General features: G+C 40.3%; 5 protein-coding genes and 1 long non-coding RNA gene across 7 annotated transcripts; 4 read left to right on the top strand and 2 right to left on the bottom strand.

Moving 5' to 3' along the window:
* Positions 1 to 44,400: 44,400 nt before the first annotated feature.
* LOC103713733 lies at positions 44,401 to 52,507 on the top strand. 2 transcript variants are annotated; one of them, XM_039130953.1, is made up of 4 exons: positions 44,401 to 45,073; positions 47,767 to 48,007; positions 50,581 to 50,698; positions 51,941 to 52,507. In XM_039130953.1, the coding sequence occupies exons 1-4, from the start codon at positions 44,493 to 44,495 to the stop codon at positions 52,045 to 52,047; spliced, it is 1,047 nt and encodes a 348-aa protein (XP_038986881.1). In that variant the 5' UTR covers positions 44,401 to 44,492; the 3' UTR covers positions 52,048 to 52,507. The 2 variants fall into 2 exon arrangements, with proteins under 2 accessions (XP_038986881.1, XP_008798971.2); XM_008800749.4 differs by having other exon boundaries at positions 44,402 to 45,073; positions 51,956 to 52,507.
* Positions 52,508 to 54,556: 2,049 nt separating this feature from the next.
* On the bottom strand, positions 54,557 to 57,193 carry LOC120112259. The gene is made up of 3 exons (XR_005513738.1): positions 56,771 to 57,193; positions 55,325 to 55,370; positions 54,557 to 54,682 (listed from the first exon to the last, which is right to left on the bottom strand). It is a non-coding gene; the product is annotated as an uncharacterized LOC120112259 (long non-coding RNA).
* A 2,739-nt stretch (positions 57,194 to 59,932) lies between these two features.
* On the bottom strand, positions 59,933 to 61,025 carry LOC103713734. The gene has a single exon (XM_026807197.2). It carries the CDS (start codon positions 60,866 to 60,868, stop codon positions 60,212 to 60,214), a length of 657 nt encoding a protein of 218 aa, XP_026662998.1. The 5' UTR covers positions 60,869 to 61,025; the 3' UTR covers positions 59,933 to 60,211.
* Positions 61,026 to 69,509: 8,484 nt separating this feature from the next.
* Positions 69,510 to 80,977, top strand: LOC103713741 (probable metal-nicotianamine transporter YSL6). Its single transcript, XM_039130952.1, has 7 exons — positions 69,510 to 70,019; positions 71,731 to 71,903; positions 74,483 to 74,580; positions 76,375 to 76,512; positions 76,853 to 77,042; positions 78,354 to 78,486; positions 79,839 to 80,977. The coding sequence occupies exons 1-7, from the start codon at positions 69,674 to 69,676 to the stop codon at positions 80,771 to 80,773; spliced, it is 2,013 nt and encodes a 670-aa protein (XP_038986880.1). The 5' UTR covers positions 69,510 to 69,673; the 3' UTR covers positions 80,774 to 80,977.
* Positions 80,978 to 84,739: 3,762 nt separating this feature from the next.
* Positions 84,740 to 98,210, top strand: LOC103713735 (11-beta-hydroxysteroid dehydrogenase A-like). Its single transcript, XM_039130951.1, has 6 exons — positions 84,740 to 84,974; positions 96,417 to 96,609; positions 96,689 to 96,774; positions 97,043 to 97,174; positions 97,262 to 97,426; positions 97,535 to 98,210. The coding sequence occupies exons 1-6, from the start codon at positions 84,789 to 84,791 to the stop codon at positions 97,820 to 97,822; spliced, it is 1,050 nt and encodes a 349-aa protein (XP_038986879.1). The 5' UTR covers positions 84,740 to 84,788; the 3' UTR covers positions 97,823 to 98,210.
* Positions 98,211 to 101,762: 3,552 nt separating this feature from the next.
* LOC120112238 (secreted RxLR effector protein 161-like) lies at positions 101,763 to 102,200 on the top strand. The gene has a single exon (XM_039131105.1). The coding sequence runs from the start codon at positions 101,763 to 101,765 to the stop codon at positions 102,198 to 102,200; it is 438 nt and encodes a 145-aa protein (XP_038987033.1).
* The last annotated feature ends 16,658 nt before the right edge of the window (positions 102,201 to 118,858 follow it).

The raw sequence follows: 118,858 nt of genomic DNA, 5'->3' as shown, positions 1-118,858 counted from the left end.
CTCTCCGGAGTGCCGAGCGGCAAAGGAGGCGACCCAGTCTGCTGCACTGTTCGCCTCCCGAAAAACATGTGAAGCCTGGAAGACTCTCGCCTCCCGAGCCAATCTCCGAATCTCACGGATGAGAGGATGATCATCTCCATATCTGTCCACTCCCCGAATCCACTCTATCACTACAGAGGAATCTCCCTCAAGGCAAATGTGCTCAGCACGTAGTACCCGCCTCGCATAGGATATCCCCTCACAGGCAGCCCGTAGCTCCGCACCAACTACGGTAAATCCCGGCGCGCGGCGTCCACCAGCTGCTATCAAGCTGCCGAGATGGTCTCTGATAACAAAGCCAACTCCTCCTGACACCCCATCAGCCGACCTACTACCATCAAAATTCACTTTGAGATGACCAAGGGGTGGGGATACCCAAGAGACTAGGGCGAACCTGGGCGCTGTGACAGCAGAAAGAGTACCCCAGGTGTCCCTGGCCATCTCAGAAGGAAAAATAACAGCAGCGGAAGAAACCTCCCTAGCAAGACGCATGGCTCTGTCCACCACCATCTGCGGGGGAAACCGCCTGCCCTCAAAAATGCCGGCATTCCTATCCAGCCAGATAGAATGAGCCAAATATGCCCCCTGGATCCCGGCCTCAACTGTGCTAGGCCGCCGTAAAGCCGCTCTCAACCAATGAATCAAGTCCTGTGTCGACTCGACTGAATGGGGTAACAGTGTGGGCGATCGACTCCAAATGCCCCTAGCTCTGGGGCACTGCAAAAGAACATGATCCATCGTCTCCTCAGTCTCCGTACACTCATGACAGCACTGAGTGATCCGCACCCCTCGCCGCGCCAGTAAGCTCCTGGTCGGTAGGCAGCCCCACGCTACCTTCCAGATGAAGAGCGCCACACGCGGGTGAATCCGCATCCTCCAGATCCAACCTCCCTCTATCTGTCGTACTGGCTCTCGGCTCAAAAAAGTATGGATATCCCTGGCTCGCACCTGCGATCGCCCTGTCGGCATCCAGACTAATCTGTCCGCCCCTCCCTGGGCAAAAATAGGTAGGGCCAGGATCCTCTCCGCCAACTGCTCCCCGAAAGCCTCCCTGATCAGCTCCATCCTCCAGTGGTCCCCCTCCGGCTCCATCAAGTCACTGACCCTGAGACCGGCTAACCTCGATGTGTCCACTGTAATCGGAAGTCTACTCATAGGCTGCTCCGTCACCCACCGGTCCTCCAACACATCAATAGATCGACCATCACCAATGGCCCATCTAATCGCCGGGAACACCAACCCTGCTCTAGCACAAATCTCCCTCCATATCGGTGAGTGGCGTCGCCCCGACCGGGCACCCGGCACTGGATCGCCATACTTGGCCCTCATAAGTGAAGACCACATGCCATCAGGCTCCAACACCACTCTAGCAGCGTGTCGTGCAGCTAGAACCTCACGCCTCGCCATCAAGGACTGCACACCCAAGCCACCATATCTCGTCGGCTGACATACAACCTCCCAAGCCATAAGATGGATACCCCTTCTGCCTCCAGTCCTTCCCCAAATAAAATCCCTGAAGATCTGCTCAATATTCCTAACTGTAGCTACCGGTATAAGAGAGTTAGATAATAAATAAATCGGGATCGAGGAAAGAACTGACTGTACCAATATAATCCTGCCCATCATGGAGAGAGAGTGTATCTGCCACCCCTCCAGCCTATGCCGGATGCTGATCTCAAGAGGGGTACAATCACTGCTACGCAGACGCTGCCCAGAGATAGGGACTCCCAAATACCTTAACGTGCCCTCCTGCTCTCCCACCCCCAGAATCTCCAGTATAGCTGTCTTCACATCAGGTTTGGTCTTCGGGCTAAAACAAATTGCTGATTTAGATAAATTAACCCGTTGACCTGACATAGAGCAATAATCCCGCAAGATCGTCCAAATAATCCCTGCAGCCTGTCTAGTCGCACGGACTAGCAGAAGACAATCATCGGCAAATAGTAGATGGGATATCGGGGAGGCATCCGGCACAGGCCTATAAACCTCCAGCTCCTGGGTGGTCACTGCATGCCGCAAGGTCCTGGAAAGCGCATCTGCACATATAATAAACAGTAATGGGGAGAGAGGACAACCCTGACGCAGCCCACCAGAGGACACAAAGTACCGTGATGGCGTTCCATTTACCAAAATGGCAAAGGAAGGGCCTCTAATGCACCCCATGATCCATCTGATCCATGCCTCGGGAAATCCAAACCCCTGCAATGACTACTGTACAAAATCCCACCTCATCCTATCATATGCCCTTTCCATGTCAAGCTTGACCCCCATCAGACTCCTCCTACTCGATGCCCTGCCAAGATCATACATGAACTCCTGGGCAATAAGAACATTATCTGTGATACTCCGTCCTCCCACAAAAGCCCCCTGCTCTGGATTGATCAATCTCGGAAGTATGATCCTCAATCTGACAGCTAGTAACTTCGCCGTCGCTTTGTACAAGGTAGTACATAGACTGATCGGGCGAAAGTGACTAGGCTCCGAAGCATCCAGACGCTTCGGTATCAGAGTGACAAGGGTCCTCTGCCAATCTGTAGACATCACTGCTGTGCTGAAAAACTGCTGTATGGCCGCCGTCACCCCCTGACCAACAATCATCCAGTACCTCCGGAAGAATAACGGTGGAAAGCCGTCCGGACCCGGCGCCTTGTCCCCCTCAAGGGACCACATCACCTCCCTGATCTCACTATCCAATACCGGCCTAGTCAGTGCGACCATATCCTCCTCTGCCACCCGTGCCACTGGCGATACGATACTCCCTGAGCTCCCAGTACCCATCTGCTCAGACCATCTGGCCCTGAAGAAACCCTCCAGCACCCTCCGGATCAAATCTGGATCCTCCACTAACTGTCCATCCTCGTCCCTGATCACCCTGATCCTGTTCCGATGCCTCCTGATAACTGTCGCCTGGTGGAAAAACCTAGTATTCCGATCCCCCTCCTGGATCCACTGCACCCTCGATTTCTGTCTCCACAAGATCTCCTGCTGTCTCAGGAGAGAATCATGTAAGGATAGTAGAGATCTAAGCTCCCCCATCTCCTCCTCTGCCAAACTCCCTCCCAAGGCCTCCTGAGCCTGTAGTCTAGCAATGGCCCCCTCAGACTCCTCAATCCTCCTGAAGATATTCCCTACCTCCTCACGGTTCCACCTCCTCAACCTTCTTTTGGTCAGCTCCAACCGGCGAGACACACGATACATAGCATCCCCTCTCACCGGTACATCCCATGCCTCCCTCACAATCTCCCAGGACCGAGGATAACATGTCCAGAACTTCTCAAATCTAAAAGGGGAATGAAAAGGGACAGCTGTATCGGTACTAACCAGTAAGGGGCAGTGGTCGGACGCAATCCTCGGCAAGTGACGGACATGGTAGTCAGAAAAACACTGGGCCCACCACGCTGTGGCGTAGACTCTGTCCAATCTCTCCCAAACCCGTGCCTGCCCCTGCTGATTATTACACCATGTGAATGTTGGTCCCGAGAAACCCAAGTCAATCAGTCCATTTGACGCTATAAAATCTTGGAACTCTCTGATTTCCCTCTTATAAGTGAAGGCCCTCCCCCCCCTCTTCTCCTGGGGATCCGTGATACAGTTGAAATCACCTGCCACCAACATGGGATAACCCTGCATAATAAGCTGCGACGCCTCCGCCCACAACCGCCTCCGCACTCTATAATCTGTACTGGCATACACAGCTGCTAGGACCCACGGGCTCCGATTATCCTCTGATATCACTAAGATGACCTCCTGTTTACAAACATTGAAAACATCAATCTGGTGGTCACCCTGTGCCCAAGTCACTATAATACCTCCCGACAGTCCTTGAGATTCCACTGCATAAAAATCCCATGACCTCGGTATCGCCGCACGGGCCTTCTGAAGGCTTTGCCCGGAGAGCCGGGTCTCGAATAAAACACAAATTTCAGGTTTGTGCTGTTGCACCAACCTGCGGAAAGCCGGGGCAAAAGAGGGCTTACCTGCACCCCGACAATTTCAAAGGAGGGCTCTCATGGTGCACCTGATGCGTCGACACAGCCCCCCTCCCCCGGGCCGTTGCCGCTACAAGGATCCAACTCCATTTCCTTCCTACACAGCACTGCTCCTCGCTGCTCCAATTCACTGTGCATCACACCCTTAGCAGTGGCCAGCAGCTTCTGAACTGCCTGTTGGTGTGACCCCCTCAGCCCCTGTGCCATTTGGCTCTCAGATACCACCGACCTCATCTTGAGTTCTTCCCCATTCCCAGCACCGCAGTGCGCCTTCTCCTCCAATCCAGGGCCGCAGACCCCGCTTCCCACCAGGGCGTCACCGGAGAGGGAAAGGGAGCTCCCAGCACCCTTCTTCTCGCCTGGTTGGTGTACCAAGCGGCACGCATCATTCTCCACACTTTCCACTGAAACCCCCATGGCCAAGGGTCGTACCACTCCGGAACGGGTGACCTCCTCGTGTTCAATGGCTTCCCCGACTCCTGCCTGAGACGACGGTCCAGCTGCCACTAATAGCGATATAAGTCGGGGTCTGGTTGCTGAGGGAAGAGATTTGAACAAGTGACGCGGCAAAAATGCTTCTATGACCGCTTTTCAAAAACGTTTACATCGTGGTCCCTTCTTTGCCCAAAACTATGGGCGGGATCCACTCGGTGACATTTGAAGTGTAACCCTACAAACTAAGGATGAGCATGGGTGAAATAATATTCATCTAAATCTATTTTTCTATTTAAATTTATTTAAATATAAATAAAAATTTGAGCATTAGATTAATATCTGTATCTATATTTATATTTATAAAAAAATAAATATAAATATAGATAAACAACCATTCGATATGTATCTAAATATTTGATCTATTTGTAAATCTATTTAATTTTATATATAACTCGTTAACTTCTAAAACAAATGTATTACCATATTAACATGCTATTTATTTGATTTATCATCTACTTAGTAATATTTTTAATTCTATGGTCATCAAGTTTAATTATCCAACTGATATCTATATTTATATTTATACTTTCAGTATCCAATTTGTATTTGTATCCGTTTAAAACAAATATAGATATGAATTTTTGCATCCAACTAATATTTTTATCTGTATTTGTATTCGTTAGACAAAATAAATATAAATATGTATATACTGGTATCCGATTCGATTTCAACCTTATTATATATTGAAACATAGTAGGAACTTTTAAATAAAGAAAAAAAAAAAACTAACATCAAGAATTTTTCATTAGATCAGCGCATGCATTCAGATCATTTGCGGTAGGAGCTGCGCTGATCCGCTCTCTGAGAAAATTTATTCTTGATTTCCTTTCGAAAATGGTTAGAATTAAGATGGGAGATACCGTATACCACCATGAACCCTTTGGGGAGAGTCCTACCTAGTAACTCTCGATGGTGCAAAGCTTCCAAATGGCGGAGGCCGGCTGCTATGTTACAAAGAGAAATTTCAAAGAGTTCGTAATAGGTACGGCTATTACCAACGCACCATATTCCATTAGAACTGCAATTAAGCATGGTAATAGCTAGCCTTTGACCGGTCTAAGAACCAATTCAGGTTTGATTTGCTCCACAAAGTGCATAATTTAATCGGGAGATCACCATCCTGCGTTTCAAATCTTCTTTGAAATAGTAGCTAGCAAGTGAGAGCTTACTAGTCTTTAGACTAAATAGTTAGGAGGCAGCAGAAAGTTTGGGTAACTTAATTTGGGAGGTAGATATGCCTTTTCTTTTGTTTTTGAATGATTGAATATCAATGGTTGTTGATGGAAATGGTCATTATTGGAATCAAATTTTTTGAAAAACTGGTAATTATTATGCCAAGTGTTGCCGGGTTTTGCCCGAGCAACAACACAGTCTACACACTGATCCGAGCAGGAAAAGCGATCTGCATCCTTCGCGAGGTATTGTCCACTTTGGGGATCGTAGACCGCACCTCGCGCTAAGCTCGCGGTGGGAGCCACTCCTCACGATTTTGCTCTTTAAAAAGCACTTCGAGAGGAAAGGAAGTTGACCCTCCATTTAAGGCACCGACCTTTCCACTACTCGGTCGATGTGGGACTAAATTCGGGCCCTCCCACAACACAGCCCCCTAGCGGAAAGGTCTTGGGCCGAGTTTTTCCCGACGCAGCCCTCCAGTCTTCGGGAGGGGGTGGGGAAGGGTACCCTTACCTGGCGCGCTATCTGTTGTCGGATTTTTTCCGAGCAATAGCACAGTCCACACACCGATCCGAGCAGGGAAAGCGAGTTGCGTCCCTCGCGAGGTATTGTCCGCTTTGGGGATCGTAGACCGTACCTGGCGCTAAGCTCACGGTAGGAGCCATCCCTCATGGTTTTGCCCTTTAAAAGATGCCTCGAGAGGAAAGAAACTTGGCCCTCTATTTAAAACACAGACCTTTCTGCTACTCGGTCGATATGGGATTAAATTCGAGCCCTCCCACAACATCAAGCTTTTATAATTCATGGTAGATGAATGTCATTGGGTGGTGCTGGTGCTGTAATGCTTCAAGGACACATTTGTGGAATGGTTACAAAATATTCCAAGTGGTACATTTCATTGTCAAAATCTTCCTAAACTGAGCTCTACATTAAAAATTATTATGGGATGAGGTGTCCTCTGTCATTTTGAATCTAAGTCCTATTTTGTAGTTATGGGGCTCGAAGGCATGAAACAGTTGTTAAAATAAATGTTACATCTTAGAGTCAGCATGAATGATACCATCGTACAAGAATGGTCATCGCATTTATTTGTATGGACTGAGAAAAAGTAATTCTCATTGACCCCTGTGCACATTTAAGAAGTTCACAGTGTACCTTTCACAGAAAGGAACTAAGCAATCACCCTTTCATTTGTTAAGGTTCTAAATTTATTAAGGTTCTCATTAATTTTATCAAAAATATATAAAAAAAATGAAAGCATATATTTTAAACACTCATTTAATCCATTAAAAAAATTTCTTACTAAAATATTTTTTTAATCTAAATATATAATATCTAGTGTTGTGGTTCAAATTTGGCCCGAGGGTGACCACGCCGGAAGAGTCGAGGGAGCCGCCGGTGGTTGGAAGGAGAAGATGGGAGCCACCTCCTATGCGATGGCCGTGGACCTGCACAAAGCCTCACCAGTGTTTCTGGTGAGGGCCCTCCGACGATCAAGTTAGAGTGGGATAAATTTGGTCCAGCCAAAAAGTCCTTTAGAAGTTACTTGACCGGGCTATTTATAGTCCTGATGGAGAAGCCGAGGTGGTGGAAGCACTGTTAGCCCTCATCATGAGAGGAAGTGGCTCTGAGCCGAATGACGCGCAGCTTAAGCTGGTTAGTGGCATGTAGTGCTGTCCGTTCTTGAGAATGGTAGGGTGTTGACAGTCACAGCAGGGTATGGCTGGAGTAGTCTTGATGCCGTCATTTGACTGTCGAAGGCCAGCTATCGAAGCGTGGCATGGTGGTATTATAATGTACGGCTACGTAGAAGAGCGTAGGCGAGCATATAGGTGCGGTGGTTGGCGAGGCTGAGCCTGTTGAGAGGTTGCATAATGCATTTGACGAGGTCGGTTTAACGGGTACTGGGGGTAGTTCGGTCCTCCGAGTTCCGAGGTGTGCTCGGTGGAGCGCCCCGAGCTCGATGGTCGGGACGTATTATTGAAATAGGCGCCCTGAGCTTGGTCCGGGTGGGTCGGCGAACATTGGAGGCATCCTGAACTCGGTCGAAGAAGTCGGTGAATATCTGAAGCCGAGCTGGTTTCGGGCCGGACTATGGGTTCGGTCAGACTGTGTTGGAGTTTATTGGGCCAGAACTAGGTGGCCTTTTAGTTGTGGGCTGGATGATCTATTTTGCCCCCCCTTCATCTAGAAAAATAGTTTTGCATGTTTGATTGACCATAAAAAAAATATTATATTTTAAAATACTTTTTTTAGTTAAATATTTATTTTTCTAAAAAATTATATAAAATATCTATAATATCTTTAACAAGTGAAAAATCTTAACTTATTTTTTCTAAAAACTCGTGGATATTTTTGATTAAAAAAATCTCAATTTTTAACTCATAAAATTTAGATTTTTTATCTCTCGTTTATTTTTTTATAAAATATATAAAATTTGTTTCTATAAAAACTATTTTAAAAAAATTAATAAAATATAAAATATATTTTTTTATCGACCATATTTTTTTCTCTTTCTAACGATCATATCAGAGTAAAATTATCAGACTCTTTAAACAATATTAAACGATCTTATATTGGGACCCAGAATTGCATCTCCACTGAATACAGTGGCTTAATAAATACAAAAACAGTATAATCCATCAATGACAATCACTGTAGTTACCCAATGATAATGATGTCCTGTAGCAATAAATGGCACTGGCCATCACAATTTTCCCACCTTAATGAAATGGAAGTGATTTTAATTTATCACTAGTTTGCTAAAAAAAATGGTGTGGATGTTCATTACAAATAGTCATGATGCTATGGATCTCTGCTAACTCCTTGAGCTAGTATAATCCCAAATATTCATTATAATGCATTGTGCTGCGGGATTTTCACCCCGGCAACAGCCCGCACATCGGCCGAGCAGGGAAAGCGAATGTGTCCCCACTGAGATATTATCCGCTCTGGGCCCCGTGGGTGCGAAGCTCGCACGGGTGCGCACCCACCCGCAGGCACGGAGCTCGTACGGGGGGCTTGGGCGTCCCTCACGGTTTTGTCCCCAAAAGGCGCCTCAGTGAGAAGAGGTTATTGAGCCCCCATTTAAGGCACAGACCTTTCCGCTGATTAGCCGATGTGGGACTAAAATTCGGAACCCCATCCTACAACACAGCTCCCCCAGCGGGAAAGTCTGTGCGTGGCCGGGGTCCTCCTTCTAGCGCCATCTGTTTCGGAATTTTCACCCCGGCAACAGCCCGCACACCGGCCGAGCAGGGAAAGCGAATGCGTCCCCACCGAGGTATTGTCCGCTCTAGGCCCCGCAGGCACGGAGCTCGCACGGGGTGCGCACCCACCCGCAGGCGCGGAGCTCGTACGGAGGGCTTGGGCGTCCCTCACGATTTTTTTCCCAAAAGGCGCCTCGGTGAGAAGAGGTTATTGAGCCCCCCATTTAAGGCACAGACCTTTCCGCTGATTAGCTGATGTGGGATAAAAGTTCGGAACCCCATCCCACAACACATTGATACCTATATATGTCATAAAAGTGCTATAGGCACCACCTTTTCGCCTGTTCAATGAAAAGGAAGTGATTTTAAGCATCATTTTGCTGAACATGAAAGTTCGGTGTAGATCATGAAAAGATGAATCTATTTATTACATGTGATTATAATACACCTCAAAACTGACCATAACTAATATGGCAAAATGACTAATTAAAGCTCGCCATGAAGCTCCTAATCAACCAATCAAAATTTGCTACATGGTCGATCCGGAGGCACGTAGATAGACCTTCGAATTTCAAAGTCTTTCCTTAGCTCAACACCCTAGCCACAATGAAGGGCGGTTTTCTTAACTACATAGGCGAGATGCATGGAGTGTGATGCATGATGCTTAAGCAAAATGTCTGCGTATAACTTTCTGGACGTGCAATGGCTTACCAAAGATGGCCAATCCAATCCGCATGTTCGAATCCTTTGGCTACAGGCATCGATCCTTGCCTACACAAACCAATGCCAAAGGATTCTTCAAGTAAATACTCTCGAGTCCTCATACGCTCTTGTACAAAAAAAAAAAAAAATTAGCCTTTGCTATTTTAAGTTGGATCAGACATCGAAGCGAAGATCCAAGCACGATTGCTTCTTTTTAACACCATCTAAAAAATGATCGACATTAAAGGCGGACACATCTGTCTTCACCTCACCATCTCAAAGGCACATTACGATTTTCAATTGGTATTTACCATCTGAACAATGAACCGTCGAGTCTTTCGATGACTCAACCTCAAATTAATATCTAGTTCACCGTAATTTTGGGATGAAATCATCCGAGGGCATGTTAGTGTTCCACGTAAAAAGAAGAATTAGAGGACGAAAAAGGGTTTGAATTCATCCTACGTTACTATCTAATAATTTCTTGATATCAAGGGCCCCATCCTGGGTACCAAATCTTTCTCTGCGCCATTCTATGACTGCACCCCCAATAACCAGCATTGTGCATTCCAAAAAGCAGGCCATGGGGTCTTCCTTTTCCTTTTTTCTTAGTTTTATTCTCATGCCCTTTTCCCCAGCCAACCTCCAACTCCTTGTCAGTTTATCATGATTGCTGAATGCTGTGTAGATTCCCTTTTCTGCCCCAATAATTTCAATAGGGGTGTTTTGATAATTTTGGGACGTGCTAGGCCACGACTTTAGGCATTAGGACAACCCCTCGAACACCTAAATCCGTACCTCTCCTTTTAGTTCCCACGTTACTCACACAGTCCCTCCATCTGCAAGAAAGCTTGTATTGGGAGCCCCAAACCGGGTTTCGAAACCAACCCCTGGCCCAAGCTTCGAATGGGTCATATTTTTTTTTAAAAAAATAAAAATAAATATGAATAAATAAGTACCCGTTTCATATTCGAATTTTCAATTCTATTTGTAATTCTATTTAATTTTATATAATACTAATAAATTTTTTTAAAAAATAAAAGATAATATTAGTATGCTATTAACTTGATTTATTATTTATTAGAGCAGAAAAAATGGTTGCATCCCAGCAAGAAGTATTGTCCATTTTGTAGAAGGACGCACTCTTTTTGGGTGCACTACCTTTGAAGACAATATTCCCCACACAGCTTTGCCCTTTAAAAAAAGCCTCCCTTAGGAGGAGGGGTGCCCCTCATTATAAGGCACAATGCTTTCCACTACTCAACCGATGTGAGACTAATGTCCGGAGCCCCTTCTTCTCCCCAACACTAGCCCCTTAGTAGGAAGGATTCATGCGGATCCCAAAGTTTTACGGGGTTATCAGGGGTCTACGCTCACCGCACCAATCTGTTAGAGCAGGAAAAGAAGTTGTGTCCCAACAAGAGGTATTATCCACTTGGGGGAAGGACGCACTCTTTTTGGATGCGTCGCCTTTGAAGGCCATATTCCCTCACGGCTTTGCCCTTTAAAAAGACGTCTCTCTAGAAAAGGGGGTGTGCCCCTCTTTATAAGACACAATCATTTCCACTACTCAACCTATGTGGGACTAATGTCCGAGGCCCCCTCTACTCCCCAACATTATCCATTTGGTAATTGTTGTGATTCAAATTTGGCCCGAGGGTGACCACGCCGGTGGAGTCGAGGGAGCCGCTGGTGGTTGGAAGGAGAAGATGGGAGCCGCCTCCTGTGCGACGGCCGTGGACCTGCACCAAGCCTCACCGGTATTTTCGGTGAGCGCCCTCCGACGATCAAGTTAGAGTGGGGTAAATTTGATTTAGCCAAAAAGTTCCTTAGAAGTTACCTGACCGAGCTATTTATAGTCTCGGTGGAGTAGCCCAGGTGGCAGAGGCACTGTCAGCCCTCATCATGAGGGGTCGTCGCTCTGAGCCAGATGGCGCGCAGCTTAGGCTGGCTGGTGGCGCGTAGTACTGCCCGTTCTTGAGAATGATAGGGTGTTGACAGTCACGGCAGGGTATGGCCGGAGTAGTCAAGGTGCTGTCTGATTGTTGAAGGCCGGATATGGAGACGTGACACGGTAGTGTTGTAAAGTACGGCCACTCAGATGGGCATAGGCGCGCACATGGGTGCGGTCGTTGGCGAGGCCGAGCTCGTTGAAAGGTTGCGTCATGCATTTGACGAGGTCGGCTTGACAGGTGCTGGGAGTAGCTCGGCTTTCCGGGTTCCGAGGTGTGCTTGGTGGAGCACTCCGAGCTTGAGGGTCGGGGTGTACTACTGAGGTAGGCGCCCCGAGCATGGTTGGGGCGGGTCGGCGAATACTGGAGGCACTCCGAACTTGGTCGGGGGGGTCGGCGAATGTCTGAAGTTGGTGGAGCTTTCGGCGGAGTTCCGAAGTCGAGCTGACTCTAGGCCGAAGTGTGGATTCAACTGGTTGGCGTTGACGTTTATTGGGCCGAAACTAGACGGTTTTTTAGTTGTGGGCCGTATGATCCATTTTACCCCCCATCATTTGCCCCCCACTTCCGAGGTCGAGCTGCCTTTTAGCTCGGGCGAAGGGAGTAGCCGGGTTTATGATCGCTCGGTCTTTGGCTAGACAATTATGTAGATACGTGTACCGAACTGGGTATACATGTCAAGGGCTGATCTCTTCCAGTTGCGCTTCGTGAAGCGAGCTTGGGAGGATTAGATCGCCACGTCAGCTAAAGACGAAGGGGCTACTAGAGTTTCTTTAATGCCTTGCGTGCGCGCTTCCTTTCAAAGCATCGTTGGGCGGGCGAGGGGCCTCATCAATGCCCAGCTTTCAAAAGTGCCCGCCATGATGATCAGCCTTTAGTATGACAAGCTAGGGAAAGATTTGCTATGATGGCCCCGGAAGTTGCCGCGTGGTGAAATCTGATCGCCCTGCCGTTTCGGAAAGTCGATTGGAGCCGCTCAAGCAGGCTATATAAAGCCTTGAGAGAGAGACCTCCAGGATTCCTATTTTTCTTCCTTTCTTTACTTGTCGTCGCTTCTTTTTCGAACCTTTTTGGAGGTTTGTGGAGCATTTCGGAGTTTCCCGGCGAACCTTTCGATGGTTTTTCTCTGTCTCTTTTCTTCGATGAGTCCCTTAGGTAGGTGTTCTCACCCCTTGTTGGTCACTCGGAGGGACTTTCCCTTATTTGCTCTCTTTCCTTGCTGTGGGCGAGGCAATGGGGTCACCCTCGAGGGCCATTGTGCTTGGTGCGGGCCCATTTCAAGCTCGGGTTTCTTCGTCATCGGGGAAGCCGAGCTCGATGGGAGCCTTGACCCGTATGGGCTTAGCTCACTCGTGGTTGGGGAAGAGCTGTCCTAGATTCGAGCGCAGTTTTTTATCCCCTCGGGGTTCACTTTGGAACTCCTCGGGCCTGGGGCTCAGGTTGACGATACTCCTGAGGGTCGGATCGGGGTGTATATGGATACACTCCGAGCGAGACTGAGGTTCCCCTTGCATGGGTTCGTGAATGAGCTCCTGGCAGTTTATTACTTAGTCCCAGCGCAGCTCACTCCGAACTCATGGAGGATGATAGTGGGCTTCCTCATCCTGTGCCTTGCACATAGCCTACCTCCCTCGGTCAATGTCTTCCGGAGGTGCTTCATGTTGAAAGTTAACTCCACAGGCAAAGGGTAGTGGTATTTTTCTTCCCGGGGAGGCTGCTCACTCTTCCGAGGTGCGCCTTCCTCCATTCATGGGTGGAAGCGCAAGTTCTTTTTTATTTCCTCCGAGCAGCCGTGGGGGTTTGAGTCAGCCTGGGACACGCCGCAGGTTACCGTTAATAATAGGCTGCCCAAGTTGTCGCAGCTCAATCAGGCGACCTTAGATATGCTGCTTGGTTTGGAGAAAACTCCAGAACTCCCTGACTTGCTCACCGAGGAGGTCCTAGCAAACGTCGGGGGTAAGGGCGAAACATTTACTTTGCTTTCTTCTTTTTTTCTTTTTATGTTGAATTCTGACAGAATCTTGTTTGCCAGAAATTGTAGGGATCCACCTCGATTCTAAAATTCTAATGACCAAATACCGCAACAAGGTGGTAGCCTCTGATGGAGCTTGACCTGAGCCGAAGAAGAAAGCCCGAGCTACTTCGGGACCCAGCGTGGAGCGGCGCCGTCTCGGGATCGTTATTGCTGAACCTGCTCGGCCTGAGCCCGATCAGCTTACTCCAATCGAAGTGAGGCCACCTCCGCATGTGGCAGGGAAGGGCATAGGAAAACGGGCGGTCACGTCACCTGCCAAAGCTCGTAGCGCCAAGAGGGTCGCCCGGTCGCCTTCACCGGGTCCCGAGCCTGGGGTTAGGCCTAAGGCTCGGGCCTCTTCCATGGTTGCGTCTCTGTCTGGGGTTCGGCCTACTCCCCCAGAGTCCGAAAGGAGGCCATTCCGTCCTGATTGCCAGCTGTTCGAAGATGACGCAGCGCTGCAATCAAGTGAGGTCGCGCGTGAGGTTGTGCGCTGGGCCTCACTCCCGCGCGATTGGGCCGAGTTGGTGGAGCTCGAACTATCCGGGGTTGTCGACGATGCATATACTACCGTTGTCTCGGTAAGATATGCTACTTTTGCGTAGATACTTAGCCTTGGCTTACTCTTGTTTTCTTGTGCTAGATGATGCATTTGGTCGGCATACTGAGGATCGGCACGACCAACTCCCGAAAAAAGATCCGAGATTTAAGGTCGGACGCAGCCGCCGAAAAGCAGCGGAGAGAAGAGGCCAAGGCCCGCATCCAAACTGAGCTCGCCTAAATTCGGGAGATAGAGGCCGAGCTTCTCCAGGTGCGATCGACCGCCGAGGATCGCATCTCGGAGCTGGAGTCTGCGCTAGCCAACTTGGGGTGCAAAATCGAAGCTCTAGAGCAGAAGGCCAAGGAGCTCGGCCGGCTCGCAAAGGAGCAGGTTTCAGTGGCTGTCCAGAACTTCCGTGAGTCTGGAGAGTATATGAACGAGTTGGCGGAGGCGGCGGTAGATGCCATGGTCTGGGGTTTTGACAATTGTTGGGACCAAGCCCAGAAATTATGTTCCGGAGTTGACCTCAGCGGCTTATGCCCGTGTTTGGACGATGACGCCGAGGCGGGCGAGTCGGCGGAAATGTATGGATCCGCTGTTGGGGCGGCGGACCTTGTCGAAGCCGCTGCAAAGGTCACGACGACTGCCGCTACCGAGGCCGAGAGTGAAAACCTCTCTTGGAGTTGAGCCCAAGGCAGAACAGGCCGTTAAGCCTTTGGCTTGTGTACTTTTTTCTTCTTTTTATTTATAAAGTTGGCCACCTGGGGGCCCTTTGTCTGACCTTAAGGTGGACTTTCTTTGTACTTAGCCCTAGGCCTTTTGATATTAATGAAGTAAGCTTTTTCTTCTTCAATTCCTTGTGTCTTTTGTTAAGTTTTTTGAGCTCACGTTGCCTTGCCTTGCCTTAGCCGCGTATTCAAGTTTGCTCCGTCTTATGTCCGGTTATCAAAAACCGAACCGTGATGCTTAGGTTCGTGCCTGGCCTATGCAGGAGGGACCATACAGGATATCCGCCGAAGTTTTTGTGATCGGCGTTTGCTTTTGATTTTGTAGTTCGCCGTTTCCGAGCTCGTCCGCTGGTGCACCCTAGGCACCCAGATCAAGTTTTAGCCCTATTTTAGCTCTCATATTATAGCTTAGGGCATTCTTGACATAGACGACTGTCGTGAGCCTTGACGATTCCCAACTTTGGAAACTTCCATAAGTTTAAAAGGGGCACTTGGAACCAAGTTAGGCCGCACTCGAGCTTTTCACCTCTCGCTCAGGTCGGGGCTGATTTATGGAAAACCTGCGGACGGGGGGTGCCTTTCCTTGGCTTTTTGTTGACGCCGCAAGGCATCCTGAGCCAAGCTTAAGAGATAATTTTGTTGATGCCCCCTACTCAGATCAGGGGCTCACTTATAGATTTCTGTGGAGTGGGGTGCTCTTCCTTGGCTCCCCATTGATGCTGCAGGGCATCCCGAGCCGAGCCCAAGGGATGACTTTATAGATGGCCCCTACTCAGATCAGGGGCTCACTTGTAGATTCCTGCGGAGAGGGGTGCTCTTTCTTGGCTCCCCGTTGACACCGCAGGGCATCCCGAGCCGAGCTCAAGGGATGACTTTGTAGATGCCCCCCACTCAGATCAGGGGCTTACTTGTAGATTCCTGCGGAAGGGGGGTGCTCTTCCTCGGCTCCCCGTTGACGCCGTAGGGCATCCCGAGCCGAGCTCAAGGGATGACTTTGTAGATGGCCCCCACTCAGATCAGGAGCTTACTTGTAGATTTCTGTGGAGGGGGGTGCTCTTCCTCGGCTCCCCATTGACGCCGCAGGGCATCTCGAGCCGAGCTCAATGGATAACTTTGCAGATGCCTCCCACTCAGATCAGGGGTTTACTAGTAGATTCCTGCGGAGGGGGTGCTCTTTCTCGGCTCCTTGTTGACGCTGCAGGGCATCCTGAGCCGAGCTCAAGGGATGACTTTGTACATGCCCCCTACTCAGATCAGGGGTTTACTTGTAGATTCCTGCGAAGAGGGTGCTCTTTCTCGACTCCCCATTGACGCCGAAGGGCATCCCAAGCCGAGCTCAAGTGATGACTTTGTAGACGCCCGCCACTCAGATCAGGGGCTCACTTATAGATTTCTTGCGAAGGGGGGTGCTCTTCCTCGGCTCCCTATTGATGCCGCAAGGCATCCCGAGCCGAGCTTAAGGGATGACTTTGTAGATGCCCCCCACTCAGATCAGTGGCTTACTTCTCTTCCGCAGTTGATGGGGCCTCTCTGGCTCTTGTCGACTTTGGGGAGTGTCCTGGTCCGTTTTTGTATTATGATTATGAATTTGCCACGAAGATGGCCATAATACGCCGAACTAGTCGGGGCGTTTTGGAAATGCTTGGCAACTTTTAAAAGCCGCCTTTATTTATAATATATCCGAAAGTTTTCAAAATGCCAAGTCCGAGAAATTGGACTGCCGTCTAGGAATTTCAGCTTGTAGGCTCCCGGCCACTGGATTCGGATGACCCGGTATGACCCTTCCCAATTTGGGGCAAGTTTCCCTTGTTCTAGAGGTCGGGAGGCTTCGATTTTTCTCAAGACGAGGTCGCCGACCTTGAATGTCTTGGGCTCGATCCTCGAGTTGTAACATTGCGCCGCTTTTTGCTGGTATCTTGCCATGCGAATCTAGGCAGCTTCCCTTGTTTCCTCAAGTAAGTCCGGGTTGCCTCAAAGTCGTGCTGAGTTTGTGGTGGCGTCAAAGCTTTCGACTCAGTGGGAGGGCAACTCGACCTCATGGGGAATGACTGCCTCCGTACCATAAAACAAATTAAAGGGGGTCTCTCCAGTAGGAACTCGGAAGGTCGTCCAGTACGCCTAGAGGACATTGTAGAGATTCTCTGCCCACTGCCCTTTTGCCCGGTCCAACCTGGCTTTAAGCCCTTGTAGGATGGTCCGCATGGTAACTTATGCTTCCCTGTTGGCTTGTGGATAGGCCACCGACGTGTGGCGGTGATTAATACCAAGCTCAGAGCAGAACTCATCAAACCAAGCATTATCAAATTGGCGGTCGTTGTCAGATATGATGACCCGGAGAAGTCTGAACCGGCAGATGATCATCTTCTAGATGAAATATTGCACTTTCGGTTCAGTGATTTGGGCGACGGGTGTCGCCTCGACCCACTTGGTGAAATAGTCGATGGCGACAATGAGGAATTTTCGTTGTCCTGCGACCGAGGGAAAGGGTCCCAAGATGTCGATTCTCCACGGGACAAAAGGCCAAGGGGTGCTGATCGGTGTTAATGGCGCTGCAGGTCTGCATTGAATGTGGGCATAGCGTTGGCACCGATTGCACTTTCGGGCAAACTCCACCGTGTCTTTTCGCATAGTGGGCCAGTAATATACTTGTCGCAGAATTTGGTGTGATAAGGCTCGGCCGCCTTGGTGACTTCCACAGATTTCCTCATGTACCTCCTGCATGATATAATCTGCTTTCGAGGGGCGGAGACATCTGAGGAGCGGCAACGTGAAAGATTGACGGTACGGCTTGCCCTCGTACATGATATAATGGGTGGCCGAGCGCTCGAGTCGTCGAGCCGCAAGCTTGTCCGCAGGAAGGGTTCCATCCCATAGAAAGTCCATTAGGGGATCCATCCAGTTAGGCTCAATTTCTGTGCACAGCACCAGTTCGGGCTCTTCCGTGCTTGACGTCTTCATGTACTTAAGGAAGGTGCTTGTTGGGAGCTCGGCCGAGGTGGAGGTCGCCAGCTTCGACAACAGGTCGGCTCTTGCATTTTCTGACCTGGAAATATTCTGGATGTCAAAGTTGTTCAAGGTTGAAGTGATGCTCTATACCTTTTATAGGTATATTACCATTGACCGCTTCCGAGCTTTGAAATCTTCCAGAACTTGGCTCACCACGAGTTGGGAATCACTGAAGACATTTACGTTGGGGGTGTTAAGTTCTTTAGCCAATTTGACCCTGTCAATCAGAGCTTCATACTCCGTTTCGTTGTAAGAAGCGGGGAATTCAAAGCGCAGGGCTTGCTCTGCTACTACTCCTTTCGGGCTGGTGAGGATGAGGCCGCCACTGCTGCCCCCCGATATCGAGGAGCCATCGACATACAGAATCTATGGCCACTCGTAGGTATTTTCTTCTGTCTGGTCGAGCACAGCTGGGGAGTCATCCGACAATGTAGACTCTACTAGAAAATCGGCGAGCACTTGGGCTTTGATCGCCGATCTGAGGCGGTACTCTAGAATAAATTCTCCAAGCTCGACCGCCCACTTCACAATTCTTCCGACACGATCAGTCTGCTGCAAAATTTGCCTGATGGGTTGATCGTTCAGCACAACTATGGTGTGCGCTTGGAAGTATGGTCGGAGCTTGTGGGCCGAGATGATGAGCGCGTAGATAGTTTTCTCTAACTTGGAATATCTCGTCTCCGCATCTCGCAGAACCCGGCTTGTATAGAATATGGGTTTCTGGCTTTTATCTTCTTCTCGGACCAACACCGAGCTTATTGCCGCAAGGGAGACTGCAAGGTACAGAAAGAGAACCTCCTCTTACTGGGGCTTTGTAAGCAAAGGGGGAGTGGGGAGGTAGCGTCGAAGCTCTTCGAAGGCTCGCTGGCACTCCTCGGACCATATGAAGTCATTGGGCTTCTTGAGAATTTTGAAGAAGGGATGGCACCGCTCGGCCGATCGAGCGACGAATCTTCCAAAGCCATCACTCGACCAGCGAGCTGCCGCACCTCGTGGACTGTCCTCGGCGATGTCATTTCTAGCAATGCCCGGATCTTCTCGGGATTAGCTTTGATTCCTTGTTGCGTCACCACAAAATTTTTCTGAAGTAACCCCGAAGGCGTACTTTGTAGGGTTATGCTTTATTGGGTACCTCCGGAGCGTGGAGAATGCTTCTCCCAAGTCAGCAATATGGTGACTGGCCGCCTGGCTTTTTACTAACATGTCGTTGACGTAGACCTCCATGTTCCACCCGATGTGATCTTTAAATATCTTGCTGACAATCCGTTTTTAGGTTGCACCGGTGTTTTTTAGTCCAAAAGGCATGACCCTATAATAATAAAGTGTCACGACCCCCGCCCCGTTCCCGGCGGGCCGCCGCGACGGTCCTAGGGTGCGGGTAGGCATAAGGCCACCAGCCACCACGTAGAACCCTATTACCTATCAATCATTAATAAATTCTGAAAATTTTGGCATGATGCATGCACAAAATGATCACCTTTCCTATGGTGACCTGTCAGGATTATCTCATTACATACAACAACGCTACCTGTCAGAGCAGCAATCACATAATCTGTCACATAATAAACCTGGACAATATATAGCAATACATTATCACAGGCACACCACTGATCTGCACACACATATATATATACCTGCTTCCTAATCCATCCATGGTCAACCCATATCCACAACAGGATCTATGACTGTAACTATGCACTATATACAATAGAAGGTTTATAATACACCAAAAGGTATAAACCACTATCTACATTATACTATACTATGGAGCGGCACAGCTAGCAGGCAACCACTAATCCTGCTCCTCTCTATACAATACCTGCCCTGCAATCAAAAATATCAAACTGGGGAGTGAGTATATGAATACTCAGTGAGTGGAGTAGAGAGTACTATGCACATGAGACAGAATATAATCATGGCTCGAGATGAAATCTCAAGATCAATAACAAGATGAACATGATCTCAACATAGAGAATATGGAGTAAATCATCAATATCACCACAATCAATATCAACTCATCTGAAGCATATATGGAATAATCAAGTAAACATATATGCTACTCATGAATATGCTCAACAGATCATAATGCTGGAACATACAAATCAGGTGTCAATATGCTGAAATCATCACTAGACAGCTGTCGGGAGGTGGGTTTTACGCCCCAGGCGAACCAGCAACAACTCCCTACTGCCATATGCATATATCGAATATGACACCACACCAATATGTAAATCATCACTAGACAGCTGTCGGGAGGTGGGTTTTACGCCCCAGGCGAACCAGCAACAACTCCCTACTGTCACATGCCTATGCAGGATAAGACACCACACTGATCATATAAATGCTGGCCAGTATCCAGAACAGAAATCCATCTCACATCTACATACTAAACGGCACCTCGCGGGAATTCTACATCCGCGGAAAGCCATACTGCACCTCGCGGGGTCTTACTATGCCCGGCGGCAAGCAGAATATAAGTCGTAGGACCGGCCGATCCTACGCCTAGGGCCGTGTCCCCCCCTAGGAAGGGACTGGGCTCCGCCCACCCAGAAGGCTACTATGTGCACAAAGGCCGATGTTCAACCCCATCGACTATAGGTGTCCTGCAGATACTGTCAAGCCATGCATGAATGCCATAATGCACCCTCCCAATACTCTACTAAAAGGAGCATAATTAAGACTACCACTCACTCGACTCCGACCCAATCATAAACTAACATCAGGTTTGGGAGTGAGGGGTCAAGGGTGTGCAATGCAACTCAATATACCACTTACAAGTCTTTGAAATAGAGGAAATGAAATCAATTTACAAAAGAAGTCATTTCACAATTCAGATCCAATTTAATTACTCATAAAGAGTATAATCAAGGTTACCACTTACAAGTCTTTGAAATAGAGGAAATGAAATCAATTTACAAAAGAAGTCATTTCATAATTCAGATCCAATTTAATTACTCATAAAGAGTATAATCAAGGCTACCACTCATAAGTCTTTGAAATAGAGGAAATGAAATCAATTTACAAAAGAAATCATTTCACAATTCGGAATCAATTTGATTACTCATCAACCCCTCGTAATTCCTCTCAATGTTCCCTCAAATGTATGTACAGAATAATCAAGCATGGAGAATCAAGATTATAGAGGAATCTACTACAATATCAATCAATATGCTCAAGTAGAATCAATTCACACTTGGCGACATTCATGAAAATGAATTAAGAATGCTCATAGTGCAAAGTACATGACTCCCACTCACCTGTCAATCCGGCACGGCCTCGATACGCCTCTAGAATTTTACAGTAGGCAGCAGGGGACTTCTTCCTCTTGTTCCCTAGCTTCTTGCCCAACTGTGACATGCATTTACAATACATTTAGTTTTGTATCAAGAGCTATAATCTACGTGCCAATTATAATATAGGGAACTTTAATTGATTCAACTCCCCCATTCCTTAAATCTTTTCTTTTCTTTCTCTTTTTCTTTTTCTATTAATTAACTCATCATTTATGTGTATTAGGGACTCCCTTGCACGAGTACAAGGTCTCCCTTAGCCTAATCTAGGCTTAATACCCTATTTTGGCATAAAATTTCTTATTTTCCCACCTGGATGAACAGTAACCCGGACCGACAGCCGGTTACTTCATCCCGGGTTTGATCCACTTTCCAAACTCCAAATTTGATGAAATTTTTACCTAACATTCTACACTCATAGGGGATTCTAAAGAGGTAACATTCATTGCTATCGGAGGTCGTTGCCCTCCTAAATAATTCGCCGAAGTTGAAACTTCGACACAGTTTTTCCGTAGTGCCGGAAAAATTTGTCAAAATCCGATTCTTCCTCTTTTAACCGCCTCTACAACCCTTATCCGACCCCTCTAGACTATATCCACCCTTTGTATAGCCTAATGTCATCAAAAGACTAGATAGGGATGGATATTTACCTTTTTCTTTTTGAAAATCGAGGTCCTTGCGTAGAGGGAAAGGAGATCTACGTTTTTCCCTTCAGCTGGCAATGCAACCGGAATCTCCTTCCTCTTCCTTTCTTCCTTTCCTTTCCTCTTCCTTTCTTCCTTTCCTTTCCTCTCCTTCTTTTTCTTCCTCTCTGTCCGTCTGAGACTCCCTCTGTGACTCTCTCTCGGTTTCCATCCAAAAGCCACAGCAAACCCCCTAATTAAATCACATCAAAACACTATTCACCCTTTGTTTAATATTATTAAATTCCCATTTTGCCCCTAACACTTCAACATATCTACCATTATGCCATTAACTTTTGATTCCTTCCAATTTTACCCCTACCACTTCAACGTATCTACAACTATGCCATTATCTTTTGATTCCTTCCAATTTTACCCTTATATCAATTTTAAAGGACTATTCTATCCCTTTTTTATATAAAAAAAATATTTTGGGGTTATTACATCCTCCCCCCCTTATATAAAATTCGTCCTCGAATTTAAAAGAGTAAATTACCTGATTACTCAAAGGGATGAGTATATCTACTCTTCATATTCTGCTCGGTGTGGTATTGGGAATCAAATAAATTGGAAGTGTTTTACCTTCTATTTCTACCACACAGGTAGGATACACATACTTCGCTTTTATACTATCCCCTACATGTGTACTAATAGCTAAGGGAATATGCATTAATATCTTATCCTTAGCTAACTTTTTAGCAAAATAAGGGGACTGAATGGGTAGCTCCAGAATCAAATAACACTCTAGCTTTAATCTTATCAATGAGGAGCATACCTGTCACAGCTGCATTTGATGCCTGTGCCTCCTGTGGATTTACCGTGAACACCCTTCCTTGCCCTCTGCCTACTGGAGCTGACAATTGAGATGGTCCAGCACTCTGCTGTGATGTTTGTGCTTGACCTCTACCTCTACCTACAGGCTCCCTACTACTAGGCCTGTCCATCTGCACAGAAGGATAGGATGCCAAAGGCACAAACTGCTGGGTGGCACCCTGCGGGCATTCTCTGACAAAATGACCTGGCTGTCCACATCTGTAGCACACTCCCTGACCCATTCTGCATCTGCCAGGGTGCTGCTTCCCACATATGCCACATACTGGCCATGATTGGAACCTAGATTCAGTTCTGGCCATAGTGACTGGAGGACGAGGTACTGATGGTAGAAAAGTATCTTGTGATTGACCTCTTTCACTCCATTTCCTCTTACGTGGGGCAGGTGGAGCTGAGCGTACAGACTGCTCCATCGGGCCCTCCGAGAGATCTACTCCCTCAGATCTATCTCTACTGCTTTGCCCTTTCCCCATACTCATTTTCCTCTGTTCTCTTTCAGCTCTTTCCTCTTTGTTTCTGGTCTCCCACTGTTTTGCTTTATCAATCAGCCTAGATAAGGTGGGGACCTCTACTGCCAGTACTGCATTATAAAGCGGGAAAATCAGACCCCGCCTGAATCTTTCTATCCTGGCAGCTTCAGTGGGGATGATGTAAGGAGCATACTTCCCCAATCTAGTGAACTCACGAGCGTACTCAGATACGCTCATTCCGGGCATCTGCTTCAGCCTCTCAAACTGAAGAGCCCGATTCTGCCTCTCAACCGGAGACAAAAACTCATCCATCACTGCTTGCCTGAACTCTTCCCAGGTTGGAGGATTCCTACTGTACAATTTGTCCTCCACTTGTCTCTGGTACCAGTCCCAAGCATCTTCCTTCATTGTAAGCCCTACAAGTTCTATAGCTCTTGCATCAGAACAGGGCAGTCTCCATATCATATTTTCAGTCTCCTCCAGAAATCTCTGAGGATCTTCACCTTCTTCCCCCTTAAACTCCGGGGTTCTGAGCCTCAGAAATTCCTGTACAGTAATCCCCTCATCATCTAGAGCCCGCCTGGCCAAACTTCTTGGCACAGGTACAGGAGGTGGGATGGATACTACTGACGGGGCAGGAGATTTCCCCCGAGCAATCTACTCCCTCAGAGCCTGATTCTCCGCCAGTAACTGTTCCATCAATGTATCTCTACTTCCTACATCTCCTTGATCATCAACCCTCCGTCTATCAGCAGGAGGAGGTTTTTCTCTTTGGGGCTCGACATGTGCAGAACCCGCATCCAATGCTATATCTGGCTCCATCCTCCTTCCAGGACGAGTAGGTCCTCTCCTTGGAGGTATTCTTTATATCTCTCTAAAAAAATCAAAAAGAGAGGATGGTCGTTACACACTGAGTCATGATATATTTTACTGAGTTGTAAATGACTCATAAAATAACATACAGAAAAATCCTATGCTCCATAGTATAATCCTATACTTAATCCTGACTCATCCTATTGCTCTGACAGGACTCTTCTTAACCTTTGCTCTGATACCACCTCTGTCACGACCCCCGCCCCGTTCCCGGCGGGCCGCCGCGACGGTCCTAGGGTGCGGGTAGGCATAAGGCCACCAGCCACCACGTAGAACCCTATTACCTATCAATCATTAATAAATTCTGAAAATTTTGGCATGATGCATGCACAAAATGATCACCTTTCCTATGGTGACCTGTCAGGATTATCTCATTACATACAACAACGCTACCTGTCAGAGCAGCAATCACATAATCTGTCACATAATAAACCTGGACAATATATAGCAATACATTATCACAGGCACACCACTGATCTGCACACACATATATATATACCTGCTTCCTAATCCATCCATGGTCAACTCATATCCACAACAGGATCTATGACTGTAACTATGCACTATATACAATAGAAGGTTTATAATACACCAAAAGGTATAAACCACTATCTACATTATACTATACTATGGAGCGGCACAGCTAGCAGGCAACCACTAATCCTGCTCCTCTCTATACAATACCTGCCCTGCAATCAAAAATATCAAACTGGGGAGTGAGTATATGAATACTCAGTGAGTGGAGTAGAGAGTACTATGCACATGAGACAGAATATAATCATGGCTCGAGATGAAATCTCAAGATCAATAACAAGATGAACATGATCTCAACATAGAGAATATGGAGTAAATCATCAATATCACCACAATCAATATCAACTCATCTGAAGCATATATGGAATAATCAAGTAAACATATATGCTACTCATGAATATGCTCAACAGATCATAATGCTGGAACATACAAATCAGGTGTCAATATGCTGAAATCATCACTAGACAGCTGTCGGGAGGTGGGTTTTACGCCCCAGGCGAACCAGCAACAACTCCCTACTGCCATATGCATATATCGAATATGACACCACACCAATATGTAAATCATCACTAGACAGCTGTCGGGAGGTGGGTTTTACGCCCCAGGCGAACCAGCAACAACTCCCTACTGTCACATGCCTATGCAGGATAAGACACCACACTGATCATATAAATGCTGGCCAGTATCCAGAACAGAAATCCATCTCACATCTACATACTAAACGGCACCTCGCGGGAATTCTACATCCGCGGAAAGCCATACTGCACCTCGCGGGGTCTTACTATGCCCGGCGGCAAGCAGAATATAAGTCGTAGGACCGGCCGATCCTACGCCTAGGGCCGTGTCCCCCCCTAGGAAGGGACTGGGCTCCGCCCACCCAGAAGGCTACTATGTGCACAAAGGCCGATGTTCAACCCCATCGACTATAGGTGTCCTGCAGATACTGTCAAGCCATGCATGAATGCCATAATGCACCCTCCCAATACTCTACTAAAAGGAGCATAATTAAGACTACCACTCACTCGACTCCGACCCAATCATAAACTAACATCAGGTTTGGGAGTGAGGGGTCAAGGGTGTGCAATGCAACTCAATATACCACTTACAAGTCTTTGAAATAGAGGAAATGAAATCAATTTACAAAAGAAGTCATTTCACAATTCAGATCCAATTTAATTACTCATAAAGAGTATAATCAAGGTTACCACTTACAAGTCTTTGAAATAGAGGAAATGAAATCAATTTACAAAAGAAGTCATTTCATAATTCAGATCCAATTTAATTACTCATAAAGAGTATAATCAAGGCTACCACTCATAAGTCTTTGAAATAGAGGAAATGAAATCAATTTACAAAAGAAATCATTTCACAATTCGGAATCAATTTGATTACTCATCAACCCCTCGTAATTCCTCTCAATGTTCCCTCAAATGTATGTACAGAATAATCAAGCATGGAGAATCAAGATTATAGAGGAATCTACTACAATATCAATCAATATGCTCAAGTGGAATCAATTCACACTTGGCGACATTCATGAAAATGAATTAAGAATGCTCATAGTGCAAAGTACATGACTCCCACTCACCTGTCAATCCGGCACGGCCTCGATACGCCTCTAGAATTTTACAGTAGGCAGCAGGGGACTTCTTCCTCTTGTTCCCTAGCTTCTTGCCCAACTGTGACATGCATTTACAATACATTTAGTTTTGTATCAAGAGCTATAATCTACGTGCCAATTATAATATAGGGAACTTTAATTGATTCAACTCCCCCATTCCTTAAATCTTTTCTTTTCTTTCTCTTTTTCTTTTTCTATTAATTAACTCATCATTTATGTGTATTAGGGACTCCCTTGCACGAGTACAAGGTCTCCCTTAGCCTAATCTAGGCTTAATACCCTATTTTGGCATAAAATTTCTTATTTTCCCACCTGGATGAACAGTAACCCGGACCGACAGCCGGTTACTTCATCCCGGGTTTGATCCACTTTCCAAACTCCAAATTTGATGAAATTTTTACCTAACATTCTACACTCATAGGGGATTCTAAAGAGGTAACATTCATTGCTATCGGAGGTCGTTGCCCCCCTAAATAATTCGCCGAAGTTGAAACTTCGACACAGTTTTTCCGTAGTGCCGGAAAAATTTGTCAAAATCCGATTCTTCCTCTTTTAACCGCCTCTACAACCCTTATCCGACCCCTCTAGACTATATCCACCCTTTGTATAGCCTAATGTCATCAAAAGACTAGATAGGGATGGATATTTACCTTTTTCTTTTTGAAAATCGAGGTCCTTGCGTAGAGGGAAAGGAGATCTACGTTTTTCCCTTCAGCTGGCAATGCAACCGGAATCTCCTTCCTCTTCCTTTCTTCCTTTCCTTTCCTCTTCCTTTCTTCCTTTCCTTTCCTCTCCTTCTTTTTCTTCCTCTCTGTCCGTCTGAGACTCCCTCTGTGACTCTCTCTCGGTTTCCATCCAAAAGCCACAGCAAACCCCCTAATTAAATCACATCAAAACACTATTCACCCTTTGTTTAATATTATTAAATTCCCATTTTGCCCCTAACACTTCAACATATCTACCATTATGCCATTAACTTTTGATTCCTTCCAATTTTACCCCTACCACTTCAACGTATCTACAACTATGCCATTATCTTTTGATTCCTTCCAATTTTACCCTTATATCAATTTTAAAGGACTATTCTATCCCTTTTTTATATAAAAAAAATATTTTGGGGTTATTACATAAAGGCCATTGTTAGTAATGAAAGCAGTTTTTTCTTCATCTTCGGATGCCATTCGGATCTGATTATATCCGGAGAAGGTATCCATGAAGGTCAAAAGCTGATGTCCGGAGGTAGCATCAACGAGTTGGTCGATCCTTAGAAGAGAAAAGCTATCCTTCGGGCAAACTTTATTCAGGTCGGTGTAGTCCACACACATGCGCCATTTTTCATTAGCTTTCTTTACGAGGACAACGTTGGCGAGCCAATTGGGGTAGGTGACTTCCCTGATAAAGCCGGCTTTGAGGAGATTGTTGACTTCTTCGGCTACCGCCTATTGTCGGTCAGTTGCCAGGCTCCGATTCTTTTGTTTGACCGGCTGTGGGTCGGCTATACTTTGAGATGGTGGACCATCACCTCGGGGTCTATTCCCGGCATGTCGGCAGACGATCAGGAGAACATGTCCGCATTGGCCTAGAGAAACTTAATCATACGGGCTCGAATCTCCGGGCTCAAGCCAGACCCGATCTGTACAGTCTGTTCGGGTCTATCATCCCTCAGGGGAATGCGAAGGATAGGCTCGCCCGGCTCACTCCGTTGCTGTTTTGGTTCATCCCACATTTCTAGCCCTTCAATGGGCAGTGCCTGAGGGGGGAACTCGACTAGCTGCTTGCCTTTGAGCGTAGTCATGTAACACTGCTTCGCAGTTGCTTGATCCCCCAGGACTTCACCCGACCCCTCTGCTCGTGGGAAATTGCATCAAGAGGTGATAAGTTGGCACCCCCGCTCGGAAGGCGTTCAGCCATGGTCGACCGAGGATAGTATTGTAAGCTGAAGCGACCCAGACCACAAGGATGTTTAACTTCACAGTACTTTTTCGTAGCACGTTTTCGACCGTGACCGGTAAGCTGATAACCATTTGGACGGGCACAGAATCTCCTGTAAACCCGACCAGGGGGGTGCTCATTCTTTCAAGCTGCTCTCCGGCCATTCCCATCTTTTGAAAAGTATGATAAAACAAGACGTCCACAGAGCTTCCATTATCCACCAGAACTCTTTTTACATTATAGTTTGCGATGGTAAGAAAAATCACTACAGCATCGTCGTGGAAAGTTTCAACACCCTTTAGGTCCTCGTCGGAGAAGGAGATAACCACCATAGTGCGCAGACGTTTTAAAGGAGCTCCTTCTTTTTAGCCTGACGTCTCAGGCATTCTGGATCGTCCTGCGCTAATGGTGTGAATAACACCCGCGACAGTGCGACTGTTGTTCAGCTCCTCGTGCGGTTCGCGGTTTTGCTCCTCGGGCGCTCTCCTTTCAGGTTAGCCGTTAATAAACCAGCTCAGCCGTCCACGGCGGATGAGCGCCTCAATTTCTTCACGGAGCTAGTAATAGTCCTCCGTATCATGGTTGTAGTCTTTATGGAAGCGATTGTACTTGTCCGAGCGTTTTCATGGAGCCGAGGACCGCATCTTTGGTGGAGGTTGGAGGTAGACTTGACCCTCAACCTCCATGAGGATCTCAGCTCGGGTGGAAGAATGGGGGTGTACCTTTCGAACTTCGGAAGGGGAGCATACTTGTTGAACTTTTGGGCAGGAGACCTCGGGTCAACTGGGTTCTGGGGCCGGAGAGGAAATTTCTTATGCCGAGGAGATCGGCTAATTGGGTGGGAGCGTTCTTCAAGGCGTTTCTTCTTCATTTTAGCTGGCTGCTCGGCCGCCTGACGTCGAAAGGCCATGGCTTCCTCAGCCTTGGCGTACTTCCGGGCTCGGGCCAGTATTTCTACAAAGTTGATGGAACATTTTTCTCGATGGAGAAGAGAAATTTGTAGGACCGAGCTTCAGTCTTTAACGCCGATATGGCGATAGACTGATCAAGATCGCGAACCTCCCATGTAGCTAAGGTGAAGCAATCGATGTGGACTTTCAAGGGCTCCCCTTCCCTCTGCTTGATAGCGAAGAAGGAGTCTGAAGTCCAGCGTTGATGCTGTCTAGCAGCAAAGTGGGTGGCAAGTTGCCTTCCTAACTGTTCGAAAGAGAGAATCGAACTGGGTTTCAACTCGAAGAACAAGAGGTGAGCTGCTTTGCGGAGGGTTGCTGGGAAAGCCCTATAAAGCAGGGCATCTGTGGTTCCTTGGAGAGCCATGAGAGCCTTGTAGCTCTCTAGGTGGTCCAGAGGATCGGACGAACCGTCATATGGTTCCATTTGTGGCATCTTGAATCTCTGGAGGATCGGCTCATCTGCGACCGACCGAGAGAACAGAGACTCGATTGTGAAGTCGACGTCCACGCCATGCCTGGGAACCTGGTCTCGGAGCGTTTGGATCTGTCCCTCTAGCTCCTCAATCTTCATGTTGAATCCTGGTTGGGACGCAGTCGCCTGTGGTCGGCAGGGCCTCCCCGGCTCTTGGTCGACACTGCAAGTGCCCCGACACGGGGCAGACCCTACCTCCGACGGTTGCTCCCGCGACCGGGGGGTTAGACTTCGGCGCCGCTTCTAGGATGACGACGGTGCGGTAAGCTCTGCCGACTCGGGGACTGGACTCGGCGGGGGCTTTGACGACGACGGGGCTCCCTTTCGCCCGCCGTATTTTGCCTGATAGGGGAACGACGCCGCAGGTGACATCCTGTGGACTCACACCCACGGAGAGGGGGCGCAGATTGGGCCTCGCTTCGTTGTAGACCCTGGATAGCTGCGGTCAGCGTTTGAACCTGTTGAAAGAGCAGGTCAAACCGTTCTGACTGGATTTGCGGAATATGGTCCGCTGGTGCAGGTACCGCAGAGAGTGAATTTTGACGAGAGCGGCCGGGTTGCGGGGCCCGGCTGCTCGTTGCACTCGGAGCTACATGACTCCTTAGCCTCATGATCACGACTCAGGCCCTTCCTTTAATGCCAGAAATGTTGTGGTTCAAATTTGGCCCGAGGGTGACCACGCCGGTGGAGTCGAGGGAGCCGTTGGTGGTTGGAAGGAGAAGACCGGAGCCACCTCCTGTGTGACGGTCGTGGACCTACACCAAGCCTCGCCGGTGTTTCCAGTGAGGGCCCTCTGACGATCAAATTAGAGTGGGTAAATTTGATCTAGCCAAAAAGTCCTTTATAAGTTACCTGACCGAGCTATTTATAGTCTCGGTGGAGTGGTTCAAGTGGCAGAGGCACTGTCAGCCCTCATCATGAGGGGGCGTGGCTTTGAGCTGGATGACGCGCAGCTTAGACTGGCTGGTGGCGTGTAGTACTGCCCGTTCTTGAGAACGGTAGGGTATTGACAGTCACGGCAGGGTATGACCGAAATAGTCAAGGTGCCGTCTGACTGTTGAAGGCCGGATATGGAGACGTGGCACAGTAGTGTTGTAAAGTACGACCATGCAAATGGGCGTAGGCGTGCACATGGGTACGGTCGTTGGCAAGGCCGAGCTCGTTGAAAGGTCGCGTTATGCGTTTGACGAGGTCGGCTTGACGGGTGCTGGGAGTTGCTTGGCTTTCCGAGTTCCGAGGTGTGCTTGGTGGAGCGCCCCGAGCTCATGAGTTGGGGTGTACTACTGAGGTAGGCGCCCCGTGCTTGGTCGGGACAGGTCGTTGAATACTGGAGGCACCCCGAACTTGGTCGGGAGAGTCGGCGAATGTTTGAAGTTGGTGGAGCTTTCAGCGGAGTCCCAAAGTCGAGCTAACTCTGGGTCGAACTGTGGATTCAACTGGTTGGTGTTGATGTTTATTAGGCTGAAATTGGGCGGCTTTTTAGTTGTGGACCGGACGATTCATTTTACCCCCCCCCCCCCCCATCAGTAATATTTTAGATTCTTTTGTCATAAAATTTATTTATCCGATTTGTCTCCGTATTTACATCCATATTATTGGTATCTGATTTGTATTCGTATCCATTTAGAATAAATATATATATGAATTTTTGCATTCAAACCACATATAAATTCGTAAACAAAATAAATATATACGAATATGTTAGTATTCAACTTGTATCCGATCCGATTTCAATTTTACTTCTCATCAAAGCAGCATCACAAGGTTCTTTATTAGGTTAGCAGTGGAAAAAAAAGAATCTAGGAGTCGTTTGATTTGTAGATAAAGATGGTGAAAATATGATCGACAAAAAAAATAAAAAATATCTTAAGCTTTTAAATAGAATAAAATAATATTTTTTATTAAGAGCATAATGGATATTTTATACAACCTTTTTAAAAAATAAATATTCAATCAAGCATAAGCCATTTTGTATTGTGTCCTTTTTTTATAGTCAGCCAAATATGCAAAATGACTTTCTCAAGCACCAGCTTTTTCAGGCAATAAGAAAAAATTCTTCCAATGAACCAAACGATTCGTTATATTTCAAAAAAAATATCAAAAATAAAATATAAAATATATTTAGAATGAATGAAAAATAAAAAAAATTATATAATAGAATTAATCAGCATTCATGTGAAAATATATCAAAGAGCTAATAGAATTAAACAAATGTTGACATAGAACCGTCCACTTTGGGATTTGGTGGCACCCCGAGTTCTACTCTGGTCTCTACCCACATTTTGGAGTCCTCGGCACGTGTAACCCCACGTACTAAATTCTAGCATCTATTTTTAGCAAAAAAAAACTACTCTGTGTAGTTGCAGGATCATCATGTAAGCATAGCATTACAAGAGCTGCGGGAAGCTGCTCCTTTAGGACTCAAGTACCAATCAATGGGCTCAAAAATTAGAAATTTTTAGATAGAATAATAGAAAAGATTTGAGAAAATCTCATTAGCTATCAACAATTTAGAGCACAAGATCGCACTCCTGGATTGTTAAAAGATCATTTTAAGACATCATTATTTCTTCTATGGTTAGAGCTCTTTCTCCTTCCTCTCCCTCTTCCTCCTCAAAGATAAGTTATCATCACTTCCATTTTATTCTGAAAAAGTTTTTTTTTTTTTTTGAGTTTGACATAAGTAATATTTGTAACACGTCTTTGGCATAATTGACAACCTTCTCATTCTTCAAAGCCAAAAAGACTAGTTCTCAGATGAAAAATATTGAAGCTCTCTCATTCTAATAAAAAATCTACGTGAATATGAGATAACATGCATGCAAGTGACTGCAGTATGATTAGTTAACTCTTCCATGGATAATATTGTGAAACTTACGTATGATCAGCCACTCATCATATCACGAACACAAGATTAATTTCGAATTATTTTAATATTTTTTGGGTAAAAAAATGAAGAATAACCAACTATGCTATCGTTTACTATATTTATATTTTAATAGATAAACCATCGAACAAACTTAGAATCCTTAATTGCTTAAAACAGAGAAGGACCGCTAGAACAAGTCCTAGTTCACTAAATTATCATGATACTAAACTAAGAATAATTACTATTTGCCATAATTCAGGACCTCATATGAAAAGGCTAACCGAAAAATATTATTTAAGTTTCTTGATCCTGTATAAATACCCAAAATTAATTTAGTGCATAGCCGGTGTGGAACTAAACACATGCCTACACAGATCCTCATATACTCTCTCTATGTAAGCACCGGTGTTCTCGTCATAGTAGTTCAAATTCATTCAAATATAATCACAAGTACTACGGTCGTCCCATAGTTAGTCCCAATGAATTTATGCTGCAGTATCGCCTAATCCACATAGACAATGGACCAAATCCACTCTGATATCATTCATCACAACCCAAAATCTCATTCAAAATGGCTGGTCGAAAGATATTATTTGGGTTTCTTGGCTCCATATAGGTATCTAAGATCTATCCAGTACACAACCGATGTGGGATTAAATATATACCTATACGAATCCTCACACTATTTAAACTAAAACTTTTTAAATAATATTAATAAAACATTATTATGAGTATTGTTTTTTAATCCATATATATTGGATAAACAAAAGCATTCTACTTGTGGGCAATGATGGTGGAACAAAAATCCTCTAGTGCACGCATTAGAGAATATCTTATAGTGCGGGCTTTCTATTTTATCGTGTTCAACTAGCGCGCAACTAAAAGAGGACGCATCTTAAAGAGGAAGAAAAAAAGCCAAATTGGGACGGAACTCTTCCTATACTAAGGGAGTCTAGTAGTTCCTTGACTGTAAAAAAAACAAAAAAGAAAAAAAAATTGCATGATACAGGATATAACTAGATGATCCACATCTAGCAAAATAGTTATTCGGTATTCCAATACATATCTTTCCAAGTAAATCAATATATAGTTTGCAGAACAACATATTCATTGATGTATATTACATGGGCAAGTGATGCCACTACACAATATATTTAGATGATATATATTTATTTACTTTTCGATATCTATTATAAACTTTTTTGATTTTTAAAAAGAGAAAAGAATTTGGTGGAGGAAAGAAAAATTTATGGAGGAGAAGCATGGCCTTATAGATGGTAGAGGCGGTTCGACAAAGAAGAGGACTAGTCGGGAAAAAGTTTGATGGGGAAGAAGAGAGAATGATTTTGTTCAAACGTGCTGTTTCTGTTTTTTTTTTTTTTTTTTTTTTTAAATTATGAAACCGACGGACTGCATTAACGGGGTCCCGTTTTATCTTTTAGATTTTTTTTTAAAAAATAACCGCTTAGAAAAAAAAAAATTGGTGAGGCTCCACCGCCACCTCCACCTTCCACCACCTTCAGCTTTTCCACCTTTGGCCGCCTTACGCTTCCTCGGAGGAAGAAACCAAATAAAAAAAAGCGGCGGGTGGTGGTGACTGCACCGCCCCCACTGTTATCCATTCCGATGCCCACTCCCTCGTGCTGCGTGCATGTTCTGCACGAATCTCGAGGCCAAATGGCGGACGACGCCGCCATCCTCTCCTCCGCCCTGTCGTCATCCCCGCGGCACCTTCCCTCCGTGGTGGCCCCCACTCTCATCTCTCTCTCTCTTTGACCTGATCGTACGGCCCAGATCCTCTCGACCCCACGTCTCATCATTGTTCAATCTTTGGATCTCCTTCTCGGTTGAAGCTAACACACTCGAAACACTGCATGCAGCCAATGGAAACGTTACACGGAGGTAAAATAAATTGTTTTCTTCTCTTAGAAAAACTTTTGGTCTGTGGGTGTTCGGCATTGTTCACTAGTGGGCTGAGTGGGCGAGGGTGGGTGGAAGGCATCGTGCTAGATGAGTCCACCACTTCGACTTGTTTCATGCGAACCGGCCGTCGCGCCGGCCGGACCTCGCGGCGGCGTGCCGGCGGCTGTGGGGAGAGCCCCGTGCTTTCGTCTGCATACGCAGTGGAGTCGCGGCAGCTACGCGGCGGCAGCAGAGCGGTGGCGCTCGGCCCTGTCATGCCGGCTGCCAGCACGGCCGATGCACTTCCGATCTATCAATATTAGTTGATACGTATTCTTTGGGTAATGATGAAAATTACTCCAAAAAAAACTTTAATATTATAGCAGGATTAAATTAAAAATTATTATAATATTATGATAGATGCCTGCGCTCCATAGTTTTGTGAACTTGAGATCATACATACATACATACATACATACATATTGTTATTTATTTGTATGAAATTGTATTTATGAATTCAAATCTACTTGTCATAATTTATACATTCAACAAAAATAGTTATGTAAAATAAATAACAAAATAGTTAAAATTTTTGGCTTATTATGCATCATTTTCTGTTATTTATATTGAATATAAATAAATTTTGGGAGAAATCTATTCCTTACATATATCAATGTGACACCCTCCGTAGAGTTTTACAAAAAAATTGAAAATTGTTATTTTTTTAAATTCACCTCAGAATTTTATACATAAATAACTAAACAAAAGGTATCACCCATAATTTTTATAATATAATCCATAATCTAATCAAATTCATAATATAATATTTTGAATTTACATAAATTATAAAAAACATAAAAAATATTAAATATTGGGCACATACGGTTTTGGTTTCGGTTTTAGGTTTCGTGTCGAATTCAGTTTCAAATAAAAAAATTATCGAAATCGTAACAAAAATTGAAATTAGATTATTATTTTTTAGACCTATCATCTAAATAGTTTCTATTGAATTTTGTTAAAACTATTGATTAATGAATGGATAAACTATTCGAAATTCTGTGGTCCCTCCCTGATGTCTCACTGATCAAACGGTGGACAACAAAATCAAGATCCTGCTTTAGTGTGATTGGCTATTGGCTGGAGTTATCTGTAAGTCGCTAGTGGCGTGACAGGTAGGCGTCACATGGGGGAATGTACCCCGCCTGTGATACGTCCATCGTTGATGACTCAGATGGGCCCACACATTGATGGCCACAATTATTTCTCTTCTATTCGGGTTCTGATTTTTTTTAATTATTACAAGTAAACGTGTCATCCACAGCAGTGGAAAATTGTGAAAAAGTGGCATAAAGTATGACCTACCACAAAGATAATTTCGTGGCAGAAAAGTGTAGGTGGAATACTGGGAGTGATGGGTTAAAAAAGCTTGTACTTGTCACATGAAATTCTAGCTCAATCATGCGTATGGTGTTTTTTATCAGCATTGGGAATTGGCCTATGCGAGCACATGGTGACTTTGCCCCACTCCAGAGCTAAAGTGATGGCTTTTGATGAGAGTGTGGTCCAAATTAATAGGATGAGTGTCATAGAAAAGATTGGACCTTGGTTTCTAGGGTTCTTGTTGAGGTCAGGGAAAGTTTTCATGTCCTTATACTTGTTTCATCTGATTTAATGCTTAACCTAGTATTTTTTTGGCTAATATTAGGGGGTGTGGTCAATTAAGGGGTCAACTCAAGTCTCATAAATTTTTAAAAATATAATATTGTACTACAAGAAATTTGTTTTTGGATTAATGTATAGTAATTTGCATTTTCGTATATGAGCAGATAGTCTACACTTTAGTCATGTGGCTTTAGACTAATGATTTTTTTTTTTATAAATATAGTTGTAGCATCGGACCAATTGCGAGCTCTAAGTAATGATTTTTGTTAAGAAAAAAATTTGTAGCGTTGGTCATCCGACATCTTCAAACACACCGACCATGTGGTTGAAAATTTTATGCAATTGAAATGTCAATCTAGTTTGCTCATTTTCAAAACAGCTTATACCCTAACATCACTTACTATGGATATCATTAGAAATCGGGGAATATAAAGGATCTAATTGTAACTGCATAAAATTTTTACTAGGGGTATGCACCAAACCCTAAAATATTATAGGAATGTCTTGGAAAAAATTTAAGAAATTTGGTGCGAAAACATATGCCAGTTTAGTTATACTTCATTTAACTTGAAAAAAAAAGACATGTTGGGTAGATATATGTAATAAAATTTTTGTTTGCACACAAACTTATACGCATCCATCATTATGTTGTAAACCCATTCCGTCTGCAGTTCATGATGCCATGCTGAAGAAAAAGTGTCCCTTAAGCTTAACACGACTCATGCTTGTGGATAGATGTGTGAAGTATTTTGTAGGATCACGGTATTACCGTTTAGTATACCTTTTAGTTCTAAAAATTTTGTAAAAGACTAATAACACCGTCTGGGTGGGATACCATCCAGATTGGTCAGCTGTTTGAGGATCATCTTGTGGAGAGAATCCGTCTGGGTGCCAGTTCGGACGTCAAGGTGTGGAGTACGTCATGTAGACCTAGGGTCAGAGGGGGTGATGTCTACTACTTACTCCAGAGTGTGCAGCGGCCGGAGTTAGACTGTGGCTAGATCTAGCAGTTATGTCTCCATCCGAGGATGGCCTTATTCTTCTGGAAGGTGGCATGGGGCCGGCTCCTGACGAGAGTGGTGTTGTGTGGGAGAGAACTGGGCATTCACCCCGCATGCTTGAGTGTCATGTGGATGAGAATGGAGACCACGTTCTATTCTGGTGTGTACGTGCTAGGAGGGTCTGGGGGCTAGCTGCATTCCCACGAGACGTTTGATGTCTTTTTTGTAGGTGCTCATACGGTGAGATGTCACCTCGCAGTCTCGACAAGCGGCTATTGGGGTGATTTATACTGCTTATCAGATCTGGCTGACCAAAAACGTATGGACTTTTGGGAAGAGTTGTCCCCCGTCGTGGTTTGTTGTAGAGCGGGCCCAGACTCAGGCGATAGAGATTAGTTAGGCGGATTTGTTGGATGGACCTTTGATAGCTCGGGGCACTTAGGGCTCTACTGCTACTTATGTAGTGTCTCAGTTGTTGTTTTTCACCTAGGAGCCCCCACCCGCAAGTTTTCTCAAAGTCAATTTCGATGGATGCGTGCTTCATTATTAGAGGCCTGAATTCTAGGATGGTTGTGGCTAATGGTTGCCAGATTTTCGATACCTCAGTTTCGGAGGCTGAGCTAAGAGTAGCATAAGCTAGTTTTGATTATGCTCAGCGTGTTTTGCAGGCTAGAGTTGTACTATTTGAGGAGGATTTGGTTATAGTTATTGGCTGGGTCCAGCGGAGTGTTGGCGGCATGGGCGAGTACTATTTCTTGATTCGAGACATTAGGGCCATGGTCTGTGGCGAGGTGGTCTTCCAGGCTAACCACATCTACAGAGAGGCCAATGGGCTGCCGACTGGGTGGCTTTATATGTAGTCAACCACTCTCGAGATACTTTTTGGGTTGAAAAGAGGGAATTGCTTACTGCGCTTCGGAATATGTTGTCCTTCGACGTTTTTGGATGTATTGATCATGAACCATCCATTTCAAAAAAAAAAATAATAATAACAACATTCGATAAAGATATTTTATTTATATTAGTGAGGACAAGTGAGGAGATCCAAGAAAATGATGGAAGGGATGAAAAGATTTTGTATCACAAGGAGGGACGATGGGTGGTCATTGGTCAATCGCTTCCAATCCTATGGTTTGTCATTAGAGCCATCGATTGCTCTCACCTCCATGTAATAAATACCTCATTTGATGGCAAACCTTGGCCCTTACATGGACAGGAGCACCATGATCCCTTTCCCTTTGGCACAAGATATGATTGCTGTCGACCCCATGACACATGGAAGGTTGCAGTGCCAACGGTGTCTGAAACGTGGTGAGAAGCTATTGGTGGTAGGGTGGTGGGTGATTAGGGCTAGAGACAACCATGGTCATTAGACGTGTATTAGGACTAGTTTGGTTCAAAAAAATAAAAAATAAAAATTACATAAATACCCTCATAAATATCGAATTTTGCATAAATATCTTTTCAAAACTGATATTTACATGTATACCTTCATAAAACACTTGTTTTGATATTCTATGCTTCTTTTATTCTTCTTTCTGCATATGTATCCATGCTATTTGATGGCGTTAAAAAATTAACAATTTTAAATTAAAATGACTAAAATATTCTTAATGAGTAGACGTGCAAATAGAAATATTTATAAGGGTATGCAAGCAAATGGCAATTTGGAAAGGGTATTCATGTAAAATCCGATATTTAGGAGGGTATTCATACAAACAATCTTTATTTTTTTGGATTAAAGTGGGTTGTTTGTTCAAGCACAACCCCAACCTTATACCGAGTTACTAAAGTAAAGGTAGTCCTCACACTCTCAACCAGAAAAAAGTAGAGATAGGTTATGAGAATTCAGACCCATCCATTAAAAAAACAGAAGCACACACGAACTGAGCTCAAAGAAACAATCAGGACCAGCACTTAGCTGGGCCTTTCTTTATTTTATTTTAATAAACAAAAAATAAAAATTTTGTTGCTATTTTTAAACTTTGAAATATATATATATATATATATATATATATATATTAAACAAATACGGTGATGGCAATAGAAATGGTGGTAGCTAGAGCAGAATCAGCTAAAATGATAGTGATGTTGGTAGCAAGCCGGATGACGGTATAGAGAAGGTGACGGCAATCAAGATAATAGTATGGACGAGGAGGTAATGATAGTGTCGGAAATGGCAATAGTGGTGACAACTAAGGTGAACACCAACAATGTGACCAGCGCAATGATGATGGCAGCGACAATATGCTGGAAATAGTGACGGCAACAAGAGTAGCGATGACACGGTCACTGTGACAACGAAATAAACTGATGAATATTACTTTTAGAGCATTTATTTTTTCAAAATGCACTAGAACTCGGAATTTTCCTATGTTCTATATTTAAAGTGTTAAATATGCGCTTGTGGAGCTTAGTGTGGTTGCACCTGGTGGGCGGAGGGGCCAAGAAAAAAAAATAAAGAGCCACCTATTGCCATTTTCAGAACACCACATACATCCCCCGATAATAAAAAAAAAAAAACTAGCAACAACGGCACTTGACTGAACGTAAACTTTGTTTAATCGAGATCTCACAAGCACTGTTCACAATCGCCCGTGGGATTGCGGTTGCAAAAGTCCACAGGATCGTGATTGCGATTCCGATAGAAGAGAAAGAAAACAGAGATGATAGTGTAATTTTAAAATTTTATTTTATTTTTAATTAATATAAATATGATTTTTCTTAACACCATTAGAAAAACTATTATATTAGGGGCATTTGTACAATAATAAAGTTTTACGAGGGTATACATGCAACTATAAATTTTGAAGGGGTATTCATGTAAACTCTGATATTTAGAAGAGTATCCATGCAAAAAAATCCAAAAAAAAACTCACCAAAATATTTTTTTCTCAAAAAATATTTTTAAAAAATATAATGTGTGAAAAAATAATTTTGGCATATTTGAATAATATAAAAAATAATCTATTTCAGAATGACTTATGTTTGGTTGAGCATCTATTTTCATAAAAAAGTTGTATGAAATATCTATTATATTCTTGATAAAGAAAAAGATCTTACCCATTGATTTTGATGGCTTAAGGATATTTTTGAAAAAAAAAGAACCCAATTTCTAACCGGGGGAAAGTTGCTTTTTCATGTCTTTTATAGATATTTTCTTTCATGAAATATGAGAATTTTATTTTTATAGAATACTAGTTTTCTATCTCTCTTGTTTAAAAACTTTAGCTAAACAAGAGGTATTCTTTTTTTTTACCATTGACCACTCTTTTCTCCCTTGTTTTTCCGCAAATCAAATAAGTTCTGAGAGAGAGACCACGAAGAGCCTATGATGCTGAGCATAGGAAACGCCTACCAGGTATATAAGACCTCGCCCAACTTTTTTTTAGGGTTTCCTGTTGAAGATTTATGTATTCTATGAAAACTTTGTTCTAATGTTCAAATATGTCCTCCCGTTGGAGGAAGTGTTTCCTATCTTAACCAGAACTTGGAGGTAGGGTACGCTATGAAATGTCTGAAATGTCGATGTAACCGAAGGGATTTGGAAAGTGAAAAAAAAGATTTAATTTCTCAGAAATACCTATTTCGCTCCTTAGAAAAATGGTTTAATCCAAATGGTTCAATGAGTTTTTATGCAAATATAGGTCAAATGACTTTTGCGTACTCCCTCTTATTCCACTTCTAAACTCATGTTTCTTTGCGAATTTATCACAAAAATACTTGGTGTATAATGCATTTCAATTATGCGACAACCATCGTTCGCTCTGAATAATATAAGTTATTGCAAAGCTAGGTTGTAACACATGATGTTGTTTGAGATTTAATTGTCAAGAATAATGTTTGTAAAGATGTTTGCGCATTCCTTTAGTAATTGAGCTCCATGCTCAAATCTCAAGTCTTAAAAATATGATAGATTTTAGGATGCCATCGTCATTTTTTTTGTTCTTATTGTTGCTTTCATCATTATCTTGGTCTACTAAATGAAGCATATATATCTGGTCTTTAGTGCAATATACAGGAGCTTGATTGTTAATTTGAGGTCAAAATAGACTCACTCTTGACAAATTAAAAGAGAATGTGAGTCTCAGTCGCCAAGATTTTCTAAGGAGTAAAATTTTTAAAGTTAATAAATTCGATATATTTTTACCGGTGAATATAATTTAGGCAACTAAAATAGATGTTATAATCCTCAACTCAAGTGAGCAAGTCACCAAGCTTTTGTTGCACGATTTCAAGTTTTGTTACATTTGTTGCCCGATCAAGGTTAGTCCAAGCTATTTCGACAACAAAAGGATCCCTCCACAGTTTTTTTTTTCTTCTCTTTTTTCTCTTAAGCATGTTGAAAAAAGAAGATTAGCTTTCCACCAAAAAAAAGAAGAAAGAGAGAGAGGATTGTGGTATATTCATCAAGCATGTTGCAATTCCATGTAGGGGTGTCAATTAGCTTGGTCTTTTTCCAGGGTGAGTCCTGGGCTAGAAATAGGCCCAATTCTTGTGATCCTGGCCCATTTTAGGCCCAATTACCTGGAGAAGGATGCTGCCATGTTCAAGCTAAATGGGGCTTTTGGCTTGAGAACTAGGGCATGTACTTTTTCTTTCTTAATTTTCTTGAAGGTCCTTGATAGAGATAGCTGTGATGGGGGCTTACATGATCAAACTTCAAGCTAGTTGCATTAATTCTATTAAGGATGGTAGTTTTTTTTTTTTGGTAGGTGATTGCAAAAGTCCTGAAGGGAGAATATTTATAAGAAGATGGAGATGGAGCAAAGGTTATGTTCTTGATACCAGCTTGGTTTTGCATGACAAGTTCTAAAAATGAGGGGCTTGCGATGCATGGTGAGAGAATAGCTTTGGAACTTTAAAGATACCTGGGCTTGGCGGAAAAACATTGGTGAAACTAGCTGGCTTCTCCCCTAATTATTATTTTTTATTTCTTCTACACAACCTGATGTGAATCAAAAAGGGGAAATAAGAGAGAGGATGATTAACAGGGTGAAAGCGAGCTAGCCGACTCTTAATACCAATGTAAATTAATAAGGAAGTGTGTGGAAGCTTACCTCGATCACTTTGCCTTTCAAGCATATGTCATGACGTTATTGGTTCTCTTCTGAAGTTGTCGAATCTCATCACCGGATCAGCAGAGCACGCTATTGCTCTTTGGACGAGCTACGAGAGATTATTCATTGGTCTCCACACCTCAAAATTTTGGGTGTTAGTTGGAGACCCTAGAGTAAAATACACTATTTCGATACCGGATCCTATACTGGTACCATATTATTGTAATATCGGTATGCTCGGTATCGGTATGGTCGGTATGTACTGGTATTGATCAAATTTTATTCTAGAAAAAATAAAGAATGAGAACAAAAGAGAGGAGAGATGAAGAGCATTTGGTGATTCACTGTATGCCTTAGAATGTTTACAGTGGAATCTTATTCAATATGGGGCTCAAACATACCTCAAATATGACCCAGATTCCTCTCGTTCGTCCAAGTTCACATTCTATATTGGCTAAGCTCATTTGCAACTCAATTCCCCTTCAAAACATGAGATACAGTGAATTGACCACCAGACACACAGTCATGTATCGAATATGAAAAATATAGGGATGGACGGCAGAAAGTTCCATTTTGTAACCAAACTTGACATTTATTCTTATTTATATTCATGCAATTTACTTTATATTGAATACCACAGTTCTCTATGCCCTAGGCTTTTTTTTTGTCAATCTTGCATTGTAATCCAAGAGACAATATAAAAAAACTCAAAATTTATCTTTTTTGGTCGAAAAGATTTATAAGTAATGCAGCTACATAATTGAGGAATTTTCTTTTAAATACTTTCAACCTTTAAACTTTGATGAAGGTTGGATTGGATCTAAAGCTTCTATAATTCTAGTAACAATCTTTATCAAAAAAAAAATTCAAATTTTTTTTAAAGATGGGTTAGATGGTATTTAGATCTTTACTGACACCTACCTTTTTATGCATTACACTAATCTCTGATTGTCCCGTAGAAGTGGTGGGCTCGGTAGCAATCAACATGCATGATCAATAGCATTACTTGACAATTTTACAGCTTAGAAATTGATCGATGCCACAATATATAAAAATCTACATCATTCCCTTATTAACACATACGAGACACACCTATACTGTGACTTTATACATCTGTTTTGTAACAAAACCTCTTACTTGGCTATCCAACCAACATGGCATATGATTAAGAAGTAAAAGCTCGTCACAATACTTAGTAAAACTCGATGTAGACATGGACATAGGCGGAAAAATTATGGCAACGTTTCGGAGACCACAAGGAAAAGACCTAAGAAAAGTCCAGGATCAGTCATTTTCTCACACCTTTCCATCCAAATTCCCACCGAGCAGCAGAATTCATCAACTTTGTGCTTAAGATTTTTTTTTTTTTGTCTGTTCCAAGAGTTTTGGGGACGTGTCAGGACTGCGGCTCGTGGGGAGCCATGTAATGTCACAATTAAAAAAAAAAAAAAACTCTTGAAACAAAATCTTTTGTATTGCCGTAATGCTTACGTGTCATCTCCCTATTCCCTCCCTCCGGATACACGCTGCTCTATCACCGCTTCTTCTCCGTCGGAGTAAGAAACCAGCAAACGGTCAAAGTAATTCCGGTCAACGTATTCTCCGAAGATGCCACGTGGCACATCCTAGCGACCCGGGGGATCGCAACTACGTAACGTCCAACGTAGAGGCACCAAACCGCGCGACTCCATCGAAATCTCTCCTTTTGACCCATCCGACCGTTGAAACCCAACTGCACGAATCTCGATGAGAATATCTCCCCTTTGAACCCAATCCCATCCTTTGGAAACCCTACGGGCACAAAGGCCGACTTCCTATTTTGTCGGACAGCTGTAATTTACGAATAGGAAACAGTCAGTTGTGCAAGAATCATTCATCGACACGTTGTCACTTTGATGTGCTGTTAGGCAACTTAATGATTTCGAGTCATATCCTGTTTGAGTTCGAACAGCTGATTTCTGACAATGCTTCAGGTCACACCCACAAGATTCCCTATTCCAGGGTAAGCTATGCTCTATTCTGTTCCAGCGTTAGGAGCAGCTGTGAGTGACAAACAGGAAGCATTTCATGTTGAAATCAGTCGGTGCCACGCGTAGTATGTACTGTTTTCGTGAAGAGTTTCCTCTCTAGATTCAGATAGCTGATCTTGGAATTTCCTTTTTCGCTAACGGTTTCAGTGTGGGAACGCACAACAAAGCGGTCAAAAGTCAAACATCTCCAGCTGTAACCAACCACTCGTGTGATAAAAGAAAAGAAAAATAAAAAAATCCCAACGGATACCCGGTTATTATCCTGTCCCGGCGGCACGATCGCCAACGCCATCCTATAATAATCCGCCACGTGTCCTTCGTCTTCATCCGGTCCGCTATAACGGGGGCTCTCTCTCTCTCTTTCTCCCTCTATTTCTCTCTCTATCTCTCCAAGGAAGGGTAGAGAGAAGAAAATTAGAGAAACGGGAAGGGAGAAGAAGCCCTAGAGAGAGGAGGAGGCGATGGGAAAGCTTCTCTGCGACTCGAGCGCCGTCGCCGATACCCTAAAGCCCTCGCCGCCCCTCCTCCAATGGCCGGAGATCCCACCCCCTGCCTCCACGATTCCGCCGGCGGAGGCGGATCCGGCTACCACCGCTGCCGCCGCATGGGGGGCCGTGTCCGGGCTGGAGCAGCAGCAGCGGCGGCACTTGGAGAAGATCCACGCGCGGGGGGTGTTCTGGCGGAATCCCCAGGACGCGTCGGCGCCGGGGACGGTTTTCCGGCTGGAGCACGGCGGTGAGGTTGAGGCGGACGGGAACTGCCTGTTTACCGCGGCAGGGAGGGCGATGGGGACGGCGGCGAAGGGGATGGGACCGCGGGAACTGAGGCAGCGGACGGTGCGGCGGTTCCTAGAGGACCACGGATCGGGGGAAAGGGAAGGGAGGGAGGCGGTAGATGCGGCGATCCGGCACCTCTACTCTCCGGATCTGAAGGCCGGTTGGGGGATCCACGTGGTCCAGGAGGTGAAGCTCCTCGCGAGGAAGGTGGATCGGGAGGGCCTGGAAGCCGCCATCCAAGAGCTCGTAGATTTGGGGCTCCACAGGTACCAATCTTGATCTTGAGACGTTATTAACTCACTTTTTCTTTTCTAATTTTAAATTTAAATTTCATTTCTTGCATCCATTTTTTTCCATTATTTTTCCTTGCCTTTAGATCTATCTGTAGTTGTTTGTTTTTATTTCAATTTTTTTGGAACTACATGATATATTCATGGGTTCAGATGATGCTATGGTTCTTTTATAGTAATATATTTTTCTTTTAAAATTTAAAATGCTCGCTCTAATCTCGGATCTGGACAGTATGAACGTGTAGGACTTGGGCAGTTCTTCAAAACTGATTTGATACTAATTTGACATAAGATCTTTAGCTAAAAAAAATGAAATTAATTGTAACCCTGAACCGCTTTAACAGAAGGGGTGCGTCGAATTTTTAACCTTTAGCTACTTCAGGAAGTCCACATTTGTATAAGCAAAGATTTTTATCAAATTTTATGCACCCTACTTTTAATATATTTCAGGATTGTGGTTTACACTTATACCGAGAGAGAGAGAGAGAGAGAGAGAGAGAGAGAGAGAGAGAGAGTTGCAAGAAACTGATATTTAAAATTATTGTGGCATGCTGCCTGGATGTACTTTATAGTGACTACAAATGTTTCTTTCATTGGGAGTGCCAATTGATTGAGTTGGTAACATTCGAGTCATTGGTTTGATCCCCTTCTCAATCTGATTTTCAGCCAGGATCCCACTTGTTTTTCAGGAAAAAAAAATCATTGAAGTGGGTTATGTAACAAAAGCATGCAGGGACCACATAACAAGGAGATTTGGTGCGTGTCATGTAGAGTGTGGGTGGATTTCTTATATAAAAACATGTAGGCATGTAATGCTGAAGCTGTTTCAATGGCAAAGCATACATGAATTATCTAGCCTTTTTGCAGCTTGTGCTCAGCATGTAACTATGAATGATGATTAGTGGTTCCTTTTGTAAATCAAAATTAAGGAGTTTTGTAGGTTAGTACTAGTTGAAGCTAATGTTTTAGCATTAGAGTTGGAGAATAAATTACTCAAGATGCGGTGTGGAGGATTTGTTTTAATAAATGCTCTCCCTTTTGTAGTAAAAAATAATTTACAGAAGATGATGCCTTAGATTTGGACAAGATAATCAAAGTATAAACTGTAGGTCAAATCTAATTTTGTAAGGGTTGGTTGTTAATAGTAATTTTGTATAAGTTGAATAATTCCGTTATAATGACCACTAACAATTTTGCAACCTCTTTTGCATTAGTCACATATAAAACATTATATAAATATTAATCATTAAATATATAGCATGCCCACCATAATTATGGAATGCAATAGCTATATTTGTTATCAAAATTTTAAATCCTGTGAGACGGGGGTGTCCCTATTTCTCTATTGGACGGGATGCCCCGCTATTATGGCCTTTCTTGTAGGTACTCTCCATCTGTATTTCTTTCTTCCCTTATTTGTTTTTTTTTCTTCTTCCTTTCCTTTCTCTATCTTCTACCTTGGTTTCGTTTCTTTTTCCCTTTTTCTTTTCATCTTCTCTCTTCCCTTTTTTTTCTTCTTTCTTTCTTTTTTTTCTTCTTTCTTTCTTTTTTTTCCATTCTTCCATTTCTTTCTTCTTTTTCTTTGCCCCTCCTTCATTTCTTTCGTTTTTCTTTTTCTTTCCTTCTATTTTTTTTCCTTTTCTTTTCCCTTCCTTCCTTTCTTTCTTTCCTTTTCTTCTTCTTTCCATTCTTTCTTTATTTCCTCTTTTTTCTTGCATGGATGGGTTTGAGAGCCCCCGTCCTACCTATATTTACCAAATTGGTTGCTATTAATTAATTAATGTTTGAAAGTTGTAATAGTAATTTTTTGAATTTATGTATGATAATATTCATCGAAGACTTAGTATTTATGACATTGTTATCCTGTTAGTATAAGTTATTCCATGTTACTATAACTGTAACATATAGTGATATTTTATTCAACCAAATTTTATTTTTTTACCCATTATAATAGTCCTGAATGGATCATAATAGATTTGGTGCATGACTTGGTTGTGTGAATAACTGCATCTTGGTTGCATGCTGTATATTGGGCATGATTACAACAAAGTATGGAAATTTCAAAACATGGTTGCTAAGCATTTAGTTGCTGGTATAATCATCTAAAAACAAGGGCTAAAAAATGGGCCAATTGATTGCATGAACTGCAGTTTTGGACTCTTTTGACTTTCTTAAAGCACAGACATGCATGCACGCACTCTCCTTTCTTTCGCATATTATCTTTCCCTTGATTCTTTTTGCATGATCTGAAGTGAATTTGTCCATAGTACTAAGGTGTAGACATCATAAATTGGCAAAATATGGACAGAGACCATAGTACGATAATCCACGCTCAAAGAATGGGCGAATCAGCAGGGTAATCGGTTTACATTGTTACCTTCATATGAATAATTGAGAGATCAAAGCAGTTACTGAAAACTAGAAAATTATTATGACTTGTAACATACCATGCCCTTTTAATTTCCATTCTATAGTGTGCCATTTTATAAAATTATGGTTCTTGATTGGCTTCATATCCAGTGTTCTTCTCCCTCATTAACACATTCTTCTATGATACAGTGGCCTAAAAGAAAGCTTCGGTTGAATCTTTCTTCAAATTTTCAAGCAGTTATGTTGCAGTGTAATTATCAACAACAGGTTATCATTATTATATCCAACATTGGTTGCAGGGAAGTTGCAGCAGAATCTATTTATAAGGAGAGATGCATTGCTGTGAATGATGGGCCTAGTTGGGCAAAGTATATGTCCATCTCTGGCTCTCAAGAAGATGAACACGACATAATCACTTTGCAGTATACAGAAGAGGGCTTGTTAAGCGTAGATGAGAACTGGGATGGCCATGCTGCAGCTTTTGGGGATGACATTGCAATTGAGAGCTTGGCAACAGAGTTCAAGCGAGAAGTTTATGTGGTGAGTGTATGATAATAATATTCTTCTCATCTTGCATTCTTTTTGTTTTTTAAATGAAAGTCCGTGCACCTGGGATATATTCATGTGCATGTGTGTGTTGTGCTTTTGTACTTGTGTTGGTTTTTATGAGATGGAAAAGTTTTTATTCCATGTTGTTTGATATTTGTTAGATATTGCATTGTTTTGCTGACTCTGGTGTTACTGATATATGTATCTCTGTAAAGTATGCCTAGCTCTAATTAATAGTGTTGCACATGTACAAGAAAGGGTAAATGAGAGACCAGTCATGTACCTTTCTTCATTTTGATCTCCAAGCATTTTCCTTGGCATCAAAAAGCAGGTGGAACAGAAATTTAAATGACAAGTCTATAGATTTTATTTTCCAAATAAAATGATAAAAAAAATCAATTAAAAAGATATGTCATAAAAGATGAACATGAGGATTGGAAAGCTTATTTGTTTCAACAGTAACATGGAATGGCTGTTGTTTTAAGTTATTCTATACTGGATTCACTTCCACTGTCCATATTGAATGCAGGAATCTTTGTCAAATTTCATTAGTCTCATCTCTTGCTTTTTTCTCATGTATTTACTGTGAACTCCCTATCTTCCAGATCTTGTATTCGGTCATTATAGAAAGTGATCATATATATAATGTTGCATCTGGTATTAGAGTGAAGTAGTGTTGGTGAGAAGAGGGAACACCTTTCTTGTTTAGCAAGATCATCATAAGGTGTTGCTTGTTAGCAAGTCATTAAGGTGTTTCTTGTTTAGCAATGAATAATGTTGATCAGGAGAAACTTGAGTTGAAGGTGATGATCTTGATTAAGTGTTCTTGTTGAGGAAAATCTAGAAGTTTGGAAAAGTATACAAAGTGTTTCTTCCTTTTGCTACCATTTTTGTCATTGTATGAGCTTTTATGACCACGGTTGTAACTAGAAGCAAACCATTGAAATGAAGGAGGTAAAAAAGTGATAAGCTGGACATTTGATTTTAAAGAAATAGTGAAGATTTGTGGTCATAAAATTAATTAAGAAGATCAAAAAAATTATGGTGAAACGAAGAGAAGTCTACTGAACTTGAAGGACAGAAAAGTCTGATGTTAAATTTTGCAAGGTCCTTAGAAAGAGAGTGCAAAGCTTAAGGAGCCTGCATAAAATGCCAAGTTGGTTGACCATGAAATCCAGGTACCTATTATGACTTCTTATGAATCCTTGTTTATAATGCGTATTCGTGAATTTGTAATGTTAATGATGCAGTCCTTATGGTGAGAGTAATGCAATGTAGAATGCTTAACAATATGACAACAACTTGTAGCTGTCAAGTTTCAGATGACTATTACATCACTGATGGCATTAAGTTTGCTTGGTCATATTACTGGTCAAATGGACACAGTCGTGAAGCATTGATTACGATGAAATTGGGTAAAATGCAAAGCACTTTGATCGTAATTGTCATGTAAAATGCAAATAAATCCATCCCTACCATCTTAAATCATATATACTTCATGTAAAATATTGCATGTTTGGTGAATAATGCAAGTTGAGTTTTAGATCTTTATTTAATAGACTAGAAGCCTGCTCATAGGTAGGAGTGTACTTACAGAGTTGGTGTATGATGGTGCAATGTATGTGTGAATATTTCTAGTTTTTCAAGCATCTTGGGCATTTATTGTCTAAAATTTCCAAGTCATGCTCAAAAGAATGGATACACAATAATTTTGAGGCAAAATATGTGGCTTGTTAGATTATCGACATTTTTGGTGACAATTAAATGAAAGATTTAGCAAATAGTCTGGAGTAGACATGTAGTTCATAGTTCATCGTAGATTTTAGGTGTTTTAATGTATGTGCAAAAAGGATAATGCACCTAGATTGATGCCTTATAATTAGCCTTACGTTACTGGTATGAAGGTCAAAAGGTCAGAGGCTATGGGGCCTAATGATAAAAGATAGCCATCAACAAAGTGGCTATTTGATTGGAGTTGCATGTCTAAGAAAACCAATTAAGACACTCGGGAAGGATGCTTGATGGCTTGTTCAATTTGACATCTCATTGTGAGGCGGTTCAACGTAGGCTTGTTTCTCATTGGTTCCAATGAAGATTGACAAAGTACAGTGAAGAGGGCATCATATTATACACGTCTCAGATTCATTGTAATTGGCATGGTTTTTGTGTGTGTGTGTGTGTGTTTGTTTTTTTTAAACTTTGTCGTGGATTAGACTGACCATCTTCCTCTGAAAAGGCATTTAAGGATAACAACGGTGCCGAGTAAAAGAGTGTTAAAGTGAACAATTTTGATAGTATTGTTTAAAAGGAAATATACAGCTGGACAGATATGTTACAGTGAACAATGTGATTTCCAACTATCGTGTTAAAATGTCTAGAAAATTGGGTGTCTTTCCATTTTTGGCAAACAATTTGAATCTTATTGTTTAAAGAGATACACGCTGGCTCAAAAAATGTTAAAATGAACAATATTTCTTTGCTCCAACATTGTTCTTTTTCTATGTATATGCACACACATGTGGGTATATCTTCTGTAAATTTCATTTACTTTTTTATGTTATCAGGTTCAAGCACATGGTTCAGATGCAATGGTTGATGAAGACAATTGTGTCTTCTTTCTCCCACACCAACCTAGGGGTCAGATTTGTGGACCTCCAATTTTTCTGTTTATGAAAGGCACAGGTATGTAGCCATTTCTTGCCATTTTAGTGCAACTAATTTTGCAGGTGATCATTATCATTGTATCATATATTGTTCTTAAAACAATAAAATTAAGCCCTATTGTTGTCAGATTTCCTCATATGAGCTTGATAGATTCTTCTAGCACAAACTTCGGAGTATTTATTTAGAACTTGCCTCTGCTTCTTAATTCTTTTGATGTACTAACTCAGCTTCGAGTCATTCGTCATATAATGCAAGCATAGTTTATCAAGAGTGAGTGTAGCAAAATTAGAGTTATATTTTGATCTCTAAAATTTCTCAGCTTTGACATGACATCTACATCCAAATTTATTTATAAAAGCTCTTACAACTACCAAACAAGGGATTTTGGTTACTTAACTATATTTGGTCACACTTTGCATGCGCCTAGGTGCTTCTGCCTCCAAAATGTTTGAGTTTTGGCTTAGCTTTTCTTGCATCAGACCCATGCCTGCACCTCTGAACATAAATTATCTGCACATTAGTCAAGTTTCTTCGAGTCTCGCTAGCACAAATATAGTAGTTTGTAGTATCATTAGCCTTAAGCCTTCTAGGTAACGGCAAGTGCTTCTATTGCTTATTGATATGTGCAGACAATTTTTCTGGCTACCTTGTGCACAGGCTTTGCACACTTCCCTTTCGTTCACTTTATAGACTGGACAACTAAATTTACATATACATGTTTTGTTGCTTGTTTATAGTTCATAATAGATTGCATCACATCTGAATATCGTTTGCTAAGCCATTGTGTACTTGAAATTGGGCAAGTTCTTTATTTATTCTTTTTGTTTTGTAAAAGGGAATGGGTAATGTTTACGTATTAAACATAGATAAAACTATCAAGGTTTACGCCAGTCAAATAAATGGTGAAAAATATGCTATATAATGCTATACCCTACACCCCCCCCCCCCCCCCCCCCCCTCTCCTCCTCCTCCTCCTTGGATACCATACTGGAAACTATCAAGTTTTACACCGGTCAAATAAATTAAAAATAAAAATGAGTGGTGACAAATATGCTATATAATGCTATATCCACTCCCCCCCCCCTCCTCTCTCCTCTTTTCTTTCATGGATACCATCCTGGAAAAGTTGTGAAGATATTTAGTATAAAGCAAGTATCTACCATGCAGATCTCCTTCTCCTAGTTATATTATATATTTCTGGTTATCTGATTCCTTGTCAAAAGTCAGAAATTAAAGTTTTGCTGTTTATGTTTTGATCAGTTTTGAAATTTACAGGCTGGTGTGGTGCCGGAGCTGACCATTATGAACCTTTGGTAGCTAGTCCTATTCCTCTTATTTCCAAGGAGAAGGCTGCTGTTATACTCTGAGGATACTGATTATGCAGTGACGAGAGATGGATCAAGATTTTTTTTATGTTGGAAATTGTCAACCAATTAGGATTGAATGAGAATTCTTATTGCATACCTATTTTTTGACGTGATCCACTTTGGATCCACACTGACTCTAACCTGCAGGGCCTTTACCTGCTTTTGAGAGACCTCTTAGTGCCTGTGTAACAGTATTTCTAGCTTCGGTTGGCGAGAGAGTATTTTCGAGTTATTAGATGGTTAATTTTTTCCTGCTGTACTGGGTTTTCTGAGTGTTTCAGATCAGTCCATCGGAGCTGTTTCTCTTTTTAAGAAAATTTCGTCTCTATTAATTGATAGAATTGGTTAATTTTTTTGTTGTCAAATACTTATATTTCTTTACAATTTTGTTAGAAGCTTTGGCCATCGTGAGTGTAGGCTAATGATAAACTTTGATGCAAAAAGTTGTCATGAACAAGTACACATGGCTCTGTGGGCATGGGTTTCTCAAACTGCCTTGCGTTTTCTAGGTATGTTTTATGCCTCATCCGTTACTGTGGATGTTGATTCATCTGAAGTTAGGAGGGTCTCTGCATGAAATTGAAGGTTTGTAAACTGCTGTGGCTGCTCGTCCATGGACTTATAACTGATGGCATTGTTTGAAAATTTAACTGCCAAAATGTCTAAGCTCTATTTTTCATTCAGATTTTGCCTCGCCTGATTGAGTATGATGATAGGGGTTTACCTTCTTTGGAGTCTCTGACCTCTCTGCTTATCAAAAGAAAAAAAAAAGAAAAAGACTGGGATATAGGTTGGTCCAGAGTCTATGATTACGGATTGTTTATTTGTTGTTGTAATATCTGTAATATTGAGAAACGTTTTAGCGTTTAGCTTGCCACTGGTGATTGATGCCACTGAAGAGGTACAAAATTGATGTGGTTTTCATTTCATGAACTCTTATGCTGTTTGGTAGGTTGATGGTAACAGTCGGGCCTCGCCTACTACTCGGCCATCACCGATCTTTGCATCTATGATTTAGCCAATAACCAATTTTTGCATTGGATTTGTCTGGTGATTTTTTTCTTTTTAATAGTTTGCATCGTTCTGATTTACAAACTCAGACCACCACGAGCTAATTTTAATGCAGTTTCTAAAGCCTTGTACGCATGGTGAGAAGAACCCTAATTATTTGAACCTACAAGATTCCACGAAAAAAGTGTCGCCTTCTTGCAATTCTAAATGGATGTTTTTGTTCTGTTTATTGGCACCATTACAATTCTCGAATGTTTTTGTAATGCTTAGGTATCCGTTGTGGCCAACTAATAGTTTTCTTGGCCATGGCCGATGGCCTACTAGTAGTTCCCTTAGGCTGGTCATGCCGCAAGGGTCAGATACGATAAACCTTAAATATGTGTGTGTATATATATATATATATTTGTATATCATAAGAGTGCTTCACATCAATGAGGATATATAGAGTGAATAGTTTAAGCTCCATTTGATAGAGTTATTGGTAGTAGAGCTTTCAAAATTAGAGTTTTTTAAAGTATAGTTTTTCTAAAAAATTATTTGCTGTTTGGTAACTACATTTCTAAAATGCCGTGGAAGGTAAACAATCTGAGAAAATGCTTTTAGTATGATGAAATTACTATAAAAAATATTGTATAATATTATACAACAGAGCATAATAAGATATAATATATATTAATAAATAAATATATAATTTAATATGAGATTACTATAATATATTATAATATTATTATAATATAGTAATATAATATTATATACTATAGCATAATAATATAATATAATTTGATATTATATAATATAACATATAATGTATTATGATATAATGTAATATAATATTATATTTATAGTAGAATATAATAATAAAGGTGTAAAATATTATAATTATTATCATTATATATTAATATTTTTTTTAATATAATATTTTTAGGAACTAATTTTTGTGTTTCTTGTTTTTTATTAGGATTTCTGCTGATTTTTGTAATACAAAGGAATATTTTCTGTAATTATGATATTTTCTTATTGGTATTTTGGTCCCAAAAAATAAAAGAAAAATTATAAACCAAAACAACTTTCTGACATATACTAAAAGTGTTTTTTCGAAAAAACTCTATTTTGGAGCTTTTCTCAAGAAGCTGTTTTAGCTTTTCCACAAAGCTAAAACACCTTTCTGATTTTTTTTATCAAACATCTTTATTCTATCCAAAAGTACTTTTGGAGGGTCAGAAAGTGCTTTCCGGCCCACCAAAAGCTCTTCCAAATAGGGCCTCAATGTAAGGTCCGAAAAAATAGTTTCTCTTTTTTATGTACCAACAATATTAATTCTTTGCCATCTCTACCCACAAGGAAAGCAAAAGTTGTCGTGCCTCAAGCTCGGAGCACGTCAGACGCTGCACGCATGTACGGCGAATCATACAGGCATGCAAGGCTGCAGATCATATCAAAGCAATGATAAATTTCTGATTTTTTTAAATCAATAATATACTCAAAGCAATCTTCCAAAGTTTCAAAATAATGTATGACAAGATAAATCAATTATTATAACTAGTCTATTTAAAATGCCAATAACTGAAAGAAATCTTTAGAAATCTAGTGCACTTCCCAATCCCGTGCGATCATGCATCTGGATCTGAAAAACAGATAAAATATAATAATGAGCTATACTAGCCTAGTAAGCAACATAATACCCTAGAGTGGGGTCAAAGCATAACAGATAATTAATCAAAATAAAAAATAATGATTGGAAATTAAATCACAAATAAGTATATTTTTTTTGAAATTTATTAAGTATTTTTATAAAAACTCTGATACTAAAGTCTCAACATAAATTGGTTAAAGCCACGTAACCCAGTGGCATGGGTTGCATAAAGTGCCAAATCGACTATTATTAACTACTAGTGGCAACAGTGTCCAAATCTACTATTATTAATCACCGGTGGTAACGGTGTCATAATCTACTATTCTTATCATTGGTGGCACGGTGTTGAAACTAGTTTTTCACATATACAAGTCGATAGGGCCAACGAATAATCTCCATTACTGGAGCCAGAACAGATCATAGCTATGCTGAGAATATATACATATAAAAATAGATTTCATAAGTTGCCCAGTCATATTTTACAGATTTTATAGTATATAACAAAATTTTAAAATAATATTTAGCATATTTGAGCCATTTTACTAAGTACAAAATATATTTCAAAATTAATCCACTAATAATTACTTTGCCAAATACTTTGGAAAATATACTTTGAAGTATTAAGTTGCTTACCTCGTTTTGCTTTAAATCGTACTTCAGAAAAACGGATCAGATGCACCTGTTTAATATTATTAAAATATTATTAATTTTAATATTATTCCAAAAGTCAAAATTAAACACTACTATCTCATGCCCCCAGATCAGGTTGGTCGGGTAACGGTGCCTGACTACTCAGGTTAGTCCGAGCCAAGAGTATTTAATGGGTCAAATAAAGATCAAAAGTAGTTAAATCTAGCTGGGGCTGAAGTCAGGGCTGGTCTACTTCCCAGGGACTGAGGCGGTTCAGGATCTCTAAACTGGGTCAACTTGGATTTGAGCAACAGGAAGAAAATGGCTTACACTAGGATCCTCGAGCATGTCTAGAGAGAGAAAAAGGAGAGGAGAGATAATCTTAGCTTGGATTTGGATTTGGTTTGATCCTGGTCTTGGGCTTGGTCTGAGTGGTTCGGATCGACATTTAGAAAAAAGGTCTAGATCTGGTCAGAATGTGGGCTTGCTTAGAGGGAGAAAGAGATACACAATCTAAGTCTAATTGAGCTTTTGGGCTTGATCCACTTAGTTAGGTTCAATCAGAGGCTTGGCCTACTTAGTCCGGTTTGACCAAAATCAGAAAAGAGATATTTGGCCTAGGTAAACCTGGAACAATCAATGTATCTAGTCCATAATGAACGGACTCGGCCCACAATGGATGAATAGGGCCCGGAAGAAATATGACCCATAATGAATGAACAGGGCCAAAAGGAATACAACCCATAATAGATGAGCAGGGCTCAAAATTAATATGACCCACAATGAACACTGCACTAATAGGGTGAACAGGGCCCAAAAGGTATACGACCCATAATAGACACGACTCATAATAGACACGGCCCAACAGAATGAACAAGGCCCGAAGTCATCCCACGATGGACATGGCCCAACAAGGCCCAAATTTGGCCCACCAAAGGGCATGACCCAACAAGGACCAAGATGACTGAATTGGGCCCACACAATGGGTATGGCCCAACAGGGCCTAAAATGGCTGAACTGGTCCCAAATTTGGCCCGCAATGGGCATAGCTCAATAGGGCCTAAAATCACTAAGTTGGACCCAAATTGAATAGGGCCCAATTGAATGTTCACGGTCCAAAATAGATCACTGTGGGTGTCGGTATGCTTCATCCCGTTGAACAAGGAGGAAGAAGAGATAAAGGGAAGAGAGGGAAGGAGAAGCTGGCGGGGTGGCCATGTCCTGGTGGCTGGGGGCCATTGTCCGAAGAGAGGGAAGGAAAAGCTGGCGGGGTGGCCGGGGGCTGTTGTCTGGTCGATGGCCCTACCGACCGCATTGGCGGCCGGTAGCCGTTGTGACGACCGGCAAGAGGGAAGAGATCGACAGTAGTCCCGGTTTGGAGCCGGAATAGAGAAAGAAATTGGCCTCTATTTAACCAAAAGTAAAAGAACAGAGGGAAGGGAAGCTTACCGGTGAGTGGTGGAGAGGAGGGTTCTTGGTCGAGGGTGGCTCGGTCCGGCGGTCAAGCGGCGGCGGTGGCGGCACTTCCGGCAACGAGGAGAAATCAAAAAAAATAGGGCACTCGGATGACATAGAGGGAGAAGTGGGAGCTTTGGGCGGCGGCGCTCTGCTGGGGTGGCACGCCGACCACTGGAGAAGAAGGAGAAGGGGGGAGGGGAGGCTCGAAGATGATGGCTTGGTGGCAGAAAAAAGGTGGATTTATAACGGTTTCTGAATGGGATAGTGGCTTGTTCGCCGCTACGATTCCTGCGGCGGTTAAGCATGACTGGCGGCCATTCCTAGCGGCTATGGGGCTGCCGCGGTACGGCCGTGGGGCTACTGCGGAGTGGCCACGACACCTCCACCCCATCTAGCCTGAGGAAGGAGCAAGGGACCGCGATCACAATTTCCTGTTCCGTTTCTCTTTTGGGCCACCGACTTCAGCCCATTCTGGGCCTATTGTCACAAAAGTGGTCTCCAAAAAAAGCAATGGGACCGCAGAGGGTCAAGCATGGTGGCCTCTGATGGACTAAACAGGCAAGAGCAAACCTATTCGTTCATGGCCATCCATCTTAATACTTCGGTGTGTAGAGGTAGGACTTGAAGAACAGGGGTGGACTTGGCCATGGATGATCAGGAATCCAACGTCTGAGTGTGCTTGGAAATCATCAAAGCGAGTTTGGAAGCGAAAAATACTCCCAGCCTCCAATCGGATTGGATAGAAGATCGTTTCGATTTTATTATCTCAATTTAATTTAAAAAAAAAGATAATGATTTTTTTAATCCAGAAATTTACGTGTTGGAGTCTTGCTGGAACTAGGTTTCTTAATTTGAGAGAGATTACTTCAATGGTTAGGGTAGAAATTTATTCAGACACAAATATATGGATCAAGACCCTTTTGAAAGAAAAGGGTATTTCCGCCTCTGGATTACAAAATTAATAATATGGCAATCAAATCTTTACAATTTATAATCATCAAAATATATGCATAGTTTGATAGAATAATTGAAGATTTATTTGCATATCGATGATCAAGTAAGTCAACCAAGAGCCTAGAAAAAAACAAAGTCTAAAATGGTACATTGTGCTTTTTAACTTTACCAAGATAGGAGATTGGGTTGTTTATTTCGTAATCTATTAACTTACATAAACCTGAAGTGCGCAGGAATCATTGTTTTAATATTGTCACCTGAAACTTGATGTTTATTGGTATTTGGTAGACATATGTTCTCTTCATTTAGGATCTATTAATTTGTCAAATTTTGGTCCTATTTTGGATAGCTGAGATGATTTTAATTAGATCAAAACCCAACAAGGATCAAGTTTAGATAGTAGAGGAAAATATTTGGACAACTGAGACGAACTTCATTAAATCCAAAGATCAAATTATTTGTACTTATATATAGAGAGAGAGAGAGAGCGCCAAACTTGGCTACAATTGAGTAGATCTTAATTTAGATCTAGTCAGATATATAATAAATGATGAGAGTTCTACATCAATAATTGGAGCCGTTGGATGCAAGCTACTATTTTTAAATCACTTACGTACCAAAAATCATATAATTTAGAAACTCTAGCCTATGTATTGAGTGATCAAAAATTGAACCGTCTACATAAAATTAAATTATATGTTTTTTTTTATCACTTGATGTATATGTTATGGGTCTCTAAATCACATATTTTTTAAGTGTAAATAGTTTAAAAACAATAGATCACATCTAATGGCTTGCATCATTCTTGTGAAATTTTTTATAATATTCAACATAGGCATGACCAGATCTGAGTAGAGATTCACTCAAGTGTAACTAAATCTAGCTCTCTCTCTCTCTATATTATATATACATGCATGTATGCATATATATGTGTATATATATATATAATATATAATATAATATAATAATATATGCACTCTAGGCCTAGCACAAAGAATTTTGGATTTCAGACTAGGACAGGGTTCGAAATTTCTTTCAAAATTCTAGCTCAAGTTTGACCTAAGTCCGAACTTGTGCTCAATCAAAAGCCTGATTGGACTAGCCCGAATCTAAGTCTTGATTGGGCTCTAGTGCAAAATTAGAGAGGGGAAGGTAATTTTTTTTTTTTTGGGTGGGGGGAGAAAGATTAGGAGAGGGGGAGAGATTGGGAGAGGGACAGCGTGGAGAGAGAGAGTGGGATGGAGAGAGGGGGAGAGATGAGGGAGATGAGGGAGAGCAATGAGGGAGAGAGATCTGGTAGGAGAGAGCGGGGAGAGAGAAGAAAGAGATCAAGAGGAAGAAAGAAGATAGAGGAGAGATCTTGCTAGGAATGGGTTTTATTAGGCTTAAGCATCAGGCTAAGCCAAAAGGAGTGAAGCATCGGCCCGAGCACGGCCTAACATTTAATTGGGCTCTATTTTTAGGCCGAAGATCTACCAAATTAGTTTTAAGCCAAACTCACAGCTCAACCTATAACCATGCTAGCCCAGGCCCATTTCCAGGCTATGCTTTATAGATTAGGTTTGAAAATGGGTTCGGTATTGAGTCACCTGAAACTCGAATCATACCCGATACCATAGAACCCAACTTGCTTGACTTGATTATTGATTGGGTCATTTGAACTCTCAACCCAACTGACCCAACATATATCTGATTCAAATCGATTACCTGACCTGACCAGAACTTTACGCAGGGTACATTTGGTCTTTATGCTTTAGATTCGGCTCAGTTAATGAGATGCTAGGCGCATATGCTCATTTGGATTGATTGGGAAAATGAGCAAGTTACCTGCATAGAGATTTTTGATATTCACGGAAACGAAGGGCCCTAGCTTATTATTTCATGAAGTATGCTTAGAATGTTTCTTATCCTATCCTATTACAACTTAAGATAATTAAAATTATTTTTAAAATAAAATAAATTTATAGTCAAGGATCCGACTTTTATTGCATATCTGATGGATGGATATGATCCCACTATTAATAAAATATTTGGTATTAATTTGTTTTTTTCTTACTAGCATATTTTATTATTACCAACAAGAATTATATAAACTATAGAATACGCCAGGCTAATTCACAGGGAAGGAATAATTAATTGATGATACCGTTCTCACTCTCCTGAAAAAAAAGGAAAGAATAAAAAAAGACACTGATCCCATCAGCAAAATAAAAATTCATTCTACATAACAAAAAAGAAAAAAAGAAAATAAATTTGCAATCCCACGCCAACCCATTATCTTTTTGTCTAATAAACTTTACAAACAAGAGAAACTTTACAACCCCAACTCTTTTTATCTCATATGGCTTGTAGTCAATAGGGAGCTCAATGTCTACAAATGATTTCACAAGACCAGGGTTTGTTTGCTCAATTTGGCTGGACTTATTACACTAAGTTCTCTCTATCCTGGAACCATTAATGTTATATTACTCTCTCTCCTCACCCATAAGAAACTATAGTTCTTGCTTCGAGCCTCCTCTCCATGTTGAACTTTGCAATAAAGTCCTCTACCCTTCTGTTCAATTCCTCGGCAGGCAAGCCCGTCTCTTCCTCTTCATCCAACTCCTCACACTCTTTCTCCATCTCCACCACCACCTCCTCCTCCTCAACCCCATCACTTTTCTCTCTTTCCTGCTCCACTTCTTCAACTTCCTCCTTTGTCTCTTCAATCGAAGGGCCCCTCACACTCTCCTCCCTCGCACTACCTTCCTTCCCAATCTCCTCCTTTACACTTTCCACCACCTTAACTTCACCACTAGATAGATTTTGAATACTTCGCCTTCTTTCCACATACTCTTCGTATGTATCAGGCGTCGGCGGGGATTTGGAGAGCTTCGACTCGCCGACTAGGAAGATGATGATGATGTTGGAGACTATGAACAAGCACTTGGGCCTGCAGATGATGGCCCCAACGCTTGGGAGAGACACCAAGAAGAACTTCCTTATGGAGGAGAAAATGGTGGGAAGCGAATGGGGAATTGAGAGGAATAGACCAAGCATGACAACTGTTACACAGGATTGCATGAAGGTAGGGAGGGACTGCTTCCTCCTGTATCTCTTCATGGCTTGGAGCTTCTCTATCTTAATTGGGTCCATAGTGCTGAGGGGATTGGAGAAAGGCAAGTAGTAGTAGGGAAGTAAGTTGGATCGAGAGACACAGAGAGAGAGAGAGAGAGAGAGAGAGAGAGAGGCTTGTGAGGAGTAGGGAGAGGTAAGGGAAGGATCCCCATCCGACAGAACAAAGAGCAATGCAAGGAGAGAATTATATAGAGAAGATAAAGGTGGCATGCAGCAGATGCCAGCTTTAGTCCTCTTATTATTTGGCTCCCTTTAGCCTGCGGGGACACTTCGCAACTCGAGCATTGTCCACATGCACCTAATAATTTCTTTCTTTATTGCTTACTATGGGTCGGTGCCCAAGCTTTGCTAAAGAACGGGCATCATTAGCCCGTACATATAAGGGTGTTCCCTTTAAATTTTTAAATAAGTCAAGTTGGTAGCGTTATCCTTTGAAGAAAAAAAAAATAACATGTAATATATGATTTTTTTTTTGACATTGATTGAATGGCAGGACCATGTACTTAATTTAAATGTAATGGTAAACTTATTGTGGGCTACTCTAGTGAAGTCACTTATGTTAATGATTGAATTATTGTTGGTGAACCCGGCCATGTATCAAAATAATTTGGAAGCAGTCTTTAATTGGTGAACTGGGCATTGATTGAGGGTGAACTAACAATTGAATCCATGCACCCAAAGTTACCTTCCCCTTTTTCCTAGTCAATATGATTGGGACAATGATAGGTGATGCTTGAAACGAAATTTTATGAATAAAAAAGGTGATAAAACCTCTCTCTCAAGAAACAGCATGCTGCCATAATGGATTACCAGTCGACCGTCCAAAGAAAAATTCTGACCTTTGGGAAAGCACATCTCACCTTCCTTTATTTGGCGCAAAAGATGGGCTTCTGATAGAGACCTTAATTAAGTCTCAAGATTTGCATTATTGAAGCATTGAAAACAAGTACAAGCAAGCACAACAGAACAAAAAAGAGCAAAAAAAAGAAGGAAAAAATACTAATAAATCGAAATTTTATTCGGCATAAAAGTTTATTAGTTGGTTGAAATTTTTGTCTTTAATTCATCCAATATGTAATAATTGTATCACTAAGTAAATTTTTTTTTTTTTACAAATTACATCACACCACATTATACTGCACTAATTTAGTCCTAACCACTTATAAAGTTTAATAGGTATGTTATAGTAGTAAACTGGTTATCAAAATTAAGAAAAAGAAGGGAATATAGATGGACACTGGGACTGAATATATTCCCTGAATGATCCAAAACCTCAAACCTTAGGGACTAAGGAAACATGGGGATAAATTGGGCTCCATGTCAACTGACTTGTTGGTTACCTGTACAAACAGTGCAAGGAAATGTGGCATCTAGCTTTGGGACTCAATTATTGAGTAGCCAATTCAGCATTCTGGTCAACATCAGACAACACATAAACAGAGGATGCACCATATATGTCTCTCTAGCTTTCCCATTTGAAATCAGTGGATGTGATTAAAACTATGCAACATAACTTGCTATGGAAGACTCATCTCTATGTTTTCCAGAGAAATCCCAAGGTCCGCCAACAAAGGAGAGAGAGTCCATTGCTTATTTCATTGTGTGGAAAATTTACTAGTTAGTTAAATAGAGAGAAAGAAGGGGCACGAATCCACCGTTGGATCTCGTAAGGCTTGTTTGGTTTGTAAGAAAAGAAGAAGAAAAAATGTGGTCAACGGAAAAGTAATGAGATGTCTTTTATTTGATTAAAGTTTTCAAAGGAGAGAAATAGAAAAGTTGTATTCCCATGGAAATATAATTTCCATGTTTCATGGAAAATTTTTTTCCATGAGAAACATGAAAAATTACTTTTCCATGAGTTGCAAATCACTCTATTTTTATTTTTTTTTCTAAAAAAATCCTTCAGCATTAAAGAAGCATTAAAGATATAATTTTTATTAAGGGTATAATAGGAATTATACATAACTTTTTCAGTAAAGTGGATGGTCAACCAAAAATAAACACTTTAAAAATCTATCACTTTCCCATTGTTAACCAAACATGCCAAAAGTACTTTTCCAAGCATTCTTTTTCCATGAATCTACTTCTAGAAATTATATTCCTAAAAGGAAAAATGTTTTCCACGAACCAAACGAGCCCGCAATGGTTGCTTCAAGATCCCTGCAGGTGGATAAATAGAAAAGTTCGAAGCGCTTTGAGATTTGTGTAGAGCACGATCCAATGGTCGACATTGTGAAAGAAGATTAATTATTCTTTTATGTGAAAGACACAATACGAACCTTGTAGGACAATGGGGTGGACTCAAGGTGAGCATGTGTCTCATGTTGCATGGCAGAAGAAATCTATTTGTTGACAGAGCTCTCTATCTTTTTTCTGTTAGTAATTGGTAAACCTGTTCGATTAAAATTGATGTAAGTGTATAACCAACTAGCGAAAGATAGAGGAAGCTAATATTATTGCTTATGTTTTTAGAGAAAAAAAGCCAGCTTTTTTTAAGTAAGGAAGGAAGGACAAATCATCTTGTGTGATCTCAAGGTGAACAGGTGTCTCATGTTGCACAATCATCTTGAGTTGAACTTAAAACCTCTCTCAAACACAAGCATTGAGTAGAGGGGAGTACCGATCAACTAAAAAAAAATCCAGTTGGATGTAAGAAATCCATGTTATATGCAGATACCATTGATGTAGTCGAACAGATTTCCCCTAAAAAGATCCTCTAGATCTTAGTAGTACGATATACTTGTGTCTATGAGAGAGGAAGGAAGTTTCATAGAAGGACAAAAAGATAAGGAAATAATGATCTAAAGAGATATTTAAGACAGAGATTAAGATCATGAGATTAGGGAGTGTGGCTTTTAGGAGACATTGGTCGGCTTATGCTTAACAAAACTACCTCTACACAAGATCAGTGGTGAGTAATCGAAGCTCTCTTAGGGTGCAAGATTAGTTAAAGCCGAAGTTATTGAGAATCGTTAAGAGGGGTTAATATATTTGAGAATCATGCTTGGGTGAATAGTTGTGAGAATGCTTCTTTTCTTGGTCTTGATAATTTTTTCTCTTTTGTTTTAATGCTATAAAAGAATTCAAGCATGTGGAGCATTGGACTGTATCAAATTAATAATGTATCAAAGACATGAAGTGATGCATGGTTTGTGCATTGTTCTCTTCCCAAAATAAAAAAATGGCATGTTGTTATGCTGTATAACCAACGCTTAGATTTGGTTGAGATTTATATAATATACCATCTCATTAAGTGTCTATTAATGACAAGTAAATATCTAGGCTATGATCTTAACTGAGATGAAAAATCTTGATGTTTCTGTTGATACCCAAGGTCAGCAGTGGGACATATGGCAACCATTTCTAAGTGGCCACTAAAGTGCAATACAAAACTAATTAGACTATCTCAAGCCCACTTCTTTTACATCATTGGCTTTCTAGTAGGGTTGCAACTGAAGCTTCTTGAACTTGAGCCACTCAAATCATATTTTAGCTTAGTAGTCCATTGCTTAGTTTATTTGGTGAAGCATGGACTGGAAATTGATAGTCAAATATCAATGCAAGGTTGAGTTTAAATTGATTGCTTTGCCAACCCTCCCTGGTCTGAGCTTCTGTGGAACCTTGTTTTTGTAATTGGGCGTGGCCCAAATTGGTGTAGACTTTATAGAATGGAACGTTATCCGAAGTAGATCAACCGTGTTGGTCCAGGTTTCAGAACAAATACCAAAAGTTATTGAAAATAGATGTTGAAAGAAAAAAGTTGAGAGAGAGAAAAAATTTCTTGAGAGATGATAAAGTTTTTAATAAAACATAGAAGCCCGAAGCTCCTACAAGGACATTGTACACTATAATACCGCTCGTCCCACACTTTTTCCTCTCTCTTTTTTCCTAAGCCACAAGAAGGATGCCTCAAGCTCTCTTTAAAAAAGTATCTAGTGGGTGAGATGTTTGGGTTCTATCCAAATTCAAAAATTAACATCTACTAAATGACAAAGTCTTGCTATAAGACAAAATTTTACTAGGACTTGCTTAAGTTTGTTATGCCTGAAGTTCATCCTGAGCTAATTGGACCAGCACATAAAAAAACAAAAACAACTATGCTTTGAAATTTGTGATTGTTAGGATCCCATGCATGTCTCAGAAAAATTTCAAAAATTTTCAGATCGCAGCGGAAAAGCATGCGCGAGATCCTGTTCATTGCATGAACGTATTTTTTAAACTTCGTTTGTAGATAGATTAGGATTAAATCTTTTAAACCATTTTATATCATTAGGAAGATCAGATCTTCACCTTGTGCGGGTAGATGGTCATCGCAAATCTGATATTCGTAGATTTGATGGAAGGTTCGCTTGAAGCCGCACACGCGTCCGGCCTCTACGGGTATCCACACGAGGCAAAGCACCTATCGAAGCTTTTGTATCTCCCCGGGATACTAGCTCCCTTACAGAGATGGCTATTGATGGCTGAAGTTCTCTCTTTTGAATCAACTCTTGATTGCCTTGAGAGGAGGAAGAAGAATGAGTGATCTAGGAAGAAGAATACAAGGCCCTTCGCAGCCTTTTCTTTTCCATGCGTTGGAACCAAAGAATAGGAGGAAGAATGGCCATGCCAAAGCTTCTTTTTCCCCTTGTTTGCTTGCGGCTCAAAGGAGGAAGAGGGGAGGAGGGGTTCACGGCTGAAAGGAGAAGAAAAACATCTGAATTTCGCAGCCCTTGAAGCCCTCCTTTTTGATGGCATGTGGATTTTAGGAGCTCATCTTTATCTCCTTTTAATTCAAAATAGGAGGGGTGTACGACCCTCCTTCTTCCCTCACACCATCAGGCAAGGGAGGGGCCCTCTTATCCCCTTTGGTTGGCCCCACTTAATCAAATTAAGTGGGGATAGGGTTAGGACTAGTTCTAGGTCCAATCCTATTCAAAATAGGATTAGGTGCACCCATTTCAATTTCCTCCAAATCCTAATCCAATTAGGATTCAATTGAACCATGACTCAATTGAACTCTTCAATCCTAATCCAATTAGGAGTCATTAGATTAATTAGATTAAAATTAATTAGGACTTAAGAACTCCTAATCCAATTAGGAATTATTAAATTTCAACCCTAAACCAAATAGGACTTTAGAAATTCTACTCCAAGTAGGACTATAATTTAATTTGAAATCATAATCTAATTAGGACTCCAAGAATTCTACTCTAAGTAGGACTCGTGATCAAGTCCAATTAATTAAATCTAATTAATTAAATTAAATTGCAATCCGATCGCAATTATTTCTTCTTCAACTCACTAACCTTTAGCGAGTTAACTAATTATCAATCAAATTAATTATTTGTGATTTCTAACCACATTTAACCATCGGATCGGTTAATACCTCTAATGTGTGTGACCCCATAGGTTCTATTCTATCTGGTAGTGAGATATATTGCGATCTCTATCATAATATTATTGAAAACTTCTTTCAACGGGTTGAAACAATTCCAACTCAACTCACCAGGAATCATCGACCATCAAGATGGTCCCTGTGAGTCTCACAATCCACCGGTGACACCTAGCAGCATGTAGTGGCTACCCAGTAGAATGGAATGATGAACCTCTAGATGCAGTTATCGTATGATACAGTCCTTCTGTCGTGGATCCCTACAGACCGGAGGTCATGGATAACTCGTCAAACCTTGTCGTCTGTCATATGTTTAAATTTATTCTACTTGAGTTCGAGAGTGGAAAACTCTTTCTCCACTGTATATACTGCCCGGCCAAGGTCTTAGAACTCAGTCTTATAAATCACATAGGATCACTCCTCATCTATCAAGGTTGATAGATTCCATGTAGGTGCATACCCTACTCCTACAGTGAACCTACTGCAGCCAATCTACACTACAAGGACCCATATGACTAGAGACCATGTAAATGTGTAGTCAAACTATAATAATCTTACTGTGAGTAGCCGAAGCACCGCAAGTCAAAGGACCAGTCACACTACTGCAATATCAAGCAAGTCACTGACGAGTGGATAGACATCCAAGTGACTTCTTATCTTGGTCACGCTCAGTACCCTTGTTCTCTAACAAGCACCTGCACTATCACTTCAGTGTCTCTACACTGTGGACTCGAGTCTCGTCCATCCATAAGAAAAGCGATATGTGCACTGATCTCATCGGATCGATCACCGTCCTCGTGATGATCCATTGATCAGGAGCATTTAGAAATTAATCACCAATGATACATAGCTTAAATTCTCAACTCTTGAGAATTTGTATCATCATCATATTAATTTCTTGGACGATTCATAGACACATAAATAATATGAATGAAAAAGATGCCCATTTATTATTCAATAATAATAAAGTTAAGTACAAAATTATGTTCCAGAATTAATAATGTGTCAGCCAGATTGGCTTCTAGGGCATACATCTAACAGTGATGACTTCAATAGACTTGTACTAGAGATCCTAATGATGAACAAACCATCTTGATATAATTCAACTTAGCAGCTCAAATTATCCTTGGGTGGAACACTTAAAAATTCAACCAAGTTTGAGTTTGAATTGTTAGGGTTCTTGTTTGATCAAATTAGGCAAGAAATAGACAATTTGCCAATCAATTGGTTAATGTTGCCTTACAAAGTACCCTACTGAACTCAAGTAAGTTGCGCCCTTAGCAGTTAACATAGTGAAAGATATTCACGTTGCAAAAGAAAAAGATTGCTACTCATCTGTAACATCTTATTGGCATAAAAGCATTGCTTTGCTATCCCCTACTACAATATAGGTCCCAAACAAAGATGCTCCAAATTACTTCTATGCTCATCAAATTTGGTAATGTAGTGAAGAGTTCATGTAAATCCTTCAATCCTAGAGGATATGTGTGAGGTCCTAGGCGTACAAATCCATGTTGAGGAATAGCAATCCCACATTGGATAAGTTAAGAACTTCTGTGGTGCTTATATACTTTTGGGCCCATCCATCTAACTGTCCAAGATTTTAGATAGTATCTTTAAATTGGTATCGGGGCCCACCGATCCTTCTTGCCTGCTAAAATCTCCATGCTTCTACTTATTAGTCCAAGTGTCACCTCTCATTTTGGATTTTATCCCGCGGAATCTATACTTGAGAGGGGTGTTAAAGGAAAAATAGTCCCACATAAGTAAGTTAAGAACTCTTGTGGAGCTTATGTACTCTCAGGCATATCCATCTAAATATATGGATTTTTAGATAGGATCCAATTGCTTTTGTTTTCTTGAGGATAGGACAAAACATTTCATATATGAAAGCAAGACCTCTCATTAGTGCATATGACTGCTAGGCTCAAGTTGGCTTCCAAAATTATCCAAGTCACTCACTAGTTTGAATTTTATAATTATTTGGTTACCTCATCAACAAATCTTACAATACACGCCAGTTGGAAGATTGACACATTGTATCCTATAGATGTATACTATTGAAAAAAGGTATAATTAAAATACATTAAATATAGATCTTAGCAAAACGTACTTACCAAGTAGTTCAGCCTAAAATAATACGTACCATATATCAAAAGAAGCATAAGAAAAGGCAAGAAAAATTATCACTTAAAATGCACTTAGATCTAGAATAAGTTGGGATATCCCTAGATGGAGGAATATCCTTGCTAAACACCAAAAGAGGGGCAGAAATTGCTTTATTTTCTTCAACTATCTTTTTACCCTTATCAACTCTATAAACATCTAGAAAAAGTTAAAAAAACAATTTCATCAGGAATTGGCAATGAATAGATAATCATTAGGATATAGTTTTATATAGTTTTAGAACATGAGCATTAGGATAAATTACTGCTTAGATCATTGCTATTTGATAATCAGGAATTGGCGTGACACACAAGAGACATGAATAGCAGGCTGGTAGGAGTATGGTTTGTAAAATCTCCAACTGCCATTCAAGACCAATGAATAGATAGCCTTTATTTTTTTTCTGTATAAAAACTAAGATACTAATCCTGAGATCTCCTTATCCTGCAGAGATTTCAACTACATTCAAATATAATGCATCAAAATCTAAGTCTAGCTCCTCATCCTTGAACTCAGGTCCAATTGGACAAGAAAAATCCTAGCCATGATATGGCAATTCGAAAGAACTTGACAGATAACAATGCAAAGTAGCAATGAGAATATACCAAACCAGCTGAATGGCTTTTTGAGTAATATTTTTTGTGTTACTTGAGCCTTTTTTTGATCCTAAAATATCTATAGGATCTTTACATCCATTAACATCATTCAAAGAAAGTCACTTAATGTGTCTGGCCTCAATCATTTGGAATCCTAAAATATTTACAATTCCTCTACGATTCAACCTACCAAGCATTTTGGATCTCAAAATATCTATCATACCTCTAGATTCCACCTACCATTCAATCAACCACCCCATGCCAAAAAAAAAAAAAAGAATCAACGACAGAAGAGCAAAAAAACAAAAATCCACTCTAACATTTTGTCCAATTCCCAGACACTTTAAAAACACCTTCCAAAAAGTTCCACCCTTGTACAATTACACCAATGCCGAGAGGAGCTCCAAAACAAAGAGGGAAACAGTTCCAAAGGTAAGCTCACTTCCCCCAACTACCACACGCCAACTTCCGGACGAAAGAAGCTATCACTTAAAAGCCAATAACGTGGAGCAAGAGGCCATTATTTTTATTTTTTAACGCCCGCCACCAAAACTGTCGTCCCCTCTCCTGTTTTCCCCTGTTTCGTCTTGTTCCAAGGGAAAAATCGAAAAAGGCGAGACCTTTCCCCGGGATCCCAAACCCTAACCCTAGAAATCAGCCCCCGGAAGCCCGAATCCAACGCGGGGAATGGAGAAGGAGGTGGAGATCGCGGAGCCGCTGCTGCCGGCGCAGGAGAACGGGGTTTCCGAGAAGGAGGAGAAGATCCCGCCGTGGAGGGATCAGGTCACGATCAGGGGTCTGGTGGTGAGCGCGCTTCTGGGGACGCTGTTTTGTATTATAACGCATAAGCTTAATCTCACGGTGGGGGTGATTCCATCCCTCAATGTGGGTGCTGGGCTTCTGGGGTTCTTCATCATCAAGAGCTGGACGGGGTTTCTCCAGGGAATGGGGGTGTGGTCGAAGCCGTTTACCCCGCAGGAGAATACTGTGATCCAGACCTGCGTTGTTGCTTGCTATGGCTTGGCATTCAGCGGTAATTAGCTCGGTTTCTTTCTCTTGCGTTCATAACGATTTTTTTTTGGGTTCAATTTGATTGTATAATTTTGGGGAATATGGGGGTACTTCTTTTTTAACAAAAGAGATGGGATCTTGGTGATGTGTATTGTTTCTAGAGTTATGATGAGATACTTACTTTAAGAATTCTGGTGGTGGGGGGGGAGGGGTATTGAATCTTATGTTGTTATTGCTAGAATTTTCCTTCTAGATTTGTAGGATATGGACAAAGATTTTGTTTTCTGATAAGTCAAAAGGAAGTGGTTATCATGATCAATCTAATTCTGTTGTTTTATAATGAACTTTTTGTATTAAGAATCTTAGTGAAAGATTTGGATTTTGCGTTTTTATGGTGGAATTCGGTTGTATGGCTTGGGGGATATAATGAGAGATTACCTTTGTTTTTTCTCCCCCTTTTTTCCTTTTAAATGTTAGTTGGCCGACTGGTCTTGAATGCTTGTTGGTTGCAATTGAATATAGTATTGTTTTGTCAACTTGAATCAAAAGGATGGAGAGTATCTAGAGGTTATTTGTAGTTAGTGGAAAATTGTTTTATATGAATTGGCAATGTGGCATTTCTACTTAATGCCTTTGTGTTGTCTATATTGAGAATCCTATCTCTGATGAGGCTAATTTTTTTGGACTTTCACAAGATGTTTTTTTGTTCCTCTTGTTCCTACATTTTTTGTTTAGATTTTTGTGCATTTGGTTCTCTCAGTATGTGCATGTGTGTGCTTCAGGATTTTGGTTATGTGATGTCAAAGCTGAAAATAGGAACATAATTAATGAATAGACTGGTATAAGGGGACAAGAGTAGAAAAGTTCCTTTTCCCTGTGACCTTAACAGGGGTTGTAGACATGACAGTCTTGCAACTTGTTAAAATTTAACTTTGAAGTTACCTGTTTGACATCGCTATTTCTGATTAACAAAATTGATGAGTCCTTGTCTTTGTTTTATTTAGCTTTTTACTCAATTTCTGAATGTTATTTTTCTTTGAAATCAGAGTCTCGAGTATGTGGCTATCTACTATATGGAATTTCTTTAACAGGAGTTGGCCATGGCTTTTCCTGTGCACTTAGATAGTGTTTATGTGTTATGGTATTGCAACTGTTTTTCACTAACCAATATGTATATCAGACTAATATGCGCAACACATTGTTCTGAGATATAGACATTATTATTCTTCTGATTTTTTGACAGCATTGGCTGATTATTGTAATTTAATGGTTAACATTTCAACATGTTAAACATAGTTGTAGGAAAAATACTTAGAATAAAATGTGTAGTTCTAGTACTGTAAGTTAATTTTTTGTTCTTCTTATCCAATTTTAATATTTGTTGCGTTTGTTTGGTTTCTATTAACAAACATGCATTCAACATCCTCTTTTGCTTTCAAAGAACTCTTGTAATTGTTTTTTTGTCAATAAATCTGCTGTTTGTTATAGACCTCCTTTGTGTTGTGGTTGGCTTATGTCTACTTTATGGTTCTGGCTGTTGCCCTAAATCTCTCTCAAGGTTCAACTGATTCTAACACTTCATTTTGAAATGACCTGGAAATGTTATCTACTAGATTCTTAAGCTTGTGTTTGACTGAAACATGAAATATTCATCCAATTGATAAACTGAAAATCATCTTCACGATTGATTTTATTCATTTCTTGAACTGTTGGATTGAATAACATTTTGACAGGGGGCTTTGGATCCTACATGCTATCAATGGATCGGAAAACATATGAACTTATTGGAGTCGATTATCCTGGTAACAGGGAAGAAGACATTAAAAATCCTTCCTTGGGATGGATGATTGGTTTCATGTTTGTTGTGAGTTTTCTTGGTCTGTTTAGCCTCGTCGCACTACGTAAGGTATCTATGATTGTCACATCCGCACTTGTAAAAAATTGCTGTTGAATCTTTTTCGTAGTTTGTGGAAAATTTCAATGATTTATGAAGTTGTATGCACTAAATTAATACCTATAATAGATTAGTGCCTTCTTGCTAAAATAAGACATTTAATCTGCTTGCTATCTGATCCCAGTGAGTTAGGATTAGGCTTGATACTTATGAGTCAGTTATACTAGTGCTGTTGATCAATTCTACATTAGATTCTAACTTGGTTGAGCACAGTGCACTTTAAAATTTACTAGTAGTAAATATGGCCTGGATAAGCTATGTTGTGCAATTATTTCAGAGAAATGTTCATCAGTTTTAAATTTGTAACTTCTCATGGATATTGTATTGCCAACTTTTGTATGGTGATGTTTTGGAAATGTACTACGTTAACTTCAACTTTATAAATTACTGATATGGAATTCCATTCTTATCCATTATACTGAGAATGACAAGGAAGCTCCACAAACAGGGGTTTTGATCGAAGTACGTTGCAGTAACCACATGGAGATTGTGATATAACAAGCATTATGATAAAGTAATAGCAGAGATGGATGCATTGTTGCAGTAGTTAAAATTGAGGTTTCTTACATCTGATCATCTACTGGGGTATCAGTACATTTTTCTTCCTTATTTACTGACAGAAAAACTGTTTACAAGGTTCACAATTACAATAAACTGCAAGGTAGAATATTTCCAGCTTTCAGAAAACATTCCTTAACAAGACCCATAACAAATTTCAGTCAGATTCTTTAATGTACTCAACATATGGAATACGTATGAACTAGGAACGTGTAATATTGATTTGTCTGCCCATGACAAAATGCATCCCAAAACAACAATGCCTTCAAATGAGTTGAGTCCATCACACATGTCAAATCTTCAGGTATGCATGGAAGTAAAATTTTTCTGCCTTGAAAGATATGGAGGACATGCCGATTGAAAGATTGTGCTTTATAGTATGTGGAATAGGGCTTAACGTTTAGAGATTTAGGGTCCCTTTTTGTTATTTATAGTTTTTATATGACATTTTTTTATTATAATCTGTGCTCTAAAGAATATGCAGTTTTCAGTTCAAATTGTTCTTTCTTCTTGCTTTGCTCTTTCGAGACTAGAGAACTTGAGATGACTTGTTCCCTAGTTACATGATCTTGGATTTCCTAATCACTTGATTAGGTTTTCTTGCCACCAGTAGCTCTTAAATTCTTTAGCAAGTTCCAAATCTTGCCAAAACTTAGCTTGGCCAGTATTTCAGCCCCAAGTCCCAGAGGGTTGGCTTTAGGTTGTGAGGTGGTTGTACAAATATTGTCAAACCTTGCTGGGTTATATCTTGATCCATAAAGATTTCCCTGTTCAATTGGAAAGACTAGTAGCCTCTGTTTAGGATACAATGTCCAAGTACATGTAAGGGTTTGGTGCAGCAACCTCCATATAAATATACTTGCATTTGGTGTCAAGGGATATTAAGGGTGCCACTATTTTAGCTGTTGGCATCGATTGAGAAGATACTTGAGTAGTATCTTCCAGTGGTTGTATTTATAGGAAAGCCCTCAGAAACAACATCTAATATTAATCTTTCACATCCTTTCCTGTAAATCCTCGATCAAAGCAAAATCCTATTTAAGCACATTCTGGGGACTGCAGCTTTAGCTTTTCAGTGACCATTTCATGCATATACAAGCCCATCCTTTCCAGGCTTCCTCTGCTCTCACATTGACTGGAGCATACTGCCACAAATATTAGTGGTGCAATTAATTAAGTTGCCTTTTATGCTTTTATCTATAGTTATATTCATTCCAGTTTTATATAAAATCCTCTGTAACATTCAAATCTTCCATGCTTGAGCTATCTGACTTTAGTGTTCCAAATTGCAGAACATTACTTTCTTTCCAGTTGTTTTATATAATTGTACTTTTCACTATTATTTTGTTACAGAATTGCACTTATATTTCACATGCATGTGGTGAATACATTATTCTTTATCTGCATCTCCATTTCTTCACCTTGCTCTAATTCTGTTGGTTTTTCCTTAATCTCTCTTCTTTCATACTGTTCTTCCATATATTCAAGTATCTTGAAGATTCATCTTTTGGATGATGATTCTTGGTTAATCCACATATCCATATCCATATCCATATCCATACCTATTATAATTTGTGGATAATCTATATTAGTTCTTTCCCTTCTTCTCTTTTTTGTTTAGATTTTGTGTTACCAGTAAGGTAGGTTTTTCCATCTGCCAACAAATCATTTCCTTATCATCTAAATCCTTATCTTGCAGTTTTGCCTTGCTAAATAGTTACAGCACCAATTGCTAGAGCAATGACATCAAGTCGAGAGATAATTGTTAAATTTTCTCGAATTCCGATGCATCATACAATGGCATTGAAGAGTTTCCATTGTATCAGCTTACAGATTCTCATTTTTGTTAATAAGAGCATGAATTTAGACCTAATATACCTCAGGAATTTAAAACTCTGAGAAACATGTTGTATATATTTAAACAGGTCGATGATAGTTAATAATATTCTCCTTATTTGTTTGAATGCTTGTAGGTCATGGTAATTGATTACAAGCTTACATATCCTAGTGGGACAGCCACAGCTATGCTAATAAATAGCTTTCATACTAATTCAGGCGCTGAGCTTGCACGGTAAGTTTGGTGGCTTACATGCACATGTTTGTTGCCAAAAGCAGCTTATATTTTCTGCATATCTATTACTTTATGAAGTTGCTAACATGCCATGGTTCTTTGTAGGTTCTTTTTTTTTTCAAGCAATGGGCGGAAATAACTTAAGTCGTATATGCTTGATTTGTTTCAGAAAAAAATCTTTTTTCTCTTTAATGAGTACATGCTGTAGGGCCACTAACATGACATTGAAAAGTTGCTGAAAAAAACTAAGTATTTTCTGCAACTTGCATGATCAATGATGTTTTTCTTGTACAAGCAATTTTCTAAGCTACCTTATGGGGCCTTGCACACTTGCTTAATACGCATTTGCTTCATAGTTCGCAAATATTACTACAACAAGATATACAGTTCATAAATTCACATTAGGTACATAGGTACCGAGTGTCCCAGTATCCAGAAGAATCCGACATGTGAATCTTCCAAAAATCAGACATGGGGATATGTTTATATCTTAATATATGTACGTATAAATTTGTTTTAGCATACAATGAATAATGAGCTAGACCTATGCTTCTTAATTCATGAAATTTGATAAAAGGATTGCTAATTATTATGTTAGAATTAAAAGCATCCATATAGAAGTGCCAGAAGTAAACACATAATGATGATGACACTATAATTTGATGGTATGAAGTGTCAAAGAGCGTCATGAAGTGCCTCAAGTGTCCAAGTTTCCAACTTGTCAAAAAGTCCAAAACTTGGAGTGTCGAGGTAACATTGCAGGTACCATCTACTAACATGTAAACTATAATCTAGAAAGTTCGCAAATATGCCAACAACTAGACGTACCACGTTTAACTGTTTATAATATTTGAGCTCAGATGTGCAGATTTGAGTGAAAATCTTATGAATCTGCTCCTCAGGCTGAATGAGTGTAAATAAACACTATTTTCTTTTATTCCTTCCATTTTCTTAACTTTTTCCTCAATTTCTTGGAGCTGAACTCTTTAATTGCTTCCGGCGTTTGGAGAAATTGCAAAAAATCAATGGTTGGTTTTAGAAAAACGTTTCTTAAATGCTAGCTTTACTACAAGGAGTAGGCACTATAGATCCCCTAGGTGACTAATTGTTAAAATATTATATTAGAAAAAGTGATTAATTTATATCCATTCTATACAATTCTGAATAATATCAATTATGAATACTAATATCAGTTTTTTACTTTAGTGATTAATTTACATAGACTGAATGCTGGTATTATGTAAGTTAGAACCTCCCTTTCAACTCAAAGGAAAATGAAAGATCATGACCAAAAATAGGCACCAGTCAAATTTGTATAAATAAATGAAGAAATGATACTGGCATGAAACCAAAAAGGTCAGGTAATCAATACATATAGAACCATGATTAGTTTTAGATAGTTACAGCACAAACTCACCAAAACCATGAAACTCGTCAGCTTTAATGGAAACTTGCTGAAGCACAAATATGGGGGTCAGTTTCAGCTAGGTCTCAGCCAGAGCAATTGATTCTGGGTGAAACTTAAAACCTTCATATGTTCCAGAGCTGGACAAGTATGACTAAGTATAGAAGTGCATACCTCTGTAGGTATGTATCTATCCAGCATAAACCAGCATGGACCACTTTTATTTACCAGCAGCTGTGGCACAAGACTGTCACAACATAGTATGCTACTGTACCATCCCACCCTGTGATCAGCATGGGTGAAACAGATGTTGTATCCACTTGTATAATTAATGAAAGTATAGAATTACAAAATTCTAATATTTTCCATGCTTGTATAATGTAATGCAGGAAGCAAGTTCATTGCCTGGGAAAATATCTTAGCATAAGCTTCTGTTGGAGCTGCTTTAAGTGGTTCTTCAGTGGTGTAGGAGATTCCTGTGGCTTTGATAATTTTCCAACACTGGGCCTTGCAGCATTTAAGAATACGTAAGTTTACTGTGCCTTTAATCGTTTTATCAGTTATCTCCTGTCTCAACAACATATAGGTGAGGAATTTTGATTGTTATGATCATCTTTTCCTGTCATGAGCCAATTTCTAGCTCATGGTTCTTTTTTAATCTTTAATAATACTCTGTATCATGAGATTTTCCATGTATGGACACGTATAAAATAGCTTGTGCTCTGGGCAACTAAGCTACTGTATATACAATCAACATAAAATTTTAATTTGTCTGAGTTTCCTTCCACAAGATGTATCTTTTCTTATAGTAATAGAGAAGGCAGCTGTCATCTGTACAACATCTAATGTTCTTTTCTCATTGGGCAGGTTCTACTTTGATTTCAGTCCAACTTATATTGGATGTGGTCTTATCTGTCCACACATTGTCAATTGCTCAGTTCTTCTTGGAGCCATCATATCATGGGGTTTTCTCTGGCCATTCATCACAACGCATGCTGGGGATTGGTACCCAGATAACCTTGAAAGCAATGACTTTAAAGGACTCTATGGATACAAGGTGTGGTAAAGTTCTCTCTCTTCATCTATTTGAGTGTTGTGGATGATGAATTTTTTCCCTATTACTATGTGTACCTGGAAAGTTATTTGGACTTATAAATGAGTCAACAAATCATTTGATAATTTGTGAAACTAAATAACATGAGTTTGTATTTTGAAGTCTTTGAATATTGCGAAGATGTTCTTGACATATGGACTTGTCAAAAGCAGGGTTTACACCTATGATTCTGTCAAAAACAACTGATCCTTAAACAGAACAAGAGAAACCAGTGGCCGATGAATAACACCAGGAAAACATGCTTCATTAATTTAGGAATAAGCATCCATTGTTCTTCAGTTTGTTGAAATAAGTAACCCTAGTCAAGCTGTCTAGATGCTGTGTTTGGGTTGCGCTTGTTGGAATTTAAATGGCAAATATCATGCAGCCAGATTCTAGAGTTTGATGGTGAAACTGTGCACCATCTCTGCATGCTTGACTTGAGCATATGTGGTATCTTAATGTAACTAATTTGGAATATCTGAAGAATTTAGCTTCCAGTTTTCTGTGTTTGCAACAGAAACTTGAATCCCTGGCCATTAATTTAGGTTCATATTTTTACCTCATTAGATTTATGTCAGGTTATTCAAAAAGAAATTTCACATGTAATTGCAAGTATCTGTTATGATATTCTTTTGAGATGTGCATGCTTGCTTGCATGCAAATCAGTAAAATTACTTTGATAAATTTTGCATATATTTACAAGAAATTACTAAACTATAAATATATTATTTTGATATTGTTTATGCTATGAAGTCTTTCAAATGGAATATCGAATCATTTAGGGTTGGTATCCAATAATACCCTCTAATCACACTGTTGTGTTTGACGATTGAAAACAGTTGTCTTTTATCCTAATTAAAAAGGTCACTTTTTAAGGATCAGTTGTTTTTGACAGAATCATAGGTGACTCAATTGAAACACTTTTTAAAAAGTTCACTTTAGCATTCATTGAAACTCTATACATTGGTGTTTGTTTTCATGACTAGACTCAATTGTTTATATGCTTTAACTGATACCTGTAGAAATGTTGTCAGCATTGCATCTTGTGCACTTTTGTCTTTAGTTTATTGTAGTCAAGCAGGCATTGTCCTCACTATTCCTGCATGCTATTTCAGAATTGCTTGATTTTATAGTGAAATTTAAGTTTTTTTTAAAAAAAAATGGGGGAAAGTTCCACCATGTTTCATTGTATGAAGAGTAAAATGTAAACCAAAACAGAGATTGATCAATTTTCTAGATGGGGTATCTTTGACCAATTTTACTTTTCCACAGGTTTTTGTAGCGATCTCTCTTATTCTTGGAGATGGTCTTTACAACTTGATTAAAATCATAGTTTTAACCGTCAAGGAAGTCTTGAATGCACGCTCAAAAAAGAGTAGCCTTCCTCTTGTCACAACTCATCAAGGTAAGCGTATCCTTTGTTGAAGACTTTCTCATGGTCTGGCACAACCCCATTCATCACTTATAACTTGGCATACTTGTGATTTATAATTGCATTTCTCTGCCATGATCTGATACAAATTTATTTGCTCGTGTCTTCTATTAATGTTCTGGCATTTCTGATTTTTGGAATGTAAAAGTTATTATGAAGTTTCTTCACGCTTTCTTTCATTTTTCCAATCCAAGATTGCATGGTAATTTCCAACAAGAATCTCTTATCCAAAGAAAGGAAAAAATTCAACATGATTGACATGATGGAATAAAATCTAGATATAGCTTGTCTTCGGTCAAACTTGCATGCATGAAAGAACTTACATGTTCTCATAGACAAAGGTAAGCGTATCTTTTGTTGAAAACTTTCTCATGGTCTGGCACAACCCCATTCATCACTTATAACTTGGCATAGTTGTGATTTATAGTTGCATTTCTCCGCCACGATCTGATGCAAATTTATTTGCTCGTGTCTTCTATTAATGTTCTGGCATTTCTGATTTTTGGATTGTAAAAGTTATTATGAAGTTTCTTCATGCTTTCTTTCATTTTTCCAATCCAAGATTGCATAGTACTTTTCCAACAAGAATCTCTTATCCAAAAAAAGAAAAGAATTCAACATGATTGACATGATGGAGTAAAATCTAGATATAGCTTCTCTTCGGTCAAACTTGCATGCATGAAAGAACTTACATGTTCTCATAGACAAAGCTTGTGTGTACGTTCAGCATTTAACGGAGACATCAACCATGCCTTAATCCTGTCATGAGGGATGAGTAAACAAAGCCTTAAATTTATCTTGTTCTGAATACACGAAGGTTGCTAGAATGTTTTGGCAGATAATATCAGGTTGGTAAGTTGCTTTGGCTTTTAACTAATGAGATGCTTGGGATTTTGAAATCCATTGCAGTTGGGGCTGTTGTGATTAGCCATTACTGTAATCAAAGCAAATGTATTATTTCAACTATTTGGAGTCAACATAATAAATCCTTCAATATTCTATTAAAGCGAACATCTTCTTTGACGTTCTCCTTTTTAAAACATACATCCAGCCTTTCCAGATGTTTGCTGAACCTTCGTATCCTATCTTAATTGTTGCATCTATACCTTCTCTTCAAACTTTCTTTGACTATGAGCTTTCTTTTTCAACAAGTTTTCAGTTCGCATGTCTGCTATACTCATTTTTTGTGCTTCAACCTTCCTCTTAGCCCAGCCTCGTGACTTTTATCAGAAAGAAAAGAATTTTGGCATAAAGATATTCATTATGACCATTGGTGACTGTGTACTGCAAGTTCGCTTTGTTAATTCACAGCTTGTCATCCACAGACAATGAGAGCTCCAAGCTGTTAACAGAGGAACGGCTGCGGAATAAGACGTTCATAAAAGACAGCATACCTTCCTGGTTTGCAGCCTCTGGTTATGTTGGCCTGGCTGCAATATCCATTGCAACAATACCTATCATCTTCCCACAGGTGAAATGGTACCTTGTCCTCGTGTGTTACATCCTGGCTCCTGCTCTCGCCTTCTGCAATTCCTATGGCACTGGCCTCACTGACTGGAACCTTGCCTCCACCTACGGAAAGATTGGTCTCTTCATCTTTGCCTCAATCATTGGCAAGGATGGTGGCGTCATTGCTGGACTAGCAGCTTGTGGTGTCATGATGTCCATCGTGTCCACTGCTGCTGATCTCATGCAGGATTTCAAGACAGGCTACCTCACCCTCTCCTCCCCACGGTCCATGTTTGTGTCCCAGTTGATTGGGACAGCATTGGGCTGTGTCGTTGCACCTCTTACTTTCTGGTTGTTTTGGACAGCATTTGATATCGGATCCCCAGATGGGGTGTATAAGGCTCCATATGCTGTTATATATCGGGAGATGGCTATCTTAGGTATTGAAGGCTTCTCAGCACTGCCAAAGCACTGTCTAGAGATCTGTTGTGTGTTCTTCGTGGCGGCACTGGTTGTCAATCTTTCAAGGGATGTAGCTCCAAAGAATGTATCAAAGTATATCCCAATACCAATGGCAATGGCAGTGCCATTCTACATAGGGGCATACTTTGCAATTGATATGTTTGTTGGGACCGTCATTTTGTATTTCTGGGAGCGAGTGAACCAGAAGGACGCCGAGGACTATGCAGGAGCGATGGCATCCGGTTTGATCTGTGGTGATGGAATCTGGACTGTCCCTTCAGCAATCCTTTCAATCTTTAGGATTGATCCTCCAATATGCATGTATTTTGCGCCGGCTATTGCCGGCTGAAATATGTCAACCAGTGAGCCTGGTTGTTGATTATTTTAAGATTCACTACTGTCTGTAAATATGTAAAATAGCACATTTTAAGTGTGTCAATCAGTAAGCCTGGTTGCTGATTATTCTAAGATTTACTACTATCTGTATTTGTAAAATAGAACATTGTATTATGTCTAATGAATAATATCAGCATTGCTGTATCTGTTGTTGTAATTATTGTTTGAAGATTGGTTCCCTCTCGGTTGTGATCCTGTTTGTGAATGCTAAAAGGGAGATGGAGCTCACTCTCTTGGTGTTGGATGTGCATATCCTAATACGTGTGATCATTGTGGTGTTTGGTTAGAGTGCAATCCCATTAAGTGGGAAGTGATGCTTTGATTATAATTCGATTGGGCTTAAATTTTCTTGTAAGCATTGGAGTTTTGTATCAATTATAACCTATGAAGCATGGAACGCCTGGTATTACTGCCAGCCACTTCAGTTTCATTCCTCTCTAAGTAAATGTTGGAATTTTATGTCAATTATAATCCCACTACTCTTGATTGTCTTTCAACATTTGCTAATTCTAGTCGTAGGTTTGGGAGTCTATCAAATCATTTAGAGTTGCAATGGATCACCATGAACAACGGGGGTACAGTCTAACAATCCAATCTAGTCAATGGAATTAAAAGTAGTATACATCCACACTACTAGGTTAGAGGAAAGGATTGCAGATAGGGATCGCAAAATATGATCCGACCTGCCAACCTGACTCGTATTTGATCCGCCATAAACAGGTTTGGATTTGGCCTAAACAGGTTTGGATCGCAAATAGGTCGATCCATTTAACCTATTTATCAATTGGGTCGGATACAGATTTTAAATGTCTAACTCATTTAACCCGTTTGTAATTTGGTGCGCACAGTTTTTTTTTTTATATATTTTGTTTGCTAGGACCACATACCATAGTCCACAGTTCATCAGTTCCTGAGTTTTTTTTTTTTTTTCGTTTCCCCATTTGGCCATTCCCCTTTCCTCTCTACCGAAGCTCCATGGCGGAAGATCTCCACCCCTTCCGAGCCCCACCTCCACCGCAAGCAGTGGAAGATCTCCTCCTCCTTAGTCGGCGATCACCCCTGCCACTCCCTGTGGAAGCTCCCCCTTCAAGACCCGTCCCCTCACCATCCTCGGCCCCGACAACTCCTGCGATACCCCCGGACGTCACTGACCTGAAATCGACCGGCGGGGAGGGCGCCGGAGATGAAGGGTACCAGGAGCTTCATGACCTCCGGGGGGGAGGGGAGGATCCGACAGCACGAGGGCGGCGGCGGAGGCTAGGGTTAGGGTTTCAGGCCCTCCCTTCTCTCCATTCTCCTTCTTCAGCCCTCAAGACCCCGAGCCCACCATAGCGGCTTTAGGTTAGGGTTCCGGCGTTGACAGCGGCGACGATAAGAAGGTATGCTGTCTCCACATCCATTAGGTTTTTATTCTCCTCCTTCAGTTTAGGTCATCGGATCTATCGAATCCCTCTAGCCCAGCCCTTAGGAGGAGGGGGAGGAGAGATGCTGGAAGTCGGGCCCTCCGCTGGAGTCGTCGTTGTCCAGCTCGAGGTACCGCTGCCAAAGATGAGAGATCATCGTCTTCTGCCATGGGGAGTGGCCGAGTGGGGGTTTGTGGAAAGATGGGAGGAAGCGAGGAAGAGATGAGAGGGATTTGAAATTTTGAATAGGCGGTGGAGAAGGAGATGATTTTCTGAATAAAAGAAATGAGAGGGTTTACGATTAAAGTTTTTTTTTATTAAATGGGTTAAACGGGTCGGGTCGGGTCGGGTTATCTGTTTATTAAACATGATAGGTTAAGGTTGTAATTTTTTGACGGATTTGAAATTTTGAATAGGCGGTGGAGAAGGAGATGATTTTCTGAATAAAAGAAATGAGAGGGTTTACGATTAAAGTTTTTTTTTTATTAAATGGGTTAAACGGGTCGGGTTGGGTCGGGTTACCTGTTTATTAAACATGATAGGTTAAGGTTGTAATTTTTTGACCTGTTTTATAAACATGTTAAGTTCTGGTTTATGATTTTCTGACCCGACCTGCATCTGACCCGACCCATTTATGTCCGACCGACCCAATTGCCACCCCTAATTGCAGAGATGAAGTAAGAGATCAGGTGTAGGATAGAGATTGAAGGAGGTTGGTGGTGCGAAGAAGAAATGCATATTGGAAGAAAAAGAGGAGAGAGGAAAAGAGAAAGATCTCCAAACATTCTATATCTAATGAAACAAATTCTTGTAAGGCCGCAAACCTTTTGGTCGAACATTTGCATGTTCTGATATTCCCTAGTCATTTGGAAGACATAGGGAAGGTGCCTACGGTCCGTAGAGAGTGTTGAATAGTTTGGATTCATTAAATCTAAGGACGGCAATGCTTAACTATTTAACTCGTATAATTTGTTTCAATTTATTGTAAATTAGATTAGATTACTTATTTAATAAAATGATCAGATTTGGGTCTAAATTTTTGATTTGTTTAACAAACAGGTCATGTTTTGATTGACAGAATTTTAATATATCGTCTATCCGATGCGATCCGTATCTTGCTCAATCTGACCTAATTGCCGTCTCTAAATTTAAACTCTTTTGAGGGTACTTTGGGCATCTAGTAAATTAATGGCTAATAGTAACAGAGTTATTGGATAAGCGATCGAAGGGGTTTATTTGTCCACCTCACTAAACTATGGAAGTTAAAGTATATTAATCATTACAAGAACACTCCTGGAATTTGATTTAAAGCAGAGGGCACACCAAAATTTCAGACGCCTCTTATGCATGCCCCTTCCGACTTAAAAGGAAAAATAAAAAATAAAAACACAATCTCCTCTCTCTTTTATTAAATAATACAATTAAAAGCTTTATTGTGGAGAGCTCTATTTAACTTCTAATATTGTGCACCATTTTGATACTTTTCTATTGGAAAACTCTATTATTATTATTATTATTATTTCATTATTTAGTAAATAACTTTTGTACAAACATAATAAATAAAATAAATTATAAATATGCAGTTTATTGAAATTAGATTTACATGTGAATTTGCAGTGTAGTGAAACATAGACTAAGTATTCCAACGGCATGGAACCAAACACACCCTAAATATGGTTGGTTATATATTTTTTTAGCATATTTTTAAGGCTCAAACCAAAAAAATAATATCTAGAAAGCAAAAAAAAAATATTTTTTTACTAAAATAAATTATTTATATAATTTTAATATGAATATATCTAAAAAAATTGAAAATAAAAGATTATGAAGCGCCCTTGCCAACTGTTTCTTCTGCCGAGTTTCTATCTTTATTAATACAGTCTCTCTCGGACTGTGTTTTTCATCTTAAAAAAATATCTTTTTAATGATGAACCTTCTGTAAACTCATTTTGGCGTAGGTACTCAGATAATGACATATTTCTTCCTCGACTGTTGTTAATAATAAAGTCAAATGTCTGATGTTGATACAAAACAGTATCTCAAACATCTTATTAATATAAACAGATATGTACAGCCGCCCCAATAGAAAGCCTGGGGAACTTGCCCTTCATTTATTTATTGCATTTGCAATGAATTGATCCTCGGGTTGGTGAGAGCCTTTCAAGTCATCGCTCCGGGACTCGGCTTCACCTTCTTCCACGACGCCCACCGTTGCGTCTCACCTCGCACAGATTCAAGGCAATCAAATCTCTCTTCGACCTCCTGCACAGATCTCGAAGCGGTCATGGCGCGATTCAACGGTCGACGTCGCGAAGGAATGTGAATCATGCTTTCGCGCGAAAGATACCACCCGAACCCACCCCCTCTCGGGACTTGCATCAGAGACCCCATAGATGCGTCCCGTTGGAGCTGTACGCCTGCCGCCTGTTGAGCGGTATAGATTACCGGGCGGTGCTCGAACAGCGGATGTCTTTAAAAATAGGCTTCCACCAACCATGCAATGCCATTGATACAACAAGAGCACCGCGGCAAGCCTCCGTAGCTTCTCTCTCTCTCGCTCTTTCTATGGATTTCTTCAATGGCTTTCTTAGTGTTGTGATGCATCTGGCCATTGCTATGTTCCTTTTAGCCTACTTACCAGTTAGGTTGGTGTGGAGAGTTGTTCGATGGATGCTTGTGAGGCCTTTCTCGGAGGAGGACATGAACGGAAAAGTTGTTCTCATCACCGGAGCTTCCTCCGGCATTGGTGAGGTGAGTTGCACTGGGCATCTTGATTTAAGGTTCATTGTAATCACAAGGGTACTACAAATGGCGAGAGGTGACCCCTATACTTCTTAGTCCATTTGTTCTTTAAAAATTCCTTATATCTATATCAGCAAGTCTGGGCAAACATTTTATGAAACGACCTCTCTAGCTCATGTTGCTTCATCTAATAGATGTTCCCCTTTGTTTTTCTTTGTTGGGAAGCCGTAAGCCTAGCTTTGGTTCTTTGGCACAATATTTCTTCTCTAAATATTGAGACTAATGTGGGGCCAAAACATGTTTTGCCACCTTATCTTTCCGACCATGGAAAAAGCATCAATCGAATTGGATTTTATTCTTCAAATTAAACTGGTTTTCTTCCCCTTTTTTTTTTTTAGGTACATAAAACTGGTTTTCTTCGTTGTTGCTTAAGGAAAGACAAACTAGTAATAGACAATGTTGCATTAGTTGCATAGATGATAACCAATAAATGACAGGTACGAACGGTTAACTTCCAAGAAAGAGACTTCCGTGCTTAATAATAACTCATTAATACAAGAAATTAATGGGCTGACATGATCTACTGACTGAGCAGATCCGGTCAATGATATTCTTCCACATCTTGTTGATCTTTCCGTCACATAAAATAAAAGAAAAGATCATGAGGCCCGTCAGAGCCCTTCTCGTGGGAAATTATTCGTTCTCAAATTCTAGCACAGTGATGGACCAGTCCAAAAGCAACCGGCCTAAGAAGAAAGCAACAGAAAAAAAAAAAAAAAGTCTATAATTTTTATGAGCAGTTTAGGAGAGAGAAAGAGAGAGAGAGAGGCCGTCTCCTCTTTTTCTCTCTCTTCTTTCTTCTCTCTCTCTTTCCTCTTCCTCCTCCTCTCTCTCTCTCTCTCTCTCTCTCTCTCTCTCTTTGGTAGGTAGAGAATATCAAGCCTTTTTCTCCGTTTTGGACTCGATTTAGGCCACTTTAATCATTACAAATATTTGGGAGGAACATCAAACTCGATGTGAATCACTTTGACTACAACGAGTATCCAAAAGAATTATCAAACTCGATGTGGATCGTTTTATTTGTTTTTGTTACTAATTTGAACCTAGCCGATGTCTGTGACCTTAAGGGATGATGGATCACTTTATTTGTTTTAGCTTTGCGTCATGAACATCGGGCTCAATCGCACCACCCCTTCGCCCTCATCTCCTCCTCCTGTCTCCAAGAATTCTCACCAGCTCTAGCGTCAGGCACTTCTTCACACAACCGTGCTCGACCTCCCGATACTGTTGACTTCATCAGAGCTCCTGTTTGGGGTTTGACATTAGATGGTGGAGAGGTGGATGGGAGTGGAAGCGACCGACAGCGGTTGGGACTATATGAATAGCGGTTACGTATGCCGCCTCACTTTGAGAGATATTTCAGAGGATAAATTATATCCTATAATTCATGCATCTTATGGTCGTGCATGCCGATAATCATAGTCGTTTCTTTTTATAGCGGTGCACTAAGTTGTGCTCTTGATGAATAAAGACTATAGAAACGAGCAGATGTGATTGGTGATATGTATGGCCATATGGTGCATGTAGTGTAAGGTATAATTGCTCATCTTGGAGGGCGGAGCGGCTAGGCAAATCTAGAGTTTCTTTGTTGGTTTTTATTATTTATTATTTTATTTGCTGGAAAGCATAGTTGATGTGATGAGATATTATTGACTTGGTCTACCATTGAGTTGGTAGATTGGATCTACCCAATAATTTCTCCATCAGCATGAGTCTAGCGAAAAAAATAGTAACATATATGAGAGAGAGATATTGATTTTACATACAAGTTTACTTTCATATGTTCTAATTTCCTAACTAGGTGTTTGCATTGACATACTTACAAGTTTTCTTTCATATGTTCTAAATTTCAAATTAGGTGTTCTAATAGTGCAACTATTGCTATACAAGTACCTGTTTGATAGGAATATAAGACCTAGAATAGAGTTTTGTACCAGTCAAACATTATTTGAAACCCGAGTATAACTATAACTATTCTATTACCATAACTATAACTATTATTTGATAGGAATAGGGTCTTATCTTCATTTTTATTACTATAACTATTCTATATTTACCCTGAAATGGTGTTGTATGCATTCTTTATTCTTTGTATCAATTTTTTACACTTGTTTTAGGTTGTACCATTTGTTTAATTTTATATTATCGATTATAATATCTAAGTATCATAATACAATATGATAATCCATATAATGATCAAACAGAGTGCTACTAATATGCTAGAAATATCTTTATATTTTATATTTTTTAATATCTAATTTTACATTAATCTTCCACATAATATTATATTAAAAGTTGTACAAATAGAAAAAATATAGCATAATATAGATAATACAAATAATAATTGCATATATCTTAGTACATGATCCTGTATGTGTTTAATAATAAATAGACATTTGCACTTATGACATCGTATACTAACATATTTTCTAACTATCATTCATATTTTTTGTAATATACTATATTATATTGCAAATATTAATTATCATATTATACTAAAATTGTCACGCTCCGAATTTGGATCATGACACAGCCGTGCTATTGCAAAGTTAAGTATACAATAACACAACCACTTCAAAACTTCAAATCAATTATGAACAATTTTATTCATGAATATTATCAAATGTTTCATCATTAAGAATTGATATAGAGCTTCTAAAAATATTAGCATTTAATATTTCATTTTTTTTTAATCCTGAAGCATGTTACGCTCCTTGCTCCTAGCAATCCTATTTATCTGTAAGAACATAAATGAATGGGTGTGAGCTATAAAAGCTCAGTAAGTAACTATGTATAATCTTATCAGATCAAGTATAATATTTTGCATGCTAGTGCACTATTTTAAGAAACTAACAGTTGTAACAAAATAAGAATTTCATTCAACATATAATCAAATCAGTCATAAAACAATGTATGTCCATTCATGCATGCTCATAAATATGATTATGCATCATAAAACTTTTGCCATTATTCCATCCTTTAAAATCCATATTCTTAGATGGTAGTGTAGCTATGGCCGCTCTTATTTCCATGACAAAGCCTTCACCTCTATAGGATCATCTTTCAGTTATTATTACTCATTGGCGGGGGTCGTAAAGCCAAGTTACTTTTACCCACTAGCAGGGTCCTATGCCAAGTTACTCTTATCCACTCGTGGGGGACTTACATGGCAATCTGAGAGTTTTTAAATCATATCATTCTTTTCATAAATCTTATTTCATAGATACATTAAAAAGTGAATAATGGCATCATATGAAATTCATGATCATGCTATAAACTTTAATTGTCGTGCAACTTTTATATCATCATAAATTTATGCACATAGCATGATAATCATGATGAATGTCATCTATTTAAAAAAATCATGCAATATTTGCTAACACATATTTGATTTTAATTTTGTGAAAATATAAATAATCAAATACAATTTCATAATCAAATATAAGATTATATTAGGGTCACTTACCTTAATTTGCTCACCAAATGCCAATTTTTCAATACCTAGCAAGATCATTAAATTAGATGTCACTTGCACATTTGATTTTTATTTATTTATAATCTTAAAGTCATTTACAACCCATCCATAGGACTCAATTTTATTTCCAGATCCATAGCCTAATTCAATTTCTGGTTCAGGCCTGTGGCTCAATTCAATTTCTGGGTCAGGTCTAACCTACTTTCTGGTTCGGATTTAATTCAATTTCTGGTTTACGTCTAGTTCATCTTTTGGTTTGGATTTGACTCAATTTCGGGTTCAAGTCTAATCAATTTTCTGGCTCAGATTTGATTCAATTACTGGTTCAGATTTGATTCAGCTTCTGCTTCAGATCTAATTCAACCTCTGATTCAGGTCTGATCCAGCTTTTGGTTTAGGTCTGATCTAAATTCACTTCTAGTTTAGACCCAAATGCCCTCTGGTTCAGGTCTGGGCCCATTTGCATTCAGGCCCGAAGTTTAATTAGGTTCTGGATTAGGCCCTTGGCCGGGTTCAGTTACTAGGCCTATTTGTGTTCAGGCCTAGAAACACAATTAGTTAATTTATAATTATACCTTTTCGGTTCTAATAAATTTAAAGAGGATCTAGCCTCAAACTATATTTAATTTAGTCCCTCTATTAAAATTCGTGCTCTTCAAGCTCAGTTGATTTTGGGTTTAAGAACACTGGGCTCGAACCAGGATCCAGCTCGACCTCAAGCTTCTAAAGCCAAATTCATTTGAAGCCTACCGCCGAAATCAGGCCCATTTCGGCCCACAACATTTTTTTTTCTTATTTTTTCTTTTCTTTTCCTTCTTTTCCTCCTTTTGTTTTCTTCTTTTTCTTTTCTTCCTCCTTCCCGAACCTTCCTCTCTCTTCTTCCTTTTCTTATCGCTCTCTAGTGAAGGGGGTTTTCCTTCCCCATGGACAAGGAGAAGCCGGCCGAAGCTGGTGGTGCATGCTGGTCTGCGGCCAAGCTAGCGGCGCCCGCATGGTGCGTGGATGGCCTCGCGGTCGACCCAACGACCCTCGTAGTGCCCCGAACCGGCGACGTCCTCGGTTGGAGGATAGAGATCCTCTTTTTCTCCTTCCTCTCCGATCCCCTCCGGCTGAGATCAAGCCGATTCCACCCATGGGAACTAGATTTCACTCGAGCTGAGGACCCTTCCATGAATTAGAAGGTAGGTATGCATTTTAGGATTTTTAGATCTAAGATTTTGATGGAAGGGGAAGCTATAATTGAGTGGAAGAGAAGGCTCTTCGGCATGGGCCGTCCATGGCCTCTGGTTGACCGAGCTAATATCAGATCACGGCTGCTCACGGGTGAGATCTTCTCCCTCCCTCCACTACATCTTATTTCTACCCTTCTTTTATTTCCATTTTAATTATTATACTAGATTGACCGAATGTAATTCTTGAACACGGGTGATAGAAAATTTACCTAGTTTCGAGGAGCTGTGAAGCTTTTCCAGGGAGCTATTGTGACTCCTCCAATGGCTCAGTTGTGGTGACGAGTTTGGGGTGTCTCCTCCATTGCTCCGGATTCGTCTCCTTTGCAAAGAAAGAAGAGAGGATAAGAGGCAGTGAGAGGATGGTCGATGGAGTCCCTCTCTGAGGACTCTATAGGATTTTATAGCCCTCGATCAAGCTCAGAGAGGTGGTGACCATGGCTGTTAGGTGGTTATAATTGCCTCAACAGCTGACGATCTCCACCGTTATCTCTCTCAAAGTTTCCAGATGGGTCGCTGACTATGGTCTAGATCGGCCCATTTGGCCCGGTAACTGCATTCTTTCCTTTTTAAAAGAAATTTCGTCCTCGAAATTTTACATACTTTAATTCTTAAACAAATTAAGATAGTTTTTTATTTAATATTTTACTAGGCTTCCGCTGCGCAACTCTAATCGAGCTCTACATGTCTAAGGCTCAGTCTCAATTTGTATGAATTCTAACTTTCTCGTTTAAGTGATAAGATTTTTAAATATAACATCTATAAGAATAGCTTTCTTAAGAGAGACGATATCACATAAAGGCTGGTTCAATTCTTATGGTGTATTATAGAGGGATTGAAACCTAGAAGATACAAAGAGGTCAGAAGATTTACAATTAATTGACGCATGACATTTGTGGAATTACCTAGAATGATACTTGTCACTATTTGGTCACTTGCACCAGCATTTTACTGAATCAATGTAACAGCCGAGCACCAGATTCAGTAGGTTCTGAGTCGTTCTTTTTATTTGGATAGTTCCGTGCCAAATGTCCATGTCGTCTACAAGTGAAGCAGACTTCCATCTTCTTAAAACAAAGCCCCCCATGAGTCTTGCCACAGTAGGTATATGCCTCAAATCTTTTCTTCTTATTTGTATTATCTTTGTTACTCAGACTTCCTATCATCTCGGGTCTATTCTGGTCACCCCTTTTTTTTCTAATCTTCTCAGTTCTGCTTCAACCTTCAGAGCCCTTTTTAATACATCCCTATAACCGGTGAAAATCAGAGCAGACAATCGGGATCGAATTCCGTATCTCAAACTTTGCTCGAATCGGTTGGCATTGCTCCTTTCGAACTCTATCATCTGAGGATAAAATTGGCCTAATTCATTAAATTTGTTGGCATATTTCAGTACAGTCATCCTATCTATCTGCCTCAAAGATAAGAATTCATTTTTCTTCGACAGTTTGATTGACTCTGGAAAATACTGATCATAAAAGAGTTCTTTAAATTCTTTCCATGTTAGTGGCTCATCTTCTCGAATGCAGCTGTCATGATAGTCCACTAGAACTCTGCATTTTCTTGCAGCATAGGAATAACCAATCTGACTTTTACTTCATCGGAATACTGTAGAGCATTGAACATCTTTTCAATTTTTTGAATCCAGGTCTCAACAGCCACAGAATCAGCTCCACCATCAAACATTGATGGGTTGAGCCTACGAAATCGCTCATAGTAGGATTCCACAGATAGTGTAGGTTGAGAGGCAGTTTGCATCTGTTGCTGCTGCTGAAGGAGTTGGGCTACCACCTGGTATACACTAGCAATATCTGCATGGGTGGCTACTGTATTTGGAGCTTGCTCCACCAGCCTATTGGTCGCTCCTCGAGATCTTAGTCTCCCTCTCGGAGTACCTAATCCCAAGATTTTTGGCGTAAAGAATTATGACATGCAAAGTCATTGCATCCCTAAAACTTGATCCTTTCTATTTACAACACATAGTATGTTCTTTTGATCTCCTTCAAAATAAGGTCAACCTTCCAATCTTGGATTTAGATGCCATAATTCTTTACCCAATAAATTAATTGCTTATGATTAATTTCACACAAAAATCATAATTGGCTTAGTGAAAATAGGTGAGAGCATTAGCATCAAATACTTTTCATAATTCCTAATTCTTTTCTTCTCTTAACTTTGCCCATAATTTAATGATCAACCTTTATCTTAGGAATATCTTCCATCATAACTATGTCATTCAAATTCTTCATGCAAATTTATGTTTCAACAATAACCTCAACAATATTGACAAAAGATCCTAGATCAACTTATAATTCTAAACTTTGATTTGAAATTTCATATACATCATATAGTCCCCGATAAACATGAATAAGATCTATTATTTGGATCCAAAAGCGATAAGATAATATAGTCCCAAGTGATCATAACCTTAAGCTATGATACATTTCTATTGTAAACCCTAGTGATCTTAGACTTATTCTTTGGTTCAAATTTTGTTACAATCCCATGTTATCTTAATCTAAGCTGTGATAGTTTTTCAATCACAATTCACAATGATCTTAACCTAAGCTTTGATAGTTTTTCTGTCACAATCACGTCCCTAGAATGACTTGTATTAGCCCTACATTCCTTCTTTTTGTTGCTCATTGTCACCTAAGACAATATAAACCAAAATTATTATTTTATTCTTTTATTTTTTTATTTTATTATTATTATTATTATTGTTATTTCAATTACGTGAAAGCTAACTTAACTACCCATTTTCATGATTAGTCTTAAACTTTTTAATCATGGCTAAACCTATATCTCTGATACCACTAAATGTCACGCCCTAAATTCGGATCATGACAGCCGTGCTATTGCAAAGTTAAGCATACAATAAATGCAGCCACTTCAAAACTTCAAATCAATTATGAACAATTTTATTTATGAATGTCATCAAATGTTTCATCATTAAGGATTGATACAGAATCTCTAAAAATATTAGCATTTAATATTTCATTTTTTTCATAACCCTGAAGCATTTCTTGCTTCTTGCTTCTAGCAATCCTATTTATCTGTAAGAATATAAATGAATGGGTGTGAGCTATAAAAGCTCAGTAACCATGCATAATTTTATCAAATCAAACATAATGTTTTGCATGCCAATGCACTATTTTAAAAAACTAACAGTTGTAACAAAGTAAAAATTTCATACAACATATAATCAAACCAAGTCATAAAACAATGTGTGTCCAATCATGCATGTTCATAAATATGATTGTTTATCATAAAACTTTTGCCATTATTCCATCCTTTGAAATTCATACTCTCAGATGGTAGTATAGCTATGACCGCTCTTATTTCCACGGCAAGACCTTTACCTCTGCAAGATCTTCTTCCAGTTACTATTACCCACTAGCGAGGGTCGTAAAGCCAAGTTACTTTTACTCACTAGCGAGGGTCTTATGCTAAGTTGCTCTTACCCACTGGCATGGGACTTACATAGCAATCTGGAAGTTCTTAAATTATGTCATTTCTTTCATAAATTTTATTTCATAGATACATTAAAAAGGTGAATAATGACATCATATGAATTTCATGATCATGCTATAAACTTTAATTTTTGTGCAGCTTTTATATCATCATAAATTATGTACATAGCATGATAATCATGATGAATGTCATCTATTTAAAATCATGCAACATTTACTAACATATGCTTGATCCTAATTTTGTGAAAACATAAATAATCAAATACAATTTTATGATCAAATATAAGACTATATCAGGGTCGCTTACCTTAATTTGCTCACCAAATGCCAATTCTCTAATATCTAGCAAGATCATTAAATTACATGTCACTTGCACATTTGATTTCTATTTATTTATAATCTTAAAGTCATTTGCAGCCCATCCATAGGACTCAATTTTATTTTCGGATCCATACCCACTAGCATGGGACTTACATAGCAATCTGGGAGCTTTTAAATTATATCATTTCTTTCATAAATCTTATTTCATAGATACATTAAAAGGTGAATAATGGCATCATATGAAATTCATGATCATGCTGTAAACTTTAATTTTCGTGTAACTTTTATATCATTATAAATTATGTACATAGCATGATAATCATGATGAATGTCATCTATTTAAAATCATGCAACATTTGCTAACACATGCTTGATCCTAATTTTGTGAAAACATAAATAATCAAATATAAGATTATATCGGGGTCACTTACCTTAATTTGCTCACCAAATGCCAATTCTCCAATACCTAGCAAGATCATTAAATTACATGTCACTTGCACATTTGATTTCTATTTATTTATAATCTTAAAGTCATTTGCAGCCCATCCATAGACTCAATTTTATTTTCGGATCCATAGCCTAATTCAATTTCTAGTTTAGGCCTATGGCTCAATTCAATTTCTGGGTCAGGTCTAATCTACTTTCTAGTTCGAGTTTAATTCAATTTCTGATTCGGATCTGGTTCATCTTCTGATTCGGGTCTGACCCAATTTCTAGTTCAGGTCTAATCAATTTTCTTGCTCAGATTTGATTCAATTACTAATTCAGACCTGATTCAGCTTCTGGTTCAGACCTGATTCAGCTTCTGGCTCAGGTTTGATCCCGCTTTTGGTTTAGGTTTGAGCCAATTTCACTTCTGGTTTAGACCCAAATGCTCTCTAATTTAGGTTTGGGCCCATTTGCATTCAGGCCCGAAGTTTAATTAGGTTCTGGATCAGGCCCTTGGCCGAGTTCAGTTACTGGGCCTATTTGTGTTCAGGCCCAGAAACACAATTAGTTAATTTATAATTAAATCTTATCGGTTCTAATTAATTTAAAGAGGACCTAGCCTCAAAGTATATTCAATTTAGTTCCTCTATTAAAATTCGTGCTCTTCAGGCCCAGTTGATTTTGGGTTTAAGAACACTGAGCTCAGACCAGGACCCAGCTCGGCCTCAGGCTTCTAAAGCCAAATTCATTTGAAGCAACCGCCGAAACCAAGCTCATTTCGGCCCACAACATTTTTTTTCTTTTCTTATTTCTTTCTTTTCCTTCTTTTCTTCTTTTTCTTTTCTTCTTTTTCTCTTCTTTTTCTCTTCTTCCTTCTTCCTTCTTCCTTCCCGAACCTTCCTCTCTCTTCCTCCTTTGCTTATCCCTCTCTTGTGAAGGGGGGTTTCCTTTCCTCATGGCTCAGGAGAAGCCGGCCGAAGCTAGTAGTGCACGCCGGTCTGCGACGAAGCTAGTGGCGCCCGCATGACACACGGCCGGCCCAACAACACTCGCAGTGCCTTGAACCAGCGACGTCCACAGCCGGAGGATAGAGATCCTCTTCTCTTCTCTCTAATCCCTTCCGGTTGAGATCAAGCCGGTTCCACCCATGGGAACCGAAATTCACTTGAGCTGAGGACCCTTCCATGAATTGGAAGGTAGGTATGCATTTTAGAATTTTTAGATCTAAGGTTTTGATGGAAGGGGAAGCCATAATCGAGTGAAAGAGAAGGCTCTTCGGCATGGGCCGTCCATGGCCTCTGATTGACTGAGCTAATATTGGATCACGGCCACTCACGGGTGAGATCTCCCCCCTCCCTCCACTACATCTTATTCCTACCCTTCTTCTCTTATTTCCATTTGGATTATTACACTAGATCGACCAAATATAATTCATGAACACCGGTGATAGGAAATTTACCTAGCTCTTAAGAGTTGTGAAGCTTTTCCAGCGAGCTACTGTGTCTCCTCCAGCGGCTCAGTTGTGGTGACGAGCTGGGGGTGTTTGCTCCTCCATTGCTCCGGATCCGTCTCCTTTGCAAAGAAAGAAGAGAGGGTAAGAGGCAGTGAGAGGATGGTCGATGGAGTTCCTCTCTGAGGACTCTATGGATTTTTATAGCCCTCGATCAAGCTCAAAGAGGTGGTGATTGTGGCTGTTAGGCGATTATAACCGCCTCAACAGCTGGCGATCTCCACTGCCATCTTCCTCTCAAAGTTTCCAGATGGGCTGTCGATTATGGTCCAGGTCAGCCCATCTAGCCCGATATTTACAAAAATATTCATATAATATAATTGGAAATACAAATTAAAAATAACATATGAGCACATGATATTCTAAATGGAATGCATTATTAATTATAACAAATTGCGATACTGACATTTCAATAATTTTTTTGCCTACATAATAAGATTATACCACATTTTGTTGTATTTGATAATATACCTTTATCTCATACTTATTACAACAATTCTCCAATATTGATATTATAAGACGAAATGTGCTATGAGAGGCTAGGAGCAATTTTGCCGTTTCAATAAAATTGGGCAATGTATTCGACTTTTTCAGCTTTTTCGAAAAACAAACCTAACAACATCTCAAACTACTATTTTTGGGTATAAGTTTTCGACAGCGCATAAAAATCTAATATAAGCATGGCAAAAAGATTTCTACAAGGTGTTTTTCAATTATATACACGGAAGAACCTTAAAGAAACAGACAGAAAAGAATTCATGGATATAAAAGAAAGCATGCCAGCTTCACGCAGGCAAACTTGAGGCCATACCAAAGTTTTCAACCTAAAACACGAACCATCCTCCTAATCTGTTCATTGTGAGGTGCTCTTCAGTTTCCATGCACAGATGCACCAACTTGTGCATTTGAGCCTTAAAAAAGTTCTCACTAAGCTTTCTTCGATGATGTTGCCAGTGCGTTGCTTACCAATATGCTACGAGAGGGGCATCTCTGGTTCTCGTTGCAAGAAGAGAGCATGCTCTCAAATCGGTAGCTAGGACTGCAAATGAGCTTGGGGCGCCGGAGGTGCTTGTGAAACCTGCTGACATCTCCATCCCCGATGAATCAAAACGGATCATTGAAGAGACTATTGCTCACTTTGGCCAATGTAGTCGATTTCTAATACATTAATTCTCCAAATCTCTTGGGGGAGTTGAACTGATGAGCGTAAAACTTCTGTGTTGCAGTGAATCACCTCGTTGTCAATGCTGGTATTTGGAGTAGCTGCCTCGTTGAAGATATCACCAACATATCTGCCTTCACGCAAGTGATGGTATAGCATGAAACAGAACTCTTATTCTAAAACTTGGGCTGCATCGTATGTTTAATTGAAATTTATCGCTAAATATTTCATTTAATTCAAGTCTTAAGAATATGATTGCTAAAACATACAATTTTTTCCAGCATATATCATTACATTAATTTGTCTAGTTTGTTAAATAAATGTCATCTGTACAGTTTAATCACCAAACTTCTAATACAATTTAAGAATAAAATAGTTGTCAAAGTATTGATCACTATTAACCACAAGATTCTTTCAGGATGTAAACTTTTGGGGCTCGGTATATCCAACTTATTATGCGATTCCTCACCTCAGGACTAGCCATGGAAACATCATCGTGACAGCATCAGTGGCTGGCCATGTTCCTACCGCAAGAATGGGCATCTACAATGTAATGGAAAGACAGACAAAATAATAATTTTGCACACGAAACGCTTTTTGTTTTGGTTAATATATAGAATCCATGGATGTTTTTCAGGCAAGCAAGGCAGCAGTGATCAGGTTCTATGAGACCTTGCGATCGGAGCTCGGCTCGGAGATCCGGATCACCATCATAACTCCAGGCTATGTTGAATCAGAACTCACCAAAGGCAAAATTGTCAAGAAAGACGGTGAAGTAGGCGTCGACGAGGAAGCTAGAGATGTATGTTATCAATCTCTAAACCATAATTTGATAGTTATTCAACACAAACATGCATTAAAGGAGTGCAATCTGTGGTGTGAACTATACTGATGTGTGATCAAATGACAGATCCAGCTTGGACCGCTTCCTGTCGGCCGCACAGAGAGGTGCGCAGAGATCATTGTTGATAGTGCATGCAACGGTGATGAGTACGTGACCTGGCCCTCCTGGTTCAAGCCATTCTATGCGGTCATGTCCTTTGCTCCCGAGGTCGTGAACTGGTTCTCCCGTACGTTCTATGTTGCTAAGCCAGGCGCCACTTCGACCGAGACCCTGAGCAAGAGGATCTTAGAGGCATCAGGAGCCCATAAATTTTTCTATCCGGCTTCAATTCGATCGCCTGTCATTAAAATATAGATATGAATGAAGGTATCTCTGATGCCACTCTGAAGAAGTGAAACCATGGTGGTTATGGATGTCTTTCTTATAACATCAGATGGAAGTGGGAATCATTTGTGTAGTATTTTTCGGTGCTTAAGGTAGACGTGTGATTTCACTCTTAAGAAACAAAAAAAGCGTCGAGTATGTAAACATGTGATGTGAGGGGATAAAAGGGCATTCAAACAACATGCCATATTTGCTAGCTATAGCTACAGAATATCAGTGTAGAAACCTTACAGATCACCCTTCGGTACTGTAATCTGATGATAAAATTTAATTAGAAGTTCTTTCACATTGGAAGCATGCCTCCGTTAATTTGTAATTTTCTAGAATTTTCTAGAATGTGCAAAAGATATTTTTGATTGACTGAATGTGCAGAAGCATGCCTCTTTGTATTTTTTAGACTTTGGAACTTGTTCAACCAGCTGGAATAATGTTCTAGAGTTATCCTAATCTACTATGAATAAGTAGTTCATTGTAGCCTCATGTGGAAGTAAAATAGCCAAGAACTTTGCAAATGCAGCAGCTCTAATGTGTTTGAATCATTGTAATCAGCTCCTGTTTTGAATGAAAACACTGCAGAAAATTCATTCTACTAGTGTTCTGTTTATCTTCATGACTATCAACAAATTTGGTATTTGAGCCATCTTTCATAATGGCTTCAGAAAATTGTAATACTCTTTTTACATATTCTTCATGTCAAATTTCTATTTTTGATGGAGAGCATTATGACTATTGGAGCTCTCAAATGGAGATGATTTTCATCTCGCAAAGATACGAAGAACCGCCTCGATCAGAGACAACTTCATCTTCTGCGGAAGCAAAAGAAAAAGAATACAAGAAGAATGTCAAAAAAAAATGCTACTGCCTTGAGGATAATCCAGCAAGAGGTAAGCAAATCCATCTATCCTCAAATTTTTGGCATTAAGAAGGCAAAATATGTATGGGAGACCTTGAAAAAGGTGTTTCAAGGGTTGCATAAAGTAATTTCCATAAAGCTGTAGACTTTTTAAAGAGAATTTGACAATTTGACAATGAATGACAGTGAACTTGTAAGATTTTTTCTCTAAGGCTGCTGAAATTATTAACCAAATAAAGAGTTATGGTGATATCGTCCCTCAGAAGAAAATTGTTGAAAAAAATACTTAGAAGCTTGCCACAGAAATTTGAACATGTAGTTGTGATTGAAGAGACTAAAAATATCTCTAAGCTCAGGATGTATCAATTGATGGGTTCTCTTGAGGCGCATGAGTAAAGAGTCGGCTGGTATACTAGTTAACCGTTGGAGCAAGCTTTTCAAAGCAAGATCAAATTGCCAGAACAGAAGTTATCAAGAATGGAGCAAGAACAGAGAGGGGCTTCATTCCAAAAAAGGGATCTTATAGCAAAGCAACAAAGATCTAGTAATTTTGACTTTTATTGCTCTATTTGTAAGAAGTCTAGCCATGATTCTAAGGATTGTCGCTTTAAATGTACTAGATGTAAAAATCCTAACCATTCTGAAAGAAATTGCTACTATAAGGATAAGGGGGAAACCTTCGGAGATAAAAGTGTAGCCAACTTCTCGAAAAAAAAATGATGATCAGTTGTTTTACTCATGTATGAATGTTGGGTATGGGAAAGAAGACTCGTGGTACTTAAACAATGGCTATAGCAACCACATAATAGGAGACCGGCAGGCTTTTGAGGAGCTTGATGGAAAATTTATTTCTCAAGTAGAGCTTGGTGACAGCAAGAAGGCGAATATTGAAAGAAAGAGAGTCATTACATTCCACACCAAAGAAGGTAATAAAAAATATATTCATGATGTCTTTTATTCTCCAGGATTTACAGAAAATCTTCTTAAGGTTGGACAAATGATGAGGAAAGCTTATAAATTAATTTTTGATGATGATCGCTGCGAATTCATTGATAATAAAATCAATCAAAAGGCGGCTATGGTAAAGATAAGCTTGAATAACATTTTTACTGTCAATATGAAATCAGTTTAGAATGTTGTTTTTAAAATTGAGAATTGATGAGTCCAATCTTTGGCGTTTGAGATATGTCCATTTGAATCACACGAGTTTGCAATTGTTAAGAGAAAGAACATGGTGATTGGACTTCCTCTAATTAAAAGGAAGAACAGAGTTTGTGAACGCTGCATATATGGAAAGATGCATAGACTTCCTTTTCCCAAGACAACTTGGAGAGCCCGTGCACCTCTTGAACTTGTACATGCTGATATCTGTGGGCCAACTCAAACTCCATCTTTGAGTAATAAACGATATTTCTTACTCTTTGATGATGATTATACTAGAATGATTTGAATTTATTTTTTTGATAAAAAATGAGATGCTTTCTCTACTTTTTTGAATTTCAAAGCTTTTGTAGAAAGAGAAAGTGGCTATCAAATGAAGACACTCAGAATTGATTGTGGAGGAGAGTTTATTAACAAGCCCTTTCTTGATTATTGTAAAGAAAAAGAAATTCAAAAGCAGCTCATTATCAAGCGCACTCCTCAACATGATAGAAAGAAAGAATCAAACAATTGTGGAGATGGCTCGAAGTATGTTAAAAGAAGGGACTTCCCAACAAATTTTGGGTTGAAGCTGTCAACAAAGCAGCTTATATTCTCAATCGCTCTCCAACTAAAGCCAATCGCAACATGACTCCTTTTGAAGCTTGGCATAACCATAAGCCGATAGTGAATCAATTTAAAATCTTTGGTTGCATAGCTTATGCCCTCATTTTCTCTCAAGGCAGGTACAAGTTTGACAAGAAAGGTGAAAAATATATTTTCATTGGCTATAGCAATAAATCTAAAGGCTATCGACTTTACAATCCAAAGACAAACCAACTTGTGCTATCAAGGGATGTTATATTTAACGAAATGGCAGCATGGAAATGGAAGGATGAAGTCACTCAAGCTCCTGCAACATTTAAATTTCTTGAGCCTGTTGCAAATCAAGAAGAAGTTCATTCTCGAGCATCTGAACCCTCTCAACATGAAGCTAATACATCTAGAAGCATGCCTCAAAGTGATGATTTATATTCAGAAACTCCTGCAAGAAAGTATTACTCGATAAGTGTTATGGATGAATCATGTAACGTGGCTCCTTTTACTTGTGAACCTCATTGTTTTGAAGAAGCTGCAAGAGAGGAAGTTTGGAGAAAAGCTTTGAATGAAGAAATGGCAAGCATTAAAAAAAATCGTACTTTGGAGCTTGTGGACGTTCCAAAAGGAAAAGAGGTGATTGGTTGGAAACGGGTTTACAAAACTAAGTATAATGAAGATGGTAGTATACGAATGCATAATGCTCGATTGGTATCAAAAGCCTATTCACCGCAGCCTCAGGTAGACTTCAATGAAACATTCTCTCCCGTGGCATGAATGGAAACCGTGCGAACGGTTCTTGCTTTGGCAAGCCAATTGGAATTACAAGTGTTTCAGCTCGATGTTAAATCAATATCTCTTAATGGTGAACTAGAAGAAGTCTATGTCAAGCAACCACAAGGCTATGTGGTGAAAGAAAAAGAAAAAAAAAGTATATCGGCTTCGCAAGGCTCTTTACAGGTTAAAGCAAGTTCCCAGAGCATTGAATAATAAGATTGATTCCTATCTTCATCAAAATAGATTTGAAAAAAGTCAATCTAAACCATCACTTTATGTGAAGAAAATAGGAGCAACAGATTTTTTGGTTGTTTGTCTCTATGTTGATAATCAAATCTATGCGGTATTGATGCTAAAATGATAAAACCATTCAAAGATGCAATGATGAAAGAGTCTGAGATGATAGATTTAGGGATGATGAAGTATTTTCTTGGAGTTCAAGTGAAACAATCAAAAGGAGAGATTTTTATCTCTCACGAAAAATATATTGCAGATTTGGTCAAATGTTTTAATATGACATTTTGCAAACTAGTGGCAACACCTATGGCTCTCAATGAGAAATTGCAACAAAATGATGGGGCAGAGAAGGCTGATCCAAAAGTTTATCGAAGTCTTGCCGATTCCTTGATGTATCTCACAAACGCAAGGCTAGACATACTACATTATATAAGTCTAATTTTTAGATTTATAAAACAACCAAGCAAGCTACATTTTGTAGCAGCAAAGAGAATTTTACGCTATTTACAAGGCACTAAAGAGTTTGGGATCAAGTATGTAAAGGAAGAAGATAGCAAATTAGTTGGTTTTACTGATAGTGATTGGGCAGAAAGTCTTGATGATCAAAAAAGCACATCGGGCTATAATTTTTGTTTAGGATCAGACGTGATCTCATGGAGTTCAAGGAAGCAAAGTTCTGTTGCATTATCATCAGCTGAAGCTGAGTACATAGCAGCAAATGAAGCTGCTCGTAAAGCTATTTAGCAAAGAAAAATTTTTACTGATTTGTAGCAAAAAGTTTTAGAACCAACAACCATGTTTTGTGACAATATATCAGCTATTGCTATGACTAAAAATCCAATTTTTCATGCAAGATCAAAGCATATTGAGTTGCATCATCATTTCATAAGGGATATGGTAAGGAAGAAGGAAATCTACTTAGAGTTCATCAACACTAATGATCAGCTTGCAGATGTTCTCACCAAAGTTATATCTTCTAAGAAGTTTGAGCAATTCAAGAGTCTTTGAAAAGTACAAATTAAGAGGGGTGTTAAGAAGTAATTTGTAATTTTCTAGAATGTATAGAAGATATTTTTGACTGAATGTTCTCTAATTTGGATGACTCTTTGTATTTCCTAGACTTTGGAACTTGTTGAACCAGCTAGAATGATGTCTAGGAGTTATCCTTATCTAATATAAATAAGTAGTTCATTATAGCAGCAGCTCTAATGTATTTGAATCATTGTAATCAGCCCCCATTTTGAATAAAAACATTCTACAGAAAATTCATTCTACTAGTGTTCTGTTTATCTTAACAACTATCAAGTCCTTTTCATCCCACTTTGCTTTCGTTGCCTCCAACAGCCTCTAAGTCCAGCTGCAGCCAGGGGTCCAGCCTGGCTGTTTAAAGAAATGCAGTTCACTGAGCTACAATAACTCTCTGATTCAGGAGAAGGCAATGCCTAGTGATAAAGCCCACCCTAAACTTTTCCTTGTTAGGTTACTTTGATTGGATCCTAGTTTGATTGATTTGGAGGTAGAGTTTTGGGTAGCATTCCTTCAGTTATTGCTTGGACTTCATTAATTTGGAGGTCTAATGGGAGCATGAAGATGGGAAGCGGATGCCCATTTTTCAACTTTAGTTTCTTTGCTTAAACATTACTAAATGATATAATTTTGCTTATTTAATGGATAAGACAAAGCTTACCTTGTTTTTCTTAGAAAAAAATTGAGAAACAATTCAGAACTTTGAAGCAATTTATGATTCTGTGATGCAATATTTTGATCTTTTCTATTTGTAAGATGTGCCATCTATGAGTTAGACATGTATGTTTCTTTATTGATTAATACACTTTTGTTAGACATAAAAAAAATTTTGATAGCATTATTGCTTGCTTTGTTTTCTCTCTTGTTAAATTGGAGTAAGGAATACCTGCACAATTGACAATTTACTCTAAGGACACAAAAAAGAATCCCAAAGTTTTTAAGTTTGTTGAATATTAAAAAAAAAATTCTTGTGTCTTAATGGTGTCAGTGTTATTTTTCTACTACATGTAAATTATAGGATAGCGATGAGGCAATATGTTCTTGTAATGACTAACTGGGGAGAGAAGTTTGAGCTTCATAATTATTCTTCTCGGATGAAGACATTTTTTCTCCCTTTTATCCCCTTTTTTTTGTATCATATGATATGATAATCTTATACATGGTTAGCCAATTGAAATTATAGAGCACTGGGGAAGATGGTTATAGTTTGATACTTTTCATGGGTAGTAATCATATCGATACACTTCGGAATTTATGTTGTATTTTCCTTCCGTAAAAGTTAGTCTTTGCCTGTAGATTGCTTTTATTTTCTATTGAAAGAGAAAAACACCTTTATTAGAGCGTGTAACTTCAATGCCTAGGATGTATTTAAGCGTGCCAAGATCTTTCATTGAAAATTAATCTTGGAGGAAATATTTAGTGGAAGCAATAGAAGAAGGATCACTGCGAGTAATGAGTATATCATCAACATAAACAAGCACAATGGCGATTTTCTCAGTTTACAGGCCATACATGGAGACGACTCCGACACAGGGACACTTCCTAGGACACCACTACGAACTAAAGTACTCAAACGATCACAAGACAGATGACCATGTAGACGATATCATAGATCAACCAAAGAAAAAGAGGAAGACACACCCACGCAAGCAAATCCAGTTGTCTTTGGATTTGAGGGTAAAGAGTAAATAAACAACAACTGATTGAGTGAAACTAGCCTGAAGTAGTGCAATAGAGAATTTGAAAGACCAGTTACGAGAGGCTTGTTTAAGACCACATAAGGATTTGTTGAGGCAAAAGACTAACTGTTCTCCTTTCTTCCCCTTTTGAGAAATCTAGTGGCAGTTGTGTGTAAACTTCTTTATGTAAATCACCATGAAGGAAGGCATTATTGAAATCAAGCTGGTATAGATACCATTGTTTGGCGGCTGCAATTACAATAAGACAATGAACTGTAACCAATTTGGCAACAGAAGCAAATGATTCATGGTAATATAGGCTTTCAGTTTGAGTGTAGCCTTTAGCAACAAGCCTTGCTTTATACTATTCAATACCACCATTGGACTTGTATTTGATCTTATATACCCATTTACATCTGATGGCATGTTTGCTTGGTGGAAGTGGTGTCAGGGTTCAAGTGTGATTAAACTCTAAGGCCTTAATTTTATCGGCCATAGCATCACACCAGTGAGCATGTTTCATTGCTGAGAAAAAGGACTTGGGTTCCTGAGAAGAGAAAATGGAAGCTAGAAAAGCACAGTGAAGGCTAGATAATTTATCACAAAAAAGATAATTTTAGAGTGGATACTTAGTACTTATAATCACTATGCCGCCTTTCTTGTCAACCGAACCTTGCATGCACTCTTCCCTTCCAACCGAGCCGTGCATGCAACCAATTACTCCCTGCCTTGCCTTTCTAGCCTCGGCTCGCCTTGCCCTTCTTGTGGCATTCCTTATGGCTTTTGTCGTGTCTCCATTAGTCCTCCCCCCTTTAAGACCGACCATGTCCTCAAGCTCTAGCTTGAGAAATTGCTCCTTGAGAACTTGGATCATCCTCGGCTGCAAGTCTTCTCCATTGAACCAAGGCTTCGGTTCTAACTTGGCCGCCTTTTCTTACTTGCCTATACTCCAATATCTTCTTCGGTTGAATATCAACCATTCCTTCCTAATCCACCATTGGCAAGTCATTGACAACCTTGCTTGGATCTCCAACTTTCCTCCTAAGCCATGAAACATGAAAAATCGGGTGGATGTGAATCCTAGTTGGAAAATCTAACTTGTAAGTAAGTTGTCCACACTTCTCCAAGATTTGATAAGGACAAAAATACTTAACCCTCAATTTGCTAAGAGCTGCCTTGGACAAAGCCTTGTGCTTCCTTGGTAGGTACTTAAGATAGACCCACTCACCCGGTTCAAAAGACTCAATGCTCCTTCTTTCGTCAAAGTGCTTCTTTATTTGCTCTTGAACCCTTGCCATGTTCTTCTTGAGCTCCTTGAAGACTTCATCTCTTTCTCTAAGCTCCATATCAACTAAGTCATTAGGTAAGCTCCCCACTTCATAGGTCACAAGTGTGGGGGGCGGCCTTCCATAGAAAGCCTCAAATGGTGACATGTTAATTGAACGGTGATACGAGGTATTATACCAAAATTCTGCCCAAGAGAAATGCTCCTCCCACTTCTTAGGATATTGGTGCATATAACACCTAAGATATTGCTCAAGGTCTGGATACGGCTCGCATCCTTCAGGTGTCGACTCGGCTTTAGTGTATCTAGGGCCGGCCCGAGCCTTAGGCGATCGAGGCGGTCGCCTAAGGCCTTGGGCCAATGGAAGGCCTCCGGGAGGCGAAAGGAGCAAAGAGATTGAGAGAGGGAGAGAGAGGAAAGTTTCTGTGTCTGACCGTGACCAAAAGGAAGCAAAGGCCCCATATAAAACGGGAACAGGAGCTGGCTACGAGTCTTCCCCCTTGATGGAAGGGAGGTGGAGAGTTTCCTGGCCTGCAGAGGGGCAATTTGGGAAGTTGGGGACAGTAGTTTTGTTTTGGGTGGAGAGAGAGAGAGAGAGGGGAGGGATTTGGTTGGCTTGATACACGCCTGAAGCCACTCTTATCTTTCATCCCTTCTCTTTTTTGGTTTTGGTCTTGGTTTTCCTTCCCTCACATTACCCCTGATCCAGCTGGGCCATCGGGAAGAAAGATAGGGGGATTGGAGATGGACTTCTTGGAAGGTGGAGATTCTTTTAATTTTCTCCTCTGGGTTTCTTCTCCCCTCTTGGGTGGTAGAGAGAGAAAAGGAGGGAGGGGGTTGAATGGCTGCTGTGCTATGATGTTGTAGTTGCTGCTTGAGTACTCACTTGAAGGGGAGATGGTGGGATGGGACTTTTATCAGTTTGATGGAGTGAATTTCCCATAATGCCCCTACTTTCTCTTATAGAGAGGTTCCTTTCTGAACAAATTCTTTTCTTTACCTTGACCATGAAGTGCCATGGGATGACCTTTTCCTATTCGGCTCTTGCTTGACATGGTAAACAGTATTGCCAAGCATTATCTCAGTTATTTAATCAGTTTCATGGCCCCTTTTTTAGAGAAATTACTTTTATGTGCTTTCATTTAAGAATTATATTAAATTGAAAAGGCTTTTTATCTATCTTTGTTAGATTCATGTATCTTTGTTGAAATAGTGTCCTTGATAGCTATCTATTCCCATATCTTTTTTTAAGTATTTTATATTTATTAAAAAAAATTATTATTAAAAAAAAGAGGTCTCATTCATTGGATTTGCCTTAGGCCCCCAAATGTATTGGGCCGCCCCTGAGTGCATCAGAAACTGACTTTCTATCTTTTCTCATTGAAGTCGACTCGATCACAGCTGGAGTCGACTCGTTCTCAATGTATCAGAAACTGACTTTCTGTCCTTCTTGTCGGAGTCGACTCGCTCACAGCTGGAGTCGACTCGGACTCAGAAGCTTTGAAAACTCGATCTCTGACTTGGTCCTCGGAGTCGACTCGGCCTCAACGGGAGTTAACTTGGTCTCAGTACTGCAGAAAACATTTCTCTTCATTCTTGTCAGAGTCGACTCGTCCATAGCTAGAGTCGACTCGGTATCAGTTGGCCTGGAAGCAGGTCTTCTGTCTTTTCGCAGGAGTCGACTCGCCCTTAGTCGGAGTCGACTCTGGCACTGTATCTCAAAAAATACTTCTCTGTCTTTGCTCTATGAGTCGGCTCGGTCTCAGTCGGAGTCGACTCGCACTCTGCACTCTGAAATTCTGCACTCTGCTAATCCATCAGGAGTCGACTCGCCCAAGCTGGGAGTCGTCTCGAGGGCGTGCCAGATAGCAGCCTTTGTGCCAGAGTCGCCTCAGAAATCCTTGGAGTCAACTCGAGTGCAGGACAAAGGCTAAAATAGTTCCAAACATTGTAGAAACTAAACTTAAAATCCCTGAACCACTCACTTGCACTTATTAGTATAATATGAAATATACTTAAGTACTTTGGGCTCATCAAAATCAAAATAGGGGAATAACAATCACTCAAGACTCTTTACATACTAACTTATCTCCACTAGCCACCTTGACCTCAAAAGGGTCAATATTAGTCAAGGATAACTTCAAATATTCGATCACCTTAGTGTTAATGAAGTTCAAAGATGAACCATTATCCATAAGAACCGTTACCTACATCTTGCTAATGTGAGCTTTGTATCCTCATGGTTTGTGGACATGCAACCCCATCCAAGGCATGTATGGAGATATAAGGCTCACCATGCTTGGCCTCATCATGCTCCTCCTCACAAGCTTCACCATGGCCCTCCTCCTCTAAGTCCGGCTCAATGAGATAAACATGCTTCACCTTGCACTTATGCCCCGGTGATCATTGCAATTGAAGCAAAGTCCCTTCCCTCTTTTTTGTTGCATCTCCTTCCATGTCAACTTCTTTATCCCCTCGATTAGTGGCTTGCCTCCACTGGTTGTATGCCCACTAGGACCTCCCGAAGAGAAGTCCTTGCTAAAATCCTTATTGGCCCCAAATTTTGAAGCAATAGGGGTTGTTTTCTTTACCTCAAACCGTCTCCTCCTCCTCAAGTCTTGAAGTTAATTATCCTTCATCCTTGCAATCTCCAAGGCTTGCATTAGTTTCTTTGGCTTCTTAAGCTTCACTTTAGCAACCAATTATCCCTTCAAACTGCCCACAAAAGACCCAATAAGAGCCTTCTCCGACCAGCCATGCACCCTAGTAGATAGGTGCTCGAATTTCTTTTGATAGTCCTTCAAGGAACCTGATTGCTTGATCTTCGAAAAAGCCTCATGGTAATCAACATAATCGGTTGGACCGAATTTCCTCATGAGATCTTTGAAAAACTTTTTCCATCTCAACTTCTCCCTTTGAGCTCTACAGGTCTTCCTCGTCGATTGCCACCATTAATTAGCCTTCCCTTCTAGGAAGTAAGCAGTTGTGCTATTTTACATATTTACAGACAGTGGCAAATCTTACAATAATCAACAACCAGGCTCACCAGTTGACATATTTCAGCCGGCAACACCTATCATGCCCCGAACCCAGCACCCGGGTCCGGTACGCGACCGGCCGCATAAGCCCTAGAGCAGTGCCCTAAAGATCATGCAAAGCCTATGATCAACAAAAATCCAACAAATCCATAATTAATTTAGTAATTCAAATAGACAAATCCGACATGTCCAGATAATCAATTTAGTTCATTTACAAAAGCTTTCAAATGTTCATCGACATCAAAGAAGGATAAACAAACTACTAGCTAATGACTCTGATATTTGCACTCTGCGCCCATCCCATCCAATTCTATGCATCCTGCAACTCTGGTAAAGAAAAAGAAGAAGAAGTGAGCTTTACAGCCCAGTAAGAATCCCAATACATCCATACCAACACAATAATAATATGAATTTGAAAACCACGACAAATCAATGCACATAATATAAAATCATATACCGGCTATCAAAAGCTCGAATAATCAGTATAAATATGTAAGTCAAATGTCAACAAAAATCCAGCCACTTAAGTGTGATACGTCATACGATATCTCAAAATCTTTAATTAATGTTTTCAATGCTTTTTCTTTCCATTCTCTATTAACTTGATCCGGATCAATTATTTTTCCGACTTTGGGCTACATCCCGGTCACATTTCCGGCCCGTGATGGGGCAATCGATAGTATCACATTTCCAGCCTGTGATGGGGCAATCGATAGTATTACATTTCTAGCCTGTGATGGGGCAATCCATAATATCACATTTCCAGCCTGTGATGGGGTAATCGATAGTATCACATTTCCAGCCTGTGATGGGGCAATCGATAGTATCACATTTCCAGCCTGTGATGGGGTAATCGATAGTATCGTATTTCCAGCCTGTGATGGGGCAATCAATAATAACGAGATAAGCCCAAAGTCTCTATTCATTTAATCAATTCGCAAACACACATCAATCCCTTTTTCCACATTATTTCCAACCTAGACTAACCATGTTCACATTTTCGACCCGTGACTGAGCAATCAATATAACATAGTTAGTCCATACCACCACATCCATAAATCCAATTATGCAGGTATAGGTTATACACATACATGCATTCATCATAATACCAATCACAAGTCAACACGATCAAAATATAATTTAATATAAAACTATTTTTGCTTTGTCTGTATCATAGCATATCAACATATATGGTGCAAAAATATTTATATCATGTAGGATTGGCGTACAAGGATTCTTACTTCTTTGCTGATAACGAGACAGACTAATTACCTGCCTATACCGCGATCTATGAATCGGAGTACATGAAACCCTACTCAACGACCCCTTGTCCAAAAGATTGCTCCCCTATAGAATCAAATCAACATCAAAATATATTCGAGGTATCCTACAACCCAGAACCCTCTATTGATCATCTAAAGGGTCCACTAGTATCTAACACCCCAGGACTATCCAGCTATCCTCTAGCCATGATCTCTCTGGATCAAGCTAGAGAAAGAAAACCTCAACTAGAAGAGAAAGAAATTAGAGAGAGAAATAATCCAAGCAGAGAGAAATTAGAGAGAGGAACTAATAAACAAGAGAGAGAACCTAGGAGAGAGGAGAGAGGAGAGAGGAGAGAGGAGAGAGAAAACTCTTCCTCCTTAAAATAGGGGGAACCGATCCATCTCCCTCTCTTCTCAAATTAGGGTGGCACAGCCACCAAGGTGCCCATCCTCGGCGACGACGGCCGACCAGTGACGGCCATCAACTGCGGCACCACCGACGACGATGGTCGGCCGGCACAAGAAAAAAAGAGAGTTGAAGAACCCAAAAAGATGGAGGATGATCTACGGCAAGTCGGTCTAGATCTTGGCCGGCCCGCTGACTAGCTGCCACCCAATCTTAGGGATCCTCGACGGCCGCAAAACCCAGCCAAACTCGGCAGCCGGTGGCGGTGGAACAAGGAAGAGAAGGGGCCAAGCAGAGTACTCTATTTTTGGATGAATTCAGGTGACCAGCCAGCTCAAACCCAAGAAAGGACAATGTATAGACATAGAAAAAGAAGAAGAGGAAGAAAAGCGACGTTCACCTCAATCCGGCGACATTCTAGTGACGTTTTTGGTGACGAATTAGAGGGGAGAACTCGGAGATGAAAAGCTTGGGACCGGCGGTGACTTTCGGCGGTTCAAGGGGCGAAAATCAGAGAAGAGGGAGGAGATTTATATAGGCAACATCTCCGAGTTCAAATTGAACTCGGAGATCCCTCAGGAATCCCTCCTCCGTCGGAATAGGGAAGGAAGAAGACCCCAGCCGGGGTTTTCCTCCCCCAATCGCCCCCGTGCCAAGCACGGGTCCAGTTTGGGCCTGGCCCATTCAGGCCGGCCCACGAGCCTTTTTTTTCTCGGGGTATTACATAATCTCCCCTTAAAAAAAAATTTCGTCCTCGAAATTAACTTACTTGAAGCCTCAAACTTTAAAAATATGCATCCATTATATCATCCCCGAGATCTCAAATAGTCTCCCTCTCGGAGTACCTACTCACAAGATTTTGACATATAAAAATCACAGCATCTCAAAACTTGATCCTTTCTATTTACCACACGTAGTAAGTTTTTTTTTTTTTGATCTCCTTCAAAAGAATTCCAAACTCCCAACCTTGGATTAAAATGCCATAATTATATCCCAAGAAAATTAATTTCTCTTGATTCTACATAGAGATCATAATTGGCTTAACAGAAATAGGAGAAATCTTTAGTATCAAATGCTCTTAATATTCTATAATCATTTTTCTTTTCTTTAGCTGTGCCCGTGATTAAATGATCAACCTATATCCTAAGAAAACCACAAACCTGTTCAAATAGGTATATTAACAATGTCAGAGCTAGCAGTCGAAGAACTATGTTAAATCATTCCAGGCCCAAGCTTAATCATAGAGCTATCAATCCATTAACGCTAAATTTGAGATGCCCCAAAATTCTTCCTAGAATTATCAAAAATAGGAGAGCCCATAACTACTTCTAGTAGGCAAGGAATCAATGACATTTCCCTACTAGAAAACTAACTCAAGTCTTCCATAATAATACCTTTCAGATTAAGGTATTATTTTTTTTTCCTAATCGATTTCAAAATAACTCAAACCACTACACTTCCGCTGCGCACTCTGATCTAACTCATCAAATTCTTTAAAGTCACAAAATGATTTCTGACTAAAGTATCACTTTGCATTGAGACTAAGAAAATCCAAATTTCAAATTTTCAAGTAGAACTAGAGCAAAACCTCTAGATCTTTTTGTCCTCGATTTATATAGAGTGTACTTACCATAACTAACCTCCGATCCTTTAGTCAAGTATAAGGTCACTATGTGATCTCCACAACCTTTTAGAATCCAAAATATCTAGGTTTAATTTAAAGGGGGTAATTCTTGTATTCCCTTTGCAAATTAATCAGAAAATCTATATTGATTTTCCTTCCAATAGAATTTACTTCAAACTCAATGGGTTAGAACTGTTGAGCCAATATAACTATGAGTAGAAATTAACTCTATCAACCTCCAAATCCTTCTTCACCAAAATTCTTAATGTCTATGATCAATGCTACACATAATAACTCACATAAGCATCTCAAAATCGAAATCTTTACTCAATATTGTATTTTACAATGACAAAGATTTCTAGTTAGATCATAAACCTAGACTTGAGTTCAAGTTAACACATCCAATAGTCTCCAACAATTATAAGAAAAATTCAGTAGCCCAATCCAAATATACAAATTCAAATAATTAGAATACTTCACCAATTTGCATACTATATGGCTTAAGAATTTAATCCACTAATAAAAATATGCCAATTTACAATATTCAAACATGTCAATTCCAAATATAATCCCCATACAGATTTAACCTCGAAAACATTCTGCACTAATACTACAAAAAATCTTTCTTAGCCCACTCCAATAATACGGAAGATGTATGTATAAATCACACTCTAATAATTAGTAGCAAAACCAAAAGTACGATCATATCGCAATCCATATCAAGTTTGAACTTTCAAGTCATTTAAATAATATCTGAACATGGTATAACTGGTATGCCATTGTTAACCTTCCTACACTTATCTTAGGTCAAACCTCTCTTATCATGATCAAAGATAATTTATACTTTCCTTCCACACTCATCGAAAACCAAACCCGATGCATACATTTTATCACAATGCCCAGTGATCTTACACCTTAAGCACTGAATTTAATTATCATGTCCCAAGTGATCATAACCTTAAGCTATGATATATTTCTGTCATGATCCCTAATGATCTTAAACATATGCTTAGATTCTAATTTGTCACAATTTTCAATGATCTTAAACTTCAAACTCTGATGCCACTAAGGCCACAATCCTTAGTGGTCTTAAACCTTAGATTACAATATCATTCTTGTTACAATCTCAGGTGATTATAAACTAAGGCTCTGATAGTTTTTCTATCATAATTTTCCACTCACACTCACCTGAACCTAAACCCTAGGATACCTTAACCTTAAGCTCTGATACCACTTTGTCACGCCCCGAACCCAGCATCCGGGTTCGGTACGCGACCGGCCATATGAACCCTAGAGCAGTGCCCTAAAGATAATGCAAGGCCTATGATCAACAAAAATCCAACAAATCCATAATTAATTTAGTAATTCAAATAGACAAATCCGACATGTCCAGATAATCAATTTAGTTCATTTACAAAAGCTTTCAAATGTTCATCGACATCAAAGAAGGATAAACAAACTACTAGCTAATGACTCTGATATTTGCACTCTGCGCCCATTCCATCCAAATCTATGCATCCTGCAACTCTGGTAAAGAAAAAGAAGAAGAGGGGGTGAGCTTTACAGCCCAGTAAGAATCCCAACACATCCATACCAACACAATAATAATATGAATTTGAAAACTACGACAAATCAATGCACATAACATAAAATCATATACCGGCTATCAAAAGCTCGAATAATCAGTATAAATATGCAAGTCAAATGTCAACAAAAATCCAGCCACTCAAGTGTGATACGTCATACGATATCTCAAAATCTTTAATTAATGTTTTCAATGCTTTTTCTTTCCATTCTCTATTAACTTGATCCGGATCAATTATCTTTCCGACTTTGGGCTACATCCCGGTCACGTTTCCGGCCCATGACGGGGCAATCGATAGTATCACATTTCCATCCTGTGACGGGGCAATCGATAGTATCACATTTTCAGCCTATGACGGGGCTATCGATAGTATCACATTTCCAGCCTGTGACGGGGCTATCGATAGTATCACATTTTCAGCCTGTGATGGGGCAATCAATAATTACGAGATAAGCCCAAAGTTTCTATTCATTTAATCAATTTGCAAACACACATCAATCCCTTTTTCCACATTATTTCCGACCTAGACTAACCATGGTCACGTTTCCGGCCCGTGACAGGGCAATCAATATAACATGGTTAGTCCATACCACCACATCCATAAATCCAATTATGCAGATATAGGTTATACACATGCGTGCATTCATCATAATACCAATCACAAGTCAACACGATCAAAATATAATTTAATATACAACTATTTTTGCTTTGTCTGTATCATAGCATATCAACATATATGGTGCAAAAATATTTATATCATGCAGGATTGGCGTACAAGAATTCTTACCTCTTTGCTGACAACGAGACAGACTAATCACCTGCCTACACCGCGATCTACGAATCGGAGTACATGAAACCCTACTCAACGACCCCTTGTCCAAAAGATTGCTCCCCTACAGAACCAAATCAACATCAAAATATATCCGAGGTATCCTACAACCCAAAACCCTCTATTGATCATCTAAAGGGTCCACTAGTATCTAACACCCCAAGACTATCCAGCTATCCTCTAGCCATGATCTCTCTGGATCAAGCTAGAGAAAGAAAACCATAACTAGAAGAGAGAAAAATTAGAGAGAGAAATAATCCAAGTAGAGAGAAATTAGAGAGAGGAACTAATAAACAAGAGAGAGAACTTAGGAGAGAGGAGAGAGGAGAGAGGAGAGAGAAAACTTTTCCTCCTTCTCAAAATAGGGGGAATCGATCCATCTCCCTCTCTTCTCGGATCAGGGTGGCACAGCCACCAAGGTGCCCATCCTCGGCGACGACGGCCGGCCAGTGACTGCCATTAACTGCGGCACCGCCGGCGACGGTGGTCGGCCAACATAATAATAAAAAAAAAGAGTTGAAGAACCCAAAAAGATGGAGGATGATCCACGGCAAGTTGGTCTAGATCTTGGCCGGCCCGCTGACTAGCTACCACCCAATCTTGATGGCTGCAAAACTCAGCCAAACCCGGCAGCTGGTGGCAGTGGAACAAGGAAGATAAGGGGCCAAGCAGAGTACTCTATTTTTGGATGAATCCAGGTGACCAGCCGGCTCAAACCCAAGAAAGGACAATGTATAGACATAGAAAAAGAAGAAGAGGAAGAAAAGCGATGCTCACCTCAATCCGACAACGTTCCAACGACGTTTCCGATGATGAATTAGAGCGGAGAACTTGGAGAGGAAAAGCTTGGGACTGGTGGCGACTTTCAGCGGTTCAAGGGGCGAAAATCGAACTCGGAGATCCCTCAGGAATCGCTCCTCCATCGGAATAGGGAAGGAAGAAGACCCTAGTCGGGGTTTTCTTCCCCCAATCACCCTCGTGCCAAGCACGGGTCAAGTTTGGGCCTGGCCCATTCAGGACAGCCCACGAGCCTTTTTTTTTCCAGGGTATTACAACATTCGTGCAAAATACATGCATATTGGAGGATCAATCCTAAAGATTGAAAGAATTGTTCAAGGGACAGTCCAGATTCCATCACCATAGATCAAACCGGATGCCACCGCTCCTGCATAGTCCCTGGCGTCCTTCCGGTTCACTCATTCCCAGAAATATAAAATGATGGTCCCAACAAACATATCAATTGCAAAGTTTGCCCCTATGTAGAATGGCACTGCCATTACCATTGGTATTGGGATATACTTTGATACATTCTTTGGAGCTACATCCCTTGAAAGATTGACGACCAATGCCGCAATGAAGAACACACAATAGATCTCTAGACAGTGCTTTGGCAGTGTGATGGAGACACAAGGAAGGCCACAAGAAGGACAAGACGAGCCGAGGCTAGGAAGGCAAGGCAAGGAGCAATTGGTTGCATGCATAGCTCGGTTGGAAGAGAAGAGTGCATGCAAGGTTCGGTTGGCAAGCAAGATGGCATGCATGGATGGGAGCTAGGCGCAATTCTTGATGGCCGAAAAGAAGGAAAGTGCTTGGAAGGAGGAGAGACTAAGAAGGCACATTCCTATTTTTTAGAAGTGGGGCCTTAGAAAGAAATTTCTTGATTGTGGGCGTGGGAATTGGTTTAGAAAGTTTATTTGCTTATGGAGTTTTTTATTTTAGGAAGTTTGATTTTAATATACTCCTTGATTTAAGGAGGATTACTTGTCCTTAATTTAGAGAATTTGAATTTGAAATTTGAATTATTTTTGAAACTTGAATTGTTCTTTAATTTAGAAAATTATTGAGGTCTTTAGGAGGTCCTTTAAATATTTACCTCTTGTATTTTGTATTCACATTTGGATCAATAAAAAAACCTAGAGCATTTTGCTCAAACTTTGTCTTAAAAGAGTTTAGGTGTTAACCTGAGTTAGTCCTAGCTCTACCTATCGTTTTCTCTTGATTTTAGGTGCTGTCTTAAGGTAGTTCTTGAATCACCAACCACCTAACACACTAACTATACTTAATTTTTTTAGATACCAAAAGAGAGGCTTCCATCATTGGTGCTTTCATTGAGACGCATCCAACTCGTGGAAGAGGAAGCCATTGAAGCCGGGAAGGAGGAGAGATCATGGCCGAAAGACAACCAACTCATAGAGAGAGGATTGAGGCCTTGAAAGCAACCTTAGAGGCTCTAAACACTGCTGCCAATGAGGGACTTGGCCGGTTAGAAGAGGTGTTGCATTAACTTGTTATGACTGTGAATCAACAAGGAGAAAGAGGGCCAAGACATGGAGAACCAAGGGGGAATAGAAGAAGGGCCAAAGGGGACCAAAGCCGTAGAAGTTTTGTTGGTTCTAGAGGGAGTCAGTGCCTTGAGAGGATGGAGGATTTGAGTTCTTCTAGTGAAGCATCTTCAAGCCAAGAGGATGATTCAACCAAAGAGAATGAAGAGGAGGAAGAAGACCGAAGAGAGAGAAGAAGAGGACGGGAAAGAAGGCCAAGAGGAGGGGCTAGTAAGCCTAAGATGGACTTTTCTAAGTTCAATGGAGATGGCCCAAGCACATGGATGAGTAGGGCCGAGCAATACTTTGAGCACAATCCTATGGAAGGTCAGGCAAAGGTGTCCTATGTAAGTGTGTCAACCAGTAAGCCTAGTTGCTGATTATTTTAAGATTTACTACTATCTGTATTTGTAAAATAGAACATTGTATTATGTCTAATGAATAATATCAGCATTGCTCTATCTTTTGTTATAATTATTGTTTGGAGATTGGTTCCCTCTCGGTTGTGATCCTGTTTGTGAATGCTAAAAGTGAGATGGAGCTCGCGCATGAGCCTTTCTCCTTCTTTTTTTTTCCTAAAAAAATAGAGAAAAAAAGAATTTTGACATGATGGAATTCTATTTAGGCTGAATGCCAAGATAGTCCCTGTTTTTATATTAATAGGGTAAAGTTTCCTTATTTGGTGTATTGATCAAAAAAGCCTCTCCCAAGTCCCCACCACTTCACACCTAACTCCGTGAGCCAGCATTTGTTGAATACCAAAATACCCTCAGTGGGTTTCTTAAAGCAAGCCTTCTATTATAATTCGTTTGGGCACTTGAATTTTCTTGTAAGCATTGGAGTTTTGTATCAATTAAAGGAGGTTGGTGGGATCACCATGAACAACAAGGGTACAGTCTAACAATCCAATCTAGTCATTGGAATTGAAAGTAGTATACATCACGAATCCACACTACTAGGTTAGAGGAAAGGATTGCAGAGATGAAGTAAGAGATCAGGTGTACGATAGAGATTAAAGGAGGTTGGTGGTGCAAAGAAAACATGCATGTTGGAAGAAAGAGAGGAGAGAGGAAAAGAGAGATCTCCAAACATTCGAAATCTAATGAAACAAATTCTTGTGAGGCTGCGAACCTTTTGGCCGAACATTTGGATGGGCTGGTATTCCCCGATCATTTGGAAGACATAGGAAAGGTGCCTACGGTCGATAGAGAGTGTTGAATAGTTTGGATTCATTAAAATAATCAGATTACTTATTTAACAAAATGATCAGATTTGGATCTAAATTTTTGATTTGTTTAACAAACAGGTCATGTTTTGGTTGACAGAATTTTAATGTCTTCTATCCAACATGATCCGTATCTTGGTCAATCTGATCTGATTGCCATCTCTAAATTTAAACTCTTTTGAGGGTACTTTGGGTATCTAGTAAAATAATGGCTAATAGTAACAGAGTTATTGGTTAAGGGATGGAAGGGGTGTATTTGCCTACTGCACTAAACTATGGAAGTTAAAGTACATTAATCATTAAAAGAGGAACACTCTTGGCATTTGATTTAATGTAGAGGGCACACCAAAATTTCAGAAGGAAAGATGGCAAGCCTCTGGTGCATGCCCCTTCCGTCTTAAAAGAAAAAAAAATTAAAAACACAATTTCCTCTCTTTTTTATTAGATAATACAATTAAAAGCTTTATTTTGGAGAGCTCATTTAACTTCTAATATTGTGCACTATTTTGGTACTTTTCTATTATTAATTTTTTTGATCAAATTCTAGTATTAATTTTTTTGATCGGCTGCTGGCACAGAGTTAGCCGATGCTTATTCCTTATCTAATAAATAACTTTTGTACCAACAGAAGAAATAAAATAAAATATAGATGTGTGATTTATTAAAATTAGATTTACTTGTGAATTTGCAGTATTGTGAAAAATAGACTTGCAAGTGTTCCACTAGCATGGAACCAACCACATGCTAAATATGGTTGGTTATATATTTTTTTTTAGCACATTCTTAGGACTCAAACTAGGAAAGAAAGAAATCTAGAAAGCAATATATATATATATATATATATATATAGGCTAAAATGGATGGTTTATATAGTTCTAGTACGGATACATGCAAAAAAAGTCAAAAAATAGCAAGTCACATGATACTCTAGGCAACTCTCTCTTTTTAACTTACATGGCTCTATTTCTGCTCGTGTAGTGCATCGGAATGTGTTTTTCACCTGAAAAAAAAAAAAAAGACTTTTCATGATCAATCTTTCAGACACTCAGTTTCGTGTAGGTTATCAGATAATTACATATTTCTTCCTCAACCGTTGCTAATAATAATGACAAATGTGTG

The sequence above is a fragment of the Phoenix dactylifera genome, chromosome 10 (genome assembly GCF_009389715.1).
Source record: "Phoenix dactylifera cultivar Barhee BC4 chromosome 10, palm_55x_up_171113_PBpolish2nd_filt_p, whole genome shotgun sequence".
NCBI lineage: Eukaryota > Viridiplantae > Streptophyta > Magnoliopsida > Arecales > Arecaceae > Phoenix > Phoenix dactylifera.
This window is presented reverse-complemented; position numbering and strand designations above follow the sequence as displayed.

What these genes read in the sequence shown, in the direction of transcription:
- LOC103713733 (XM_039130953.1), top strand. Translation starts at nt 44,493, where the DNA reads ATGGGAAAGCTTCTCTGCGACTCGAGCGCCGTCGCCGATACCCTAAAG. An exon ending in GTAGATTTGGGGCTCCACAG is followed by an intron (nt 45,074 to 47,766) that starts GTACCAATCTTG and finishes CATTGGTTGCAG; the next exon opens with GGAAGTTGCAGCAGAATCTA. An exon ending in TCAAGCGAGAAGTTTATGTG is followed by an intron (nt 48,008 to 50,580) that starts GTGAGTGTATGA and finishes TTATGTTATCAG; the next exon opens with GTTCAAGCACATGGTTCAGA.
- LOC103713734 (XM_026807197.2), bottom strand. Translation starts at nt 60,868, where the DNA reads ATGGACCCAATTAAGATAGAGAAGCTCCAAGCCATGAAGAGATACAGG.
- LOC103713741 (XM_039130952.1), top strand. Translation starts at nt 69,674, where the DNA reads ATGGAGAAGGAGGTGGAGATCGCGGAGCCGCTGCTGCCGGCGCAGGAG. An exon ending in GCCTCGTCGCACTACGTAAG is followed by an intron (nt 71,904 to 74,482) that starts GTATCTATGATT and finishes GAATGCTTGTAG; the next exon opens with GTCATGGTAATTGATTACAA. An exon ending in TCTTGTCACAACTCATCAAG is followed by an intron (nt 78,487 to 79,838) that starts GTAAGCGTATCC and finishes TGTCATCCACAG; the next exon opens with ACAATGAGAGCTCCAAGCTG.
- LOC103713735 (XM_039130951.1), top strand. Translation starts at nt 84,789, where the DNA reads ATGGATTTCTTCAATGGCTTTCTTAGTGTTGTGATGCATCTGGCCATT. An exon ending in TATTGCTCACTTTGGCCAAT is followed by an intron (nt 96,610 to 96,688) that starts GTAGTCGATTTC and finishes TCTGTGTTGCAG; the next exon opens with TGAATCACCTCGTTGTCAAT. An exon ending in CTGCCTTCACGCAAGTGATG is followed by an intron (nt 96,775 to 97,042) that starts GTATAGCATGAA and finishes AGATTCTTTCAG; the next exon opens with GATGTAAACTTTTGGGGCTC.
- LOC120112238 (XM_039131105.1), top strand. Translation starts at nt 101,763, where the DNA reads ATGGCTCTCAATGAGAAATTGCAACAAAATGATGGGGCAGAGAAGGCT.